The sequence below is a fragment of the Strix aluco genome, chromosome 3, assembly GCF_031877795.1.
Source record: "Strix aluco isolate bStrAlu1 chromosome 3, bStrAlu1.hap1, whole genome shotgun sequence".
In the NCBI taxonomy this organism is placed as follows: domain Eukaryota; kingdom Metazoa; phylum Chordata; class Aves; order Strigiformes; family Strigidae; genus Strix; species Strix aluco.
Window position 1 is genome coordinate 23,184,881 of NC_133933.1, and position 144,179 is coordinate 23,329,059.

At 44.6% G+C, this 144,179-nt stretch overlaps 3 protein-coding genes across 4 annotated transcripts in view; 1 reads left to right on the top strand and 2 right to left on the bottom strand.

Annotated features, from left to right (window-relative positions):
- Positions 1-1,458: 1,458 nt before the first annotated feature.
- Positions 1,459-23,228, bottom strand: CAPN14 (calpain 14). Its single transcript, XM_074820620.1, is given in 20 exon segments — positions 1,459-1,485; positions 1,768-1,823; positions 2,491-2,607; positions 3,773-3,851; positions 3,970-4,038; positions 4,454-4,518; positions 6,276-6,333; positions 7,927-7,989; positions 8,841-8,877; positions 9,337-9,542; positions 12,242-12,417; positions 13,112-13,275; positions 13,900-13,974; positions 15,244-15,329; positions 16,658-16,723; positions 17,425-17,599; positions 18,673-18,809; positions 19,440-19,558; positions 20,517-20,586; positions 22,998-23,228. Coding segments are annotated over 20 exon segments (2,076 nt in total).
- Positions 23,229-32,714: 9,486 nt separating this feature from the next.
- On the top strand, positions 32,715-63,091 carry EHD3 (EH domain containing 3). Its single transcript, XM_074817745.1, has 6 exons — positions 32,715-33,359; positions 40,247-40,423; positions 45,373-45,470; positions 57,936-58,348; positions 59,336-59,500; positions 61,026-63,091. The coding sequence occupies exons 1-6, from the start codon at positions 33,133-33,135 to the stop codon at positions 61,551-61,553; spliced, it is 1,608 nt and encodes a 535-aa protein (XP_074673846.1). The 5' UTR covers positions 32,715-33,132; the 3' UTR covers positions 61,554-63,091.
- A 28,426-nt stretch (positions 63,092-91,517) lies between these two features.
- XDH (xanthine dehydrogenase) overlaps positions 91,518-144,179 on the bottom strand; it is a 54,044-nt gene continuing 1,382 nt past the window's right edge. For both annotated transcript variants that reach the window (XM_074817747.1, XM_074817746.1), the window contains exons 2-37: positions 138,512-138,569; positions 136,001-136,097; positions 134,679-134,787; positions 133,466-133,592; positions 132,559-132,620; positions 130,315-130,383; positions 129,379-129,447; positions 128,854-128,940; positions 127,404-127,545; positions 126,510-126,602; positions 125,609-125,760; positions 124,576-124,669; positions 123,636-123,745; positions 119,722-119,906; positions 119,037-119,211; positions 118,498-118,587; positions 117,679-117,848; positions 115,039-115,162; positions 114,515-114,634; positions 112,887-112,983; positions 110,820-110,944; positions 109,960-110,093; positions 108,398-108,485; positions 107,697-107,783; positions 106,051-106,242; positions 105,421-105,566; positions 104,742-104,823; positions 104,065-104,160; positions 103,219-103,347; positions 102,126-102,200; positions 101,220-101,272; positions 99,954-100,068; positions 99,246-99,311; positions 97,323-97,511; positions 95,895-96,062; positions 91,518-94,897 (exon numbers count right to left, since the gene is read on the bottom strand). In XM_074817747.1, coding sequence (XP_074673848.1) covers positions 94,847-94,897; positions 95,895-96,062; positions 97,323-97,511; positions 99,246-99,311; positions 99,954-100,068; positions 101,220-101,272; positions 102,126-102,200; positions 103,219-103,347; positions 104,065-104,160; positions 104,742-104,823; positions 105,421-105,566; positions 106,051-106,242; positions 107,697-107,783; positions 108,398-108,485; positions 109,960-110,093; positions 110,820-110,944; positions 112,887-112,983; positions 114,515-114,634; positions 115,039-115,162; positions 117,679-117,848; positions 118,498-118,587; positions 119,037-119,211; positions 119,722-119,906; positions 123,636-123,745; positions 124,576-124,669; positions 125,609-125,760; positions 126,510-126,602; positions 127,404-127,545; positions 128,854-128,940; positions 129,379-129,447; positions 130,315-130,383; positions 132,559-132,620; positions 133,466-133,592; positions 134,679-134,787; positions 136,001-136,097; positions 138,512-138,569 — 4,026 coding nt within the window. In that variant the 3' untranslated portion in view covers positions 91,518-94,846. The remainder of the gene's footprint in view (positions 94,898-95,894; positions 96,063-97,322; positions 97,512-99,245; positions 99,312-99,953; positions 100,069-101,219; positions 101,273-102,125; positions 102,201-103,218; positions 103,348-104,064; positions 104,161-104,741; positions 104,824-105,420; positions 105,567-106,050; positions 106,243-107,696; positions 107,784-108,397; positions 108,486-109,959; positions 110,094-110,819; positions 110,945-112,886; positions 112,984-114,514; positions 114,635-115,038; positions 115,163-117,678; positions 117,849-118,497; positions 118,588-119,036; positions 119,212-119,721; positions 119,907-123,635; positions 123,746-124,575; positions 124,670-125,608; positions 125,761-126,509; positions 126,603-127,403; positions 127,546-128,853; positions 128,941-129,378; positions 129,448-130,314; positions 130,384-132,558; positions 132,621-133,465; positions 133,593-134,678; positions 134,788-136,000; positions 136,098-138,511; positions 138,570-144,179) is intronic.

Here is a 144,179-nt window from a genome sequence, read left to right on the forward strand (position 1 = left end):
TGGGAACACTTATACACAATGGAGTTTCTCTCTAAATATGTTTACGCTGTTGCACAGGCTTCAGTGCAGTGGTAAGCACATACCTGAGCTCTGTCTTGTTCGTGTATATCCACAGTCCACCTCGCCATTCCTGACCTAAAAAGTCACAAAAAGCCAGAGGGAAGGCTGTCTATGCAAGCTTAATATAACTCCCTAATACAAAGGCATAGAGTATGGTCTTTCATTATATGTTCACTCCTGTTGGAGCTGTTTCATTCAGCGCCCAGACTAGGCAGTGCACTGGAAGAAAGCCACAATTGAGTTGTCCACATGAATGCAAAAAATAAAAAAAATATAATCAAAGCAGTGACCTGTAACAGGCATTTAGGGTGGAAATTTCCAGCCCAGTTAAATAAATGGTAAGAAAGTGAAAAAGGATCCTACAGATAGATGCATCAACTACCTCGAGCATAGAGTTTGATGTGAATAGTCCCACTTATAACATGTTCTCTAATGCTGTTCACATCTACGCACCCAGTTTCCACTATTTAATTAGCTCCAACCTACATGTGCCTGCATCATTTAAAAGTACACACACACACGCACACACACACTCTCTCTCATCCTGCTTTATAAAAAGTAACTGACAAATATCCAAATGTTTTACCAGACTGCTCCTGTATCATGCTACAGAGAACATCTATTCCCTGCCAATCTCTGGTGACTTAAAGGCAATATGGGATCAGTTTACTTCTCACTGTACTGTACTTTTCAATCTGCAGAGAAAACCCACTGCCTTTCTGAAATAAATATGCAAACATCACAGCCTCCATCCACAACAAAAACCTGGAGGCCCGGCTCGTTGCTTGGTCAAATCAACTTAGGTTCACTTCAGTAGGGCTATGCTGATTTATAAAAGCAAAAGAGATGGTCTGAATGCTTGCAAATCATCTTTCCAAGTCATGGCTAGGGAAGAGTGTTTGTTCAGAGTCCCCACCTCTCCTTCCCCACAAGCACACAGACTCCTGTCCTCTACCATGGGCCTAGCAGCTGCAGAACTGGGATCTCCTCTAATAGATGACAAGCCACTCAGAGCAGGGGCCATTTCCCCGTTGCCAAGCACAGCCTCTGGGCACCACCACAATGCATGCCATCCTATAACAACAATAGTGTAACATCAGCATTAAGGAAGTGACCCCAGCAACTCAGCCACTATGCTCCACGGTGTCACACTGCACTCATAGTGGTTGGCACCCAGCAGCCTCTTCTCAGAAGGATTGTCCGAGTGAAATAGGACTTAAAAGAAATACATTAATTAGCAAAACTTCAATTCACCAAGTCTGCTTGAGAGGAAGACTTTTCATATGAGGTAAATTGCAGGGCTGAGTTCAGAGAGTCCAGTGTGCACAGAAAGTTGATTCAAAGCAGCCTTCCTCACTCTGGCACAGGCCTGGTTGTCCCCTCCTCTACAGCATTGCTTCAGGAATACAGTGTCATCATCATCCACTGTAAAATAATGGAGAAAGTGAATTGAACTCATCCATCCCTGTGAGATCTCTGCGATGTTCACAGATGAACTGCATTATGGAGCATTGGAGATTTTCTGTCGCCAGAAGGAGCAGAAGCCATAATAGAGCAGAAGACTTATAAGCCTGAAGCTCCTTGTTGTTTCTAACCTACTCTGTAAGTGATCAGGTAAAGATACCGTTTTTAATGCTACAGAACAAAACATGCAGTGCCACTTGCAATGAAGGAGCCTGCATTTGACAGTCAGGGAAAGGGCTTTACCTCAGATTCCCGGAGATATATCCCTTTGCCATCTTGTGTTAAGTTGCGAAAGGCCTCTGCGAAAGAAATAAATGAGGAGCATTAACTTGATAGCCAAGAGATCAACACCAGCCAAGACACTCTGTTTCAGGAAAAACCTCAAAGGCAGAGCTTGCAGGCTATTCACAAGCACATGTGGGCTTCTCTGTTCTGCCACTGGAAGATCCCCAGGGGCTGGGACACAGGGAGCAGCTGAATAAAGTCAGGCATGTTACTGTCTGTCCATCCAGCTGTCAAACCTCGAAATGCAGGCAGTCCCAACCTCACCCACTACAGTTTTGAGACATCTGCAAAGTGTCTACAGCACAAACTCACAGACTGAGTATCAGCTGTCCCATCATCACAACTCCAGTCCCACCAAAGGAAGGTATATTCCAAGGCTTTTCCTGGAAAATGAGCAGTCTTCATCTGTAATTTGCCTAGCTCCTCCTACAGAAGACTGGCACAAACCTGCAGGGAGCTAAATCACTCTGATATATACAACCCAAACGGTGGAAAGGTAAAGAGAGGGAGCATGATTTCCTCTATATCTGTTCCTGCTTTAAACTGATTATTCTTGGTCTATTCAGAAACCCAGTCTTTCTAATTTTGACCTTGCCACTGTCACCTGGAGCAGCATCAGAAGGGCCAGGGCCTAGCTGGGCAGCCCAGCTTGCCTGGCCAGCCATGTAATGCCAGTCTCACCTCCCATGATCTCCACTCGAAGCATGAAGCACACAAAACTCTCAAAGCTGATCTTTAAGTCAGGGTCACCATATCTGATTGCCATCAAATTACAGACTTCATTGCTGAGAGAAATGCCTTCATAAAAGAGGAAAAACAAAAAAAAAACAGAAAACAATAAGATGGCAGCTCCCAGCTGTACACAGCTGAATGTGCTATTGGTGTGCACACAGCTGTGAGCATGCACATCTGAGTGGTCTGCAGCCCTTCTCCAATAGCTTAGTTTTTCAAACCTCCCCTAAGATAATCAAATATTAGCCAGCCCAAAACAGACCACTACATGGACATCTCTCCTCCAAATTTATAAGGGTTCAGACATGATCCCCTATACTCACAGTCCTGTCAGAGATGGAATAAAATACACATGGGCATCCTTTGCTCATGGTGTATGAGGGTAATAATAGAAGCTGTGTTTAAGAGCAATACTCCACAAGAGGGTAGGAAAAGAGGTGAAAAAGAAAATCCAGAGGAAGCTCATACAGAAAGCATCAGTCCCAATGTCAAGCAGCATTTGCAAGGAATAATAGTATTTTCTATTCATGGCCTGGGATTTTATTTTGCTTTAGCAGAGGTCCTCCTGGGTTTCTCACTGTGTTTTCACTGACTCAGATGAACTGGGTGAACCACACACCAAACACAGGAGTGATATTTAATCTGTAAACATGCAAAAGAAGCTACAAGACTGAGCACCAGCCCCCACTCAAAGCCCAGGAACAACAACAGAACTTGGACCCATATGTATCATCTTCCATTTCTAGATCAAACTTCAGACATTATATCAGTGCAGTCTGGCACCAGTATTGCCTCTGTGCAAGTCCCACACTTCCAGGTTCAGTCCCTGAGCTGTCGTCTTCAGCAGAGGTACCAATTTAATATGAGCTAGATCTGACCTCCTGCATGTATCCGCACAATCCCACACAGTCTTTTAAAATTAAATTAGCAATGAACAGGAAGGGATTTAAAAACTGGGTCTAAAATAGACAGACACTTCTGTTTCAGAGAACTATCAGTACTGGACCATACTGGAGCAAAGATTAAGTAGCCCATCCCACAGCAAAATAATTTTCAGATGTGTTTGCCCAGCTAAAGAGGGAAACAGAGATAGCTAAAACCATGTAGCCTGTGATGTTTTCCACTCTTCCCGGGCTCTACCTACAATTCTCAAGATGCTTCCCAGCCCTGAGCTTTTTCCAGCCTTTATGAAGAAGCGGATGAGACATGCCAAGACGTGCTGTGGGCTCACCTGTCTCCTGTACAGCTGTATGCAGTTCTACAAGGTCAAGCTTTCCTGATCTGCTAGTGTCTCTTTTCTGAAAAACTTCCTGGGGGGCAAGAATAAAAATTTTTATGCAAAACAAACCCCTCAAAAACCAACAGACAACACCAAAGGGATTGTGAGCAGGAAGCTATTGCAAGGAAGCACAGAAATTACTGTTATACCAAATAGAAAAGCAGCCTTTTCCACAGGAGTCTGAATTCCTGAATACTCAGTGTGCCCGAGGCATTCAGCTTAGTGAGAGAATTAAGGTCAGAACATTTCAGTTACACGACAGAGAGCACCCATTACATAAAAAAAAAAAACCCACCCAAACAAACCAAAACCTCATAGCCACTCTAACATTCACACAAGTATAATATGAGGATAATGATTTCTTAGCCCACAAGCCTGTCTATAGGCTTGATCCTCCTCCCACTAAAGTTAATGGAAACCTGGCTGCTGATTTCAGAGGCAGCAGGAATCAACCCTTTCCCAAACCAATTCCATTCTGTCACAGCTGAACTGTTATTATGGAGGGTGAGAAGTTCAGTAAGCAGGGCCATGTCCTGGTGGTAAAGAAATCACAGTAACACCCCGCCTGCCCTAAGAAATAATGCTTCAGTGAAGTGTTATATGAGTCAGAAGTATCACTCATGCCAAGGATACATCCAAGAGCGCCAAGATACCCTGGCAAGCATCCAGACTGAAACTCAGGTGAAAACTCTGGAAATCTGGAGAGGAAAAAAAAAAAAAAAGAAAAGATTGTTTTGAGGAGTCATTGAACATCTCTCAGAAAAATGGACTCTCACAAAATTCCCCCTCACTTGAGAGGGCTCAGGCCCCAAAGCTTTTGTGAAACTTTACACCCACTTGCGAAGACGTATCATTTATGATGATAAAAATATGAGGCAACAGGATGGATTCTACTAGTCTCAGAAAATCCAATATGAGCTCCCTGCAGGCATGTAATATGGAATGAAATATGGTACACTATCTCCAGCTATTAGAGAAAATGGAAGGAAAAGGACATCCAAAGCTGTAATCCCAAACAGAATTTACTGCTTGACCTTGAGCAAAGTCACTTGACCTGAAGAGCTTTGGGGAGCAGCACTGCAGATTAATTAAAACCCTTGCGCTAAGCATCTCTCTCTTTCACAGAGACACTGCCAGCTCTGTTAATATAATTAAAAGTACAGGCATCACTGAAAACATGATGCTACATCAAAGCTTAGCATACCTGGTTCATACATAAGTTACAAGAAGAGTAACAGAAATAGACTCCAATCTGGCTACAAATCATGATTATAGATTGACTGTAGACTTCCATTGAGCAAGGGACAGAACCATAACTCACCAATCCCTTCTCTGCAGAAATTGAAGATGTTTTAATCTTGTAATAGCCTTGTTTAGTAAATATGAATCAAGTACTGCAAAGTTTCTAAATTAGTATCTTAAAATTGATCACTTATGAAAAATAAAGACTCTGCTCAACATAGCCTTCTCACAGGTAAAACAGTGCCTGCTGGATCACTTTGCAAAGGCAGAGGAGCTATCCTTGTCCACCTTTGTAGAAAAGGGAGCAATGTCAAATTCAGCTTAAACAGAAAACGCATGACACCAGTCTTTTGTGTTCTTTGTTGCCTATAATGACTGGACAGTGTATTTTCTGTGTTGCACATTGGTTATTACCTGTGAAGAAACTGGGAAGGAAAACTGGATTCATCATTGTATCTGTAACTTCATTGCTGTTGTTCAGAGAAAACAGCCACTGCAAATCCTTGCTGCTGTCCAGGTAGCGTTATTTATAACTAGGGACCAAATTATGAGCTTGTGGGGTGCTCTGGACTGCCACTGGCAGAGTGGATGTTACAATCCTCACAAGAGAGACAACCTCTGGGCTCACCTCGTTCTCATGAGCATGAGTCACACATGCCACGTGCACCTCCATCCTGTCTCCCAAACACAAAGAGAGCAAGGAACAGCCCTATGCATGCATAGCAGGGAAGGGTAAATAGGAATAGCAGGCATGAACTAGGCACATCAAGGTAAAGACAAGACCCCCTTCCACTGCATAACTGCCTACAGACCAGGCTAACTTTCTACACCTTCAAGCAGTGGCACTGCCAAGACTGTGGCAGTGGCACTGGGTGATATGAGATACAGTTTCAGAATCAAGGTTGAGGTCAAGCTGGGTTTGGAGGTTAAATTCAGAGTCTGCATTCACACACAATATCTATGCATGCTCTTTCCCCTCATTCTTTCAGTTGTTGAAATTCAAACCAGATTAGCTTCACTTATAAAATTCCTACCATGCTAATTCAAACCCCAGCAAATCCTTTCTCTCTGGAAATCTAACATGGCGTCAGAAGAGTCAATTCAGTCAGATTCAAGCCAGTTTCTCTTCCCAGAATTCAAGAAACAGATACAGGAGCTGAGGCTTTTCTCTAAGAGGGTTTATTTTACAGAAACATTATTTCTCAGCACTTACTTCTCCAAGATATATTATTCAGGATCCTCTGGAGCTGAACAGCATTTATTTCAGGATTCTGTGATATGGAAGAGAATTTTTTTTTTTTTAAAGTATTAAATCACTTTTCTCCCTCTTTTGTTTTCCCAGCATGTCCCATCTTCATTCTCTGCTTTTCTGGCTCCACTCCAGCCATGTGAAAATCAATAAAAAAGACTCCCTTTGAACTCGACAAGATTCTCAGTCTGCAAGAGCTGCAGTCTGCTCTGGGCTAAGTTCTCAGGGCTCCAAACAGATCAATGTGGTAGTGCAGATTTACACTGAGTGAGAATCCAGACCATTAACCTTTCAGCCCTGGTACCATTTGTCCCATCAAGCACACTGTCAAGAGACCTGCTTCAAATATTTCCCTTTTATCATTTATGAACAAAAAAAGATAGAAACTTTGGAATACTTCCTCCTGAAACTCTTCAAAGAAGAGACTTGCCCTCCTCCTTGTTATAATACAGTTTGCAGGTTTTTTAGAAACTGTGACATTTGTTTGTTTGGAGGATTTTTTTCAAATGTCACTCTTCAAAAATAAAAGCCTGTTTCAGATCACTGAGGCATGCCAGGGTAACGTATTAAGAAATGGCAGTACTTCTCACCTCTGTGCGTACTTGGACCTCCCGACAGCAAAAGACCATCATCTCGCAATAAGTGGCAATTTCTAGCACATCTGAAAGCCACACCATTCTCAAAATCTTAAACAAGTTGCAAAAAGTAAAAGCATTCCTTGTTTTTAACAACAGCTTCTGTCAAAATATTGCTATCAAGAGTGCAAATGTGGTTTTGTGAAATCGTGTTTGCCAAGTACAGGGTATGGTACTAAATAAAGGCAGACACCTTTTCTGAAAGGTGGAACGCTTGCATCCCTCACCTTAGTGGGATCCCTGAAGGTCAACTCCATCCCAAATCAGGCGAGAGAGATCATTAGAAAGAATATTTCACAATAAGGATCATATTTCACTAGGAAAATTAGTGAAAAAAGCAGGTGATGGGACACCTGATATCTACTTCACCTCTCAAAGCAACTTAGCTGCCATCAAACTGTGATGAAGGATGTACAAGTGTCAATATTTCAGGGGGTGTTGTCTAGTAGGCAAGTTTCCCCAACATGTGTAAGAACACCTTAAAGGGTAGGGTAGATCCACACAGCCCACCACTTTGACCCCAATACAGGCAATAAGAATTAACATTTAGAGAGAGCACGTGAGCCTGATCTGCTTCTGCAGTCCGTTCTCCTGTTTCCCTGGCACCCCTAGCTGTTGGAAAAGGGATCTTAGAGGATACATCCCTGCCTAGTCCTTTAGTATGTGTTTATGGACCTGCTGGCCATTATTTTGCTAATACCTTTTGTGCCTGTTGATACTGTCACATCCACAGTGTCCTGTGGCGTTACGTTCCAGGCATTCACACCCTGTTGTGTAGACAAGTGTACCTATCTCAATGCCAACATACTGCTAAGCTCAGTGGTCAGATCTGCTGCATGGAATCAGCACTGTACACACAGTCCAACCTCCTGTTCCACACACTTCCACACCCAGACCTCCCTTGAACATCCACATGATTTTACTTTCACAGAGCTACATAATAGCTCTGGAGGAGTTTGGCAGCTCATGGACACACTTACCTGTTCAAAATGCTTTGTGAAGAAATCCTCCCAAATCTTGCCTTCATACCTATCAACAATTTCCTTTAAGATATTTAAAAAAAAAAAAAATAATCATTAACACAAGGAAGAAAAACATCGCCGAGGCAGTTACTAAAGATGTTTTCCCAGAACAGCACACTCATCCCCTGCCCTTCCACCTTCTCCCCACCACTGCAATCAATGCTACATTACTAACACAGCCCACTGCTGAGATAGCTCTCCACCTCATAGAAATGCTATTTCTTGGAAAGAAATGCTCAGATAACACTCTGGGGAGAAACATTTCGCCCCCACCAAGCTGTGCAGCAACAAAGGATGGGGATCACTCCATGCCAAGAAGAGAGAGAAGGGTCTCTGTCCTCCTTTATATAGGAGAATAGAGGAGATGAAAGAAGGAATGCCCTGTTTACACCAGGGGAACAGATTACGCTATAAACTCCCTGGCACAAGTTGGAGATGTGCATGCACTGCCATTGAGCTCAGTTATTTTGAAAATAACCTATAGACTGCTGCATGGGAACAGTACTGCTCAGGTCCCATGATGTCTTCAAAACTCTCAAGGCATGAAAGAAGCAGGGAGAAGTGCAAGAATGGGCCAGGAGTCTCAAAAAAGCCATGAATATGAAAGGCTACAGAGCAAGTAAAATGGCATCACTAAAAGAAGTTTGCGAAAAGGTGACTAACAAAGATGTCTAAAAATTTGCCCGTCCCCCACATTTGACTGCATCTGTCCACACAGTCCAGTGGACTCTGCCTGTAAACCCAAGCTATCCTTTCAAAAGTGCTGCAACACAAGCACTCATGTTCTCACTCAGCCTCTCCATAGGGCAGAGCAACAGGAAAAGCACAACATTCTGAACCACAGACCTTCCACTTCCCTCATATTCACTCACCTTAGAGAGGATGAAACTGGTGTTCCCACCCATTTCCCTGGAGATGCAAAAAAGCAGACACATTAAGGAGTTGTGTGTTTGTCTCAACACAGGTGGCATCCCCCACCCCCAGATGGGGCCCCAACCCACTGTTGCAGCATATGTTTTTTTTCCCTAGTCTTACAGCTGCAGTAAGTGAAACCCTCATGGCCATACGTCTCTCCAGGGGCTACCAGCATTTGAAGTCTCCGAAGCACTATTTCTGCAAAACAACCATCCTAGTATCGCCAGCAGGGTCTCCTGGCAAACTGATGATGCGTTAAAAATTGTTGTCCTTCTCCAGTCTCACATATGAGCAGGCTGCAAGAATCCCTTGTGGGGCCTAGCTCAACACTTCTTGAAAGGATAAAGCCAAAAGCAGTGCTTCAGCCACTGAGAATCCTAAGGTGAGGGAAACCCACAGCCAGCCTCTCCAAAAGAGATTGTGCTGCTTTTTCAGAGCAAAGCAGCATCTCACCGAAGAACATGCTTCCTGGAGAAGACCCGCAGGATGAACTCAGACTCTTGCTGAGGCTCCAGAGTGGATGGGACAATCACATAGACACCAGGCTCCAGGTGGAAGTCATGAGTCACTTCCCGCTCATCAAGGAAGATCTGGTGCTTGTTCACAGGCTGATGTCGGGTGAAGAAAGCTGGGGGCAGCTTTCTGTTGCTTTCTTGGTACTGTTAAGGGAAGAAACAGAAGAGAAATGTGTTCTGCACCAGCTGAACAAACAGACAAAAGACTTGTGGAGAATTCACAGGCATAATATAGACAGCCTGCCTTCACACCTCAGATTTTTTTACAGTACAAGCAGACAACAGGGCCCAAAGGACTCAGTCTCCTCCCAGGACATGGTGATTTTCACTAAGCACTGCCCCTGCCCAATACTAATATGACAAAAACAGGGCTTCCTGCAACCTTATCAACAGTATAACAGCACTTGCAAGGAACAGAAGCAAGGACTGGAGAGAAGAAGTGGCTCCTGTCAAAGCAGCTGCTGCAAAAGTCACTACCATAGTGGCAGAAATATCTTCAGGCAGGACTGCTCTAGAGACTGCTCTTCACTAGTCAGAACACCCCTCCTATCCCACAGGTACCATGCACTTTGTCCCCAGCTTGTTTTTTGCACAAGGGATCTGGTTGCAGATGATTTTTCAGAGCACCTGTGATCTGAGCATACTGCAGGAGCAACATAATTCCTAGCCATGACTCCATGCATGTGTCCTTGATCTGCCTGGCACTCTTGGCTCTTACAGATGTTTTGCTCTGGAGGCACTTCCTGCAATAGGAGGATGGATAAAGTGTTGACCCAGGCAACACTGAACTAATTTTTAATGCCACTGAGTGTCCAGTACACAGGCCAAATAAATAATCCTGCTAGCTAAAATCACTGCCACCTTCTGATCTTGGCTGTTCCTCAAAACATTCAGCTGTTTTACTCTGCAGCCTCATAGGGAAGATGCTATTCTTCTTCCTTTGCCAGTATTTTTCTTACTAATAGAGCAATCTTTCTCCTGAAGGGTTCAGGGTTACTCCTTCTTATGACCCTTCTGTTAAATTCCAAAGTTTTTATATTCCAGTCAATACTTTGTTGACCATAGTTCCAATACCTTAGATGCTCTCAGCCAGCCATCTCTCTGTATTGATCTTGGCAACCACTACAAACCTGAAATTAAAGTCCTGTCTGCCACCATTCTCCCTCGGATGTGGTACAGCAGTGTGCTAGGGCCACACTCAGACCTCCTCTACCAGGAAGTTTAACTCAGTTGTAACCCTGATAATGCCCAAAATCTTTAAGTCAGGAAGGAGTGGCATCTTACCTCATGGTTACCATGCCGGAAATACAGTAACTGGGAACACAGTTGTGCTGCCCTGACCATACACCAAAACTTTTCTTTGCTAGACCAAATTCAAAGGGATTCTCATTTAAGAGGTGTTCTGAGCAGTAACAGAGTGGAAGATATGCCCTTTCAAGATGAAAGGAGGTAAACCTTTCCCCATTTTAAATAGCCCCCTGAGGTCAGGGTCAAAATTGGGACTTATATCAGGGTTACACTTCCAGGGACCTTCCTCAGGTCCCAAAGACTGCTGTCTAAAGAGAATGCTAGAAATACAGATGGCCTGAGGAAGCTGGAAACACCTGTAGAATCAGCTCCAGAGCATCCCCAGCCAGTAAGGAACCTGAGATCCCCGGAGACCCCCGACATGCATGGGACACAGACTCTGTTCCTACCTCACCCCAAGATGGGGAGGCAGCAGAAAGGTAGCTCTGACTCCCCTGAGCACTGCAGTGAGTCCAGCTTAGGCTCAGCCAAGAACTGGGGCACCATCCCACAACTGCAGCAGGGACAAACTGCTGATCAGGTAAACACTGATGCCACTTCTAATACCTCTGAAGACCCAGTCAGAAGCTGAACAACTAATGCTCCTTTTTAAGACCACTGAGCCCTCCTGATATGGCTGCTTTTCAGAAGAGTCAGTGGATAGCTCTACATTAATAGTGACTTACTGGGGTGCCTCACTTAACTCAAATACAGTTACTATCTGTCAGCCAAGGAACAAAGGCAAACACAACACCTTCAGTGTTGTCATAACAGCTGCACCAGCCCAGGTCCCTCAGCAAACAGCCAGCAGCAGTGACAAGGGACTCACCTGTAGGTCCACCTGCAGGAAGACAAGAAACAGAGCATCTGTCAGTCAGGGACCTCTGGGTCTCACACAAGATAGCTATATCATTGATGAGAAGCAGCTACATACATCCAGCTGGGGTCTTTGCCTTCAGAAACCTCAGCCCCTCCACCTGAAAAGCCTTCCCCACAGCCATCTCTCCATAACTGTGCAAACTCACAGCAGCAACAAGAGCTGTGGCTCTGTTCAAGGGAGAAGAGTGGCTCTGGAAGGCACTCAGATAAGCAGAGAATTGAGGGGGGATACTCTCACTCCTTCTAGTGATATCCACTTTCCCCTGGGTACACAGGGAACTAGCAGTATTCACACATGGGCAGCTGCCACATCATACTAGGAATACTTCTCAAGCACAATTTTACCATGGTTGGAAATAACCTGAGGGCAGCACTCTCCCTGCCCCAGGATAAGGGGATTCCCAGCACCCTCTCCCAGCTCTTGCACATATTCTCAGAAAGGGCAAAATAAAACCCAGTGTGCTCTGAAGCAAGAGGCATTTCTCACTGCTCTGCAGGCTGACATACAGCATACCGTGTGCTAGGCTGGAACTTCCTGGCATGTGAGGAAACTGGGCACAGGCAAAGAGAAAAGAGCACAGATCACCCTGCACACAACAAAACTATTGGTCTGCAAAGCTCTACAATTTACAGGGGCTGGAAGTTCTCCTATTTGGTGAAAGCAAGAAAGGCAAAGCAATTCTTCACACCTTGTAGAGTAAAAATCCAATGAAGAGGTGAGGAGCTCGGTTCCGGTGTTTGCTGCTGTGTTTCTGCATCAGGGATATAACCACATTGCATGAAATCAGGCTTTTCTTATTGTCTTCAACTGGTAAAACATTCAGCCAGTACTGAGGGTTCATCCAGAAGGTACCTAAGCAAAACAAGAAAAATATTTTGATGTCATTTTCCATCACAAAGTGGGTTGCCAGCTTCCCACATGATGCCTGGCATCAGACTGAATAGGTCATAGGCTGTCTGGACCTCCAGACCCCACAGGGATTTGATCTTACAGTGCAGTTTACAAGTTTAGCAGTGTAACCACTATGTAAGACAGGACAAAGGCCCAGGAACAAGGGAACTACATTTCCACTCACTTGCAACTAAGAGCTCATTTTGTTTATAAATGTATCACTATCGCTCCATCACCTCTGGTGTACCAGCTAGCTGACTTCAGACCCCAACTGCTCTGCTTCCAGAACGGCCGAGTCTCTGCATTTCCCATTCACTTTACTTAAAATACCACTCTCTGGAGTGCTAAGGATGCAAATTTTAACAGGCAGGTTTAATGCCCCAAGGAAGCTCAGTGTTGGCAACCGATCCTAGGATTCTGCAGCTTATTTCACGACATAACCAGACCATTGTCCTATGTTTGCAAGTGATGCAGCTTCTGTGGTAGCAGAAGCTACTCAAAAGTTCTTCAGCTGCTTATTTCTGATGCTTGTGTGGCAGGTTATGCAGGAAGAGCATGTTTCTGTTGTCAATTTTGTGTTAACAGGTGTAAGGTGCTGGTAACTGAGTCAGCAGAGCAATGTTACCCCAGAGTCATGCAAAAGAGCACCCCTCACCATTACAGAATCCCAGACTTCCTCCTGCTGTACTTCCTTTAACCCATCTCCCACTCTTCAGGGAGTACATCCACTTTTTCCCATCTTCCTGGCTCATCAGGTCTGGAGTTAATTTACAGATCATCAGATCTAGAAAATGAATCTTAAAATCTCGCAGAGACATCCTGGGAAAAGAGTGCCAAGAGACATCTTGTCAGCAGTTTAGTTTAGTCCATATGGCTTATAAAAAGAAAAGGAAAGGGAGCAGGGAACTTCGAAGCTGCAGCATTCTGTGTTACATATGGTAATGCTCATATTTTATTAGGCAGTAAAGAAGAGAGCGTCTGCTCCAACAGCAGCATCTAGCAGTAGCAAATGCACGACTAAAATTTCAGCAAAGGATAGCAGCAGAGATTAAACCGCAGTGAAATAACACGGGCGACAACATTGCCACCTCGTGGCAGAAGCCATGGAGAAACCACGAACAAACAAAGCAAGCAAGAGCTTCCCAAAGCTATCTTAAAAATAAAAGGTGGGACAACAGCTCTTGAGAACTGCCCATGACTCCAGCAGCCCTGGGAGACCTGGCAGCGTCCTGCTTCTCCCTTTGAAGAACAGCGCATCTCTTCCGTGTCAGCAAGGCTACTGCTTCTCACATCACCAAACAGAGGAGCAGAGAGAGCAAGCAAGCATGGGCTGTTACAAAGCAGATCACATATGTCTCAACCTAAGTGACAATGTGCTGCTTCATCTCCAGACTCAGCCCCAGAGATACTGGCAGAGAGGGAGAGGTGAGACTGGGCCATTACCAGAATTCTCCATCCTCCTTCTTTTTCCTCAGCAAAATCTTCTCCTTTGGGCTCAGCAGCTCCCATTTGTAAGAGCTGAGGGCAAAACCATGAGGTGACTAACCAAATGTGGCCTCAAATTCAAGGCAGAGTACATAGCTTTCCTGTATAAAAAGATGCCAAATCCCTGTCCCCACATATCTCCACATTTCCTCCCCACTAAACACAGGCCCCCTATGCCTTCAGCCACGGGAGACTCTCCAGAAGCACTCTGGGTCCTATGAGATGTAGCTAAAAGGCTCCAGTTTTCTCCAGCAGAAGCCAGAAATGCTCCATCAGTCAGTCCGTTCACTTGCACACACAGCTTCCAAGTACTTAAAATATAAAAATCTAGACCTGTTTTGTTGGTTAATTTTCTGTCAAAGGAGACATAATAGGAAGAGTGTTTGGCATAATGAATGAATGACTAGGACAGCACAAGAGGCAGCTGGGAGTCATTTAAAAGGCAGGCCTACAGTATGTTGCTCATTATGCTCTTCAACAGGAGCAGCTGGTATGTTGTCATTATGTGATAGACACGCATCAGAGAAGTTACTGCTCTGCAGACAAGGTGAAAGTCACTCACATTCTCAACACCTCCCTGTGCTCTTTCCTCCTCCCTACCCCCAAGCCTCAGCAAACAGGGTCTGTGCAGGGAATGAAGTGTAGCTTGGAAGGAAGGCACATGCTCCGCTTCAAAGAGGAATAGGACACAAGTCTACGGTTTCCTGTGGTCTAGAATGCAAACCACTGTCTTTCATGGATCTCAATCAAAAAACTCAGGCAGATGCAAATATGGGGCCCATTTGCCTCCCTAGTTGCTTCCTCTGATCTCATACCCGATTGCATTTCCCCAACCAGCCAGGACAGAGGACTCCTTCACAGCCACCCAACTCCAACACTTTGCAGCCTGTGGAGGACTTTGCACGGTCCCTCCTGTAATAAAGGGCTGTGTGCCCTGAAACATGCTGTTTGTTTAGAGCCTCCTGCACAGCTATCTGTCACTTCGCGTGCCATCCAGATCACAGCAACATGGTCAGCATCTGATGTTCATATTATGTTTCCTCTGGCATTCAGTGAATGGAAAAGCAGAACTGAGCTTGCTGAAGCTGCATGTGTGAAGTGAGCCCAACCACATGAGCACTATCTGCTGGAGAAATACAAATCTATTGAGTCATTGCTTTGACGCCAGAGGGGCTGTGCAGGCAACTATCATTATCTTAATGATGCTGTCAGCACTAATTCATGCCTGAAGATGGCAGCATGTTTCCTCTAAGAAACCTTTCCTCACACTCAGCATCAGACCTTTCCTTTTTTTAAACTCACCTGTCACTCCAGTCTCCTTTCCATTCAATTTTTCCCCATGGATTTCTCAGTCTCACTAGGTTTTCTGGTCCATATTGACAGGTCACCTGCAGAAAACAGTAACACTGTGCTTACCAAGGTCTCAGCAGTTCTCATCCAGTTTATATCACTGTACTATGTCAGATACTAACAAAGATTTTGTTTGTTCTCATAGATGCCAGCAAGTATGATGATAAAAATCTATGAACATGCAACTCTGAATGCTAGCACAAAGAGATTAAGATGCTTTATCTTACCTTCTGTAACTGAAACCAGTGGCCTCACAGATTCCTAATTCGGAGGCTTGATGGTAAATTCCTCTTCCTTTCCAACATCTGCTCATTTTGTGCTTATGTAGGGGCAGAACTGTACTACTGTGAAAGCTAAGTCCTGCCCAGTGCAGTGGCACAGCACAAGGCAGCCCATGGGGTGACCTGAATTGGGATGCCATGGTGGGAGAAGAGGGAGCCAGGCTGACTAGGGGCTTTGTTGGCAGCACACAGCAGAACGGCTGACTTCACACCAGCTCCGCATGCTCACTCAGTCCTTTCCTCCTGCCTGGCTCTTCATCCCACCAGAGGAGCCAGACTGACAGACATGTGTCTGATAAAGTCCACACCTAAAACCCTCCTGCTGTGTGTGGGAGACACAGGCATGCGTCATGCCGCTCACAGTATCCCTTCCAGCTTTCCTAGTATCTCTTGCTAGACGTACTGAACATGCTTTCACCCACATCTATATCACATGTCCAAAGCCCCACAAAGCCCTTTGCCACCCTTGTCAACCTCCTTTTGTGGCTGAACAAGATAGTCATCCATCAGTCCAGGAAGAGAAAGGTCAAGCTTTCTCCCACTCTTTGGGACCTATTATTTTACTGTCCCTTACCTCTAGACAAATATCTTTAGGGAACTGCCAGTGATGCTTCTGCAGGTCAGTGGGATCCACTGCAGATCAGTGGGGTTTTCACGTTTCGGCCCTTGTATTCAATTATCTTTACTTCTCTATGGCCTCTCCTCTGACTTCAGAGGAAGGCTTTTCACCCCAAGTAGGTTTCAGCACATCCTCCCAGCATCCCCAAAGGCCAGTCCTTTCATCCTTAACAGCTAAGATGCATTTGTAGGTGATGCTCTCAGCAGAGCGCTGTGAATCATTCCCACCCTTAGAAATATGCTGATCTATATCCATTGTCCTTTATGTCAAGGTCATGATACTAAAATGGACACACTTGAAAGTGAATTTTTACAAAGCACGCAGTCTCTTTTAGTCTTAGACTAAGAGAAAAGCATTGGGGGAGGAGATACCATAGTTGCCCTGATTAAGGGATGAACCTATGACTGCAATAAAAATTGCTGACATCCAAACAAACCTGGACCCAGGACTTTAGGGCTAGTCTTACCTTTCTAATACCAGTAACTGTGTAGGCATGGCCAGCAACAAGCCCATTCTTCAGGACCTTTGTTGACTGTATACAAGGAAGAGAAACAGAAGGAAAATAAACCTTTTATTCTATCCCTACTTACACAGCAGACTTGTATCAGTACCAGAGACCTGTACCCATGTAAGCAATGACTCTCAATGCAAATGGAGAATTTCTAGGAGTCTAGGAGTCTAAGCTCCTAACAGCTATATTTTGCAGTACGTTTGGAATTGGAAGGTTGATTGGGAAGGTCCCTTCCTAAATTGTGGATCTTTGGCTAGAGACCATCTGACTTTTAAAAAGTCCAGGAGGTAAGGTTTTGATTTTCAGAACAGTAGGGTTTCCCAACAGCTGAAGTGTTAGCACCAGGCTTGGAAGCCAAGACTTGAATTCATGTTCTGAACTACACACCTCTCTATCTTAGCTATAAGTTTATTCCATGAGTCTCTGTGCCTCACTGCACCACCTGCAAAAATGGAAAATTTATTTAACAAAAATGAGAAAATGCAGTAGGTCCTTATTTAATAGAGGTTCTCCAGCAGATGAACCAGTTCCTAAACATCACAACAGGGAGCTGAGAGCTGCAGGGAATCAATCCATGTGCAAACTTTAAGAATGAGATTTCTACAGAAGCCACATGCGGCAGCTTTGATATTTTCTGAGTCACAATGACTAGCTGAGCAGAGGGAAACAGGTCTAGAAAGGCTTTTAGCTGTGAAGCCATTTGATGTCACTCCAAGTCTCACCCCTAAATGTGTCTGACAGCCCATGAGAGATCTGCTGTAGGTTGCTCTTGTCAGGATATCCCACAGATCAGGAGGAGCTGCTGCAAGCTTGATCCTTATATTAACACCACCTGTAAAATCCACCAAAGCTTCTGAAACTTGCCCAATCTGCAGATCTTCATAGGAGCCATAGAGTCTAGCAAAAAAGACATCAATATATTCTTGGGGTTATAGTCACAGATGATAGGTTGAGGAAAGCTGTAACTCATGTTTATTTTAGGGGAATCTTTCTCATTTAGGAAGAGAGAAATCTGGCAAACTGCCTCCAATATTGGCCATAGTCTGAAAGGGACTCTTCACTCACTATCATCCCCTGTTGTACAGTAGTGAGAACATGCCCATACTTCTTTGATAACTCTGCCTTAGCAAGTGTTGTCTGAATATAACACCAGACACTGATACAGTGCCTTGAGAGGCATGTTGTGCTTGAGAGTTCAGTCTCCAATATGATTTTCTTCACCACCGCTGAACAACTTTCTGCGCTCTTTCTGTTCTAATGATAACCCCAAATGAAAATAACTGAACTTTCTCTCCTTTGCTGTGATCTTTTTCTCACTGTTAACTAGAATTTTTCCTTGCTCTGCAGAGATTATTTCAGCCCAAAATTAACAAACTCCAACAGTTAGGCCTTGTTGCTTTCTTCTTAGTCCTGATAAACCACTCTAGACAAAACACCCTGGAGACAAGCCAGTATTCTCATCGTGCCATGTGACTTGTTGAATGCCTCAGCTCTGGGGGACCCGAGAGCAGGAACGTCTACCAAAACCAAAGCATGATTCTTCAGCAGACCCCCAAAGTGAAATTCATTGCAAGTTTCTCATAGTGATAATACATCAAAGGAAGCATGAGAAATCATTCACCTTTAAAAATCCCTGTCTGTGGCCTTCTGCTCCTCTGTGGTATTTACAAGGAGGGCATCATTCTAGCCAATACACTCCAAACAATGATAACACTTAGAGGACAACTCCCTATCCGGTCTGTTTTCACACTTACTCCTAAACCCTTGGATCTAAACTCAAGGCCCTGGATTGATAACAGCTACTGCAGTGGCAGCTTCTACTGTGTAATAATAGAAAGATGAGAACCATTTACTACACTCCAAAAGTGGCAAGGCCTAGGAGATGCATTTATAAACAAGAACAAACTGCGTAGGCACCAACCAACATATTTTAGAGAGACTATTTACATAACTTGTAGTGAATCACTTACTTAGCATACGCCTTCTCCAGAAGGGCTCCCCAGAACACGTTCTTATAGACTGAGGAAACAAAGACCAGCTCTCCTGCCTCATTCACCGGCAGACGATCATCAACCACCACGTCAACCCATTCACCGAAGTGCCAGAACTGTCAGGGGAAAGGAATGAGTTATGAGTTGATGTTTCCCTTGAAAGGGACCTCCCCTTGAAACAACAGGAAAGGCAAGATAGCTTAGCTGTGGGCACAAGATTAACTGCCCTGGAGGGAGAGCTGCTTTGGGTCAGTGGGACTACTGACGTACCCACAGAGTCAAATCCTCTCCCCCACCCTGCCAGAGAAGAAAACAGAGCATGCATGAGGTGTAAGAGGATTAAACAGGGAAATCAGGCACAGCTGGGCCTCTGGGGAAGGAGTTCCTAACAGCAGGGAGGCAGAGTTGCATCAAGAGCTGGGCAAAGGGGTAGAAGGTTGGAGCAAATGTGCTACAGTCCTGCTGACTGTTGACACTATGGGGAAAGACTTTTGTCTGGATTAAAATGTGGGTAGGACACAGCTGGAGAGGAGGGCCAAGCAGAGGTATATCCTCAGAGTAGCTTGCAGTTGATCCACTGCCCGCACTGCTTTGTGGGAGGGGTGATGGGCTACTCGCCAGCCGGGATACTCTCTGGCCACTTGCCCCTGGCCAAGAGGAACCACGTACAAATTATCTAAGGGTGTGACACAAAACATGACAGAGGATTTCTGAAGACCTCCTGCACTCTGGGGGAGCAGATGTACCCGGAAGTGGAAAATGCCAGCGTATTTCCTCTCAAAGCTCTGGTTTTGTGGCACAACTGCAGCCAAGATGTCCTGGTGAAACGTCAGGGCTTCCAGGGCTGCCAGGAACCAGCAGTTCTCTGCGCCAAGACAAATGGACACATGCAGTTGGCTGAGAAGCAAGAGTTGTCAGCCAAGTTCAGGAACACCACTAAGATCCTAGCAAAAGAGCTGTTGTGCTGATGTCTTTACAATTATAACAAATCATACACAGAAAATGAGATGATCCAGACATGTGCTTTATTTAACCAAACCATCATTGGTTTATAATTGTTCTTTCATGATCTTTTCATTTGGATACTGTTTGGTTAAATAAGAAATTTAGCAAGAAATAGCTCTAAATGGAAAATTTCCAATTTTTTACTGACATTGCATGGTTTTTTATCTGTTCTCTGTAAAGGCACACTATTAAAAGAAACTTTTCCCTTTTTCTTTGAAAACATTAACTTGTCAGAAGAGAAAAATAATTTCCAATGGATCTCACGTGCAAGACTGTACTTATCAGACTTTGTGTTTAAGGGCTTAAACCACTTCAAAATTAATTTAGTCCTGCCCCTTCCTGCTTTACAGATTACAATATAACCTTTTACTTTAGGTAACACAGACATAAAAATGATTTTTCTAACTGTAAAGCTGAGAATAGGATGCACTCACAACAAGACTTAGGTACAAAGATAGCAAAAGCCTGATTTTCCTTCTTCTGTTGTCTCTGTTCAATTGTCAAGCAGCAACATTACAGACCAGTAAGCGGACAGGATCGCTTCTTATTGCAACACTAGCATGCACAGAAGCAATACAGAATAGTGGTTTCAGCTTGTGGAGACACTTCTCACCCCTCAAATCCCACCTTGAAGCTTGCCAGGTTTTTTACTGAGTCTATCCCACCTTAATGATTGCTTCATCCACACCACGTCAAGTGAAGAGATAAGGATATGCACACCTTCTATTTCTATGCCAAGTTTTATACAGTCAAAATTCCACACAAAAGGTTATCTTGTATAAGAATACTTAGATATTTATACAAAGGAGCTTCCTTACCCACCAATCCTTGGCAGAGATCAAGTTGTTTTCTGTTTGCAGCATAAAATACGGGACTTCTGTGCAAAGCCTGGGAAGCAGACAACCAAAGAGAAAAGAGGGAGAGAGTGAAGTCAATAACATGAGCTGGTTTAGCTTCATGTCAAGGACTTTCTGCCTTCAGAGCTGCAATCTCGTAAGATGGGAAATACAGCGAGTCCTTAGTCTAGGATGTAAAAACCTCATGGATATGTGACACAAAACACTTCTTCTGCCTGTTCAAAGCTTTCAAAATACTTAGGATCCCTTTGACCCAGCAGACGTTGTTCTGGTTCAGGTATAGCTTTAGTGTTACCATGTGCTGTGACTAATCTGACACAAGCCTGGGCACACATTTGTGTTTGGTCTACATTGAATTTGGAATCTGACATAAGCCACCGGTGCTCAGATTCATCACCATGAGTCTCCACGAACATCTCACTGAGAAGACAACCCTTCAGGCCTGCGAGCCCTACTCCTCTGTAATTGCTGACAGGTTTCAGCCAAAAAAGGTTACAATGGCAGAGCATAACTGTTCAAACTTTCAGCTACCCCGGCTGACACCTCCGCAATTGGAATGACATTCAAGCTACAGACTAACTGACGGCTGCTACAGAAGTTCCTGTTGCTGTGATGAGTGGGTCTGTGAATAATTTTTCAGAGAGAAATTATGTTGCTATTTTTCTCCTCTCACAAGTGCCTCTGGGGTCAAATTAATAAGCTAAGTGTCAAACTTATGTTTCACTCTAATGACCCACAAATTGCTCTAGCTAATTTTCACACTGTTGGCTTCCCCTTCAGGCAGTATCAGAGAAACAGCAAACCCTCAGAAGGCAGTTACAGTAATTAGACCCCAACCCCTACCCTTGGTGAATTTGGGTGTTCAGTTTGCAGGCCATCAGTCAGAAATGCAGCAAGCTACAAGCCTGCAGGCTGAATGGCAGAATCTCAGCATTTCCTCTGCAGCACAGGGACTGAAGGATGCACAGCATCCATCCTCAGAAAGCCTGTGCTGGGCTAAGTCTGGCATTCAGAGCAAATGGCAGCCTTCTTCACAAGGCAGTTTTAGAGCAGCAGAACGGTGGACTCTGAGACAGAGGAGGTTTCAAGTCCATTCCAATATCTCTGGGATGGAGGGACACCTGAAGGGCTTTGTAGAGGAGAGGACTCATGTTGACCTTTCCCTCCCAAATACCTCTATGCTGATATAGCTGCCTCAGCCACAGTGTCAGGCACAACCCAGCTCAGGCCCCTGAGGACCGCACTCTTCCTCCACCTGCAGATGCGAGACTTCAAACCATCTGCGAGACTGAATTATGTATGAAACTCTTGAGAACGAGGGCTGCTGTTCCCAAGCTCTCTTGCTGGCTTTGCAAAGGTGCCTCTACTTTCCCAGTGATTTTCATGAGTTCTGCAGAAACTCAGCCCTTCTATGTAATCGGTTAAATCTGACAAAATATGACAGCTAAAAAATAACTTAGATAGGAGATGCTATCTGCTATTACCTGGCAGAATTCCCTTACAGACGTGGTAACATAAGGAGTCAGTGCTACTGAAATTCTCAGATAATTCTATATATTGCTTTCAGGAAGATCTGATTGTCAGTACATTGCTCAGTGGCTTAGTAAGAACAGAACTTGCATTGCTAATAACAGGCCTTACCTAACTGTGTCAGCGCTCTGGCCTGGCCTCCTGGACTTGTTATCTATCCATTTGTTATGAGAAATTGCTCTGTGACCAGCCCTTGAAACCAGGTATCTCTTATTGTGATGTTCAGTTTAAGCATGGGATACCAGCAAAGGCCTTGGAAATATGGGCACAAGTAGAAAACACAGGACCCAGAACTAAAAACATCTCACTGACTGATAGTCAGTTACTGGTTGTGGCAGAAGCTCAATCTTGAGAGAGAGCTGGGAAAAGACTGCTCTAAGTACAGTAAACAGTTAAGCAGGAAAAAAACAGCCCAGTAGGAGGATAAGGCACCTGTCACTGCCGGCAAAAGTAGCAGACTCCAACATCACAACGGTATGTGGTCCATGGGAGAGGGGTCAAAGGCTAAGAACTCTCTAAAAGCTCAGAAATCTGAAAGGTCAAGATCTTGAATTGTGGGGAGAGGGATCATCGCCATGAGAACTGTCATCATGGAATCACAGTGGGATCATCAGAGCTGTGAGCTCCAAGGACACCGGCTCCCCCCACTGCCTTTCCCTGCTCTCGCTGCCTGCTCCGAGTGTTACTGAATATAAACTGAACAAGGCTGGTTATGATTTTGGGCAACAAATGCTTCAACTCCATGTACCCCAGCTTCCAAAATGACAGCTGACACAATAAGTGTGATCTCTAGATGCATTAAGGCACATCTAAATTAAAGTCTAAGAGTAGTCTGCCCAGTGCTAACACTATTTGCTGGCTACCAGCTACAATCATCCTCTTACATGAGATTATTCACTGAAAGTCACTTACATGTGGCCTCTTCCACTGCAAATTTCGGGGTAGTTTCTTTAGCAGTGCTCCCGTTCCAATAGAGCTGATGTGAGCAGGGAAGCTGTCATCTGTGAACAGGCATTTTTTCTTCAAGCACGTCTCCAGCAAGGCCTGGTAGTTCTGCTGGGTAGGTGGGGTGTGTTTTTGAAAGATACTCCTGCCTAAAGGCACAGGTAATTTCTTTTTTTTCAGGCAGGGCAGAAAAGGCATGGTGATGTCCACAGTATGCCTGGATAATTTTTTCCACTGAGGATTCTGCAGGGATCTCACCCTGCACAGTCCTGCTGGAAACCCCTTGTTTCTTAGGATGAGGTGTGTCTTCTCCGGAACAATTCCTGATCATTAAAATAAGTGTACAAAGTCAATTTAATCATAGCTTTTAAAATTTTCTCTTTGGCTAGCGAGGAGAGTGTGTGTGGGTGGCACTCCCAGAAGTGGGGGACCCATCCGATCTAGCACCTATCATTGCGTTTTCAAGGCTTTACATTCGCTGTAGATCTGAGTGAAGTCAAAATGAGTGAGCCCATCGACTTTTACTGAGGCTTTGAAGCCACAGACACAGCTATTCTCAGTCTCCCTCTGGACTATTTAGCCTCTCCAGGATATTTTCATAACATGCTGCAACATGAATGACAGTCTTTATTCAATCACATTCTGGCACGTGGACATTTCCCCTCCCAAAAAAAGAAAAATAGCAAGATAAGCCAAAGGCTAACAGAAAAATGGAATACATTAGGTGTTACAAAGCCATTACTCACAACCCTCCCCAATAGTTATTTTGCCCTTTTTGCCTCATTTTGGAGAATGATACAATCTCCCCCAAGAGTTCACATTCCATCTTGCTGATTACCACAGATTCACACTTGAAATTCCATGCTGACATTTTTTTTTCTTGTAACATTCAAGACAGATGTTTCTCATCCCCTCACTGAAAACAGCAAAGAGTGATTTCATAGCCCTTTTTTAATATTAGCAGCTATGCTAAACATTAGCAGCCATCACCTTTTGCTGCAAGTGGTGGGCTCCTGGGAGAAATCATGATTAAAATCTCAGCAGGCAAATCACACCCATCAGTGGTAACAAAGTGGTCATAATCATAGCCTTCTCATTACAGTGTGGACTGAAAAAATGAATCGGGATACAAAGTTCAATAAATGGTTCACATGCCATAATGATACAGTATTTAGAAGCCTTCCCTGCAGAGGAGGCTCTTTGAGACTCAAATCATTGCCCCAGGCACCTGAGGAAACTAGTCTCTGTTAGGAACCAGTTGATTGTTACTCCCATCGAAGTTGAAGGTCACCAGTGTTCCCTGTGAGAAACCACACAACTGCAGATTGTGCCATCCTCCCACATGGAGCCCTCATTTGTAATAAAACCACTCTACAACTGACCCACAAGGCTTAATCCTCAAGGGCAACCAAGAGAAAATCTTCAAAATAAAATTCAATTTTCTATTGTACAGTAGACATTTCAGACATGAAAAAGGATTTAAGTGCCTAACAACTTGCCTACTTTTTCTCCAGATGAAAAATACTGTCTCTCCCTCCAAACCTTGCCTTTTTACAGCCATTGACCTTCACGGCTACAACAACATGAGCAACAGACAGAGAGATAGATTCAAAAGAAAAACAAGGAAGAAAACAGCCTGGAGACTGGCTGTACTTTCTGTAGACAGACAAAACATGTATGAAGAATAATTTCTCATTTTGCTGCTCCCCAGGAAAAGAAGTGGTGAGCAACTGACAGACTTTGAGCTACACTGAAGAGCAAATACTTGAGACTTGATTTCTGGGTGTGCAGAGCATCCACAATGCCTGATAAATTCATTGTAACCCTTCACCAGTTCTCTCCTCAGTCTGGCATTTATTTGAAAAAGAACTAAACTTTATAGATAGGCCTTGAAACCCAGAGATAGTATGAAAAAAACAATGCTTTCAAAAATGGAGGCTTAAATCACCCAAATATGTAGCCTTATTTTCAAGAAACTCAGCCAGCAGCCCTGACTGTAACAGTGTGTGTTGAGAGTCAATGACGCAGCTACTTTATATGTTTTGAAAACCTCCCGGCTGAACCTGCCTGTAGGTGTATTGTTTTAACCTCTTTCCCAAATTACCTGTAAATCTTTGAACAAAAGACGCAATGAAGCATTTCATGTGTCAGGAACAGTCACTGCTTAGACAGCTACAAAGTGTTCCACCTCGTGTTTTAACCCTCTGCCTGCTGTCTGGCTGCAGGTGTCAGATACAGCTATGTATGACCAGCCAAGGCATACCAGGAAATCACTTGTACTCCACTTGGCAATGTTACCAAACCCGGCTGAATCGGAGTGTCCCACCGTGTCCTCCAGCACAGGCGGAGCAGAGTGTGTGCATGTCTCTTCCAGCAATTAAAATTTCGAAGGGAAAGCAGCCAAGTGTAGCAGACAGAGGTTAAAAGCTGTAGGTGGAAGCCGTGAACCAGTAGATTGAATGGAGGTGATTCTCTATTCTTTGCACATTCCTCAAGTTAGTATGCTTGCATCTAAGTTCTTCCACTACATTAGCATCCTATGATCTCCCCCGATCTTTCTCTACATCTTAGATGCCTCATTCCTAAGTCTTAAAATGAAAATCTGAATAATCCACAGAAAATCCCTCACTTTTAGTAAAAGTAATTGGACCATGAAAAAATTCTCCAAGAGCCTCTTACTCTCTTTACAAGAGGATTTGTCTCAGGCAACACAGGGGCAGTCGGCAAATCTAGGGCTAAACCTGGAGCTGACAGAGCTCAGCCCAGCTCCTCTGATTTAATGAACCAATCTGTATATGGGCCGAGGAGCTGCTCCTGATTGTGTGGAACAGAGCAAATGTTTGCATGCAAAATAATAAATTTTAGGGTGAGCACAACAAATGATGCAAGGCCATCTTTTACAACCATTCTTGTAATACAGCAGAACATTAGCTACAGAAATTAGCAGTCATTAGTCAAAATGAAAATGTGACTCTATTAGGCTTTGTTAATCTTCATTAGTCTCTAAACACAGTATGAAAACAGCACTTGCAGGTACAACCTCAAGTCTTTGATTAAACACAGTTGTGTATTTCAGAAATAAAAACTCAAAGCTGACTCCCACTCTTCCTGTGGGCTTTTTAGCAAATAGGAATATCCTGGAAAGAAGCACTGAACTGTGTTTTCTCACAAAATGAATGAACATACAGACAGGTGGAGGACCTTGCCCTGAATTTCCTGTGCTTAGATTATTGGCCCAAAAATTGATGAACACCTTCTGGTGCTGAGATTTTCAAGGCTGAGCAGTGAACCTGCCCCAGAGCCTCCCACTGATGTTAACAAAAAGACTGTAGTGAAAATGCCTGGATGAGCTTCAGAACTTCAAACAATACCTCTCTGAGCAAAGATTCACTTACAAAGACTCTGGTTGAGAATTTAAAATACATGTTCTTTGCTGTGGAAATTGTCCAAGCTACATCAAAATCAGTGAAAATATGAAAATCCCATTTACTCAAGAACTGTTAGAACATTCTATTCATAATCATCCTAATCATTAGCGAATCTGACTGCTCATAACTCCCGTTAAAGTCAGATGAAACTTTCAATCTCTGCAGAATACTTCCGTGATCAAGGATCAGCCAAACCGCCCCTAAACAGCAAAACTGAGAGAACAAGGGTGCACAAAATCTGGGTTAGCTAAAACACCAGCCTGTGTTCCCAACCACTTGGCAGGCAGAAGCTTTGGAGCTGTGACATGCAGGGCAGCTGACGCGGCTCATCTAGTTGCTTTACATCACACCCATTCTTCTCATGTTTGCTGATATGAACTTTTTGCCTTTCCCTTCAACGCTTCAGAGAAAAGTACAGCAGCAGCTGCTGCATTCAGCACGGCCAGCAGTGTCGTGTAACTAATACACCCATTTGATCCTAGAGGATGGCTTCATCTCAGCACCATGCCGTGGTGACAGAGTTCTGCTCCTTTCAAACCCCTGGAAAATCCTAACTCTGTGCTAGCCACAGACAACTGCTGAATGACAGCAGCAAACCCCTCTACATAGCTCTTGGTGTTTGATGTCCTACCTTGTCCAGGTGTGTCCTCACAGCGAAGGAGGATTGTTCCGCCGGCAGTGATGCCTGCTGCTTATAAATAGTATATATGTTAACTCTACCTATGTGTGTATTTATGTGCACGCATGCGTGTGTGTATATATATATGTCTTGCCTACATGACCCCAAGAGCTAGTCCTAACCTATCAAGCACTGTGGTAGAAGCAGGAGGCGGGGAAAAAAAGCATATTGAGTAATGCCAGAAACTTTCTGAAGAACCCAATGAAAAATATTCCACAGAAGACATGAAAAAACAGGTCTGCCCACCATGTGGACTACCGTTTGACTCACCCATCGCTTCAGTAGAAGGCAGCTTCCTTGTTTAGTTAGCCATTTGATTATTCAATGCACAAAACTCCGCGTCTCTCCATATATCACTGACAAGGTAGAACAGGAAGATGTGTTCAACTGTGTCTTAATACATTTTAACAGGATTTCTGCTTTCAGATAAGAAAACGCTCAGAAAGAAAATACCCTCAAAACCCCCACATTTTCTCAGAACAGGTGGGGCCATGACAGTCTCCCCACTTTGTCAATCACTAAATCATAACGATTTCTAACAAGAACATTTATGTAAGTTTGAGGGAAGTATACATCCTATGACAGAGACAGTCAAAACCATCCAAGAGTTACAGGAGAAACCTCCAAGCTTCTGCACTGCAAGGATGGCGAAGGGCTCAGAGGATTTCTTTCCGGCATTATTACAGCCATCACATGGCTCAGGTCCCCTATGTGCAATACAACATGCTTTCTTTGTCATACAAATTTAAGGAGTGAACTCTCCAGAGGCAAGCATGCTTCCCACTCACTGTATATAGATTATCCAACCCCACGTTCGATGGCCCCAAGGGAATTGGCAGATGAAGTGGCTAAGCCACTGTCCATCATATTTGAGAAGTCGTGGCAGTCCGGTGAAGTTCCCGCTGACTGGAAAAGGGGAAACATAACCCCCATTTTTATAAAGGGAAATAAAGAGGACCCAGAGAACTACAGGCCAGCCAGTGTCACCTCTGTGCCCAGCAAGATCATGGAGCGGATCCTCCTGGAAACTATGCTATAGCACATGGAAAATAAGGAGGTGATTGGTGATGGCCAACATGGATTCACTAAGGGCAAATCGTGCCTGACAAATCTCGTGGTCTTCTATGATGGGGTTACAGCGTTGGTGGATAAAGGAAAAGCAACTGACATCATCTACCTGGACTTGTGCAAAGCATTTGACACTGTCCCTCACAACATCCTTCTCCATATTAGAGAGACATGGATTTGATGGATGGACCACTCGGTGCATAAGGAATTGTCTGGATGGTCACACTCAAAGAGTTGTGGTCAACAGCTCGATGTCCAAGTGGAGAGCAGTGACGAGTGACGTTCCTCAGGGGTCGGTGCTGGGACCAGCGCTGTTTAACATCTTTGTTGGTGACATGGACAGTGGGATTGAGCGCACCCTCAGCAAGTTTGCTGATGACACCAAGCTGTGTGGTGCGGTCGACACGCTGGAGGGAAGGGATGTGCCATCCAGAGGGACCTGGACAGGCTGGAGAGGTGGGCCCATGCAAACCTCATGAAGTTCAACAAGGCCAAGTCCAAGGTCCTGCACATGAGTCAGGGCAATCTCAAGCACAAATACAGGCTGGGTGAGGAGTGGATTGAGGGCAGCCCTGCAGAGAAGGACTTGGGGGTATTAGTGGGTGCAAAACTGACTATGAGCCAGCAACGTGCACTTGCAGCTCAGAAAGCCACTTGCATCCTGGGCTGCATCAAGAGAAGTGTGGCCAGCATGTTGAGGGAGAAGATTCTCCTCCTCTACTCCGCTCTCATGAGACCCCACCTGCAGTGCTGTGTCCGCTCTGGGGCCCCCAACATAAGAAGGACCCTGCTTGAGTGGGTCCAGAGGAGGTCACGAAGGTGATCAGGGGCTGGAGCACCTCCCTTATGGGGACAGGCTGAGAGAGTTGGGGTTGTTCACCCTGGAGAAGAGAAGGCTCCGGGGAGACCTTATAGCGGCCTTCCAGTACTTAAAGGGGGCTACAGGAAAGATGGGGGGGGACTCTTTCTCAGGGGGTGTAGTGATAGGATGAGGGGTAATGTTTTTAAATTGAAAGAGGGTAGATTTAGATTAGATATAAGGAAGAAATTATCTTCCATGAAGGTGGTGAGACACTGGAACAGGTTGTCCAGAGAAGTTGTGGCTTCCCCCTCCCTGGCAGTGTTCAAGGCCAGGTTGGACAGGGCTTTGAGCAACCTGGTCTAGTGGAGGGTGTCCTTGCCCATGGCAGGGGGGTTGGAACTAGATGATCTTTAAGGCCCCTTCCATCCCAAACCATTCTGTGTTTCTATGATTCTCCATTTCTGGTGGCACTTCTGGGTACCAGCACCTTGTTCCACTCCAGGCAATGAAGGGGTAAGAGCAGCATGGAGAGGGTAAGGAAAGGACAGCACGTGCGTACCAAGCCACCTAAGAACAATGGTAGGAGAAACATAATGGAAATATTTAAGAGGAATATGAAGGAGCAGTGGGGGCAGGAGAGGAAGGCAGCAGCTTTTTGAGTTGTAAAAGCAAAGCAATGAGTGAGGAAAAGGATAGACTATGCTGAAGACAATTTTACTCCTAGGCCACATGGCAACAGCAGGAGGTTGAGAATTCTGATCTAGCTTAACAGAGGAAACTCTTCTTCCCTTACTTATCAAGTTAGTGTATTTGGTTTAATTCTGGGGATCCAACTGTGCCTTCCTCTCCCCTCATCCCCTTCCCATAAACCCGGCTATTCCCTGTTGAACCATTGCTACCTGAACTTTTGACACCATCTATTTGGATTTCTTACTTGGTAATGAACAAACAGTGACAGTAACTGCACGGCACGAAGTTAATTTTACTGAACTACACTGCTCCCACAGGCTTCTTCAAACTGTCAAAGTGTTACGGTACCGACTGAGTCACCACCTTTTTTCAAACTCAGTGACTTGCTAATGTCCCCATCCTCAGATGATCTGTTGTAGGAAGTAAATTTGTCCAACCTAGGGCAGGAGATAAGCAAACACACACGTCACCATGACTTGATTTCACACGAAACAAGTTTCAGTTATACAATGTTGTGTTTTGCCCCCCAAAATTAGGTTTCACTTTGAATGCAAATACCACATGACTTAGTCCAGCCCCATTCACTTCCAGCAAAGCGCAAGTGAATATTCTACAGCAAAATCTCTCTCTCCTGGTCAAGGCAAGCATCCAGCTAAGTGACTGTCAGCCATGTTACCAACAGCAGGGACACGACTGAGAAACTACAGAGTTAAAAGTTTAATGCATCATGGCTTGAGAGAAAAAGACAAATTCTGTAGAGGGCAGTAGCAGATCCCCATTGGTATCAGACACAGGTACATCCTGAGCACTGCAGTACAATAGTTTCTGTGCAGGGCATTCAAGAGAGAGCCTTTGCATTTGAACAGCTTAGAAACTTTCAAGGAAAACAGCCTGTCTTCCAGCAGGGACATTTAAAATGAAAAATCATTGTTTGGAAAAAAAAGATTTAATCGGTTTTGTTCTTTTTCTGCTTTCAAAATTTAAAAAATGTAAATTAAAAAAAAAATGCCTAAAGACTGCACCATGTCCAACAGAAGATCATCCACTAAATCATCCCTGTTTAAAAAGTTAAAAGGAATAAACAATGAAAACAGATTAAAATTTTCAGTCCGGATTCTGACAAAAAGAAAAAAACTAATTATACTCTAAACTTCCTTTCCTAATTTTACTTCCCTTTGTTTTTGACAAGCTCTGTACTTCAAGGTAAAGAGAGTCCTTGAGGAAGTCAGCTTTCCAGAGAAAAATGGCTAAGAAAACAGACTGAAAAATAAATAAAATTGTGCAATGTTTGTGAGTCACCTAAAGAAAGTCTATAAAAACTGTCAGGTTTGGGTGTGATCTGCCCTGGTGACAAAGAATTCAAAGGAAAGGGTATGTCTTCAGACAAGGCAAGGAATTATTTTTTTGGCCATTTGGCCATCGGGTATACATACTTATGATTAGCGCAACTTAATGATTAATATGTATCCTCTTCTTGTAAACGTGGGACAAGCGTGCCTCTGTTGTACCTGTAGCAGTTAGCTCTAGCAGCTTGCACAACAGAAACCTCGCTTTCCTCCCCCATTCATTGCATTCAGGAAGGGCATCAAGGTGGCCTGGGGAGATTTACAATCAAAGGCTTCCTGGCCTGACCTTTACTCAGCTCTGAGGATATCACAAGCAAGCACCAAAGAGACTCCATATATAGCTGTAGAAATACCAGAACGGCATCAGAGGAGTGTAGCTCTTGAATGGCACAACTATCTAGAAGATGAAAGTGATTTTTTCCTACAAAATGAGGAATTCTTGCCAAAACATGTTGATTTCTATGGGGCCTTTCATTTTCAGTTTTCACTGGAAAGGAGACATCAGATTACTAAAGCCAAAAGGAGAGACTTTTGTAAAACTAAAGAAACAAGGAAATTAGTCTTAAGGAGGTTTCAAAACATTAATTCCACTTTCAGACTAGCTTTAGGCATTGGCAGGAAAGCAGAGAAGCCTGACCTTCAGAAAATACAGTCAGCTTGCTATTTTCTTCCAGAAAAAGAAAACCGGTCCCTGGAGTCATCACTTGCACCTCATGGGTCAGGCCATGCCTCACAGCATACAAGTACGTGGGATCACACAACGGGAACAGCCAGGAAAATGGCTGCTCCTGCAGCCAGAGGCATAGAAAGGGATCTGGACCATTGTCCAGGCACACGGGGCCACACGCGTCTCTGGGTGTGTGTCCCCCTGCCCCATGAAAAACAACCCCTTTTAATCACTGCTGCCTCCTCAAGGCCCAGGCTCCTGGGAAAGGGCAGGAGCCTGCTACACAGCAGGACCGCTTCCAAAACTGCCTGTTGCCACATTTCTTGGATCCGCTGGATCAACTCAAGCGAAAAAGGCGCTTGGAGGTATTTTAGGAAAAAAATTCCCTGCTCTGTCCCAGCTGTTCAGTGGTGATGAGGAGAGCCCAGCAGTGGGGCATTATGGCCGATGGCTAGCCCTGGGGACATGCTGAGCCACAGGCTGGAAAACCCATGCAGGCTTCAGACCTGTAGCCTTCGCCCAGCAGCTGTCCTGTCTGCCCTGATTTCTGGAGGAATAGAGGAGTGGAGACAGCAGCTAATTTGCCTGTCTCATCTGCTTAAATGGTGAACTCTTCTGGGCTCAGCCAGCCTCGTCTCTGCAAGCCCCCGAGAAGTGAGGGGCAGCAGCAGTGCAGCCAAGTTATTGGCTTGGGGAAGGGCTGGGGACCCAGCTCGGGGCGGCAGCGTTCAGAAACAGCCGACTCCCTGTCAAATTTGCACTTGCAGAGGTTTATTTTAAAGCGAGGTGAGAAAGGGAATAAAATGGCGGCCGGCCTGCAGCGGCCCCCAGGGGGCGCTGCGCCCCGCGGGGCGGGCCCGGCCCTTCCCGCTCTTCCTCCGCGTCGCGCCCCGCTTCAACATGGCGCCGCCCGGCGCAGCTTCACCCGCCGGGGAGAACGGGCGGCGCCTGCCAGGAGCCGCCGACTTCCGCCGCCGGCCCATTTCCTGGAGAGCCGCCCTTAAACACCGCCCGCCGCGCGCGGAGGGCGCTGCCGCCGCCACCGCCCGCCCCTCTCGCCCTGCCTCCGCGGCATGCCCACGCCGGGAGCCGGCGTCGTGAAGGGAGGCGGCGTCAACCGGCGCCGTTCAGCTGAGGCTGCGAGGAAAAACGGCTTTTTTAGCCTCCCGCGGGGACCGTTTTCTGACTGAAGCCGCCGGTGCGGGTCGCGTAACGCAGGGCGGCCCTCGCGGGTGGGCGCTGGAGGGGAGCGAGGCCTGCCCGGCCGTCCCCCGGGCCCCGCTGCCCGCCTGCCTGGCCTGAGGGGGCATGCGGGGGTAGCCCGCTCCGTCAGCCAGCTAGCCAGCGGCGCCTCCCCTGCCCGCCGCCTCCCCCGCCCCAGCCTCGGTGGTCGCCGCGGAGCTGGCTTCAGGCGGTCCCAAGATGTTCAGCTGGCTGGGCACCGACGACCGCCGGAGGAAGGACCCGGAGGTGTTTCAGACGGTTAGTGAGGGCCTGAAGAAGCTCTACAAAACCAAGCTGCTCCCCCTGGAAGAGCATTACAAGTTCCACGAGTTCCACTCGCCGGCCCTGGAGGATGCCGACTTCGACAACAAGCCCATGGTGCTCCTCGTGGGGCAGTACTCCACTGGGAAGACCACCTTCATCAGGTAAAACCCGGCTGTCAGCCGCCCTCCCTCTAGGGCGTGCCTGCACCCTTGATGCCCGTGGGTCGTGGTGGGGTAGAGGGGGTCTGTGTTATGCCTGGATCCCTCTTCTGTTCCCCCTCCCGTGGCCCTGGTGCCCATCAACAGCTTTCAATTGGAAAGCCACCTCCACTCAAATTGAGAGTGCTCCTTTGCAAGAGCAGGGTGAGTGAGATGTCCCCTAAAACACCGACGTGGCAAAAAGTAGCCCAGGGCAGGGCCGAGGAGTGCAGGCAGGGCATTAGGCTGGAGACGTGAGTCACTCGGGGCCCTCTTGTCCGTTCAAAGTGCAAAGGCTGTGGGAAGCCTCCCGCAGGATGTCCCCGTGACTGCTGGAGTCAGGGTAGCCCCTCCAACAGCCATTCTTTTCAACTCGATGTAATTTTTGGGTGGTGGGGCAACCTATGGCCTCGGGAACCTTGAAGTGGGTGCTTGGGTCTGTAATGATCTGTGGCTCACGCTTGGGTCTTTCTCTGCACTGTACCCAGAGGCAATGCTCAGAGCCTAGTTTGAGAAACGTGTGCGCGCGAGAGACCTGCCCATCTTCAGGGCTCCAAAAGTAAGCTCTGTTTTAACTGTCCTACTCTGCTGAGGTGTTGAGAGCAGCAAATCTATTCCTAACAGTAAAGAAACGGCAACTGCCAGCTGCAGGTTTGATTTGAAACTGTCAAAGAGAGGGTTAAACTTTTCCAGCTGGACTTGGTTGCAGGGATCTCTGTTCAGCCACGCTGTTAGTTCAACTTGCAGCAGCCTTTCTCTTGGGATCATAGCTGAAGCTGCGCTGTCTGCGTTTCCTATGTGATTCATAAGCTTAGCGTTAAATTCCAGCCTTTTTCTGGTGTGGCTGTGTTGAAATCTGCGGAATTACCCCAGTGTAAATCTGGATGCAAGCCACAAGCAGCCAGCCCTTTGTTCTACCAGTATTTCTTGGTGGAGGAGGGAGCTGTGGAGAGAGGTGAATCAAACTCCTTAAGGAGTGACCTTGAGAAATGCAGGGGTTTCTTTTGTGTGCTGTAATATTCCTGCTACTTAATGCCTCAGCCAGGAACAGAATGCCTTTCTCCTACCTTGTCATGCAGCTGGTAAACAAAGTTTAAGAGTAAAAAAAAGGCTTTCCTCATGTGAGCAGGCTAGGTAGAATGGTGATGGGGTATGAATGACCCTAAGAAGCATTTAGCACATGGTTGGAAAGGGAGTTGCTCCTCTGAAAATTAGAGAGGCTAGTTTGAATAGCATAGATCTGGTTCCACCCCAGATCTTTGTCCTGTGACTTGGTATGAAACCTATTTGAAAGGCTTTTCCTGCCCTCTGGGTTACCGACACTCAGAGCAGAACTTCCCCTGAATAATCCTTTCCTGAGGTTGCTGGCTGTGTACCTAGAGCATCTCTTCCTAATGCTTCTCTCTGGACTGCCAGCATCAGCATTTCCCTGCAGTCTCACCTGCATGCTGTTGTTAGCAGGGACTTCCTGCCTTTGCCTCTCTGTTCAGTAAAGTACTTTTTCTGTAAACCTGAGCTCCTTTTGCAAGAAGTTCAGGTGTCTAAAGCATGTTCTAGGCAAAAGGAGGAGATTGAGTCTTCACTCATGTGGGATGGCAGCAATGGCTTTGCTCTGCTGTCACCAAGCTGATCTGAACCTGTCTTTGACCAGCGCATTTCATTCATGCTTGTGTACTCTTCTCCCAGCCTCCTCTGTGCACAGGGCTGGGATGAGCTACCCAGAAACTATGGTCAAGCAGAAGTGACCAGGAGCTTCTGCTTCACAGGAGTGCAAAATGGACCCGAGAAGGCCTTCCAGGAAGGCAGAGTCTTCTCTGTGTGGAATAGTGCATAAGAAGGTGAAAGTTGAGAACTCTTGGAGAAACCCAGAGCCTCTAACCGTAGGAGTGTGAGGGTCTGTTACTCCAGTATGTTCCCAACCAAACAAAAGCAGGAGGTGCCAGAAAAGCAAGTGTAGCTCGTGATAGGTTTCCAGTGTAAGCTTGCAGGCACTGGTCATTAGAGAGCTGTGATAAGCACCAGATTAGCATCCAGAGTTATTGTGGGAAGGCAGTGGGAGCTAAAACTGAGACCAGGGAGGAGTTAAAGGGGACTGGGGGAGGAAGTGGGAGGGGAGACAATCATTATGTCTTGGCAATAGAGTGCAGCAAGAAACAGCCTCTGGGCAATTCTTCCATAATTCTTGTCAGGATGGAGGATAATTGGTGTTATCCTTATGTATCCATTCCACTCTTGCACTGCATCCTGCTTGTACTGCCATGCAATTTGGGGAGATGATTTAGTGCCACTAAACACTCATGTGGAATGAACTCAGTCCCAGTTCACCTTGATCCCAGTACACCATTTAAAAAAAAAAAAAGGGACAAAGGACCTTAGTCATTTACCTGAGGTGGAAATACCTCCCAAACATCTTCTCTTGTTCTTGGGGAATCTGAGGTGAAACAAGGAAGAAATGCAAGGCTCAAGCACCTAAGCTGCAGCATCTTGCAGCGAGGCTGCTCTCTTGTTAGGAGCTGATAGCAGAAAGAAGGCAGTCAAGGTCAGCAGTGAGAAACATTCCTACAGGCTGAGGCGGGGAGGAGGGAGGCGAGTCGTGTGGGTCAAAGCCAGTGAAGTGAGACCAGAGCACTGGCTTGTTTTCAGTAGAACCAGGCTGTTCTCTCCCCTGCTTTTAGGGACCCAGAGAACTGAGCCTTATTTTTGCTATGTGAAAGATCTAACATCACTAACTGCAGCTTTTCCATTCCTGCTTTATCTTCTCTTCTTGCTCACTCCCATTTCTCTCAGCATACATTCAGCTGGGCTTTTCTGCAGTGCTGGGGTCTGAAAGGCTGTGATGGTGAGGGCAAGGCAGCACCTCTACCTGGGAATATCTGACAGCCACAGCAGGGTGTCACTGGAGCTTGCCTTTATAACATTATTGGGTTTTATGTTTCCTGTAAGAGGGTGGGGGTGCAGGACAGAACAGTACTCTCCTAATTAACTTAGATTCTGTGGTCTTTTCTAAAAATAATCCTGGCTTCTGTCCAGCCATCCTGCTAATAAAATAAACAAGCCTGCCAGAGCCCTACTAACTGTCAACATGGCTTGCTTTTCTGTTGTAGCCAGCCCTTCCTCCTACAGCTAATCATTTACACGTCCTCGCTTCTCCAGACTGTTTGTCACAGGCTACACACAGAGCTCTGGTGTGACCTCCCAGTGTGGCCCTGAACCTTTCATTTCTGCCTGCACCAGGCAGTTGTCACCGTTTCCTCCCGCTCTGCCCTTCTTCCCTTTCCCGGTCTGCATCACCTCTGCTGCCACACACAGCAGCATCCTGCACGGCTCCTGCATGACTCATCACGGGCAAACAGCCCCTTCCCCCACATCCTGCGGCACTCCTGCCCAGAGAGCCTGGGATCTCCTTGCCTGGCTCTTATGCTGCTCCAAAGCCTGCCTGGGAAAGGGTACCCCAAGCCAGGCTGGCGCTAATGCAGCTTTCCTGCCCTTCTCCCTCACCTTCCCCCTCACCAGGAGCAGGGACAGGCCTGAAATGGGGCAAACAGCATGATGCTCCCAGCCACATACCAACTCCAGACACTTTTTCCAAAAGCAGATTAGTCATAAAAAAGCCCCATTCACCTCTTGTCTGTCACTCCCTGCAGGCTTCTCCAACCTGGCTGGTGTTCAAGGGCCCCCAGGCCCTTGAAGGTGTTCAGCAGCTCAGAGTAAGACATGCTGCACTGGCAGGGGAAATTGCTCACTGTCAGTCTGTGTTTTCCACAACTATTGTTTGCTCTTCTCTCCCAGAAATCCTCACAGATCTGACAATTGCACGTGTTCTCTAGCTTGCTTCTGTTAGCAGAGGCAGCCTGTGTCACTGCCTAGCAGAAGTGCCTTCCCCCCCCCCCCATCAGACAGAGTCAATAAAGCCCCTTGTATTTGTCCTGCATACGAGATTCTTGTGCTGCAGACACCCTGCTGCACAATGTACCTGCATCTCCCAGAGGAGCCTTACTTAAAATAGATGCTACAATAATAGGCAGTGCAAATCTTCATCTCTTTGATTTCATACCACTTGTTGCACATTAAGTCAATTAACATTGGCTTGTAGCTACTTCTGTATGAGAGTGCTTTTGTTGGGATTTTGTTTTGGTTTTAAGTCTTATACAAGAAATACAGAAATGCTTTTAAACATTAGCTGAGTGGAGCTGTGATAAAATTCTTTCAAGAGTCTGGCTGGAGGAGTGTTACTATTGTATGCAGGACTTTTGCTTAGACTTTCTCAGAAGCTTTGCCTATAAATGACAAACAAACCCCCAAGGCTTTTTCCTCTGGTTGCTCAAAAGTTATCATATTACATGTGCATCTCAAACCCATAAAAAACAAGCAGGTTATTGTTATGTCAGGGCTGCGACCTGGCATTGGGAGTAATGGGTGTTTCTCCAAAAGCATTTCACTTGTTGCATTTGGTGATTGTTATGGCTACCTGTTTCTTTTTTTCTCTAGTATTTGCAAGGGGAGAACTCAAAAGATTTATTTCTATGGATTTGGTGAATGCCTGTCTGTGTATCACTCTAATACACTATGTCAGACCAAAAGCAAAGTACAAAGCAGGAGCAGAGGAAAGCCAGTAGCAGTGACTAACATCACAGCAATGTCCATCAGGGGCTAACATTTTGAATTGCCATCCAGGAGGCCTGAGTTTAGTTTCAGAGTCTGGCCAAGTGGCTTCTAACCTAGCAAACGGTTGTTTCAGTGTGAAGAGCTTTCCAGGGAATCGGGCCAAGAACATTCATATGATAGTCTACAGAGCCCTTGGTGGGAGAAGTAGCTCCTCCTTGTTCTCAGCTGCTTCAAGCTAGAGAGAAGTTACTGTAGCTGCCAGGAAGGTGTATTGTGATCACCAGCCAGGGAGGTGGAACACACCAGCATTAGCTGCAGTCTGCTTTTTTTAAGTAATGACCCACTTTTATAGGAAAGTTCAAGGAACCCCTGCCCAGGCTTTAGGTAGATAGGATGTATCCATGCTAGCATAGGAGGTTAGAGGGCTCTTCCCTTCCTGGATTATTTCAGTTTTTTGAGAACTGTTAAACAGCTGCTATTTTATCTCATATTTGCCCCCATTAAGAGAAGTCACTTCTGGTGGCATTCTGGTGAGCACAGGACTTGGATATCACTTTAGTTGAAAAATATAAGAAAATACATGATAAAATACCAATAAAGGAGATGGTCAGCTCCTAAAGGATGCTAGAGTTATTCTTGCTGCAGCCATTCTCTTCATTAATCTGTACCAAGCCAGATAAGTAGCAGCAATTTGCAGTATGTCCTGGGTGTACATTTGCTTGTTTTACCTCTTGATCCAGTTGATTTGGCCTTGCCCCTTGGGAGCTGAAGATGCATTTGCTGATGGGGTGTCAATAAACAGCCCTGCTGAACAAGCACAATTTTTTGTTGTTCCTCAAACACCGAATGGTGATTACCTCTGTTAAAATGATGGTGAAATCAGAAATCCCAAAAAAGTTATCACAAGCCTTCATGTGTGTGGTCCCTCACATAGGAACTTATCCTCTCTGAGAAGTCTCACCTGAGTGAACCAATGCTGGTTGTTAAACACACTGGACTCAATCATGAAAAGTCCTCAGCCCATCTCCGATTTCCTTTTTCCCCATCTGTTAAATCTACTCTTAACATCGCAGCAATTCTATATTTATCTTTCTACTTCTACTTTCTACCTACTAAAGATTAGGTCAAAGCAACAGAAGAGGAAGTGTCAGCAATCTGCTGGCAACAAGTGACACAGGATTATACCAGCTTCCATAACCTGGCAGTCATGTTCCTTGTGTAACAATCCAGAGCTTATCACCAGGTCAGGTGGTCCGACACCATCCTGTACCCAGGGCTAGACCAGTTCCAGCTACTTTTTGGAAACCACAGGGATACAATGGTCTTAGCTTTCAGCACAGGACCAGCAAGTGGGATGTTTTCTGCACTCTCACACACACACAGACCTGACCTCAGTGATGGCATTTGGCTGCTTTATGAGCCAAAGGGAACTGTCCCATGCACACCATTGACCCACCCTAAATTTGGCAGGGTGAGTGAGAATATGCTGCCAGGGTCCTGTTCAGAGTCATACGGCCCCATGAGTGACTATCTTTCCCTGAAATTTGCTGAACTGTACCTTCAGAGAGGCTGCCAGAGGCTTAGGAAATAGTAAGGGATGCTGTGCTTGCTGTGCTTACTGTGCTATTTAGCTTCACAACAAATATTGGGATATACTCTGCCACCCACATGCTTAATGTTCAATATGCTTGAGCAGTTTGTGATGCAGACCTGTAGCTGCATTGCAGAAGCACACAAGAAGGGAGACTTGAGACTTCAACAGTCAAGTACAAGAAAAATTGGCATTTGAGTGACTGATTTGGACTGGGGGCTAAGCACATTAGTTGGATGAGTCTGCTGAAATGAGCAGCAGTGAAGTAATTGATATTGGCACCAAAGGCCACTAAGGTTTTGGGATTAACTTTGTGATTGCAGTGAACTGCTGTTTTTACTTTGCTATGCTAAGTGTTCCAAATGTCTTGAAGATTAAAATACACAAAATGATCAAACATGATGAGAATCTTTTCCCAGCAGCTATAATCATCTCAATTTCTTAATCCACCTGAAATAAGAAAGCTTTAAATGTGGAGATCCTGAGTAGAAAAGCTACCATGACATTTATCAAATGATTCAGTGACAGTGCTAAAAATAGTGTCAGAAGGATCCATACTCTTGAGCTTCATAATTACACTGCAATCTTCAGTACAACTCATTTAGGACTTAGGCAGCTCATGTCTCATGCCCACACCCTGTTTTCTTGCCTACAGGTACCTGCTGGAGCAGGATTTCCCAGGGATGAGGATTGGACCAGAGCCTACAACTGACTCCTTTATAGCAGTTATGCAAGGAGATGTGGAAGGAATCGTTCCTGGAAACGCGTTGGTGGTGGATCCCAAAAAACCATTCAGGAAACTCAACGCCTTTGGCAATGCCTTTTTGAACAGGTCAGTACTCAAGAACTTGGTTGCTCCGGAGAATAGAGCTAGAACCTAATGAGCACCATAGCTAGCAATTTAAAGGGACAAGGCATCACGCTATTCTTCCTTTTTTTTCCCCATCCACATGACTGATGCAAAGCTCTTCCAGTCCTACTGGGTGCACACCAGTCACTCACTGAAGGGCAGATAAAACAAATCCAAGTGGGACAAACCTTCATTTTACTTGAACAAATGAAAAACACAGCACAGCCTGTCAGGCTCATCCTGTAGGATTCTAGAGGTAAATCTTGTTACTACACTTTGCTCTCCCTTGCTTTTATACTCCTAGTTTCTTTTGTTCTGCCATCAGTCCAGTTTCCTGAAATTAAATAGTTCAACCAGATGTAGCCACTGAAGTCAGTAGAGAAGTGGAACTGGCGCAATATGCACATCTTTGCTTTCTCCCTTTTTAAAACATTGCTTTAATGTCCCCCTTGCAACAAAACCAGGCACTCTCCATTCTGATGCCTTATACATACAACCTCAGGTGCAAACTCACAACAACTCTTAATGCCTTTCCCATAAAAATACTGTAGCGGGGGTTTGGACAGTGGCTTTGTGATGTGAGGAATGTAACCTTTCCATCCCCTAGACCTAGCCCAACCATACTGAGTTTTGGATCTAGGCCTTGCAGGAAGCCAGCAGCACACACCCATATCCTAGATGAGCACAAAGTGTGCTACAGCAGGCAGATAGGAACAAACTGTCTGACTACACCCATCACCGGTGCCTTCCCTGCTGACACAGTGTGGGAGACGTTGCAAACATGGCAGCTGCTCAGCCAACCAACCAGAAAAGCTGGGCTGTGGGTCCCCTTTCTAACTGCTGAGCTTAGAGGGTGTCTGTCCAGTGAATGCAGCGTCTACCGGCACTGATCACAGGGGTGCTGATGTAGGCTGCAGTGAGACAGGGAAGGGACCTGCAGAGAAGCATGAGGAGAGATTTGATGAGAGAAGAGGCTCCTAGCTGGAGTTGCTACTATGCCGAGAACCTCACAGTGCCTCTGGAAGCAATATCTGATCACTGCACAGGCTTATTGTTCAAATACATCGTCATGGTTCAGCACCAGAGAGACTTTTAGATGTTTTCAATATTTTATAGGGCCCAGAACATCTGCATCTGGCCAACAGTTAGGTCAGGTGACTGCCTATTCTCTACACCAGGGGAGGAAGGTGGTTTGCCCTAAGAAAATAACAAGCCTCCTGCCTGGAGTGCAGAGGTAGTAGGTGAAGAGAACATCATTCAGAGCAGCTCTGCTGATAGCCAAGAACAGCCACTGCTGGCAGACAGTTCACTGCAGAGGAGAAGCAACATCAGCAGTAAAGATGGCAAAAAAGCAAACACTCCTGAACTGGATGGGTTGATGTGTCCTGAATGCAATTTTCTCCTAATACAGGAAGGGATCTCTGCATCCATGAGCCTAGTCCACTGTATCAAGCTGTGCGCTTGTTACTCTCCTGCTACTCTTCCTTCTCCTGTGAGTTGAGTCAAGCACGTGCCTGTGAGGACAGCAGGACAGAGGGGCATAGCAGTGATTCAGCAGCAGCAGAGGTGCAGTCCTGCTAGCAATGCAGGGAGTAGCCACAACAGTTAATTAACACCTTTTCTGCTGACAGATAATAAAAAGGGAGTAATTTTTTCTAAACTGGCAGAGGAAGACATGCTAAGGGGGACTAGCTCAGCAGTGTGAGCATCACAGTGCTGAAAATGCAGATGGTAATACCCAGCTAATTAGGAAATTAAGTGCATTCAAGAGTTGACTCAGAGGGCCAGAAATTTAGCAGCTGTAAATCAGGGTGCACCCAGTGGACTGGATCAAGCCACCCACGCTTAGCCCTGTTGTGAGCCTGGCTTCTTGGCGAGAGACAATGCAGAGCTGTCTCTGCCTTGCACATATCTCGTCGCTGCTATGTGTATGCTAAGGCACTGACCTCAGCTAGGAGGCTGTGAGCTGGAAATTTGGAGAAGGGAGGTAATCTCCAGGAGCCACCCCTCTAAGCTGAGATAAGAGAGTGACTATGGGCAAGTCCGCTTTACCCGTGGGTGGTCAAATGGGAACCAGTGGAAAGGAACAGAGCAGCGCAAGGCTGTAGCATTCACACAGACCATAATAGTCTTGGCTGAGAGGTGGCAGCCCACGGCACTGTGTCCTGTGGGGTGCAGAGCTTGCTGCTCCAGGGGACCTAAGTGGAGCAGCAGGAGGAGTAAGCATCCAGCGTCAGCTGGTACTCCCTTCCCAGCAGAGACTGGGATCTGCTGCCTTCCAGGAAGCCGGGGAAGAGTGGTACAGTCAGGATTTGGCTGGGAGACAGCAGGTAATTGTGCTGCTTGGAGCCTGTCTCCTCCCTCCCTCCATTCCCAGGAGATGGAGTGCCTACCCATACCTTCCTGGCTAAGGGCAGAGATAGGACTGACAAGCTGCCCCAGGCTGAAAGGAGGATAGCAGCTCTGCAGTACCCTGTCTCTTGTCTGCCTCTCCTTGCCCAGGTGGTTCCTGGGTATTGAGAAGGGCTTGTTTTCTTCGCTCCAACTCTGCTGGCAATACCCCAGCTCTGGAGGGATCCCAGCAGAGAGATTACAGGTTGCACCTCGTTATCAGGAGGACTTGTTTGGTGCCAAGGGCCTGGAGCAGAATCAGGAATCTCAGCCATTACTTTCATATCACGTTGGTCTTGTTGCAAGATTCTTCCTACCCCCAAAGTCTGTTTTGGGAAGCTAAGGTGGAATCAGTCCCACTTTTGTGTTGTCAACAGCAGGAGACATCTTCCTTCTTCACCCCCATGCTCTGCCTGTAGAGGTAGTGAAAGTCGTTTGGCACCACCTTCTTCCCTTCATATGGCCCCAGACAGAATTAGGTCATGCTCCCTGAGGCCCTGCAATTCTGCTGGGACAGCAGGGAGGCAGCAGCCTCAACAACCTTGCCAACAGAATGCACTCACTCATGCTGGCCTCTGACCTTATATCTGAAATCTCCTGGGGAGTACTTTCCCTAGAGAAACTGGTGGAAAATCCCCTTGACTGAGCTATTTAATATTAGACCACAAGGAATGCTCAAGATTATAACGACAGAGAGCAAACTTGGGCTGGCAGGACAGGGGAATGACATGACCTCCCAAGCATTTTGTTCTCTGCTGCTGTGCCTGGCAATCAACAGAAGAATCAAGCCAACCCCCTGCTTCAACATGAGGTGTTATACATTCAGAAATGCTCCATGTTACCACCTGCCAAGCTGTGGCTGTGGGAGAGAGGCTGTAATGTGTGGTCTGAAATAGCAGGCAGCAGAGAAGACACTTAACTAACCCATGAGGAGTCACCCTTGTCAGAATTTTCTTGGAGTCATAGAAGCAGAAAAATTGGGGTGAGGTTGTAGCATGGCCTGGAGGAGTTCACAGTTGTAGGGACTTCAGCAGAACCAGCCACTCAGAGCGCTGCAGGGCTCTGTCTGCCTTGACTGCATCTTGTGGCCCTTGTGCCAACCCTCATCCTTGATGTGGTTCTCTTCCTCCCACAGTAACATGTGTTTTATGCCTGGATGTCACACCATCCTATTAATATGCATACATACATACACACACATATTTATAGCTGCCTGGAATGCCATCACAAAAAGGCTATCCATGAAGTGCTACTGAGAGCCACGTAAGTAGATAGGCTTTTGCTGTCCTTCGCTGTTATCAGCAACTGAAATAGATGAGCTGCAACCCACTAAGAACAAGCACAAGTTACTTGTCTTAGGCAGAGATTTGCATTGATACAAGATGGGAAACAACTAGCTAAAGAGCAGTTACACAGAAATGGAGCTGCAGAGGAGGGAGGAGTGAATTACAAACTGAATGTAAGTCAACAGTGTCATACTGCTGTTAAAAAAGCAAACATCTTACTGAGATACATAAACAGGACTGTCATGTGTAAGAGATAAGGAGCAATCCATCCTCTCTGTTCACCACTGGCAAGGTCACAGCACGTCAGCTTGGGGCATCATGCCTGAAGAAATATGTGGAGCAGTTTGAGAGGACCCAAGGGAAAGTTGCAAAGGTCTTCAGAGGTGTAGAAACAAGCTGGAAAGGCAGCTAGAGAGAACTGAAAGAGATATGGGGCAGGGGGGGAAAGAAATCCCAAACAGTTTTCTTTAGAGGAAAGACTGAGGGGAGACAGGATGACAGAAGTATACATGTGACAAGAGGGGACAAATAAATAATTTTCCACATCTACTGTGTTTGAGACTGAAGGGCTTTGTAGCATGGGAGATTTAGATCAGACACTTAAGAAAAAGGTTTTGCTGTAAGGATATTTCAGTAATGGAAGAGACTTCCAGCAACTGTTGGTGAGTCTGCATTGTTATGGACTTGAAGAACACTTTAGGCAAACATCTGATTGATCTTGCCTTGAGGCAGGAGGATAGACTAAGCACCCTCTTGAGATCTCATGCTGCCTATGCTTTAGGATTTCCACTGTGCAAGAATAGCACACTTTGTCTAAGACCAGATTTGAAAGAGAACAAAAATCTTACAACATCCCTGATTTTCTTTTTTTTAAAAGAAGTTACTTCAGTTCACTTGAGTTCAGAACTCTGCAGGGGAACGCGTAAGCGAAGAAAAACAAATACCAATTCTTGCTAAAATCAAAACAGCAAATGAAAACATGTGGATTTCCACATTTTCACTAATAATTCACAATTTAGGGGCCACATAAAAAAAACTGTCATAGGTCATGACTGAGACCCATGTTCCAGAAGCAGTAAAATAGTCAGAGAAAGTGCTCAGTTCTGGCTTCTTTCTCATTTCTTTAAATCAACGGTAGCTCCAAGCTCCAACTGAAGACTGAGATTAGAGCCTGGTTTGTCCCATACTGCCTGTGATGTTCAGCACATCATAAATACTTTTGCTTTTATTTTAAACACATTTATTTTCATGCAGGTTCGTTTGTGCCCAGCTACCTAATCCCGTGTTAGAGAGCATCAGTGTCATCGATACACCAGGAATCCTTTCTGGAGAAAAACAGAGAATTAGCAGAGGTAAGTCTCAAGTTCAGTTCTCTTAGAAACGACAGTAGTGAAGACCAAAGGGACTCTGAGTTTTGCCTCAACTGTACAAGCTGTAGACAGAAGCACTAGTAGGAGCCTCTCAGAGATACAGCATGACTTTACCAGTGTTGCTTTGGACTTGATTTGCAATCTGCTGTAGAGAGTTTAAATGCTTTCAGGGAAGGTTGCTTACAAGGTCAGCAGTACTCATGTCACAGTCCAGTATTTCTCAGTGGAATGGATTTCCATCAGAAGGAGTCAGTCAGCTATCTGCTTTGCAGAAACACTTGGTTTCAGTGACTTATTGATGAGCTGTAGGCAAGGCTCCCATGGCAATCAACCTGGTTTCTTTCCAGTTAACCTAGCAGGTTTCTTGCACTGTCCAGGCTTACTAAATCTAGTGCAGGACTGGATTGGGCTTAAGAACCCTTGGAACCCAGTTTCCTCATTGCAGTGAGGAATGTGGAAATCCTGAGGACACTAAATGGATCTGATGAATAGCACAGAGTCTCTTAGTGAACTTCTGAGTGTTTCAGGCTGACCCTTCTGAAGTGGGTGACATCTTGATACTTTAAACCTAACATCTGTGGTCAGTTTCTTACTCTATAACGTAAGGGTGGCATAGCTCACATTTCTTGCAGGTTCCTTAGACAAAGCTGACAGCTATGCATCATTTCATTGGAAGAAAGCCAAGAGCAGTAATTGCAGCATTTGGGTTTGAGAAGATCAGTTCTCATTCACACCACCTGTTAACAATGCACAATTAAGTTTCAGCAGCACAGGCTCTACCCAGAGTGCTGAGGCCTTTCCCATATTTAAGTGTTCTGTCCCAGAAGATTTCTGATGACTCATGCCTTTCCCACTTTTATAATGCTCCTTTACATTGAAATTATTCTTAGAAACTTCATTTAATCTTTTAACTGAGCAACCACCTTGCACAGAGCCAGGTCTTGTTTGTTTTACTGGGATCTTCTACCACAGGGACGTTAACTAAAGAAGCATCAGTAAAGCTATAAAGGACAACCAGAGTTATTTGAAAACTCACATTAAGCTTTTTCAACATGGGTCTCTGCACTGCTAGAGGATCATAAATTCCTTCCAGGCAGTCTACAAAAGGTAGCAAGATACGCAAGCCCTCATCAGAAGGTTGAAAAACATGCTGTGCAAGCATTCCTCCCTTCAGCAGAAAGTGTTTAAAAGTGGAGATAAACAAAAATTTGTATTACATGGTGTAAACATTTTTCAGTCAAAAAATGCCACCAAAAGCAGCCAGTTCTCTTGTGGAACTATCACTGCGAAGAAAACTTGCTTAGGAAGAAATATTCTTGTTCTTAAAAGTAAAATGTATGTGAGTCAAAATGGACCCATTTCAAGTCCCAAAAAAAGTTTCCATAGCCTCTTTCCCAAATCTCCTCACCAATTCAAATCCTGACATATACTGCAAGATTTTTCCTATTTTCCAGCTATTTCCAGTACTAAAAATATCCTCCTGCAAAATGTACTGGCACTTCTTGCTCCTCCTTTTGCAAAATTTCTCCGTCAGCCTCCCAGCGGGCCTTGGTGTCTCATTCGTACAGCTACTCTAGTAAATGCCAGCAATGCCAGAACGCGCTGATGCACAGCTCTGCGCTCTTAGGAAAGTCACTGGTGCACTTTGACCCAAGCCAGTAACACCTCTCCAAACATCTGGGAACAGCTGAGGGAATGTTCTTCATAAGCAGAGAAGGCTGAAGGGGAGTCCCAATTCTCTAAGCTTTTGCACGTGATACCTATTTGTAGGGCTGGAGGCCTGTCTCAGCGTGTGGGGCCAGTTCTTCCTGAACAACCTTTCTGCCCTTAGTGCAATTAAGTGCTTGTGCGTTGGCTCTGTGACTACAGTGTGTGGTCACTCCACCCTTTTGCCAGGAGCTGAGAACTCTGGATGGAGCACAGCCATCTCCTGCTCATCCTACCGTCCCAGGAATTTGCTTTGCTACACCTCCAATGAAACAAGGGGGCTGTCACAACCTGGCTGTCAACTGACCTAATCAGAACAGTTAAAAGTACAGAGTAGGTGGGATCTCACTATGTTGCCATTTATATCCAGGACAGCCTGAAAATGGCCACGTGGGCCACATCAGATGGCCTTTCAATAGCTACAGGACAAGATCCTCATCTGGTTTAGATTAACATAACTTTGTTGAAGCTGGCAGAACTCCAGCAATTTCTGTCTGCAGGGGATTCAGCCCAGGGAGCAGAAAGAGTCAAAAGAGTGCTGAGGTGCTTATGTTTAGGAAGGGCTGCTGCCAGGCTTTGGCTTGAACTTATCTCAAGGAAACTGGTGTTAGAAAGGGGGTGCTCGCCTCCCAGCTCCCATGGAAGAGGAGTAGGAAAAAGTGGTGAGGCTGGCACCTTTGCCACCAAGCTTAGGAGCCAGATGCCCTGAGTGGCAAGCTGGTTTTGGAGGCAGATAGAGCAATAATGTGGTTTCTAGGCAGAAAACAAGACAGTGCTAAAAACTGCTGACACAAGAAAATGCTCCTGCCCTTCTATACCTTCCCAGCCTGCTCAGATTTCACTTGGGAATGAAGCAAGACCTGAGGGAGTCTTACAGAGGTTTCCCAAGAGACACTTTGAAGTTTCTTAACTGCTGGGAACAGGGGAGCTCTTCTTACCCCTGTTGTTTGCTAGTAGTAAGTTTTTAAGACCCTCAGACTGGAGTACCTGTGATACAAGGTCAGGGAAGGGAGTGAATAGTAAAGCAGCTCTCTGTCATAAATTTGAGGGGAGAAGAAAAGATGCAAAAGATGTGGCAGACTTTCCCAGCCTGCCCATCCCATGAGAACCAGCAGCACTTCTAAAAATAGGAAATTCCTCTCACTGGGAACATCACAAGTCTGTCTCCTTTCCCATTAGACATCAAGAGCATTAGCTAATCTATATAGTGCCATCTTAGCAGAATACCATGGTATGAAAGCTTAGCAATCCGGGAGGGCCACCTTATACGCCTGAATTTCAAGGCAGTAGCTGTTCCTGGTGTTTCATCCATGTTTCAAGGAGCAAGGAAACTGGGTTTAAAGGAATGATTCAGGGGCCAAGATCATGTTCTGAAGCTCTTCATTTGTCTGAGCTCAACTCTGAATTAAATTCACTGCCTCATTGCTGTTGGAAGGACTAACATGGCAGATAAGGCAATCCCTTCCCTGATGGACAGACAGCATGCAGAAGCACCAGCACGCTAGTGTTGGTCCTGGCAGCAGTCATCCTCATGTAACCAGCAGCAGGGTTTTGCAGATGGGTAGCAAGCCTTCCTTCAAGGAACGCTGTATAATCCTGAGAAACAGATCTCTGCGCTGGCTCTCTTCCAGGACACCACAACATGATCATAAGAGCCACCTTCCCCTCCTCCCCACCCCCAGAGCAGCCCATGAAGTTTCCTGCAGGTTTAGGCCTGTCAAGCAGTTGAGGGTGATGCAGTCAGTCATAGCTGAAGTCCACATCCCCTTGGAATGCAATGAGATCACCAGCATTGACACAGCTGCTGCTGCTCTCAGGCTGTGGTAAAAAGTGTAGCCAGGGAGCTGCCTGCAGTGATTTGTCCTGCTGAGCTCCTGTGACTTGTGTGCTTCTTTGTGGTGGGCATCCATGGTGTCACAGGTTGGGTAGCTACACCCCCTAGGATATACAGGTTTCATTTACAGGCCTGGTGGGAAGTAATCCCGGGATGTCATGGCCCAAAGCATCCTGCCCTTCGCTGTTGCTGTATTATCCTTGCCTGGAGAACAGCTATTTCTCATCTTTTTCACATACTGGGGCATGGATCTATGTCCACGTGTAAAGAACTAATCATTGCATTGCCTTGTCCCTTGCTCTGTGTCCTTTCTTTTACGCTTTCTGGCTGACCATGAGGCAACAGCAAGCTGCAGAGATGCCCATAGGGGAGGTATTTGTACCAAAGCAGCACAGTTTTGGCTACTTTGACAATTTGATAACATGGATGCAATCCATTTGTAAAACACTGTTCTGGTGTCACATAATGAGCCCAGGCCATCCTGCTGGGAAGGAAGATGAGAAAGGGATGACTGTACTGAAATAAATGAGGACAAAAGGGAGGATCACAGGTCAGGTCATGCAGTACAGCAGAACCAGAGCAGGAGTTAGGACTTCCTCATTTCATCATCTCGAGCAGTCTGCCATGTTAACTGAGCTACCTGGTAACAGCAACTCATGCGTTTCAGTAGTGGTGCCATCCCCGGGGGGCTGTGCTTTACACACTCTGCTCACTGTCAGTCTCGACCTACACATGCCCTGAGCTAAGCAGATCCAAGCCTGCCAAGTTCAGCGATGCTCTGGCCAACTTGTATTTGATCCCTGTTTCCAGGTAGTACTTCCTGAATATATCCTGGATACTTACTTCATCTTCACCCTATGTATGTCGCCTCCTCCCTTTCCTGCGTTAGCAGTGAGCACAAGATCCTAGCCAGGAGGTAAGGACTGGCAGCGTCATTCCCCATTGACTTTCTTTCCAGTACACGTTATTCCAGCCTTTTTCCAGCCCTCCACCCAGTTCCATTCTGTTGGCTGCAGTGCAGCCCAGGCTTCCCATAGCCAAGGAAACCACACACTAGCCTTGCTGCCTCTCCTGGGAAGGAAAAATTCCCAATGACCAGCAGTTCCAGCACCAGGGATATTTAGTCACTCACCAGCCTGACAGTGAGAAGAAAAATGCTAATGGCAACAGTCTTACACAGTGCAGAGCTCTCACACTGACTGTGTCTCAAATAGCCACACTTGGAAGGGAAAGGCAAACACCAAGGGAACTGATGTTCTCCCACTTCAGGCAATGTTGTTTAGGGTACAATGGCAACAAAAAAATATTTTTTCCAAAGAGTTTTGTCACATGTGCTAGCAACAGCATGATACACAACTGAAAGCATCCACCCTCAAGGCCTCTAAAAGGCAGGCATTTCAAATATTTGCTATAATACTCCCCACTGGTGATGTTTGCTTATATTTTGTATTTCACTCCGCCTGGGAGGGTGAAAGTTCGCTGGTTGGTTTTGACTTCCCAGTTCACCTCCATTACTGCAGTGCAGCGGCTGCTCTGCCAACTTGCTTGATTTTATCACAGTCTCACAAACGCGTACTGTTCCACTGAAAGGCTCAGCTCTTACAGTCACACGCTTCTGTGCTTCCTCTAAGAGCAATGCAAAAATGAGCAGAAAATCTGCATTTTTATTCGTCCTTTTTATTCATAGAAATATATGAAGCCACAAACCTAACTATTCTGACCTGAAAGCAGGATGCAAACAAAAACTCAAGATTATATTTGGGTTTTGGGAAGACCAAACCATGATTTTGTTCAGGGAGAGTGGGGAGGGGTTGTTTTAATGATTTGAGTTGGAAATACTGCTAGATTTTGCAGTTCCAGAACTGGAAGAGAAAAAAATAATGCAAAAGAACTGAGATTAAATAGTTGCACACATGGAAAGGGCTGTGCTTGCTTTTTTTTGTTGTTTTACGCCTGATAACGTGTAGCATGCACTTAATTTGTGTTACCAAACAAGTCTGATTTTTAGCACAGCTGTTCAATTTGTCCATTTTATTGCCCCCTATGCACTCCAGAAATATCCTAAGTATCTATTTCATCAAGGAAAGATAGTCATGCCCATCAGTTTGCATTATTTATGCCCACCATGTATTCTTTCAGCATCCTGAGTAACAACAGAGGAGGACTGTGTTTCCTGGTCACTGGTAGCAGCTATCAGTTACTGATGGCCATTTCAGGCCAGGTTTTCAAACATGATTTCTTCCCAGATTTAAACCGTGTGTACTGGGAGAATTCAGTTTGTCTTTGGACACTGTAGTAAAAACTTCATTGGAATTCCAGCTATGCATCAGCACTGCTGTGCACTGACCTCTTTGGAAAATTTGTCCTATATTCAGATGCCTTTGGAGGTCTCAAAATCTGGCTAGGAACTGTTTTCAGGATTGCCCAAGTACCAGGAAACGCTCAGTCCATCTGTCACAAATGACAAATAGAAACGTGTAAAGGGTAAGGGGACAGGTTCAGCTGTGTGTACATAGAAGCTAAACAGCCTGCCATAAGGGAAACTTTGCTTTGGACGGCGGTCTCATCAGTTTTACTCCACCTGATTTGAATATGCATAGTAAGGTTTCACTCAGTTTCTACTGACATAAAGCAAGAGCCCTGTCAGCCTTCCGGGCTCTTCCCAACCCTGAAACCCTTGCAGTAAACAACATGAAAACAAAAGTCCATGCAGTCTACTGCTCCAGGTACTGGGTAATGTAAATGTTAGCATTAGAAATCTGACACCCACCCATCTTTCCTAGCTGAGAACATAGGCAGATTTGCTGTGCTTTGAGTCCTTTTGCCTTTGCTTTGGAAACCTTTAAGGTCTCCCAAATGTATGTAATGTTTCCATTAGTTCTTGTTACTGAGGGGGAGGAAATGCAGAGCACTGGCTGGAGGATGGAGCTCCTAGTGCTGAGAATCAGCAGCTCCAGGACAGATTATTTCTTTAAGTACAGGCAAAGGCAGAAGTGACCAACAGGCTGAGGCCTGCTCTATAAATTATGACATGTAACATTCATAAAAATCTTTCCATCGTGAAGGACTTCTGTCTACTTCCCAGCACACCCACAGATATATATTACAGGAATCTCTTTATATCCCCTTGGAAGGCAGCCACTTCCAGAGAGGAGTATGGCAGCTTTTTACAAGGATGGTTTAGGATGAGCTGCAGTGAGGTACATCCAATACCCATCCCTCGCTTTTCATCTTCCCTTCTGTCCTCTCCTTGCTGGCACCGCCAGCTCCTCACCTTGAAAGAAACTTGCCCAAATCACTGTTCTTCCATCCAGTCCCAGCTGTTTCATCTCTCAGACTCTTCCCCAGCACCCTCCTCTCTCTGCTGCGCCATCCCTCCCTTGGTCTCACAACAGCCACCTACCCTGCTTCCCACTCACTTTGTGTGTCCTCAAAGGGATGTGTCATTTCCCCCTTCCTTTTTCCCCTAGTTCTTTTCTTCTGACCATTGTGTTGCCTTCCTTCTTTGCTTACAGCCATCTGTGACGCTCAGGTAACGCCTGCCCCCCCTGGCACATTCTTCCCCTTCAGCGTGGGCTGTCTGTGTGTTTTGCCATGACATAGTCTTTTTCCCTGGACTTTGAAGGGCTTGCAGGCAGGATATCACTGTGACCAGTTAGACTAAGCCTCCAGACCTTCTTACTCAATTTAAAACTTCAGATCAAGTCATTAGCTCCCTGAAATAGGCATTCATTTCATCTCCAAGAGCTGCTCCCTCTCTGGGTAGTCAGTGTTTGCTGTGCCAACTATCCAATCTTCTGATGCTGTCCTCAGACACACAGAGCCAATCTATCAGTTGACAAATAGGGACACAGCTATTAAAAAATCTGCCCTATAGAGTGCCGCAGTCTGGTGAATTTTAAACCTCTGGATAACACCACCTTTAGAAGGATGAGAAGGGAGCTCCCCGTGACTAAAATTCAGCAGGAAAGAGGTGAATTGCTAAAAGCAGCAGTGCAATTTAAGGCAATAGTGACAGCAAGCTGCAAGATATCTGATGCAAAGCAACAGCTTTGGGGTTTTTGGCATTTTTTGATCTTACTATTCCCATTCCATCCCATCTGAATTCCACTGCAACAAGGGCTGTGGCCATGGTACCACAAGACAGGAAATCCAGTAGTGTGCTTACTATCAGACAAAAAAAACCCCAAACAAACAAACAGAAAAACACAAGTAGTGTAGCTACATGGTGAGAAATGCTGAACCAATACATGCACACTCATTGCTGGTTTAAATTGGCTTAAAAATGTTACAACCAGGCAGATTTTATGCTGGGTCAGATATCATCCATCTTCCCACAGTCAGCATAAAGACCGTATCATGCCTGGTCTGACTTGACAGAAATATAATTGCATAATCCTGCCAGATCTTAGTGAAATGCGTGCTGCCAGGTATTCCAATAGTGCACAGAGAAGTATTCATTAAGCCAGTCTGCCTTATGGAGTCTAGGTGGCAGGGTGTCTGCAAGAAGATCATTTTCTCTGTAGGCTGAATCCACTGACAGTCCTGCTGACTTGTCAGCTTTGTGTTAAATCTGTCAAGTCCTTTTCATGCTGTCAGAAGGAAATCTGTCCCATGAGAAAACATCTGATAGAAGAAAATTATTATCATGTTCATCTTGTCCTCCTAGTACTTTACAGTTGGGATTCATTTTCTATTCATGTTTACCTTATCTGGAGGTTGTGAAAGAAGCTGCATCAGTGATATTAGAGAATGTTTAAATACGCATCATATTTTTCAACAGAAATGCAAGTGCAACCACAAACAGGAATTACTGAACAGAAAATTCTCCCCTTTACATTTCTGTCTGAACATCCCTGTAATAATGGTTTTGCATTTATGCAGCTTTGGCAAGCAGATGGCTTCCCAAATGCCCTATAACTTCACAATAAAACTGTGCTATGTTACATGGATAGCTTCACCCATCACTGAAACGCTGCCAAGTCACAGATAGTAACTGGCTTCTTTGTGAGAGGCCTTAGCAACACTCTGCAACACTAAGAGAGGGAGTGAAGAGACATAACACATTTGCAGTGGAATGAGCAAGGGCACACTTTGAAAACTCCTAATTTGACTGTAGATCAAGATCAGTTCCTGGTCTAAGCTCACACACTGCCAGAAGAGAGAGTCAGGCCCTATACATCTGTGAAGAAAAAAAGGGGCGGGGGAGAAGAAATCAAAGTGAGGCTAATGCTTGGATTTAGTTACAGAATGAGCTTTGTGTGTTCTCAGATGTTGAGCTCTGGCTGGAGTCAGGCACAGTGTCGTGAGTTCTCTATGCTGTTGAAGAGTCCGCTGAAAATGAAAGCTCTGAGCTAAACATTAAAATATTAATTTAAGACCTTATTTTTCAACATCTTTATTAATAACTTGCCCTTAGAGTTTTACACTGTCACCCTGCTATCCAAGTGCTTTAGTAACAATCTACTCTTTCATATACTAAAAGCAAAACTAAAAAGTCAATCCTATGAATCACCTGTGTAGCAATTCTCTAGGCTCTTCTCTGTGTGAGAAAACACCACCACAGTCAGTGACTCCACGTAGATAGTTGTAAACAGAGGTCTGTCCCACCTGCCCTTTCCACATGTCATGCTACCTGTTAAGGAACTATATAACATTCGTGATAATTTTCCTCTAAAGTGTTCTGTCACTTCAGAAAATACATACACTTTGGTTTTCCCACCAAGTACCTCCATACAGGAGAGTGCAGGTGTGATTAGCACTTGTCAGAACTGCACACAGAGAGACACGTTTCTTGCTTAGTTGGGCACTAACAGGAGAGGTCTCACATATCCCTAAGCACTAAGCAAGCAGGACATACAAGAGGAGTCTGTGGGTTGGGCTTTTGTCCCAGCAAGGGACGCAGACCAGTTCATGCTGTTGTGACTGCTGTGAAACATCACCAAGTGTTACTCCCTAGGGCTTTGTTCTCTCTTTAATGGAGATATGCAGGACAGCTGTCAGGAGAGTATCTCCAAACAAGCAAAGAAGCTGGAAAAGAAAGTCTGCTAATCAATCTAGACATTTAATGAAGTCCACAGGGATATTCAAGACTCACTGTATGTTACTGTAGCAGCTGGGAACATACAAAATGTCTGAGCCCATATTAATTCCTTTTTCTGGTTGGTTAGAGCAACATTTTTGTTTGTGAATAGGAAAGAGAGGCTCACAGAACAGATACCCTCTAAGTACTACTGTGGATCCAGATAAAATCAACAGAGCTAAGCACCTAAAGATACTTTCAGACAAACCCCAAGACTTGGGCAGATCAAAGGGCTAAGGTCAGTCTCCCAAGTCCTCAGCTAATACCAAAACTACAATATCACATTTTTTTTTCTCTTTTTTTTTTTTCCTAAATAATCAGTCCCCACTTTTACTGAATCACTAGAAGGTGGGCTGGGTGTCAGGTGCAGACACTTTCCCCACCTCATCTCAGCCCTTGTTAACACAACACAGAGCCTAACTGTGGCTGTTTCTCTACAGTCAGAGGGAAACCATCCACGTGATCTGTGACAGGACATCACTGTAGGATTACGAAGTGCCCTAAAGAACATGACTGTTTCCCCCTTGATTCCCCCCAAGAAAAAGACTGGAAGAAGTAGTCATGGTGCAGTTCAAACACATGCCAGGTTGACAAGAAAGCATCCCAGTCAATGAGATTTGACAAGATTAAATGCACGAACATCTCCAAACAAAGTTGCCCTGACTCATTGCTTCCATGGTGAAAAAGCAAGCTGTGTAGCTCTGCCTATGAAGAATAAACTATCCTGCCATGCTAGATGACTTCCAGTGCAGCTCAGGCAGAACTGAACATTAGGTGTGGGTGTGCATGCTGTGTTTAGCAAAGTTTGGGGGGGCGGGGGAGTGGGGGTGTCCCCATTTGCAAATTCATTGATCTGCTTGCAGAGGGAGCTTACAGCCTGAACCCAGTCCAAGTAAAATGAGGTATCAGCATTGACTTTGTCCTGCCTCCTAGCACAATTTGGGAAGGAGTCAGCATACATAACTTTACAGCAGATATGCAGTTAGACCTGTGGAGGTGAGCTCTCTACAGTGAGACCATCTAAGGTTAAAAGGCTGTTAATATCTGAAAGCAAGCAGGATCAAGTTTATTTCAATCTTAAGAGGGTCTGACTCATGATTGTTACTGAGGTCAGACACATGGATGGGCAAGATCTACAGATACCAATATAATATATTGAATGCTCAGCAGGTCTCTGTCAAAGGTAATACTAATTCTGAATTCTCTGAAGTTCTCAGCATCAAACATAGCTGAGTGAAGAGCCAGGGCCCAGCATTGCTTGCTGCTGCTAGAGGTGACACCAGTGTCCTAAAGGAGCAGAAGGCCACTGGTGGGACAAAATCTCTCTGTTTCATCTATGATTTCTGTAGATCCCATGGAACAGAGCAGGGCAAGCTGTTCACATCCAAGAGCACTTCCTCTCCCCTCCTTTTCTTTTAAGGAGCAAACTATAATTGTCCAGGACAGAACACTGCCCAGTAATAATACTTAGCAGTTGTATAAAAGTTTTCAGTGGCAAACAATTAATACTGATTTATCCAGTTGAAGAGAAGGTTCATACAGGCTTTACTCCTGACTTGAGAGCCAGGGTTTCACCCTAATTTGCTTAGTCACAAGGGAGAAAAGGCTAGTGGCAAAAATCAAGATCAGAGCTCAGGAGTTCTCCCTTCTGTAGTTCTGACTAGGATGCACTGGTTGCCGTCTAGGTTTTGAAGAGGACAGAAAGAAAAAAGAGAGAAGAAAAAAGAAGAAAAGAAGAAAAAAGCATGGAACTAATCATCATACATTTATTCATGAAAGGCAAGATTAAAATAGTATGTTAAAGGATTTGAATGCAAATAGCATATGCTCTGTCTTGATCTCTCCTAACAGAGTGCAGCGCTCTGGCAACACAGATAACCCCAAATGTTGCACAGCATAGGAGAGGCTGACAGAGCAGAGGGAAAGCACCAGTCTCTCAGTGAGGCTTTAAAGAAGGTGAAAAAGCACACAGAGCTAGGAAAGAAGGTCATTTTGTTGCTGTCTGATGTTGTTTTTAAAACATCTCCACACACACTATTTATCATGCCCTGTATTGCCTAGAGATGGACCCAAGTCTAACACTGTGCATCCATTATTCTTAGTTCTGAGACATGTGAAATTTGAACCCACTGTTGGTAGCCTGAGTCCACCTCTGGTGTTCACAGCAATGCTGTCTTCTAAGCATCAAGTACCTAGCAAAGTAAACACAGGTCATTTTGCTTTGTGCACGTGCAGCAGGTATGACAGGATGGTTACTCAGGTAAGGCAGGTTATTTGCATCCTGGGTTTTGAATTGGATGGGACAAAGTTAGTCTTGCACAACTAGACAAGACCTGAGAATTATTAAGCAGTAGAGATATGCATCTCAAACCAGTCTGGGTGCAAGTATTGCAATTATCCAGCTTTCTACAGCCTTTGTAGGCTATGCTGATGGCCAGTAATTCAGAAACTAGACCTCTCTAGTTGCCACATGCAAGACTTCTGCAGTAGCCATTTGAATATAGCAGTTTCCCCATGATAAACATTTGAATGAAGCATCTGTAGCACAAATTCAAGACTTCTTTGGGTGATCTCTTGATGTGGAAAAGATGAGAGCTGTCCTTAACTGCACATTTTGGGCATTGCAGTGTGAAGGACAGTGCCTCATGTCCACCTTCTTTGGGACAAGGAGTGATGTTTAATGTTTCCTTTATCAAGGCTACCTGATCTACTGGTGAAGCTTCCTCTTCACAAGCTTACCCTCAGACGGCACAGTTCAGGTACAGTGAGTAGGCTTCTCTACTCCCATGCATGTGCATCTCTGCTTTTTCTCCACCCCTTGCAGGTTATGATTTCGCTGCTGTACTGGAGTGGTTTGCAGAGCGGGTTGACCGCATCATTCTCCTTTTTGATGCACACAAGCTGGACATCTCTGATGAATTCTCTGAGGTCATCAAGGCCCTGAAGAACCATGAGGACAAGATGAGAGTTGTTCTCAACAAGGCTGACCAGATAGAGACTCAACAGCTGATGCGGGTGTACGGTGCCCTCATGTGGTCCCTGGGAAAGATCGTCAACACTCCTGAGGTCATCAGGGTCTACATTGGCTCCTTCTGGTCCCATCCATTGCTCATCCCCGACAACCGCAAGTTGTTTGAGGCAGAGGAGCAGGACCTGTTCAGGGATATCCAGAGCCTGCCCCGCAATGCAGCCCTGAGGAAGCTGAATGATCTCATCAAGCGAGCACGGCTGGCCAAGGTGGGTGTTGGCATAGAACACCCCAGGCATTTAGGTTAGGGTGTCTGCAGTATGCAGGCTATGGGGAAGTGGGTTTGGCCAGTTCAGCTTGCAGAGCTGGTGGATCCTACTCTTTTTCCGTCCCATTTTGCTTAGGCCCAGCATATTAGTCCTGTGCACTTGAAGGAAGAAAGCACCTCCTTTACTTGGTGTGTCAATCATGACAGGCCACAGTGAGGAAGACAGCCACAGATCAAAGCAGGGAGCACTTGAAGCACTTGCTCTGTGGTAGCAGCTTGAGAATTAGGACCAATTCAGTATGTCAGAATCACACACATCAAGGGAATTGGTAAGCTCTAGGTCTTTTGCCTTAAACTGTTTTAGCCAAGAGAGATACCTGGCTTAGATGGATGCAGAGGAGGTACGGACTCACAAGAATGCTGAATATTTGAAATGAGCTGAATGAAGCCCCTCAGAATACAGGGAAGAATGCCATATCAGTTGACAGAGGAGATCAGAAGATCCCTAAAAAGCTTTCTGTGTGAGGGTCTTCCATTTCTAAGAGAAAATGCTTGGTCCACCATTCAAAAAACCCCAAAACCAACAGAATGTCACATAAGGACTGGTATTCATACTAAAACATTAAACAGTCTAGAGAGTTCCAAAACCTGTATGTTTGGGTTTGGACTGAATTGTTCCTTGGAAGGCCTTGCCCAGGGGAAGAAAAAACCCCAAAGCACCACTCCCTCCAGGAAGTGCATGCAGATGTTACTCTCTGTATGCCCAGGACTCATACACTGTCTTCACCTTGTCTCAGCACAGCTGAGCCGCACTTGGCCCAGGAGCAATAACCAGTAGATTGAAGCAAGCTGAGGAGCTGAGCTTGCTCTTCAGGGTGGGACAAGGTGGGGTTGAGTCCTAGGCACAGACACTCTGTGCTGGGAGGAATTTTCTGATACGCTCTTTAACACTTGTCTTCTTCATTCCATATCATTTAATGCCCCTCAGGTCCATGCCTACATCATCAGTTCCCTAAAGAAGGAAATGCCCTCAATGTTTGGGAAAGACAATAAAAAGAAAGAGCTTGTTAACAACTTGGGAGAGATTTATGCCCGGATTGAACGGGAGCATCAGATCTCACCAGGAGACTTCCCTAATCTGAGAAAGATGCAGGTAAGCAGTGACATCTCGGCCAGAGCACCAAACATCCGAGGAAAGAGCATTAGAATAACCACAGGGAATACGACAGAAGCCACGCAGACATTGATTGTTGTTGCTTGGGGGAAAGGCCTGTTGTAATGTTGAAATGGGCCTTGAAATACGTGCAGGCAATATTTGGGCATGAACGCTTTTTGCACATAGAGCTCATCTGAAGATACAGCTGCCTTAATTTCTCAAATCTTTGCCTGAATAGCACTTTACAGCAAATTATTTCTTCTATTTTTCTTTATTTTTAATTCCAGGTTCCATTTGCAGATTTTTCAGGCCTAAGAATACTGCTAATTTATATTAAAAGGAAAGCTATATCCTGAAAAGCTTACATATGCCCACTCCCTCAAGAGCTGTATTTTTTTTGTCTTCTACTTCACTCTTTGTTTTTAGAAAGAGAGAAAGGAGGCTGTGAAAACTGAAAGCCTCTTCTCTATTTTAAGCAGAGAAGCAGGTTTTCTGTTCTTCAGAGCTGAGACCTGACCCAGTGTTCACGCAAGCCAGAGACTTCAAAGGACCTTGGATCAGAGCCTTATATTGTATATTCAAACAATGCTGGATGCTGTTATATTGCTGCGTGGCTTCAGTCCAAGCAGAAACCTGTTCAGAGTTGCTAGCTGTTGGAGTCATTACTAGCTCCCTATGGAAAACACACCATCTGCTCTTTTTCTTTTTTTGAAGTATATTTTCCATAAGTTCTTGGGAATGAGATCTATGGAATGTATCCAACAGAAGATCCCATTCACTCCTTGTTAAAATATGTGTTTGTTTAAAAATAACTATACCAATCCAGTAGGAGTGAATAGAGAGGATTTAATGAGTAGAGGGTGAAGGATAAAGCTGTAGGTCATTTTGCAGTTTTTAGAAGAGAGTTATCGGCAGGCCCTGCTCAAAGCACTTCTGCTCAGCTGTGAAACTTACAGAAACCAAGCCATGCTGTAAACACACTCACCTCTTCACAGACATGCTACTGTCTTTATGGCAACTGAAAGGTGCACTTTATGATGATGATGAGTGAAATAGTCTTCTGCCAGAGTGGCATCTCCTTCCCAGAGTGCAGAGAGGTAGGGAATGCAGAGCACTGGCTGCAGGATTTAGCAAGGGCCGCACAACCAGTTTACCTTGAACAATTTGGTCTTCAGGGAGAGCACTTCTATGTGGCTTGGAAAGAAGCAGTCTTACTTGCGTATAGCTATCATCTGGGCCTTTGAGTAAACCGCTTCCCCTCTCTGTACCATGTCAGCCCCCCTTTGTATGCTGGGAAGATCATTTTCTGTAGGGCTTAAAGATTTGAGTAAGAGCAAGGCCAGCCAGGGAGACCCCATCACATGCTGAGGTGCAGGGCAATCGGAGGAGGGAATGCTGAGCTCCCCACTCCTCTGCAGTGGCAGTTCTTTGAGCCAAACAGCAGACAGGCATCCCACTCTACACTGTTACTGCACTGTGCACGGCCGTGTCACTCACCTGTCGTATGTTGTCCCACTTTAAGGATCAGTTGCAAGCCCAGGATTTTAGCAAGTTCCAGCCTCTGAAGAGCAAGCTGCTGGAGACCGTGGAAGACATGCTGGCCAATGACATCGCCCAGCTCATGGTGCTCGTACGCCAGGAAGAGTCGCAGCGGCCAACCCAGATGGTGAAGGGTGGAGCCTTTGAGGGCACCTTGCATGGTCCATTCGGCCATGGCTATGGCGAAGGCGCTGGTGAAGGAATCGATGATGCCGAGTGGGTGGTGGCCAGGGACAAGCCCATGTACGATGAGATCTTCTACACACTCTCACCGGTCGATGGTAAAATAACTGGTGCCAATGCAAAGAAGGAGATGGTAAGGTCTAAGCTGCCCAACACGGTGCTGGGCAAGATATGGAAACTGGCTGACATCGACAAAGATGGCATGCTGGATGATGAGGAGTTTGCCTTGGCGAATCATCTCATTAAAGTCAAGTTGGAGGGTCACGAGCTGCCAAATGAGCTCCCTTCCCATCTTCTCCCTCCATCCAAAAGGAAAATAACAGAATGAAAGGAAGGTTACAGGGGAGAGGGAAAGGGAGGGGGAAAAAAGATCTAGAAAAACATGTTTACTTAAATTATACCTTTAGATGTGAGATCACCTTTGGATTTATACCTATTTTGCTGTATGAAGAAAAAAAACTAAAGCAGAACAAAAAAGTCCAATCCTTCATCATGATAATATGCAATTAACTCTTCCAGTGTAATGCCCCTGCTTTCTAACGTGTAGTCTAAACATGAAGGTAAAGAAAGGATGTTGAGACTAGGAGAATCTGATAAGTGGGAGTAGAATAAAAACTGAAGTGGACTACATTTTTTGAGAGTGGAATAGGCACTAATAGAAATCTGCTAACTGCCAGTATCACTCCTGAGCTTTGGCTGCACCTTCTGCTATTTAATGGGTCTTGCAAACTTCAGGAGACTGAGATCTCGATAGCGAAGAGGAAACCACAAGGTCTCCAAGCTATCGACCAAACTAAAGAGCACCTCCTAATTAACATAAGCCCACACTAAAATACCAGATACTAAGCCCCAGAGTTAAGAATTTTAGGAACCTTAATTAACTGTTAGATGCAAATTTTACAAGCATTTCCCTGTCCTTAAAGAAAATAAATAAATAAATAAATTCTGAAATGGCTCTGAACTGGGCAGGTGGAGTTCCTCATTGTTCGCTGTGGGACAGGCACTGAGAATTCCCAATCACCTCTACCTCCCATTCAGTCCCCGGGGGAGATTTGTTCTGCCGGCGCAGCCAAGAGAGCCACCCCGCCAAGGGAAACAGGAGGAGGGGGCAGTAGAGGCAGACGTCGGGTGGGTTGGGAGGGAGGAATGCCACTCCCAGGCTCACTGAACATTTCACAACCAGCGGATAGTGTTTTCTCTTTGAACAATGGTGGTGTTTATCATTCCTGTGAAGTGATATGTTTACTCTCATCGTGCACACTGAAAGCTGCTTAGGTCCCATTCTTACTGTAAAGATAAGAACCCCACACTGTCAGGTAGATGGTCCATCACAAGAGCAGAGAACAGAGTGGGGCAGTGGGCTGAGCTTGCTCTACTGCCTGTGCCCCCACAAATATAGCCGAGATGTTGACAGCCTTCACCCACCCTCCTCCTCACCACACAGTAACACTTGATCCTCTCCAGAACCTCTACCCTCAGCCAAGAGACCTTCTCCTCCTTTCATGCTCTATGAAATTTTTACTTTCAAGACCCAGTTTTGGCAGAAATCCCTCAATTTCCTTTTTTGTTTCCCAAACACACACACACACACACGCGTGCAGGCACTCTTCTGGTTTTTGTTGTTGCTTTGGAGCAGCGTGTTGTTCCAATTCCTGTTGTCACTTTATATAAGCTGAGCTCCTACTGTGATGAAAAACCAAGACAACTATAACTTATTTTATATCTCTGTGTTCATATTATATAGAGAAATATATTCTGTGTATGTAGGTTGTGCTTACTGCAGTACCTTTATCACTTGTCTTAAAAATTAATGCATTAACCTTTTTTGTACCCTGGTCCTAAAACATTATTAAAAAAGAAAGGCCAGATCTGTCTATTTCTTTACATAGCAAAACGAAACGCAGCTGAAAAGAAAAAAAGCTTATTGCTACATGCAACAGAATGAGGAGATTGTCCTTAGCACATTCCCAAACATGCATGTACAGATCAGCCTCGCCAGACTCAGGTGTGCACTGCTGAATGACTGGTTCACATCTGTGACATCTCCTTTCTCTTTTGGCAGTCTAATCACAACCTTGACACTTGCTGAAGCAAGTGAAATTGTACCCACGATTCACCTTGTTCAACATAGGGGAGAGGTAACAACCAGATAAATACTTAATTAGGAAAAGGAATATATTGAAAGAGTTTCTTCCTGCCAGTCACAGATGAGAATGCTATACATTTATTAAGATCTGGAAAGGACACAAAAAACGTTAGTCTTAAATCTTGCTTGCTCTAATTTTTCTTCTGTCTTCATTGCCCTTTCTTTACATGTTCATTACAGTGATGGTTATCGCCAGAATGGGACAGTGAGATGCACTGAATAAGGCAGCGAGAGGTGCTGGGTAAGCACTCAGAGAGGGTGTGAGCAGTGGTGGTTGACCAAGTTTCCATTTAGCATTTATACAGGGTGAGAGAGGGGAGAGGAAATCATAAGGTGGAGAGCAAGCAGCAATAAATGCACATTTAGAGAGCAGTCAGCAGACTATGTCACTCCAGTTCAACTACCCAGTAACCCCCAGTTTAACCGCCATTACAGTGTGCATGTCTGCTAATGCTGCCCAAGTCTTTCTGTGGAATTTGCAGCCGACTCCAGCCTGAGGGACAAGGCTGAGGCTGAACAGAGCACCCTGAGTCAGCCCTACCTCTATACGGGCTGCTCATACAGCGCCTTGCTTGTGCCAGTCATGTCATGCTGAAATTTAACACTTGCTTGAAAAGCAGGTTATTACTGTTTCTCTCAAAGGGGATGGGAGAAGGCGAGGTCTGTTAGTCTTTTTCCGGTATATCCATCAAGGTGCTCAGGTAGGTAGGCCAAAAATCCATTATAAGAGGTATCAAACAGCTTTCAGAGCACAAAGCCTTTTGTGCTTGATTGTTTGGGCATACAAGTTCACAAACCAAACCACTAGCCTGTTGTTTAAACACGCGTCGTAGATGAGTTTTCATTGCGTTGACCGCGGTTGTGCTTTAGCCATCTCAGAGAAAGGCTCACTGTTAAACAGGAAACGGCAAGAGATTTTCTGTGTCGCTGGTAGCAGCAGTCACCCCCCCCCACGCCGCAGCTGAGGCACGCCAGCGCTGCAGCACCTGCCACAGCTCCTGCCCCTGCTCTGCGCGTCGTGCAGAGGCTCCTGCTCTTTACGTCCCCACACCAGCCTCTCCGGGACGTTTTGGCAGGATTCCCTCAGAAGAGCCAGCGGGACAGCAGCACCAAGAGCTCTGCCAGCACAGGTCAAGTGCGCAAAACACCACCGCAGCGTGGGGGTTTTCTTTCAACACTTGCTCAGAAACCACTTGTGCTATCAGAGTGCAACTTCCCCATCATGGGCGGGGGGGGGGGGGGCACACCAACACAAGCATTTTAGTGACAAACATGCAGTTACTTAATATGGTTGCACTATGGTTCAACAACAAGGCAGGAGACGGAGCAACCCTGTTAGAGGAGGAACAGGCTTGAGAGGTTGAGCAGGGTGTGTCTCCAGAGAGGCAGTTTACAAATAGTCCTCCATATTCAGGTAGGTTTATCCAGCACATTTCACTTTTGCTAAGCTCTTTGAGAAATTAAAAAAAACAACACACCACCAAAAAAACCGCACCAAACCTCAGGCACCCTGAGGTTCTCTATACAAAATACATGCTATCCTTTCCAGTATGGCCATGAAAAGATGCATGTATTTCTCCATCCCCTTCCCACAGACAGCAGCTGCACACACACCCCCCATGTTTTTTCTTTCCCCTTCAGAGTGACAGCTATTTGGACAATCCTAGCCACCCGTGTTTTTTCTCACATCAGTGACAAGGATGTGATTTTCCCAGCCCACCAGGACTTCAGGCTGTGCATGCTCTTGCTGGTTCACAGAGCCATATTACAGAATCACAGAATCACAGAATTGTCTAGGTTGGAAAAGACCTTGAAGATCATCCAGTCCAACCATTGACCTAACACTGACAGTTCCCAACTACACCATATCCCTCAGCGCTAAGTCAACTTTACTGTTAAACACCTCCAGGGATGGGGACTCCACCACTGCCCCAGACAGCCCATTCCAACGCCTAACAACCCGTTCTGTAAAGAAATGCTTCCTAATATCCAGTCTAAACCTTCCCTGGCGCAACTTGAGGCCATTCCCTCTTGTTCTATCGCTTATTACTTGGTTAAAGAGACTCATCCCCAGCTCTCTGCAACCTCCTTTCAGGTAGTTGTAGAGGTGATGAGGTCTCCCCTCAGCCTCCTCTTCTCCAGACTAAACAACCCCAGTTCCCTCAGCCGCTCCTCGTACGACATGTGCTCCAGACCCTTCACCAGCTTCGTTGCCCTTCTCTGGACATGCTCGAGTAATTCAGTGTCCTTTTTGTACTGAGGGGCCCAAAACTGAACACAGTCATCGAGGTGCGGCCTCACCAGTGCCGAGTACAGGCGCAGGAAAGGCGATTATCTGTGTCCAACAGTGCTTCCTTTTTCTAAGAGCAGTTCCCAATTACCAAACAAGGTTTCTCCAGGAAGTTATACAGAGGAACCTATTCATTTGCTCATATCTGTGGGTGGGGGATTCTATCTCGTGAACATACCAGTGCCACTCATTTCTCTGATCCTCTCATGCCCCTCTCTACCCATTTTCAGACAGAAGAGCTTTCACAAGGTCAGAAGAACAAAAAGGTTCTTTCTCTGAGTAGGAACTGCATTTGGTCTTCTCTGTTCCCTTCTGGGAAGGATTTAGAGAAGAAAAATCTGTACATGCTATATGGGTTTCTTAAAAATTAAGTTCTTTCTACTGTGGAACATGACAGACAGATTGGATCAACAGCACTATACAACCATTTATTTGAAGGAAGGGATAGTAATTACACTAAGTTCCCTGAATAAGATTTCACAGGAGGTGTGTAGTTTAGCAAAAGGCAATTACTTCTGTGAGCTGGAATTTAGCCAGCATGCTGGAGTTCAGAGGGATTTTTAATCAAACAGAAAAAGTTAGAATCAGTTTTTCCATCATCTTAAGTTCCAACATAAGCATCATACAACAATGAAATTCAGATTTAGGTCTGGAAACTGTTCTTTTAACTTGCTCTCCTTATTATGCCTTAATGCTTTGTCCATATGACAGCAACCTTTGGTTGGGGAACATGGAGTTACAGGCCATTTGACCTGACACAGAGTGACTGTGTTCCTACAAGCCCAGCAGGAACCTGGGACAAGCTTCTCTAGAATTTGGAACACACTATACCCCTTGCATCATTGATAGCTTCCTCCTCTGCTATTGTTTGTCTCAATGTTTCTCTTATTATAGGGACAAGCTGTGGGAAGGGGGATTAGGTGACTCCATGTTTAGGCTTTGGCAAATCAAGGGACATGATAGACTATTTAACCCTTTCCTAGGCTCAGAAGTCCTCAAATCCTCCACAGCTTGACAGATGGGTGTTTGGAAACATTCATGGAGAAGAGCATCGAGTTATTCCAGAGGAGCAGCTTGGCTATGATATCCAAGTTATTTTTGTGGAATTTTCATAACAGAGCATCTCTCATTTTCTGGTCTTTCCCTTTCCTTCCTTGTGCTTATAAGCCTTTCCCTCCTCTTCCCACTCTGTACAAGGGTGGGGGAAAACAAGGCTTAGTTTGGAAACTTGAGGTGCTAAGAAATTCAAGGCTAGTGCAGGCAAGTCAATCACTGTGTAGCTTTCCAACTGCTTCGGGCACTGCAAACAGAGTAACAAAGCCAGTATTTAAAGTAGGATGAACACACTTTGAAACAATTCCTCTCTGCCTGAAGGGAGAGAAATCCCTGGCGAGTACGGCACGCGTTCTCCACGGCATGCCCATTCCACTGATCCCTTCGCTGGTCAGGAGCACGTCAAACACTGTAGAAGTTGCTAGGTTTAAAATGGGCTCTTCTCCAGCTACTTACGTGTCATGTAAACAAGCGTCAGCAAGGGCTCCATTAACATCTTCTGAAGACATGGATGTGGGAGATATTTATAGGCCTTGGATTATATTGTCCTCCTTGCCTGTGCCATTGCTCAAATGAAGGGCGTATGCATGGAATTCCTCTCCTTAGACTTCACGAGATCATCGCAAGCAAATGCCAATTAAAAACTCTCTTTAAATAGCTTTTACCCACCACTCAGTCTACCACCCTGTGCATTTATCAGCTAGATGAGAATCACAGAAGCTCCTTATAAGGTGATGGCAGCACAGAGGCCAGAAGGAAGCACAGCTCCCAGGGAAGGCTCTCTGGCCACTTTTACCTCTTTCAACCGTTAGTTTTCAAGGCAAAGTTTCATCAGCTTTGTTCCTGAAGACAGTGGAAAAGTATCAAAGTAAGAACTTGCTGCCTGTCTGCGTACAGTGTTTAAGCCGTTCACAAAATAGACAAGGGGCAATTATCTGCATCCAACCATCTTTAAAGTTTACACGTCACAGGCATCTCCAGTTTGTACCAAAACTGGATAGCTGGAGTCCCAGCTGGCAGCTAACAGGTATGTTAAATTCTCAAAAGCAGAACTGCTCCCCCATTAGGATGGAAGGACCCAATCCCTCAGTAAAGAGTTCCTTTATATGCCAATCAGGAGTTTTAATTCCTCTGTATACACAGAAAGGTCAGAAGCAGTTTAATCATCCCTAATAGCTAACTAGCACCCATCAATCCAGTTCTAGCGTGGAGCAAGCCCTTGGCAAACTAGGAAACTCACACTATTTTCCACAAAGGAATATTAGTTCTCTAATTAATATCATCATCTTTGATGACTCATCCCGCCAGGAATAAAAAGCAGACCAATGACCATCCTCTCTGTCAAGAAACCACAGCTTGCAAACTAAATTATAAAAATTAATGGTTGTATGCTTCCCAGGGTCCCACCAGCAGTCACCAACATACATTAGCAATGCACACCTAAATCCCTTCTTCCTCCTGAGCCATGCAAGACCTGACTCTTCTGAAATTGAGCAGCCTTGAAAGTGGAAAGGAGGAAAGGAGATGATCTAGTGATTGCTATTTAATGCTAGTCTGGAGCTTTGTAGACTGCTCAAGGGCAATAGATAATCCAGTGACTGGAAGAGCAATTGAGAAAGAAATTTTACTGCCCAGAGATGTCTCGCATGCACAGGAGTGGACAGAGATCTTTACAGAACAAGAGTTATGCAAGCAGTGAGTGTCAACCCCAGGTCTCACAGGGAATCTTAATCAAAAATCCCACTATGGGTCAAGTACTGATGATACATTGGGACATAGTTTTTAAGTTCTGGTTCAAACCTGCTTCAGCCTGAGACAGGCAGTACGTGCTATAACCAGCAATAAGCTCTCGACAGAGCTACACATGTACTTTGCCTTACCAGCTGTAGCCATCAAGTATAGCAATGCCATGCAACAAAAGTGGTTGAATGCCTTGTAAACATCCAGGCCCATAGTAACCAAACCATAGTCCATGGGCTACTGACAGTCTCAAAGCTGTCTGTGCAACCATGCAACCTTTACAGTGGTGGGGTTTTTTGGTGGTTTTGGTTTTTTCCCCCCATATACACTTTGCAGGAATGGTGACCGACAATGTAGTGAGGTTTGACAGCAGTACTTTCCTTTAACCTCTGCTGATTCAATTGCTCCAGCCCTTTGCCTGCAGTACTTTCCCAGCCCTGCAAGCCATGTTCCCCATATCTATGAGGAGAGGGGATGCTGGAGAGGAGACACTGCCAAGCCTCAGGCACAGCACTTCAGCAGAACAGCGCAGAGAAGAGGCCATGTGCTGCTTGTGAAGGGGCAAAGTTTAGGCTCGAACAGCTTTTCCCTCCCCCTCCATCCTCTACACAGCTCAGTCAAACCCCAGAAGTACCACATCATCTGAGCCTTGGCAGCATTTCAGTACAGACCCAAGGTCAGAGTTTCATATCTCTCATGAGAACCTGGAAGGAGCAGTTACAGGCTGTTTGTGGTTTTTCACAGCAATTCCTCTCAAGGCCATTCTCTGTGCTTCTTCCCCTTCCACTAGGGCTTTGGGGAAGTACATATTTCCATCCTACCTGCACAGTGAGGGGGGGAGAGGAAAGAAAAGTGTTTATCTTGACACCCCAAAGATGTTTTGAGATGGGTGAGAGTGATGGCCCTTGTCCTGTAGCCCCCTGAAGAAAGCCAGTCCATGTCAGGTCCCAAAGCAACACAGCAAGTGTATCTTCCCAGCCAGCCCTCAGGAGAAGATGCCAAAGGCACAAAGGGAGCCCCAGGGGTTGAGAGGTGGGACCAGGGGTCAGCTGCTGGAAGTTGGCCGAGGTGCCCTGTCCATGCAGCTGGGCCAGGCTGGTGAAAATAGAGCATGTTGAAAGCAGGTCATGCCTCCATGAAGGGTCTGTCCAGCCATCCCGGAGCAGCTACTCTCCACTCAGCAGGAAACATGGATGTCTCCTTCACAGGAGAGAGAAACAAGCCCTACAGAGTGGGAGATGATAAACTGCTAACATGACAAACGAGGACACGTTGCCCTTTCCAGCTGCCTCTATCCCAGCCCTGTAGGGATCATGTAAGGTCACAAATATTTCTAATGATCTGCTTCCGATAGGTCGCCTCACTCATTTCACTTCGTTTCCCAGAAATAAAGGCGGATTGGCGGCCTTTCACCGCTTCCTTTCAGGAGGACAGTTATGAACAAAAGCTGGCGCAGTCCTGCCGAGAGCCACGGGCCACTGTCACAGCCCAAGAGGCATGTGCCGGCTGCAGCCCTTCCCCTTTCCCAGAAGGGTATTTACTTGTCCAGTTTCTCACTACAGACTTGAATGTCAGAGCTGTCATTTATATGGAAAGGCTGCCAAAGTCAGGATGACACAGGGCTGGCAGGCTCACCTTAGCCACTCGGAAACCCCTGTGGAAAGGGAATGCTTGGCTTCCCACCATCTCCAGGGCTGGTCAAGCCTGTTCACAGCCCATTTTCCCCCCCCAACCAAGAAAATGCCTTTCAATGACTCCACCACCCTCGGTGGAGGTTTGCAATTAAGCTGCCGGACCTGCCAAGGAGCTTACAGCATTAATTAGTCTTGAGGCACCTCAGAGCATCAGATGCAACCTCATTGCCTGCCCCAAAGTCCTCCACTGGAGGGACGAGGGAGACTAGCACCTTCCAGCCCCGCAAGTAACTGCTGACTCCAGCAAGAGAGAGCAGGCCAAGAGGCTGTTTCCAAGAGAGGCAGGCTGCTGTTATCAGCTCCCCAGAGATGAGTGTGCAAAATACCTGGCATATTATACCCGGATCATTTGTATTCAATTGTATAGCCAAGAGGGAAAGGGAGGGGCGAAAGAAAGAAGCTCTTGACTTCTGCCCAGGAAGATAAGATAAGGTACAAGGAGAGGAAGAGCAATTTTTACAGCCCCAGCAAATAGCTACTTACTTCCTAACGAAGTGCAAGTGCAAACACTGAATGTAGTCCAAGGAGAGAAAAAGGCCATTGTTTACTGGGTTTTAGACAAATGTCTTCAAATGCCCTATTAGAAAGATAAGTGCATATTAAAAGAGAAAAATGGGTTCACATACAAGTGCAATTATTACACTGTACCTCTGTGTATCAGCTATGCTTGGCCAGACTTCAAGCAGTCACGGAACAACCCTGTTTCCCAGAAGTGCGTGTGCTGAACCTCTTTGCACAGAGTGCTCTGGGTTTAAGACCATCATTTAAAAATGGAGGGGAGGGGTATGTGAGAAAAAAGGTTGATCTTTGTATTTAAAGATCTGTTTCCAAGAGGGATACCAGACCAGAAATCAGTAAGTACAGCCAGGTTCCAAAGTGCACTCATTATCTGTTATGAGATGGAAGGATGGAGATCTTTAACCTCTTCTGATACTGGTTTCACAGGGACTCCTCCAGCCAAGAGGGACCCCAAGGTCCCAAGAAAAGCATCACTCCCCTCCCCACAGTCCCAAAGCCTGGTCATACCATGGCATATTTCTAAATGCCAAGCCAGAGCCCAGGAGCCCATGGAAACATGCTCTGCATTGCTGGTGGCACTCAGTGAGTTTAAATGGGACATCATCCCGGCTCCTCTGCACGGACCCGCTGCCGAGCTGCCTTTAAGAAGTCACGGGTTACACACTCAGAAATTCTCTTTTTCCTTCATGGTCCAGAAACTCAGCTTCCCAGGCAAAAACTTAATTCTTATTTTGAAGCAAAAGAAGTTTGTCAGCACAAATTAAAAGATAAACAAGCACTTTAGTCAGCAGTCAACACAACAAACATGATAACCTGGCAGCAGCATTATGCCTCCTTCTTCACATCATGCCTGCCCAGTACAGCTCGCAGGACACAAATATCTTTGTTGGAAAGATTGCCGTAATGTCAGGTGACTACAAGGGTGATAGCAGTCCACAAAGTACTCAGATACACCAGGGGACAAAAAAGCAAAATAAAAGGAAATACTGGGAAAGGAGCCATCACTGTTCAACACAGCTACCTGGCAGATTTGAATTGCAATCTCCTGATCTCTATACATAAAGCGCACACACACACAGTTTTCAGATACATTTTACTATTTTACTACATTACATACCACTTTTTTTTTTTTTTTTAATCCAAAGACACTTTGGAGGAATGCTACTTACAAAGAAATTATTTCTGGACATGAACAAGTCCTGTATGTTGGAGATGGGCACACCAAAATGGGGGATGAAGAAGAAACAGCCAATCCCCTCGGACAAGTTTTAATAGCTTTTTTTCATATATATATATATATATATATATATATATATATAGTTTAACACAGAGACACCTGCACGCATTTGGAATACAAGCACACAGAATTTCATAAGGCAATAATTTAGAAATTCCCCTGCCAAGAAGTTACATGTCATGCCGAGTCCCTTGATTACTTCTGCGTGTAACAGTCACTGAAGACTAAGTCTGCGCATTTTTTGAAGTCATAGCTTTGTTGTTTCCTGATCCGAATACAGAACAAAAACAGGATCATAATTTACCATAGAACACAATGAAAATCTTATCGTTGTAAATATACGTAGTAAGATAATACAAATCCTGTTCCTTGGTATTTCCCCTCCACCCTCCACTCCTACCACTACCCTTTCCAGCTCTTTTCCCTGCTTGCATGGAAGATTGACGCCCATCGTAAAGCCATAAATTACTCACAAACAGCTACTGAAAGTAGCAATGACCGTAGGGTAACACTTCCACAAAGCAATAGAGCTTCCTGGCAAGCTGATAAGAGTTTCCTGTTTTGAGTTTTGAGGTGGTTTTTTTTTTTTCTGATAAAAATTGACTCTCAAACATCTTGTAAAGGAAGGACAGAGATAATTTTTTTTTTCCCCTCCCCTAAACATGTTGTGTTGCAAAATACGTTCTGTATTGCTGAATGTGAAATGGGGACCAGCTCCAAGAAAAGCTGAGCGCATCAGCAGGCAAGTGGAACATGTTGGGTCCATCACCACCTAGGGCCAATGGATGAGCTTTGGCACACACCTTTGGTCCTACCCTGCGCTCTCTCTTCTTAAGTGCTGCATTTTGCACTGCCTCTGGCAACCACACTCGCAGTTTCTAGCGCAAGCAAAAAAGTTGAAATCTCCAGCTCTAGATTTACTCAGCTTATAGGGTGTGGCATGACCTCCATTACACCCGGGAGCGTACGTATGCCTGAGGAGAACCATTGGCTGGGTGGCTGTTTCTGCTTCCTGCCGACCTGCCCTATATTCATGTGGGGGATGTCAGACACAGGTTTTCATCTGAAATCCCAAAGCCACCAGTGAGCACTCCTGCACAGATTGTCCTGTGCTCACAGCAGCCTGGGGATCCCGATGACCTCTGTGGGAAGCCCTCTCCTTTCTGTCACTTCAGCGCACCTCCACCCTCCTGTTGTTCCCGATTACTGGGGTCAGACCATAGGTCCCTACACTGGGCCAAACAGGCTGTATCAGAGAAAGGACTACCTCTCAGCTGCCCCTTCCCTGTAAGTGCTACCCTACCCAAGGGGCTTTTGGTGGAGGATTTGCCCTGCCCCACCCCAGTCGCAGCCCAAAAACATTCACATGCACCTCTGTTTCTCTGTTTTCACTGGCCCTGCAAGCCCCTCTCCTTCTGAGATAAGAGAAAAATCATTGCACGTGCTTGATTCAACATCAGATATGAATACATGATAGCCCCCAGGAGCACCAGATTCTCACTCAGGATTTAAAGTTTAATCCCCCAAATAACCTCATTAAAAGAGGGACAGCCAGCTAGAAATTCAGTCCACTCCAGAAAGTGAAGTAAAAATAACTTTAAATGCTCTGTCTGTCCTCTGGTACATAGTCCCTGCCCCTGCGAAGGGCAGAGGCAGGGCCAGAGCCCCCCAGCTTCTCCGGCACAGGAGCAGTCTAGACAGTAGTGATGGTGATTTCAAGGGCAGAGAAAACAGCAAGATGATGTTCTGCAAAGCAAAACATTTTATGCATGAGCAAGATAATTTTACAGGGTGAAGTTCAAAATAGATTGCACCCCACAGAGGAAGAGCAGCCCTCTGATCAGTGTTTTTTCCAAATCAGTCTAGGCACTGTTCACATCACTTCTCCTTTAAGACAAATTTCACCACTTCATCTTACAGTAAACAACAGAAGTGAGAAGTACTTACACAACATAGCGGAGATCACAGACTTGCATTTTTGTGGGCTTTCAGACATTCATTTTTCACTGCATGTGGACCACATACAGCCATTCACACACAGGGTTACCCAATACAATTTAATTTCTTACCCATATTGGCTGGCAAGGCTGACAGTGGCTCTTCCCACATACCTACTTCAGTACACGAAAAGACAGGCAAAGCAAATGATGCTACAACATTAAAGCTCAATACATGCAGCTGACCAGGCCAGCCACAAACAGGAGCAGTGATGGATGCTGCAACCCTACCCTCTCCCAAAATCAAAAAGCCATCTTCTAAAAATGACACTATGGCTGAAACAACAACCCAGGCATTCAAGAATATCCAAGACCAGCACCAAATGCTTTCTCATCATTCATCCTTCCTCCCCCCTCCATGTTCCCTTCACACAAGCTAACTCTCAGCAGTAACCCACCACTGCCATACTCTCCCCAGCCTTTCAAACCTGCCTACAATTGCATTAAGTAGGAGGAGACCAGGTCAGGTGAAAGAAATTCTGCTCTCAAACTTCCGTTCACCTGTCACGCCAAACCTCTGCTAAACATTTGTAGGGGTCTGGCTAACTTGAGCTGTCCCACTCAATTTTTCTGGTCTTCCCTCTCCTGATAAAGGCTGCAAATGTTCTCAAATGCTTTTTCTAAGCAAACAACTTCTCAGGAAATATTTTACAGCCACAGGTTCAGAGCAAAGCTTTGCTGCAGAAAAAGATCACACATTTTTGCTTTATCCCCTCTTAGAATAGGCAAATCAGAGAAGTTATTGGGTAAAGTCTGTGTAGGGTCAGCCTGGGCAGAGCTGGTGGTGGGGCCCCCAGGGCAAGTGAGGGCTGAGACCCCCTGGCTCAGCACATTTGCTCCATTGCTCCTGTTGAGCTTCAAAATATTCAACTTTCACATGCGATTTATCATCTCTGACTGCCATTTACATTCCTCCTGCTGCCTTTTGGAGACTGGCTGCTTTTCTGGGCTGCATCAACATTAACAGGCTGTGCTCCCATGCTGCTCGTACTCTGAGCCCTAAAACATCCATCCCTGGTGGGTGCAAAGCAAGCTGTGGGTGTCCTGCTGCCTCTGCAATGCCCAGAGAGCCGGTTACAGCCCTCTGCGGAGTTTGGACATCTCTCACCCAGCAGGAAACCCTGTTGTGATGCAAAGAGCCCCCACCTGAGCTCAAAAACCCTTCTGCTTTCCATGGACATTCAAAGGGGACTTTTCCCAGGCAGGAGGTAAGTGATACCTATATACACATACATATATATATATACACACACACACACACCACCCCCCATCCCAAAATGTCAGTGTGGTTGGTCAGCAGATGTGCACTTCATACATTTGTTTTACTGGGTGACTTTTCAGGATACACTTTAATTGTGTTTTGCAAGCCAAGCAAAAAGCCTTTTGGTCCAAGGTCCAATAGAGATAAGCCTAAAAAAAGAGCTGCCTGACAGAACTGCTGACAAGGTGCCATCAGGGCCACCTTCGTGACCGATGGTTCCTGTGGGACTTGCCCCAGTGCCACCCTGCCCGCAGAGCTGATCGAGCTGGTGGAGCTCAGAGGAAATCCCCGAGCATGGCTTCAGCTGGCAGAGCCCTGAGATGCCAAAGAACAAATGCATGGCTGCAAATGGGTTGCATTTGTTGTACAAATCACAGTGGCAATGAAAATACACAGCCACGGCGCTGTTTTGGCAGTCGCTTTTCAGTGTTGGACTGCAGGAAAGGAAGAGATTTGGGGTTTTTGGCTCAGGGCTTGTTTCATTACTGCAGATCCCAAAGATCTTTGTAAGGCGATGCTCAAAATCCATACCAGATGTGCCAGTCCATCCCTTGCAGGGAAGCAGACACAAAGCTGGCAATGATGGAGTCACTTGGGTAAGACAAACCCTCATGATGCATCACTACATCATGTCGGACCACCTGGATGCAGAAATTTTGGTCAGAGAAAGGTTTGGACTAGACATAGGTCAGGGCAGCTCACAGGGCAGTCAGAAACTGAAGCTTTTGGCTCAGAAATATGTCAAGGAGCCACATGAAGAAGATGCAGAAGAACCTCTTCCCGCTTGCCCAGGACACAGGCCTTGGCCACAGCAGTGGTCCAAGGTGGTTTATTTAAGCCACACTCACAAACCTCCCTGGGAGGAGAAAAGCACCACAGCAGAGCAAATCCCACTGAGAGCAGTCAGTGACAGCAGGCTCCTTCTTGGCATTCATCACTGATTTCTCAATCAGGCAAGCAGTAGGAGCCAGCCATCAGGGAGAAGCTCAAGGTTTAATTTTAGCCCGCACCCGCAGTGCATATCTTTCCCTTTTATTTTTATTCTGAACTTCATGTAAAAATAGAATTTCCTGCCTCCCGATAAGGGATTCCTGTTTTTGCGGCAGGTCTGCCTTCTTGGGAAGCTGGTGCCTACGGGGTTACTGTTGGGCGCTTCAAAGCACGGCAGCCCAGCCGAAGGGATAGGACAAATGGCGTTTGGGATTTACATTGTTCCTGCTCGCCTTAGGGGAAAAAAAATAAAGCAGTTGTGTTCTCCTCCCTCGATGAATCGTCACCAAATTTAGCATTTCCGGAACTTTGGAAAATCTCTGTTTGCCTGAATATTTTTAGTAGCGGGGTGCGGGTTCTCATCCTTCTCAGGTAGATGTTTGTGGGTTTGTCAGGCTCCAGGGAGGTGTATCCTGCCTTTTGAGCTTGATCATCAACTGGGAGATAAATACGAAGCATGGAAGAACAGTCATTCCTCCCACCCTTCCCACTCCCCCAAGACACAGCACCTGCACTCCCCAATACAGCTCCCAGAGCTACAGGGAGGAGCAGTACACATGGGCCTGCCTCGAGGGATTGCTCCCCACCTCTGCCCACACCCTGCAGCACACAGGAGTACCACAATTTCAGGACAGGCTATTTTGAGCCTGAATGCCAATGATTTTCAGTCTCCTGTAATGCAAAATCATTGCTTTTCTCAGCTATGTCTGCCCTGGGAAGGTACTCACACAGCAGAACCTTATTCCAAAGCCACCAAGGTCACTAGCTTCATTTATGAAAGGAAAACACTGGCTCCCACTCACTTCTTGCCTGCTTTTCTCTGCAACCAGGGAAGAAAGCCGCAAGCGCTAAAAGGAGATATGCCAAGAGGTGCAGAGGAATTCATGCGTTTCCTTGGTCTCAAGCAGAAGCTTCCCTCAACCCCCCACAAGCCATTCCTCCTGGCAGGCGAGCAAAAGGGAGTCAGAGTTTCCCCGAGAAGAGGAAAAGTACATACATTTCTCCTTTTAAGAATAAATCTCGATTCTCTCACTGGGACTGTGGATGTAGAAAATGGGGCACTCATGACTGAAAGCAGCTCTGGCTGCAGCCCATCGCTGAGATTTCCTTTAATACTGCAGGGGGCTGTCAGAGACACCCCAAGAGGCGAGGTTTTCCTCCTTCTCACACGGGTTTGAATCTGACGGGACCGTTCCCGAGGACTTGGCTCCACCACATGAAAAGGCTCATAAAATCAATCTGGACAAGGACAGCATGAAGAAATGTCCCTTTAGGTCAACCTGAGAAATACTGCTGCTGCTGCTCCCCAGGCTGGGGAGAGCAAGGAGGGCCAGGGCGGCAAGAGCTGACTTCAGCCCGCTGCTGCTGGGGAAGCTTGAGCCTTCAAAATGGTAGGACATATCCTGCAACTGCGGGAAGCTTCATGCTGGCTCCTCCATGAAATGGCAAAAGACACAGAGGTCTGATGCCAACACACTGACATCTAACCCCAGCTCCCAGGCTCATTGCCACAGAGCCTGCAGTGCTTTTGCATGTCTTAGTTTGCTTTCTAAAAACAATTTATCCCGGTACAAAAATTTAAATATTTGACTTAACTATGACCAAGGGAATGGAAATGCTGCAGTACCAGAGAGCCACCATTGCATCGCTTTTATTAATCAAAATGTAAGCCTTCTAACAAGACATTAATAGCTGTTTCTCTTGTGGCAGTGCTCACAGCCTGTGAGTTTCCAGCCCGGCACCCTACAACGTGGTGATCAGAGGCAGGGCTGTGCCTGCCAGGGACCGAGCTCTCTGAATTTATAGCAGGAGTATTTATAGAGGCAGCTGGCACTGGCAGCTCTCCTGGGACACCAGCATAGTCTTCTGCACAGAGGCTGCTGGGGAAGGAGTAAGGGAGTGGGAATGTGTTGGACCAACACCAAACCACCAGCCAAGGGTCTAAAAGGAGGACCTGAGAGCCAGGTCTCAGGGGCATTTCAGTGCTCCACTCCCGTTAAACCCCCAAGGGCTGGGGCAGCACTCCCACATCGATCCCAGCAGCGATGCCAGTTCCCACCACTCAGGAGCTATTGAAAGCATTGTTTTGGCATGGGGACTACAGCATCTTCCCACCCCTTCCCTGCTGGCTTGCCCGCCCTCGGGGGCTGAAGTGAGTGACAGATGCTTGCTTGGAGGTGTCTTTCCCAAGGGAGCCACCTCTCCATCACCCATCATCTTTGCCTCCTTCTTCATCTTCACCAGGAGAATTGGCTGAGGCCGCTCAAACAGGGTGCAGCGACCAGCTGGATTCACAAGCTCCCAGAGGCGAAACCTACCACAAGGTCTTAGGTAAGAGTTAACAATGGTGCATCTGAAATCTTGGCTTCCAAAGAGCTCCCCAAATGTGATTTGTTCCCATGTACCACGTTCAGTGGAAATAGGTGTAGGGGAAGATGAAGACTTGTAGAGTCAGGTGGCTGCTGGGGTGAAACAGCTGTTCGCCCCTCCTGGACCTTTCATTCAGGCACAGAGTTCTCTGGTCCTCCATTTTGTGTCTTTCTTGCCCTGTTAGTTATGAGTTTCATTGCCTGCTTTTGAATTCAGCACAGGGGGCAGGTGAAGCACCAGAGCATGACTTTTAACAGCTGCTGCATTTTATGCCCTGCACTAGGAAGCAGAGCTGAAATCCTTTGGGCTTTTTCAGACTGAAACTGCCTCAACTCCAGGATCTGCTGCTGTTTTAATCATGGCTGCACGTGAAATGATAGCAATTTGCTCGTTTGCATCATTTTTCTTCTCAAGTGATTTTTCAGTGTTTCCAGGCCCTTTCATTTGTAACGTTGCATTTTTGTTCTATGGAAATGTGGTGCTGCAAGTGAGAAGAAGCCACTTCCCTTGTCTCCAGCCTGTTTAGAAACATTTAAATCAAATGCACCTCAGCACCTGCAGGGAGACAAATGTGATTCTGCTGAATAATATTGTCACAACTGTTTGAGAACAACCATTTGAGGGGGAAAAAAAAATATTTAAATCAGCGTAATTTAGCACATTACACTGCCATGCTGCAATCGCTGCACCCCAAAATGGAGGGGGCAGCACAAAGGAGGAGGTCATGTGTCATTGTCAGTAGCAGGGCTGGTCAACAAAACCAATGCCCTTCACGGAGGGGTGGAGGTGACTAGGAGGGTGGTAGGTAGCAGGGCAGTGGAGGATTTTGCAATGAGGCAACTCTTCTTGTCAACCAAGATGTACAGATGAAGACATAGATAAACAGGAGTGACAGAATTGCAGAGCTCTTACATTCTCATCTCCCCAAGTACCCCCAGATGGGTCCATCAAAGCCCTTTGATGAGCTTGTGGACAGCAGTTCCCTCAACCTGTATTCGTCATGTAGGCTCCTCAGAGAGGAGAGGGAGGAAAGCAGGTTCTTTCACAGAAGGAAAATACCCACAGAAATGCCCAATTTACAGTTATGCTAGGTTTACTAATAAAAGTAAAATAATAGAAGGAGGAGGCAATTTTTGCTGTGTTTGCCAGCTTTGAATGAGGGAGGGAAGTCATTTCCCCTCTTCCTCCTTCCAAAAACTCTAGAAAAAAACAATAGGAAGAGAAGTTTCTCTTTTCTTCACTTTTAGATAAAAATAACCCCGAGGAAATTTTAAAAAAATATAAATTCTGACCAATTTTGAGATCAAGAAGGAGGATGTTGGACCCAGCTGGAGCTACAGACTGTGGTGGAGCTGTGAGGTCCTGGTCCTTTCTCAAAGTGCCTGCCCAAGGGTGAAGCTGGGAGAGCCACCACAGAAGCTGCTGGGGTTCTGCGGGGCTAAAACAGGCACTGGATCTCCTGGCCAAGAAGATTCCTCTCCCCTGATGTGTCTCAGTGCCAGTGGTGCTGCAGGGCCTTGGGGTTGCACATTTTTCCCTCTGCCTGACCTTTCCCTGTTGGGCAAGCAGCTAGTCCTCTCCACAAGTGAGTAATTTAAAAAATAAATCAAAAAAAGAAAAACATTTTGGGATTGTTTTTATAACCTTCCTGTTTGTGCCTAGCCATGAAGGGCTGCCCAGCTCCTGTGAAAACATCTCAGGTATGCGCTTGGTTTGCAGGAGTGTGTCAGCAGAGAGTGGAGGGCTGAGCATCCCTCGGCTCTGCACAGCTGGATCAGGGCAAGAGGCTCACACACCCACGAGACCCGGCCCCGGGAAGGTATCACTGAGGGGGATGCTGTATGTGGTGTACCCCCAAATGAATCCTGCAGTTGCTGACACTTGGGCAAGGCTTGTGTCAAGGCGAGGGGCTCTGCCAGCCAGCTGGATGGGGCCCAGCATCGACCCTTGCTGGCTCAGTCCCGGCTTTGCTGTTGGTCCTGTTTACAGCAGCTAAATCCTGTTAAATCCAGGAAGGTGTGAGGCTTAGGGCCAGCGAGGGATGGGGGCACACAGGCACAACAAGCTGAGTGTCCCCAGGTGGGGTCAGGTGACAGTGCCCAGGCAGGGAGGGGGTGGTGGGAGCCAAGCAGAGCCATCCCAAAGCCCTGCAGCCAAACCCCCTGTCATGCCTCCTGTCCTTTCCCCACCCAGCACCATGCCAGAAGGGCCTGCACTTTTGGGAAAAATGCAGGAAAGCAGAATTTCAGTTTGTGGTTCACATCCCACAGACTCCAAAAACAACTTGTTGGATGGGAAGACTGATGAGGCCACCTCCTGGTATCCATAGCCCTGCATCCCGCAGGAGCTGGTGGGAGAGAAAGAGGAGGCAGCAGCATGGGGCTGGTGCTGGGGACCAAGCTCTGCCCTTTCTGTGCATCTGCCCCCAACCTTAATGCCACCAACGGGGAAAGAAGAGGCATTTGCATCTCTGCTGTACCCTCCCCATCTGGATCAAAGCGCCCAGACCACTCCGTGTATCACAGAAATGGCATCAAGAGGCTTCTGGAAGCCATGCCTGCCTGCCGCTGGGCCCATTTGTCCCACACCGTCTCCCCCCAGGAGAAGTAGATGTGTCATTTTCCTTTCACAGGACGTGAAGCAGCCTTATCCAAATATAAACAACCTGGGAGTATTTGCTGGCTTATTGTCTGGACAAAAAAGTAAAACAAACAGACCTTAAACCCTTTTCCCCCCTGCCACTTCTGGTACAGTAAAACCGTTGGGACCAGAGACTCCAGAGTTCCCGAAAACCTCGCTCATCATAAACAACATCCCGCAAAGCCAGGTGTGGAGGTAGCCCAAGTGAGCCGTGCTGCTGCCTCCTCTAAAAGTCGCTCAAAAAAAGTCAAAGATCTCTAAATATTTAAAGAGTTTCTATATGAATAATGGAAACAACCAGCAACCAAGAAAATGTGATAGTCAGCAGTGCAACGTGGCAGCGCTCCCCTGGGAGAGGCCAGGAGCGATGGGCAGGTGTCTGGGTGTACCCTCAAACAAGCTCAGCTTTTGGGAAGCATCAGCAAAAGTCAGTCCCTGAGCCAAAAGCTACCTGAGAAACCATCCCCCCATGTCTGGCAACAGATGCATGTGAGAGCCTTTCTCGCCCAGCCAGGCAGCAGCACAAAAAAATGAGGCAAAAAGGGGAAAACACTGCCATAAACATAAAGCAAAAGTACTTCCCCCTGAAAAATGAGGCAGGCACAGGGTGTGAAGCCTGGGAAAGGGGTCCTCGTTTTGCAGTGAGGGAGCCGAGGCTTAGGAAAAGAGGACCCATGGGAGACATGAGCCCAAATCCCGTGACATCTCGTCTTGCTTTGCCCATTTCCCCCCAGCCCACACTTCCCCTCCCCTTCAGGGACCACAGGAGGGGGATCAAAATCTCGGTCTGCTAAGTGATGTTTTACATCTAAGGTTTTCGTCCCACAATCCCAATGTTTTTCACCGCCTCTTTTCCAAAAGGTCCTAAGACATTTCAGACTCAAAACTCCTCTGCGCAGACCCCAGCAGTGCCACTGTGGCCACTCAAAGAGAAAAAAAGGGTAGTCTCCATGAAGCTGAGGGTCCAGCACAGGCTTTACCCCCACATTGGTGGGGTGGAGAAGTTGATCTCAAGGGTGCTTTGTGGATCCCTCTCTTACTCTGGTCCCAAAGGGAACAGTGGTCCAAAGAGGATAAGTGTCTGGATGGAATAAATAAGCATCTGCTTACACTCATTGCTTGCAGTCAGGGCCCTAAAATGTAAAGGGCAGCAGAGAGTCACACCCTAAAGCACGTGTTGTTAAGGAACATAACAGCCAGGACAAGACTTTCTTCATATTAAAAATAAATGAGAAAGAAATCGTGAAGGACTAGATTTGCCAAATTACTATGCATGTATAGGCACTGCCTGGTTTGTGAGTGCTCCAGGTTTCTCCCTGTGGTGTTTTTAACAGTCAGAGGGAAAGAGAGGAAGGTCAGGAGAAGCTGGGAGGTGCTTGGGACACAAAGCAAGAATGGGATCTAGTTAGAGAAATGCTCAGTGGTAAAAGGTCCTGCACTATTTAGGTGGTGCCGTGAAGCTCCACGAGGAGCTGCTGGGATAGAGGTGATGGCCACTAGTCCCATGAGCATCCTTCCCCTGCACGTGTGGATCCAAACACACACTGTTTTGTTTTTCCATGGGGTTCCCATCTGCTACTACAGACAAATGATGGCTGTAATCCCCTTAATTTTTAAGAGATTCAGGCTCATTGAGTCTCCTGGTCTGCCTCTCCCAGGAAAATGCCCTTGTCCCTAACAAAGCAGGGAGAGAGGGGTCCTCTGGGTGGGCGCATGGTGAAGGTTGCACGGCTGCCTCAGCCTCTGTCCACCACGGTTAGGTGTTCATATTGATGTGGGCCCAGCTGAGTCAATGTGAAGTTTAACAGCTTACACAGTAATTAAGCAAAGCCTCTCAATATAGCATCACTAATTACACGAATCCTCCCTAAATTACCAATAGTTCATGGCACCTTGTAAAATCCTCGTGTAATAGCCTTAGAAAAAAATGACACTCGGTGCTGGCAGTAAGCCACACAGCCCGCATGGCAGTTGCAAAGCACTGTGGATGTTTATGAGCCTTTTTTTAAAAAAATAAAAATAAAAATCTAAAATGTACATTTCCCCCAATGACTCTGCTCTGGGGAGTATTAAAAGCAGCACCTTGACTCAGCCTACCACATAAACATCCTGCTGCCCCCGGACAGCCCGATACTGTCTTCCTCCCAGGATGAGGAGCTGAATAAGAAGTGACAATCACAGCTCCTGCCCGCGGGAAAACAGGAAGCTCTGGGGTTGTACAACTACTCCAAACATTGTCCTACCTGCTCTGCTCCTTGGGTGCAATGTGAACTTGCTTTCCTTTCCTTTCCGCCTTGCCTAACTATTTCTGATCCAGCCCTGGCCAGTGCTGGGATGCTGCTGCATGGGGCTGTCCCTGTGGCCTCCGGCGTCTCTCCATCTGCCTAAAGCCAGCCTGGTACGCTCTGTCCAATGCAGGAGGACAAACGTCCACCTTTCTAACCCTCTGCTAACACTGGCAGCTCAGTGGCAGCACTGAGTGCAAGCACTGGAGGAGATGGAGACGGCACCAGGTTGCTGAGCAGATTAGCTCACCCCACAGCTGCCCACATCTGGCAGGAGCTAGACAGAAGAAAATCCCAAATCCTCCCCATCAAGAAGCAGTCAAGAACAGACACTTTTGGCCAAATCTCTTAAATGACCACGAGTCTAAAAGAGACAATGTTTACAGATGCGCTCCAGTTCATGAGTTAAAGCACTAAACCTCATCCTGAGCAGCCCCTGCAACTAAAGCAGTTCCACAGGCAGCTGATGGGGTAAGCCTGTGCCCCGGTGTTGGAGCAAGCCGGGCAACCAAGCTTCTCCATGAGCACACAGAGAGAAGCTTGGGGAATCAGGAGATGTGATGAGGAGGTCACCCACCCAGCCTGCAGCACCCCTAGTTTATCCACAAATGCCCACTCCCCCTCCTTGAATTTTTGGCTCGATTTCGAGGAATCCCCCTCCACTCGGTGCAACATGTCCCCAGCCAACAGCCGTGCTCTCAGAACCGTCCTTCCCGAAGGCAAGAGACTCTTTCCATGTTAAATGGTGTTCTGGGAGCAGGGCAGCTTGTTCCTCCTCTGGCTGTTCCCACATTTCTGCCGAGCAACGGACCCAACTTCGCATGCAAAGCGTCGTATCCGAGTTTCCAAACAAGAAGAGGGAGAAGAAGGTTTCCTATCCACTCTTCCTTTACTCGCAATGTAAAAACATCCCTCGCCAAATGAGGCTGCGTTTGCCATCACTTTGCAAAGTTCACATTCCCACAAGCGCAGGCGGGTGCGAGGAGGAACAAGGAACAAGGGGGGGGACCGACACACCAGTGCCTGCGGGTCACGGTCACACAAGACAATACTTTGCAAAATTTGGAAGTGTGGGAGGAATACGGGAAGGCTGAAGACGAGGATGTTTATTAACATATAAGAATATCTCCAAAGGGTTTACGTCCTATGAGAAAAAAAAGGGAGCCCGAGGCAATCCAGTTTGAGCCATTGGTGGGGGCTAAATCTGGAAATCCTCATTCAGGCAATCCTATTGCTGGTGTAAAGAAAAAGAGAATAGCTTTTTCACATGTTCATGGCAGTAAGAGTTTTCCTAAATAAAGTGAAGCTTCAGAAGAATTCTGTAATTAATTCCCTTGTGTAATTGCATTAAACAGTAGGAGGCAAGTGCATTTCCATGCCTGGCTCAGCATCTGTGCCCAAAAAGGGTGCTGCTTCCCTACAGCATAGAGCAGGAAGCCTTTCAGTTCAAGAATTGCAGTCTCAGCCTTGTTGACCGCTTCTAAGAGGTCAATGGAAGATGAGCAGGGAAAGCCTAGCAGTAAGTTTAAATGTAAAATGTCTACAGACAATTGAGAAAACTTTTCAGCACCAAAAAAAAAAACAACCCCACCCTGGGGAAAAGAAGTCACTGTTAACAATTTAAACGGCAGATATAAGTTAGAGAGAGAGAGGAGAGGTTCCCTGCTTCTCTCTTCCCTGTACCCACCTCCAGAGCAGTCTCAGGCATATCTGGGAGGTGGCTCTGCAGCCACAGGGTACTGCCAGCTGTGCGAGGTCCTTGCAACCCCCAGCCCATTAGCACTGCTCTTGATTAGGAGGAAGACAGAGATCATCACATGGGTTTCACACAGAGATCTGAGGAGCATCTGGATGCTTTTGGATACCAGCACTCACAAGGTTGCATGGGCCATCACTGATTGGCAAGGCTTAGCACAGCCCTGGCACTGCCTGCCACCAAGAGGGAGTTCGGCCTCCAGTTAATGAATGTAATGAGTTATGCTCTGTTAACGAAGGGAAATCTGCATTCAGGGCACAAGCCCCCAGGCAGCCCCTCAGCTGAAGCAGCCACGGCAAAGCAGCTGCTCCCCAGAACCAGCCCCAAGCAGCTCAGGAGCAGTTTCCCCCTGTTTGCAGGTGACAAAGGCACAGCAGACACCGTATCTCAACCCCTCTGAAGAGACACATGCTGATAAAACTTTGTAAGTGCTGTTTCCTTGCCATGCAAAACAAGGGCGGTTTTTCACTGTTTTTTTCTGCCCCTCAGAGAACATGTCTTTGCTTTTGCCTTATGACTGTAAAGTAAAAATAAACTGCATTTCTCCCTACCAGTTTCAGCTGTCACCGGGCTGCGGTTGGGACAGCCCCTGCTGAAACGTTGTATTTTAATGCAGGAAGCCACATGCTGCTGCCACCTGCTTAAGTAAGAGAACTTGCAGAGTTCCTTCTGGCCTTTTATTTATTAACCTTACTGCAGACAGTTAATAAAAAGGACCTCCTTGCGCTCAAGCCAGGTCCACCAGCGGCTGGACAGGCTCCTGTGGCAGCCCCTGCAGGGCTCTGCTGCTCAGGTCTGTGGCCAGGCCACAGCTGCTGCCTGAGAGCAGCTCTGGGAGCTGCAGAGAAGCACTGCCGAGCACACTTTGGTCACCCAGAGCAGGGAAGGAGCATGGCACAGCTCTCCATACCGGCTAACCCGTGCTGGGGGAAACGCAGGGTGTGCTGCCCTGCAGAGCCCTGTGCTGCGGTTGTGTCCCGATGATGATGCAGCCCTCATGGGGTAGTTGGCACCACAGTAACAGAAGAAACATTTATTTTCAGTTAATATTTATCCTTCATTCAGGCACCTTCCTGCCCTAAGACCCATTGGGCTGGGAGGAGCAAGCATGGCACTGGAGCTCAAAGCGAAAAGCATGTCTTCTGCTAGCAGTGGAAGCAAAGGGTGACCATTCACTCCTGTCCCCCTGCACCCTGACCTCCAGTTGTACCATGCTTCTCTTGGATTTGGGGTGACAGCTTGCAGGGACACGTGCAGCTGGGCCTGACCTCCCAACATGGGGATCCCATCATCCCAACATATCCTCACTGGGAGATGAAAAGCATTTCACAGTCTTTCCCAGAGTCCCAGCAGCTTTCCCAAGGCTCAAAGGAGACCCAGCAGACTTTAAAAGTCACAAATGCAGTTACGATGTCTGTGAAGATAGTTCTTTAAACCGCAGTGGGGAAGCGTTGCATATAGCCCAACTCCATCACCGGCCGTAGATGGGCAGGGGTTCCTCGGACGTGGAGCACCCTCTGGTGGGAAAATCACCAAACGAGAGCAGATCCACCCGTGGCACAAGACTATGCTCCATCAAGACCTCCTGGGAGGTGGGTTTCCACCACACAGGGTTGCTTCACTGGCAGGCCCCCACGCAGCACAGCCCTTTCACCCACACCAGACGGACACTGCCTGGCTCAGTACCCTGCCCCAGTCTGTGTGCCCGGCGTGCCCACTTGCTCTCCCCAAGCTTCAAGGCAGCGATCCCTTCTCCTTTGGCCACTACAGCCCCTCGTGGTGCAGGGTGTTTCAGCCAGACTGCGTCCCCACCACATGCCAGCCCATGGCCTGGCTGCCGGAGGGACATTGCTGGTGACAGGTGGCAACTCTTGCCATGGGAGGGCAATTTTGAAGTCTTTGTAGCCATGATAGCCATGGGGCTGGATAGGAGCAGGCCATGCTCCCCAGGTTGCTGCAGTCCCCTTTGACTTGGTCTTCATGGTTGTCACACTCCTCGGTCAGACTGCAGGTCCTCGGGGAAGGGGAGGAGAGCATTTGCACCCCCTTTTTGGTATAATGGAGCCTCTGCTCTGCCTGGGGTATCTGGCTGCTCTCACAAAACAAGCAGTAGTCACAAATTTTAAGCAGTCCCCAGCAAAAAAAGGCACAGGCAGCAGTTCAACACTTCCAGTCTCTGGTTAGTCATGGAACTACCTCAGGACACTGGATGTGCCCCATCACATCACCTCCCCTGCCCCAGCTTCTACCTTAAAAGACCCACCAGCACCACGGAGGCAGGACCCATGACCCAGCACTCGCTTGTTCAGCTCCAGTCCCGGGGCACGCTGCTCCCCGCAGCAGCATTTCCTTAAGCAGTGCTTTACCGAGTGGCAAAGCCAGCGAAGAACAAGGTTTATGAGGGGACTAGGGACATCTCACCCCACCTGGCTCTGCAGGACCCTGCACAGGGCTGGGGCTGCAGGGCTTGTTTCTCACAGGGACCACAGTCATCTGGAGTGGCTGAGTGCTGAATGAAAAAAGGCAGATTCTGCCTCAAAAGCTCAGGTTGCAAACACAAGGCAGGAGGCACCTTTTGTGCCTCAGGCCATTTCCCTGCCCCTAGCCTAGCTGCTGCCCAAACAGTACTTTAACCCAGCTCTGGGTGTGTTTCCTCTTAAACAAACACAGGAGGTTCCCCAACACCCTTCCTCTGGTTCCCCACCTGCTCACCATTCACCTCCCAGCGCTGCAGCAGCACCCGAAAAATGCGTTTCCTTCTTCGTCTCATCATCACAACTGCCCTGAGCATTGCCACCTTCCTGAGCTGGAGGCTGCTTCTCCAGAGCCTGTCTGCTGGACAAGAAGGTAACACCTGAGCATGGTGGTGGTTCTGCATGGCTGGCAGCATTTCTGTACCATGGGGGAAATTACCTGGAGCTTTTTTTTGGAGGTTCTTGATAGGCAAATGCCTATAGCAGGGAAAATACTATTTGCACAACCTCAGGAACAGAATAACCTACTTGAGAAAGCCCTTGCTGTGGAGCACTGCAGCTTTATGTCCTTAGTGGGGCCATTGATCTCAGGTGTGGTGGGAAAACAGGTGTTAGACTGCTGGAGGTAACTCCCAAAACCTTTGCTGGGAAGCGTGAAGTGTGTTGGGGAGGCAGCAGAGACATCAGTGATTAATGACTGTCTTGCCTAAAAAAATGCATTCCTCCCCTCCAGTCCTGGTCAATCCAGGGCAAAGACATCACTAGGTTTTGCAGATACTGTCAGATTGGGGCTGGGTGAGTTGAAGAGCAGCCCAAGATATCTTCAGGCATTGCTGTGTTTCTACCTGCATTCCTGGTCCTTTTTGTAATTTTAACTGTGCTTCCCTTCCCTGTGCGACAGCCTCCCTGAATCAGTGGGAAATATTTAACTTCTCAAGGACCCAGGAGAAATCATCAAACTAACTGACTCCCCAGGGCTGCCAAATGCCTACACTGAGCAGATGAGGCAGACGTGCTGCTGCTAAAAAAAAAAAAAAAAAAAAAAAAAAAGTAGCAAGGCAGGCATTCATCCTCTGCATTCAAACCCACTATGGCCTCTTCACATCAAAAATAAGAAGATAAAAAGTAAAAAGCAAAGCTGAAATTTGAGAAATTAAACCAACTGTCATAGAGTCCTTTTTATTTGCTTTTGCCTTTTATATTTGCTTTGTTGTCTTCCTGCTTCTATTTGCTTTTTGCTTTTTATTTGCTTTTGCCTTTTTATCTACAGGAGAAAAAATTTACATATAGAAGTGATGCAAGAAGTTATGTCATTTGGATCCCTAAATGGCCCCAAGCCATTAAGAATAATCTATTGCTTTCACATATATTTGATAGCTGATGTTAACCAATTAACAGACGCAAAAGGGTTTGCAGGGGGTCGTGTATTTGTAGCTACAAACCAATTTACTACTCCTCACTCAGAATATTTCTGATTCTCTTTGATTATCTCACCTCAGTTAGGCTCAGTCAAAAACGAGGAGCTAAAAGCAAAAATTATGATTTAGTGAAGAATGGGGTCCATGGCACAAAGCTACGGTCAGGATCAGTGCTCAGACATGGCGGTTTGGGGAAAGCAGGGTCTGAGTGTTCATGATCTCACACGTTCAGGGGGACAGGAACCCATTTCCTGGCAAAACCGAGCTCTTTGTCAGATAGGGCTGTCTCCCCTCTCCTACCCACCTTCTTCGTTCACAGTATATCCTTTCCACACTGGAATAGCTGTAAGAACCTGCCACAGCATCGGTCCTGTGCTGGGGTGCTGTGTCAGGGCAGAGGTCCACTATGGGCTTTTCTCACCCCCAACTTCAAATGGTGTTTCCCAGGTGACCTGTCCCCCAAGGGGGAGGAGGGCTTCACTTTGACACTGGACACCTTCCTGCACGTTCAGCAGCTCAGGAAGAAGAGACTGAGAGCTTTCTGCAGTCAATCAGGCAAAGTCGCCACGCTGCTGAGGAGCCAGGAGTTGAGATCCCGCCTGCTCTCAAGTTTGAGGGTAAGCACCAAGTTGGACCTCCTCTACTGCCAAGTGCCGTCGACAGGGGCGGAGGAATGGCAGCAGCTTTTGGAGACACTAGAAGAGAAGGAAAACGTGACACCCGCGGTGCCACTTCCCTACTCTTGGCGGCACACTCCGAAGACACAGCTTGGTGAGTTCAACCTGACAGAGATAGAGACTATGTTAGGATCTTACACCAAAGTGCTGTTTGTCAGGGACCCTTTCCAGAGGCTCATCTCCGCATTCATGCAAGGTATGGGCAGCAGCCCTTCCTTCAGCAGCTTTGTTCAAGACTTTCTAGACAACAGCCAGCAGGCCAGTGTGGCTTGGAAACCTCTTGTCAGCCTCTGCCGGCCCTGTCTCGTCCAGTATGACTACGTGGTGATGTTTGGCTTCCTCAGGCAGGAGCTGGGTCATCTGCTGCAGCGGGCCGGGCTGCCCACAGACAGCCTCCCCCCTGAGTTCACCGACACCCAAGTGCAGTGGACCTACAGCTGGTTATCTGAGCAGATGTTCAGCGAGCTGTCCCTCCAACAGAAACAGCAACTGTCTCACTTGTACCGCTGGGACCTTGCTGCTTTCCCATTTTCTAGCAGCTTTCTGTCAGACTTCCTCAGCACCCCAGAGACCTGGTAGAAATACTGTGGCTGGAGGGACTGTTTTGGAGAGCGTTAATCCAAATGCAAGCACTTCAAGATGCTTGCTGGGCCATAGGCAGACCCTTGCTCCACAGCTGCATGCAGCACACTTGTCCATGTCACAGCTCCAAAAGGCACGTCAGAGAGCTGAGACAGAGCACTGCCAGGATCAAGGCTCTTCACATGGCTGAATTGCATTTAAATACAGTAAGAGCAGGCACTACGGAAACATGTGGCATGGAAAACTGCATGTGGCGTGGTAAACAGCTCCCAGCAAACCTAGGATTTTGGGGTGGGGTGGGTTGGACCTGCTGCAAACCACAGCAGCATCCTCATGTGCTCTGCCATTTCATATTCTGGGCTCCCTTCTGGGCCAAGAGGTTTGGCCATGGCTTCTTCGTGACAAATATTCCCATGCAGGTACAAGAAGCACTCCCAAAGAAGCACATCACCTGGAGTCTGTCTACTCTGCACAAGAAGGTGAGATACGACACAGGGTGGCACACCCTCCTGGGGAACCACTGGTGATGTTCCCAATTCTTCCATGCTCAAGGAAGGCCAGGCCTGGCCTGACCTGGCCTATCATTTGGTCTTATCTGTGTGAACTGATCCTGTTTTACAACCTCACATCTCCTGCGGGTTTAGGCTCAGGAGAGCCCCAGCAATGCGACATGATGCTCTATTTGCAAGTTTTGAGTGAGGTTCCCCCCTTACCAGGGCTGACTCATATAGGCCCAACCTAGCTTTCAGCTCTACTCACTAGCAGTGAGACAAGGATAGGACAGTCTGGACCAGGTACCAGCCACGCCACATGGACAGCCAGCCTTCCACCCTGTCTCAGCAGCTGGTGGGTCCAGTGGAGGTGGCTGGAAGCATCAGGATGCATCACTGTGCTGCTGTGGAAAACATGATGCGGCTACTGCAAGCCCCTCCTGGCAGAAGCATGAGGATTGACTACTTACTTTCAGTCTTGGCTGCCAGCAGGGCCAGGTGGAGGCCCGGGCTCTCCAGCTGGGTAGCCTGGAGCAGCCACCCACCCTCTCCCAGCCTTGGCCGCTGAGCTGATCTGCCTTGCAGCCTCTGGGAAGGGTCCATCCTTGCCAAACACCAAGGATGAGTTGTCCAGCTTTCAAATCATGACAGACTTTTACCATAGCATACTAGTTTCCAGAATATTTTTTAGCTTTATTTTGCAGTGTTGTGACATTCACAGAGAATTCCGCATACATTCATGTGACAAAGACACTGATTTGACAATGCTCATTAAAGAATGATAGTGAAAACTCTTGATTAGAACTGACTTAAAACAATTACTGAAAACTTGGCCTCCCTCTCTCATTGAGGGACATGCGATTAATAGCGATAAGACATCGGATCAGATGGCCTCCTTTCACCCTCCCACAAACTATCCAGCTACAGCAATTATTACTTGACATTATTGTGCGTAATACTTCACAGTCTAGCAAGATGGCGTAGTTCCTCTTCTGAGGATACAGTTCTGGAAGAAGAGAAGCAGCAAATTTCCAATTATACGTAACATTAGAGTCATGTATCCATGCTATATTTCACAGAAAAATACTAGGAAAGGAACACTTTTCTCTTCTTAAGTATCTTTCCCTCAGTGACTGCAAGCTGAAATTCCATGCAGCGAGACGTGCATGAAGAGTTCTGATGCAGCACCTAGCAGAGGGCTGTGCTCTGCGCTCACAACAGGAGAGCTGTTCTTGGGCAGCTTTGTAGTGCAGACCACATTTTAAGTCGGGTTATCCTCTAGCAGCATCATCTCTCCCTGCCAGCCCTCCACAGCAGGTCCCAGTCCTTCCCTAAGGCACCTGGCACTTAGTTCTATGGGAAAGTAATGTATGAAATGTTAAGACACTGAGAGGTGAAATGAAAATCTCAGCTTCATGTTCCTTAGGGTACCTGTCTCACCCACAAGCCCAGCCAGGTATTATGATGGTGTCTCTGTAAATTCCTATTAGTCTCCAAACTTCCCTTTTTCCTACACCCTCAAAACCAGTTTCTGCAATTACCTTGCAACTCTGATTTTATACCATTGCCTCAGGTGTTTGATATCATTTACACTCATCCAGTGCACCCCAAAAGGAAGGTGTTTCCCTCCTTCCGTCAGCTAGTGGCTGTGGAAGGGTAGTAAGAGGGGCCTGAGCTGTGGTGGGTGTGAGGGCAAGGACTGGTGCCTGGTGGCTCCCTGATGCTGCAGCAAAAATGGCTCCACAGGTTAAGGTCTGCACTGAACCAGCCTGCTCTGACCGCTGCACATACACGTAACTTGGCAAATACACTTCAAATTCATGCCCAAAGTGAATAACAAGAGGGACTTGATACATCTAATTTAAAAAATTTCACCTGACCAGGTAGTCACGGTGGCTCCATGAGACACAGCAAACCCATTCTGAAATGATGAAAAAGGTGCTCCCAGACCCACAGGGGATAAAGGGCACTTACTCATCGTGCTAGTGACATCCCATCAGGTCCCAGGGCCCTCACAAGGAGCAGGCCTCTTGTGAACGCTGGCAGCTTTCCCCTGAGACAACGCTGGAACCTCCTCAATATCACATTCTTTGCCTGTAGCTCCCCGTGTTCTGCATTATCACACATTACGTTCCCTTTGCACTTCTTCTCAGCCTGGTCTGGACGAGCATGTCCAGCAATCTCATGAGGTGGATGCCACAGAAAGAGTGCTGATACCAATCTGTCTTACAGATTTGGTATTTTGCATCCTTTCCTGGACATCCCGTAACATGAATACACAGGCTCCAATAGCTGTTCTTGCACACAAGTGATCACATTTTCTTCTCTAAGAGGTTTTTTACATATTGCCAACTTTCAGGAGAAAACAAAAATGTGTTCTTGCCCAGTACCTCAGAGCTTAAGAAACATCAATATCATATTTCAATTAATAAAACAAGGAAGAAAATTACACAGCAAGCCCAACAGGCACAAAATACTTTCTGCAATTCATATATACAAATGCTCTTCTTCTAGATGGTAGAACCATAATATTTTAAGCTGAGAAATAAATCTACACATTTCCAAGCTATATACCCTGGAGTGCTTCAAAAAATATTTCAAACTGTGCATACATTGTTCAGTCCTAAGGTGGAGGCCAATTTTAAGCAGTTAGTATGTGAACAAAATTTTATATAAGGCAATGGAGTTACATCCTCTTGCACCATATTTTTTTGATGGCCCTAGGAGTGCAAAAATAGAAAAAGGACATTTTCATAAAGCTGTGGGCCAGAGAAACAGATAAAAGTTTGCACATGATAAGCAGGTACAGTACATGGCTGACATCATCTAGAGAGAACACGATGCTACAGTGTTAAACCTGACAGTAATAAAACCTGTGAAGAGGGATGCCCAGCGTTAAATCCAACATGAAAAATGCATTCAACCCAGAGCGCATGAGGACATCACAGTCAGCACATTTTTCAGACAAGCAGTCCCTGTAGCAAAACGTACCCATTCTCTTACATTCAGCAGAACTAAGGGTTGTCTTGAAAAGGCGGCAAGATCATAGTGTGACAGCAAGGGGTTGACCCTAGAGGGCACCCAGAGCCAACTAATCTCCAGCTGTGTCCACCCTCTTCCCCTCCCTTGCCTGGGCTGGTATAAATTGCCTTGGGAACAACGATGAGTAACTTTCTTTGTTACTCCAAGATCTTTGATGTCCCTTTCTATTTAAAAGATGGGGAAAGACATGGAGGTGTGAGGCAGGAAAAGGCTGTGTCAAACAAAGCAGCATCTTGCTGGAAGTCCTCTTGGTAGCTCTAGTTTTTAACTTTAATCAGAGAAGACAAGGTAGCATGTGAACTAAGAGTTCATTAAAGCCCCAGTGCAGACAAAGCAGCCATCATTTAACTTAAGATAAATCAGCTATTGGTCCCATTTTAGGGTTTTCCTCTGAACCACTTTTGTTACATAGGCAAGACCATCTTTGTTAGCTAACATCAAAACTCCTCATCTTCCTCTAGTGTATATCTGGCTTTGTGTGCAGAGGGGACACAACAGGGTCCAGCCCTTAGTGCCTCTCATGCTTTCCCCCATCTCAGCTAGAGGACTGTTCATCTAGGTTTGATGCATTTAAGTCCTCCCTGGCATAGCATCACAAGGTGATTCATCTTTTCCCCATAGTAGAAAGAAAAGAAACAACCACCCTGCCATTTCACATTGGCTGGTAATAAGCATGCCTCCCATCCTTGCAGCAATTTTAAATGAAACATGGAAGATTTTTCAATTACACCTGGATAACATCATCTTCCACTTTACACTTCATCTGAATTTACATCACAGCTATAATCTGTCAGCAATTCCCTCTGTGAGAGAAAACAATGATTGGACAACTAAATGTGAAAGCTCCGTGAATCAGTGGATGAGCCGCAGGAACGTAGATTTATTTTTTTTTTCCATTATAGTCCTACTGCCTTGTGGTCCCTCTGGCGTAAGGAGAGTTCGCTCCTCAAACTTCCCTTTTACACACGCACAGACCAGGGCTTAAAGGTCCCTGGCTCAGCAGAAGGGCACTGTAAAGAGGAAAAAGAAATTAAGTTAGCAACAAATGGGGGTCCTGGCCTGGGTTTGGCATGCCTCACCATGCTCCCTTTGAGGTGGGTGACTTCATACCGTTGAAGATCTGAGCTCATATCTCAGTCTTTTGAAACAGAGATGTCTCTCTCATAGCACTTCTGTCAGAGGCTGTGCCTGGCTCTAGCTGAAGGCCTGATGGTCAACAGTTTGTGTAAATTCTCAAAACCATTTCCGAGTCCTTCTCCCCACACAGCAATGCAGGTGTTAGGTGAGAAGGACTAAGATATCCAGGTTTTGTTGTTAACCACAGAGGGGTTCAAGCTGAGGAAAGCTTGGAGGATGCCCACATGGACAGACAGCTGTTTTCCGAGTCACACAGGAATCAGCAGGACTCTGTGCAGGGACCCTCTCCTACACAGCCCTGTCACAACACTGTAACAGAGGAGGAGCCCATGAAGAGACAGTGACATGGTTAAATCCTGCACTCCCTCAGACGAACCCCACACCCTCTAAGGGGACTCCTGTGGTCATAACATTCAGGACAAGTGAGAATTTTCACATTTTCAGTAACTCTTTCTTCTCCCTCCTTCCCTGAGGGACACCACTAAATCACAGAGTGGACCTGTCAGATACATTAGTGGTAGTGATCCCCTAAGAAATGATAGTCAGGAGCATCAGGACAGCAAGTCAGTGCCTTTGTTCTACAGACAGCACTTGGAGGATGGAGGGATGAACTGCAACTTCATTGATACTGTATGGTAGCCCTTCCTGCAACAGGAGCCCTAGCAATGCTGGTCTGTGGACTTGTCTCTCATTTGGTGGCATATTAAATGAAGGATAACGCCCATGAAATAAAAAACATCTGCTTAAGTAGGGCCACAGCCTCCCTTCCCATCCTGCCCTAATCCCAGACCTGGACCACTGTGACCAGCACACACACTCCATGTGGGGTAGGCTGGCCAGGGAGCAGACTGTGAAACCAGAAGGTGTTACCATTTTGGTGAAGATGTCCACACAAGCATTGCGGATCCTCTCTGGGGTAGCAGGGCTGTCCAGCCTGAATGGTTCAGTCAGGCCAGAGTCCTTCCTCGCAGAGTAGATGGCATCTTTAATAGCATAAAACACTGACGCAGACAGGAACAGAGGTGGCTCTCCCACAGCCTAGACAGAACACAAGCAAGAGTGAGGCTGCAGCCCAAAACAGTCCTGGCCCTGGAAAGACTAATGAGGCTAAACAGAAAGATGAGCAAGCCCTATGTGACAATCAGGAATTGTTCACATTCCTCATTCCTTCTTTGTAGTCTCCCAGACGAGATCAGGAAGGAAAGGCCAAGCCAATATAGCCCCTTGCCTTTCAGATGTGAACCTCAGTCTACCAGATGTGACCAGTGAAGAAACATTAAGTTAAAACAGCCTTCAGTCTGCCAGGTATGATCAGTGAGGAAAGACTGAGCTAAAACAACCCCCAGTCCATTTAAAGAGATGACAGTAGGAAAACACAAGCTTTCTGATACAGCAAAGGAAAAAGGGACTAACCCACTCCCACAGCCTTTTGGATGGTGCTTAAACTGCAACAAACGGAACTCAGATAAGGCAGTGGTGAGTTGTCTGGGCAGAGAACATGATGTCCCATCACTGGAGGTCCTTGCAAACAAGCAGGAATGCCTCCCTCAGGGATTAGACAAGTATTCTCTAGTACTGAGGTTCCCTGCCCGCCCCTTTTTTTCTCTTTAATTCTGTCATCATCACTAATCACCCAAAAAGTTCTCCTCATTGAAGAAGATGTTCCTGTGGATGGAGGGAAGGAGGCAGGCCAGGCATATACAGATAAGGGCGCTGGGTGACCTCTCCAAATGCTCTGTTGAACCATCAGTAAAGCAAATTCACTGATGCTGTATATCCAGCCTTCACTAACTGCAGAGAACAGCACTGACTGCAGTGGACACAGCTGAAGGAAATGTGGATTAATAATGGACCTTTAAGGGTCACATGAACACCATGAAACAGTAAAGAACGCAAAACATGAAAACTCATACACAAGATCTTGGTATATCAGATCTGGGGAAATTAAACTGCTGGAAATGTCATCTGCAGTGGTGGTTCTGGTGCCAGGGAAGGGAAACCAGGGAGCTGACATGCAGGGGGAGGCTGGCAGCCTCTGTTACAGCCAAACTGGCACAGCAAAGCCACTTCAGTGCTCTCTGATGGACATTCAGAGCAGCAATGTGCAGGTTATTTCAGTTCTTCCTAACTATAAAGGATAGTATACATATTTCTGGTAAGGAATGGGAAAACACCCTGACCCCAGAATAAAGGCAGCATAACAAGATTAACTATTTAGACACATGCATCATTACTTTATCTCACTCGGCTTCACAGAATTAGAGAGCGGTAAGAGGCCTGCAGACCTGACAGGTATACCTTGGATGAATAAACGGCCTTGCTGTTCGGACAGTCACGGAGAAGTGACACGTAGAACTCTGTTGGGATGTCTCCGAAAGCTGGGATTTTGTACATCCCAGGTCCTCGAGTGTACAAGTTCCCCTCAGGAGAATAGCGCAGCTCCTCCATGGTGAAGAGCCCAAGGCCTTGGACAAATGCTCCTTCTATCTACAAACACAACCAAACAAGGTTACAGTCTTTGTTGTTGTCCTTCCCTGCACAAGAACAAACAGCAGTGATTTCCACCAGTTTTCAGCCCTCCCCTCCTGACTAATTTCCCACTTTTCATCTCTAAACATTTATCCCTTCTGCTGAGTACAGCTTGGCACCTTTGCACAATTCCTGTGTTCCCATATAGATGGGCCTGCATTTCCCTGACAGGTGAAGCAGTTTACAAATACACACAGATATGCTGTAAATGCAGGACAGGAACTTTCTGCTGAAGCAAGAAAAAAAAAAAAAAATCAATGCCAAAATATTGATTCCTTCACAAGCAGATTAACACTGAATGAGTTGTACTTGCTGGTAATTCAAAGGACAAAAAGACTAAAAGGACCGAAGACGATGTATCTGAAGACAAATTATTTTACACTTCCTATTTCATATAAATGCTTTCCTAAGTACTGCATATTTTCAGGTCACCAGCACAGACAGCTGCAAATTTACTCCCATGTCCATTCAAGTACTAAATACTTCTTTGCATAATTTTTCTACTGTAAATTTTAGGAGGAAAAAGGGGGGGGGAGGGGGAGCAGCTATGAGAGGAGGATGTGCTTAAACAACACTACATGAAGCAGCTCTGCTCTCTGTGCCCACAGAGAGATCTGACAGACAGAGCAGTCTAAAGATTTGACACAAATGTTCATTAACCCAGCTCTGTGTACTTGTGTTCCTGCAGTCATACAACATTCTTTCTCTCCTGTGTCCCCAGATCCTCTGCAGCAATTCTTGGAAGGACACAAGAAATTGAGATCTCTTTAACAGGCTCTATATAGCCCATCTCTTTACTCCCAGATTCAAACTGACAGGCTGCAAAGACAGAAAGGCTCCTCCTCCCCTTGGCCACTTTCAAAAAAAAGTCTCTTTCAGAAAAAATGTCGTTTTCGGAGAAGTTTCATTGTAACTATAGCAGAGCTATGCAACTTACGCTATCCTGTAAACCCCAAATCCTGCAGCAGTTTCACTGGAGTTACACTATATCAACATTTAGAGTTAGCAAGGCAGCTAAGATGGCGAGATGAGCACATGCAAATGTTTAACGATTCATCTCTTGGTATATCAAACACTGTGTTTATTACCTTTATTTGCCGAGAGGTATCACTGTGATTATTACTGCACAGAATATGGAAGTAAGCTTGTCCCTGCCCAAGGAATTTGCAAGCTAAGTGACTGGTCCAACTTTGTGTTGAGATCCCTACACAGCAGTAGCTGGAGGACAGAATCTACCACCCTACTTCTTTATTCACAGAGAATTTCACAGCTGAATTAAATGGGACTAGATATTGACAGATAGGAATGTAAAAATCAGGTGTGGGATTTAGTCTCACATGCCACATTGTAGAAACTTCCATCGTGTTAGTATTATCAGGATTCTTTCCTTAGGCAAGACAGATGCTGAAAAGCATCAGTGTGGTGGTAACTGGAGAATACCCTGTAGTGTCCATATCCAAGGCAAAGAACACCCAACAGGCTATTTCCCTGCATAATTCTGTGCCTATTGCATAGTTATGTGTCAGTCAAACTGGTTTTCATAGCTAGCCTAAAATGCCTCACTGGATGCCTAAGTTTAAAATGCTCTGTTTGCAAAGGCACAACCTGGAGAGGATAACGGCTCATCTAGAAAAGCCTGAAAGTAGTGTGATCGCTTAAACATAGTGGAAATAGCAACACTATTTCACTTACCTGTCCTATATCTATGGCTGGGTTCAGACTGGTACCAACATCCATAACAATGTCTGTGCGAATGTTCTAAAAGGCAGAAATAAAGAATACATCAGCACAGAGCACTGAAACTGGTACACTTCTGAGGAGGAGTAATGTATCCAACCACTACCCACACTTGGCTAGTGTTCAACAATCTATCTCAGCTCAACTCTTCATACTGACTTTTAATCAGAGTTCATCCCTAAAGTAACTCACTGCCGTTTTCCCCAGAGATCCAATGGTACCAATTTATATTAGTTCCAAGCTGCTAGCATCAGTGCTCTGTACCTGAGTATAACCAACTAGGTCAGATTCTGATGAATTCTTTTTTTCATTTTTCTTTCTTTCTAAAAGTCTTCAGTGCTTTTTTTAATGATTAACTCAATTCCGGTATGTTTCTGGTTTTTTGTGCTAACACAGTGCTGCTATCTCTTACTTAAGCAAATCCAATAACTTTTGCAATCATTCATTAAGCCTCCTAATATCCCCGCAGGGTAGATAATTATCATTTTATTATACTTTACGGATTGTTGCACTATGGAACAGAGGAGTTAAGAAATTTACTGAAGGTCACACCAGACCAATGACAGAGCTAGGAACAGGCTGACACCCAGTATTTGTTCTAACTCCCTGTGAATGTTTCCTTCACCTAAACACAGAGGGCTATTTCACTGCTGACCCCCTCACCTTGTGGTCACCTGTCAAGCAATCTATCTCAACCTCGGAGCAAGCAACACCATAACTGAAGTAGCAGAACGGTTTCCCTTCATTCTTTTCAAAGTCGTAGCCAAGGTCAGGAATTCTTGATACAAAGAAAAACAAAACCACATTTCATTCCATGAACAGTCAAAATGAATACAAACACACTGCAACTTACTTAAATCCTTATTCGCTTTTGTTTCATCCCTTCCATCAAGCCCATGCAGAAATGAAAAGTGTAGACAACTAAATAGAAATCTGCTAAAGCTGCTCTGTATTCCAAAACCCAACTGAAACTGTAACTATTTTAGCCATCTTTATTTTCTCATGAATCTCAGGGCTTGTGATGACTATTATGAACTCATTCCCACCAATCCAGTAGCAAATCTTTTGTTTTTAGAGTGCAATTGAACATTTCTGGGAGGTCATTAGATTTCAGAGCATAATCAAGTTGAACCAGAAACCGGATTAAGCTAAGAACTGATCTTAAGCACAGTTCATGGCAAACTTTCTATCTGGCTACTTATATTTGATCTGAAAACTGGTTTTATTTTCATTAAAATACCGACAGCCACTTGGTTAAGCAAAAAACACATTACAGAGATGCAACAGAAATGAGGTCATATTGTACTTTAGTCCTAAATAAGCTCTTCTCAACACTGTGTTTAGTTTTTTATGTCAACCTTTGACTCAAAGATGATGGATGTCTGTTTTCCTCAGCAGTAGAAGTAAGTGCCTCATTTCAGAACTGCACAAGAACCAGCAAGAGTTTAAAGTGGAAGAATGAAGTTGAAAACACTGGTATCTGCTCATGCCACAACAGACAGGATACCGCTCCAGCCAACTGCCGTAAGTAGCTTTGTCCTCAAGGACAACCCCTGCCCCCTGTTTGCCTGCATGACAGTTCTAGGGCAACACTAAGTCACGAGGTTGACACAGAGCAAAGCCTCAGGCAAAGCTCTGATTTCATTTATGCATCCTCAGACCTAGGTCAGCTAGAGTGAAGTTAGATCTACTTCAGATTTACATGAGATCTGAACTTGGCCCCAAGAGCTGTGCTCCATCAGGAACTGATTCTCCCCAACCAGGAGAGTGTTAACCTCAGCCTAACATTTCTAGGTAGGAAAGGGAATGTAGCCCTAAGTTAGAGCAGTGACAGGGGGATAGGGGCTGTAAATCCTCCCAGAATTTCCCTGGATGCAATCCATGCAATCGAGTAAGAGCTGTGTCTCTGCAGTGTGAATATTCACTCACCTATAAAACCCCGTGGCTGAAAGGCTAACACAGTTCTCATAGGCGGCTTTAATCTGGCAAAGTGAACAAGAGTTTGAAAACAGTAATTGTCCAACAAGTCCCTGCAAAATAACTACCCCAAACACATTTCCAGGAGAGCATGAATAGGTGTCCAGTGACAGACAGCTGTCACGCTACCCAGCAGCAGCAGTGCCAAGGGAAACCTCATGATGCAGCTGTTTCCCCAAATAGCCCCGTCAGCAGCTACCAAGGGCAGAACTTGCCCGTTGGCAGAGGGATAAGACTTGCTCTTGTTTGTTCGGCTCTCAGCTACAGGTTAGACTTTCAACCTCAGAGACAAAGGTTAAACTGACAGTCATCTTGACTTCATTGAGGCCAAGGGAAATCCTATCCTGACTTCCAAATCACAAAGTCAAAGCTCCTCCCGTGAAGAGAAGAGCTTGGATCTGAAAACAGCCCGAGAGCCTTGCAGCACACAAATCTTTTATTATTGAGGGTACAGAGATATTGCAGCCAAGGAGCACTACAGGAGGTGGATGGCAACTCAACAGAGTCATCTTTGTCACAGAATCCCTTCACTACAAATCAGGTTTCTTTCAGTCCAAGACTGTAGTCTGACTAGAAAGATATATGTAACCACTCAAGACATTTATTTGATCATGTTTGTCATAGGCAGGCCCCAGGATCTGGAAAAATCTCAGTATTAAAGTCATAACTGATGTTTTGGGGATGATCTCTTGCAAGCTTTTGTTACTTCCCTTACCAGGTTTCTGTTTCACTGTCTTTGCTCAAAGTTTTGCTAGCAAGATGCAGAAAGCCTGAGGGTATACCTGCATATAGGGTTTGCCAATTAAAACAATTTCTGACAATGCCCACTTGTCTCATGATAGATAACAAACAGCTTACCCAGTCTTCCCAGGATCCTTTGGGATTAGACTGTTTGATCGGCTCAAGTCTTTTTAAGATAGTCTGACATGCATTCTAGAAACAAAGAAAGAGAGAAGCAATATTTTAAGATTTGAAAAGTCAGCTTATAGTATTAAGAGCCCTATAAGAGTTTCAAAGAACCTTCTGTTTAAATCAATATTGCCTTTAGGACTTTGGCATATCATAAAAAGGAACAAAGTTCACTAACAGATGTCTTGCTATATAAGAAGAAATGTTGACTGAAAAGGATTTTAAAGAAGATTGGCTGTGCTGATAGCAGAAGGGAATTCCAAATACAGCACAGAACTTTCCAGACCATGACACAAAATATCAGAAGTCCACCCATTTATACAGTAACTTTATCTGTACCAAGTCATAGCAGGACATATTGGCATGTTTAGCAAGATGATCCTCTAACACTGAAAAAAAAATATTCTTGCCAAAATTCAATGTATTCAGACAATCTGTGCAGAGAATAAAAACAGCCCGATGATTTAGCTTTACAGGTTACACTTGCCCTTTTCTTTAAACCTGCGAATGACCAGTACTAGATTCACCTTTTCAATGGAAAAGTCACGTACCCTGCAAATATATGCATTGGTAACTCCACCATGTCAGAGACAGTCATGACCATGCCATTGCTACAGAAGGATTGTTGCTCTCAGTGTATCAACACTTAGAGATCTTTGGTTCTGGAGCACAGCCCACAGACTATCTGCTATTGATATTTGCAGCACAATATATTTGTTATAGATAAGGCCACATTAATTACTAAGAAGCTAGCTATTTAAATGGATGTTTTGTTCTGTTCATTCTGAGCAATCATAAATACTCCACCTTAGAACTACAAGAAGACTAAAGGAGGGTTTTGGACAGCTTGAAAAAAAAATAGTCATTCATCATCTAACACAGCCAGTAGTTATAGCAAGTAAAGAAGTTATGAGGAATCCTTAGTCTGGAATTGCCTTTTGATGGTTATGTTTTCCTTAAGCAACAGATAAATACACATCAACTTCTCATGTTCTGGTGTCTAGCTTATAACCCATTACTTTAAATAACTCAGTTTCCATACATGGACAGCCATTCCATTGATGTCTGCACTGACAGATGCAGCTGTCGGGGAGGTGTTTGGGACGGTGTTTGTGCTGGTCTCACTGATGTAAATATTGGAGGTGGGGATACCCAGTGACCTGCTAGCAACCTGCAGAGCAAAGGTAAACAATTGGTAAGCAGTTCCCCTTATACATGAGCATTATCATTCATTGCTTACACTCGTAGGATCCACACTGCAACCTCTACCCTCTCCCATCCTAAATTTCATTTTTCTTGAAGGCTCAGTTGATTCGGTGACTGAGAGCTAGCCAGAACATTAAGTTTGCCCTTCACAGACTGAATGTGTGTGAGCACATACACATACACTTTTGCCAGCGACAGACATTCACACTTCACTATTGTGAGACTAAATTCTTCTCTCAACAATTCTATGAATCAGAGGGTGAAGAGCCCTATTAGATTTCCCTTTCATTTCCCTGCCAAAGCAATGTTGCTCCCTTAGGCCTTTTTAACTACAAAGGCGTTAGCATATGCAGATAAATATGTTTGCAATACGACAAATTTTTGTATAGAATATATGTAAACTGTAGTTTTATGGGATGAAATGAAATTGCCAGAGAAGCTAGATTGTAAGCATAACCTGTATTATCTACCTAGTAAGAGTTAAGATGATGAAGAACCTGGTTCTCATACTCAGATATGATAGTACTCTGGAAATCTAGCACTGCTGCTGCAACAAGAGGAATTAGTCATGCTTTGTTACCCTACACGTGCACATAGAGGGAGTGTCTGAGGCAATGCTATAGAGCAAGTGTAATTTTCCTGAAAAGACGTCTCATTTGGTTAAGTCCAAACTCATTATTACCTGAATCATTTTGGTGTGAAGTCCTTGACCCATCTCAGTCCCACCATGTGTAAGCAACACAGAGCCATCTGTATACACATGGACCAGAGCTCCAGCCTATAAAAGTCATCGTAAACGAACTAGTGAAGTAGTTAGCAAATTTCAGGTATAAATTACAGAGACAATTAATTTGGAACTAGACTAATGTTGTTCTTCAGTGTAATTAAATCCATTAGTTTACACTTCAGGTGAGTTTGGTTTAGTCTCACCAACTCACTAGAAGTTCCGACGGCATAACAAACCTCAGTTAGTATTTTCAGCTCAGAAAGCAGGTGAAGTAACCCAAACCAGCCCCTGTGAAACAGAGATGCACCCTTCACCTTAACTTGCTAACACCACTGACAGTTCATCAAGTCAGGTCAAACACAGGAGCAGGTTTTCAACTACCGTGGAAGAGGGAATAGGCAGGGAAATTAACATAACACAATACCATGGAAACATAGCTGCATTGTGGTGACTTTTGGACAGTATAAACTGGTAACTGTTGTGTTGTCATTTTGGTTTGAAAAATGTGTGCTCTTTCTTAACTAATTTACTACTTCTCTGAGAAGCTCCAGTTTGGTCCAAATGGAGGAGGGCCTGGGGGAGGCAGCATAAATCTAGCTTCTCTACTGAAAAGATGAATGACACTTACAGACCTGGTTCAGAAATGGGATAGTGAAACTGATGCCAAATTTGGTAGGAATGATGCACATCCCTCTCTTCTTCCAGCGATTCTGCCTGCAAGGAAAGAAGATTATTCATATACTCATGAGGCTTTCATCACAACTCAATACTATGCTTCCCTCCAACAGCTTGGGTATCAAAGCAGAAATGAAATACCTGAATGCAATATAGACTGAGTTAATGAGTAATTTTTATGAAAGATTGGCTTTGTTTATGGGTCCTAACAAGAAGAAATCCAAACTGAAAGTACTCCCCCAGGCTTTGCAGGATGCAATTGTCTGGACTATTAACTATTCAGTTGTATATACAAGACAACTGAAAAAGACTATAAGGCAGTGGAAAGCCTAAACAAATTGCCTTGACAGCCCTTTGAAAAGCCTAGCTGGACTTAACAGACCCCCTCTTCTTTGCTACACTTCCTTTACAAAATCATGTCATGCTAGGTCCGATTCCCATCTTATTTAAGCTACCAGCTCACTGATAAGAGGTTTCTTTCCACAGTGAGCATGAAGGAATTTCAAAAAGAGAAATCTTTTAGCAGTCACTCTGCAAATATAAGGTCTGACTTCACAGCACTCAAGTTGCTAGGAGAACTTCAGAAGTAACAGGCAACAGGTACACCCAGTAACAAGACAGCTCCAGAACACCTACTTGTTGAATTCTTCAATTAGTTTCTTCCTGGCATGATAGCTAGAGCTTGACAAACATTCATCCCAGCATCTTCGTAGAGTAAATCCCTCCAGCTTTTGGTTAAAATGAGTCAGGTCTCCTTCATGATAAAGATTGAGCTTCCGCACCTTCCCAAAGAGATATGTAAAGGACATGATAAGTTTAATGTTTCAGACTAGGTCTTTCTAATGGATGACATCAAAAGCATGTTGGTTCCTAGTTTTACTTCTCTGCTCACTTTACAGAACTATAGAATTAACAGACATATATCTGTTTATGGGAAAATGGGGACTAAGATATTAGGGCTGGGAATTTTCAAGAGAAATTGGGACTTAAGCACATTGTTAGTGAGACTAAGGTACCTAGTGCCTTTGGACTTTTAAAAAAATATCTATCCTTAAAGCAGGTGTTACACAATTGAGGCTACTGAGGGAATTCAATGAAGCACAAGATAATCCATGTGGCTGTCATACATAAAGTTTGAGATCCTCTTAATGGCTTAGCAAAAATGAAGCAAAAGTTCTTATGCTCAGTAATCTTCTGTGGTTGTGACCAGTTCTCAGAGCTTGTTCAAATGCAGCACCACCCTGAAATGTGTCAGTGGATCTGTACCTCCTCAGGTGGCAGGCCACACTTCCGAGCAAGGTCACTCATCCAGCACTCAGCAATCATCATTCCTTGGGGCCCTCCAAAGCCACGGAAGGCTGTGTTGGAAGGCAAGTTGGTCTTGCAGACAATGCCCACGCTGCTGACATTGGGGATGTTGTAGGAGTTATCCAAATGTAACAGGGCTCTGTCCATAACCTGGTGAAGAGAAAGAATGGGCATGGACACATTTTACGGGAATCGCATGTCAGACTCCTCACTAGCTGCCAAAGTCAGGCTATAAAGCTCTGAAGCTAATTTACAAGAACCAGCACTTTCTCTTGCACCCTGAAGTTCTGCAGTCACAGCTGGATGAGCACTCAGGTGCAGCCAGTACTCCCTCCCATTTGCAGTGGAGTGTCAAACAGTATCCTCCTCCTGAAGAACAGGACAATAAGCACACTTTTCTGATGACACTTATGACCCTGGGACAGATGGAGCTTCAAAGTCCTTTGTTGGCCCTGGGCTCATGTTGAGCCAAACTGCTACTAAATGCTATTACACACCTGGAAGAACCAGAATCTTCTTTTAAGTACACTGAGTAATCTGTTACTGGAAAAGAAGTCTTGCTGATATCAAGTGACTCAGCAGCTGAGCTATGGGAGTAAGGACTACTATATGAAATAAAGATTTTCAACAGCTGCACCTGAACTGCAAGATTTGAGATCTTTGTCCATTAATTGATCAAACTGTGAAAGGGACAGAGTTTCATTCTGGCTTGTGTTCCCAGATTTCCCTTCCAGTAGCAGCACAGAGAGGAGATTATGCACATCTCAACCTTAGTTAAACATGGAGTGCTTTCCAGTCCCCCGATTCGGACACATTCGAAAAGACAATTCACATAGATGTACTCTGAACCAGGCCCTTAGTTTTTGCAAATACACTTGCCTGCCATTCTGCTCTGCACAGCACCAATCACATTGCTAGCTTGTGGCTCTGGTAGAGAGCTCTCTGGTAGAGAGCTCTTGCAGTTCTCTGCTACTAAAATGGATTCATTTTTGCAGAAAATTATCAGACTCAGAGGACTAGAGAAAGGGAGCTAAAATAAACATGACTGACACTAGGCTATTGGGTTGGTCACTCACACAATAGAAAAGGTTAGTTTTTTACTCATCAGCACAAAATTTCTTGGAGACAGACTCAGAACTCAGGCCCATTCTTGTCCTTAGTACTTGTGAACCCAATGTTAGCTTTATCCAGTCCTTAACAAGCTTGTTGATTTAAGAACTCTGCCCTAATCAGCTTATTGACTTGGATGTTTCTTATTCCAAGAAACTAGCTTTCCCCAAAGCTGGGGAACTATCAGTCATCTTGCGTTGTGCAACAAGTTTCCCATCACATCCCTCTGTAATGCAAAGCAAACTTTCTTGACCCTTTTGCCTAATTGAAGTTATTACAGCATCAACAAGAATTATGTGGCACATGCCAAGGCAGGTCAGTTGGCTCAGAGAGCAGTTGTAGAAGCTCAAAAAACTCATCAAGGTCTGTTTTCAGACATGTCAGAGAGCTGGATGTGCAAGCAATGCTGTACACAACAACTCTCTGAAGTCAGAACAAAAAGTTGCACAGGGAAATGTCTCTCACCTACTCAGCCATCAGAAAATTTTACTTACACCATAAGAGAGGTCTACAGAGTTGCCCCCATTGCCGTAGTATGACACTTCCAGACTCTTGACTTTCCCATTCTTCATGAAACCAACCTGTCAAGAGAGTCTCCTCAGTAACAGGTTTTCTACAAAATATTCTGTTTCATGCTTCCCTCTAAAAACTGAGTGGACCTCATACAGGCAAAAGGCTGATTGTCCTCTGCTGCAACACAAGACAAGCGCAGGCAGCAACTGAGGAAGCTTCCCAGTAAAGGGTTCATGTATGCCTCTTAACCTTCATCCAGAGAACTCTTCTATAATAAGGGCTGGCCACTTGTCACAGCCACACCTTCCTTAACAGGTTTTTGCTTTGGTAAGCAGAAGCAGTTGGGTGGGGATTGAATAACAAAACAAACGGTAGTACGATACTGTAAACAAGTGGGGGAGCATCTAAGAGCACTGTGATTGTCAACAGGCGCAAAGTCTTGGTTGCAAGGAAGAGGGAAGCATTTATGCTGAGGTCACAAGAAGGGAACCATCTGAGCCAAACGATGGTTGCAGGACATTAACAGGAAAAATGCTATAACCCAGCTGACCTGATCCATTTGCAGCATGGGAGGTCAGCAGTGAGACAACCAGAACAACAGTTTTCTCACAGTATCTTACTACTCTCTGATGTTTGATGACAGCACCGAGACAACATGCATTCATTTCATCTGTAGGCATACCTTGTACCTCCCCAGGAAGGGGTGTCTCCCACCACTTATCAACATGTCCTCATCTCGATCCAGCATGCACCTTACTGGGCGGCCAGTTCTGTTAAAGGATACATTTATCAGGCAAAGCACAAAACGCACAATACAGTTCCTACAGAGCAAGACTCTCCTCTTTTTGGTGAGCATTGTCTTTCCAGAGTGGCAATGGGGAGTTAGTGATAAACTGCTTGGTTTATAGATATCTTTCTCTTAAGAAAATGGCAAGATCGAATTTAAAAAAATAAAGATCTGAGAAGCTGGGACCTGTTTATGAAAACTCTTGAGGAGACTCTTATATTAAAAAGGACAGTTTCTTACAGAAACAGATGATAGTAACTGAGCAATCACTGTTTTTCAGACTATTTCTCAAGGCACTCTTGGCTTTGCAAGAGAGAATGCCACATGAATTATATAATAATACTAAGTACTAACTAACCTTCAATTTGACCTTTTTTATTTGCTTCTTTATTATCCAAGGAGGAAAACAAGGAAGAGGGGAGGAGTTGCTTTCAATTTTCTAACAATTCTGCCTTCCCAGTGCCTCTTTTCAGGTTGTAAAAATATCTAGGGAATGCTATAGATGTTATTTCATAACCTCAGGGATATAAAACAGTGGTTTGGCTGGCAGAGATAAAGGAAAGAAAAAAATGCACATGTATTACTGATTAATTAGAAAAAGCAGGTGGTTTGCTCAGAACAGGAAAATTAAAGCTGATTTAAGCACAGGAGCTTCATTTTGGCTGTTGTCTTCCAAAGGTATTTTATCAAAATGCTGCTGTATTGCAAGATCCATCTAACATTGCCAGCAGGGTGCATCCTCACCTATAAGGGCAGTGTTGGGAAGGGCAGTGTTACACACAGTGCACAAATATCATGTCAGAGGCCATGTTCACTCACAACTACAGAAACCTGCACAGTTAAAGATGAGCCCATATCAAAACTCCAGAAACCAGAAGCACATTTCCAATCTACACGTCACAAATTCTTAGTCTAGGTTCATTCCCTGAGCTTTTAGGGGTTTGGAAACTGTGGGTTTCTGTTCAGTGGCCTGCCACCCTTCCTAGGGAAAAATCCAAAGGAAGAGTTTGCAAAAGAACAGAGAAACAGCGGTGCAAGGCTGGCGTAGTAGAGTTTTGAGCAAGGAGACTCTCATACTTGTATTATACAAAACAACAAGCATGGCTAGTGCTGGATTTTGAAAGGGTTTAGGGTGAAGTGAAGGGGAGAGGCTGATAATTTGAGATATAAGAGTTTTAGAAAGCACCAAAGGAATGGCAGAGTAAGGGTTTTTTCCCCCTTTCCTATTAAAAGCTGGCATTCCCACATAAGCTTAGCCCCTCTGAGCAGGTTCAGTTCCTCCTACCAGCTAAGAGCCCACTAGACACCTCCTTTGGGAAATCCCAAGCTTGCTATAAGCTGTACAGTAGCAAAACATGAAGAGTCTTGAAAGTCCTTCTGTGGAAGAAGTGCTCCAGAAAGAGGCAGACTGGGACAGTCTGAAAGGAAAAAGCCCTGTTCCCCACCCCCAAACTTACTTGAAGGCTGCAACAGCCACTGCAGTAGTCAAAATAGTATTCCTAGTCTCTTTTCCTCCAAATCCTCCTCCCATTCTTTTCACTCGAACCACAATCCGATTTGAAGGGACTCCCAATGCATTAGCAGCAAACTCCTAAAGAAAAACAGAAAGCAGAACATGTACAGAGCTGAGGTGGTGTTAAGAACTAGATAGCAACACACTGCCTTTCTGCAACCATTGCAACATTTCAAATACTCTGTTACGTTGCAGGTCCTATTGGCCCTGCAATTGGATTTGATGCAATTGGAACCAATAAGCCCAGTATTTCATCTGAGGTGGGAAGGCACACAGTGCTTCAGCAGACAGCACCAGATTCAGGAAGAGACTGACATGAGAGGAGGTCTCATTTAGCACGGGGTTTGACGTCGGTACCACTCTGTCCATTCTCCTCACTCTATTATGAGACCTTCGGACAGTCTTGGTGAGTCAGTAAACAGGCCAAAGACACCCCATAGTGCCAGTAGCCTATCTCACAAGATGGCAGAGTCAGTATATATAGCAAGTGTTTACACGAACCTCTCTTTCTGACATCTTATTCAACTACCATGCCTACTGGCCAGCTGGCACCCTCTCCAGAAAGGGTTAAGCATGTAATCCCTGGTGACAAAGATGTGTTGCCAACACAAACATCTCTGTCACCTGAAAGCGAATTCAGGACACCAGTAGGATGGATATGGACTTTAGATCCCATAACCAACTCTAAGTCTATGTGGGTTTTTTTTTTTTTATTCAATACAACAGCAACTGTAAAGCAACCATTTATCTAGTGTGAAACTGAGAAAAAAACGCCTTTTAGGTAGCAGGTCAATGAGACAGTACCTGTGTCTTCATTAGGTTTTGGGTCGACACGAAGAGTTCCATCTCACCATCTTCCCCCTTTGGCACAGCCAGCGTACAGTGAGTTTCCAGATAGAAATGCTCCTGCCCACCAAGGTACATCTCTCCTAGAAAATGGAAAGAAATGCCCCAAAGACAGAGTGTCCCTGGTGTTAGAAGGTGTCTCCCATCATGTGCTGCCTGCAAGCTACTGCCCTTTTGACATGTTTTAAATGACAGCCCTTTGCACTGCCCACCACTGGATATCCCTAGTTCTATAACTGACATTTCTGGTTCCACATTTAAAAACAAAGCAAGAAAACCCAGACACGCCCCCCTTCCACTTTCTAGAACTCTTCAGTCCAAAACATAAGTGGCTGGTATTTCAAAAATAAGCCTGTATGCTACGCCATTGACACAGCCTCCCCTAAGATGCAATGTTAGGTGCCTTTCAGACTGCCCTGATAACACCACTGAGATAAAGGATAAAAATAAATCAAATATAGTCTAGCTGAGCAGATCAAATACAAGGTTACAGACTTTGAAACAGGGAAACAAAAATAGAAACTCCAAATGCCTTAGGAAGATCTAACTGGGAATCAATTCTCTGTCACTGCATGTGGCTCTTTCTCTGGACATATTACCTGGCAGTGCCAAGGGTATAATTTCCAGTCATGTTACACACTACTAAACGTCAGAATCAGCTTCCTTTCCCAGTCATGGTCCTGGTCTATTCATCTACCATGAAAATCAATATTCAGAGCAGTTCTCAAAATCCTGTTCTTCTCTTCCTTTTATTCAATTCAACAACAACAAAAGAGCTGCCTTCATTAGGTACATCAGTGAGAAATGCACATTTGCATGAGACAACGCCTACTCTGGTACATAGCAGGGTCTTGTGTCCTTGAGGGGGTTGGCCTGGCATTCACACAGCCTTTTAAATAATCTATTCTTCTAGCTCAGAACAATTTCTGCCTTGCCTGGCACAGTGTTTTCATTTTGTATATTATAGTACACTATAAGAAACATTTAACAACAGCTGATGACATCTTTGAAGCGCCAGTGCCAATCGTTGACTGCAGAGGAAAGTCTCAGCAATGCATACCAAAATACAACAAATGACAGACCTGGAAATAGATGTTTCAGTTAAATAACTCCTGCTTCCCCCACAGGGAGGAAAGGGGGCATGCTTCTTTGTGATCTTCAAGAACAATCCCTTCACACCAGGCTTTGTGTCTGTAACTGATTTAACTTCCCTCTCAGATCTGTAAGAGGGATACAACATCCTCTTATCAATAAATACGTAATTCTCCAAAGGTCTGATGTTTGAGACTTTTCCTCTCAGGAACTATTGATTGGCAATATGTACACACCAAACAATGACGTGGGTCTGACAGAGCACTCCAGTTCACAGCTCTGGTACTCTCCCCTCCGAACACTTAGAGGTTTTAATCAGTTGTTTATGATTGCTATGTCTACCCATGTGTCTACAACCTGCTTGGCAGACTCCAGCTGAATGAAATCAAGAAGCACACCAAAAAAAACCCCACCCTCAAAGACAGACCAACAGTCAGTGTTAAGTGTTACAGGGCAGTGCAGTGTTCTTCATGATACCTACAGCCACCACTGTTGGTGGATCAGGTTTTCAGACACATGAATGTCCCATTTTCATAAGGTGCAGTTGTATACCAGGTTAAAGGAAATTGACTGTCTGTAAGATTCAGATCAGACTGTCTGGACAGGGAAAAGTCCTATGTGGATATGATTCAGGGAGAAAAAAAAAAAAATCACTGTAGAATATTTGCTTTAGAAAAATGTGTCCTTATGTTGGAAGAGAGTGTTTACAAGGGCACAGCTGGGAGCATCCAAGTCTGTTTGAAACTGAAATTAAATCTTTCACCAGCTATTTGTATATAAACAGTTAGTTGAAATATAATATGAAATCAATTTATCTCCATAAGCCTTATTTTCATGAGTTCAGTATCATATGCATAAAAAGGAGGCTGATAGCTTGACTTCTTTTGTCACAAATTATCCTATTTTAAAAGAAGTATTAATGCTTATTCTCACCTTCCAAAATGTGATCGGATTCTTCAAAGCCTTTCTTCACATCTCCCTTATTAATCCTCTTTATAGACTTAAGAAAGGATTGTTTCTCAATAGCTTCCTAGGAAACATAACGACACAATGAATTTTTTGTGGAAGTGGAATGAAAACAAAGCTTCATCTGAAAAAAGAGATATCCTAAAATAAAAAGCACAAGAACTTCTCAGACACTAACTATGGTAATAGCCAAGTGACTTGACTTAAAGCAGTATAAAATAATTTTTTGCAACACAGCAATTTCACAATACACACAATAATTGGACAATCTTAGGTTGCTCCTTGTGACCCATTTTACACTACGGACCCAGAACCTCAAGGTCTGTAGCCACCAGAGCTATGACTGACAACTTTTGTTAACTATCGTCTGTGGCCCCGAAGCAGGGAAAAAGGAAAAGAAAAAAGATAAAAAGAGAAGAGCGGAAGGAGAAAACTAAACTTCTCAGGATGAGAACGTCTGCAGAAATAGTTCACTTCTGAGCTAACATGCAATAATCTTTCCAGGGGAAGTTTTACAAATGCTTTTCAATTTTGCCAAAGCTGAAGATTTCCATAATGAAAAAACCCACAGAATGATCAAACAACAACAACAACAACTCAGCACATTTTTGGCTCCACTCTCATCTTCTCTGTTTGAATAAACAACTAGAAGCCTCAGAAAAGAAAAGTTCTCACACATTGTGAACCCACAGATCACACAAACCAAAACTTCTGTCCACAGGTGACAGTACCAATGTCTGTACTAGACAATGCACAAACTCTTTGTATTCACATGAATACAATTCACAGTACAAAACACATGGTACTGACCATTAAATAAAATTAATTAGAATCCCATGGTTCTAATTTCTCCCCAATAAGAATGGCTTCATACATTTTTTCTCATTTCTAGATGTGAATGCTGTCTTACATATTATCATTTGCTTTTACCGTCACATCAGGAAATCTTGTCAACAAGTTAAAAAAAAAAGGCATGAAATGATCACAAATTGTTGACATTCATTTCTTCAGCTTTGTGAAAAGCTACTTAAGGTCTGTGTCTATACAGTCAGTGAAAATGTTCACAATTTTCAGGAGAGTGAACTCCTGAAAATTAATTTCATCAGCTTAGAGACTAGGCAAGTGGTCTGCAGAAATCTCAGAGAAGCAGTGCAGTGACAGAGCTAGAAGAAGAGACGTTTCCACACCCTATTACTGAGTGTTATAAATCAGAGAATGAAGAATGAACGAATACCGATGAAGCCAGCAGGGTCATACCAGAGAATATTGAAAGCAAGGACCTGTGGGTAAGAATGTACTGACAGTAACCTTGTTAATTTAAACAAATTTGTGCTGAGCACAATATATCTATCAGAGTTAGGTTTGGTTTAGCTGTAAATAGCACAGAACAAGTTATTGTACTCCCAATCAGTATCACATCAAAGGTGTGTCCCCTTTATATTTAAGTATACACATTATTCCTTTTATCCATATCCTGCTGCACCCAGAAAGACTAACAAATCATGTGGCTAAATAACTACATGTGTCGGAACAGAAGTTAACTAGACATCAGGGAGTCCCAGGCTAACTGCAGAAGCAGATCTGAGCCATCTTACCTGAATTGTGACAATAGGTTTGAGTTCTTCATACTTAATCTTCACCACTTTAGCTGCTCTTCTGGAATGTTCTTGGGTATCTGCAAGAACTGCACCGATGATATGACCAACACAAGTGACCTACGGGCAAGATCAGGACCCATCATCATTTGGTGTGCATATATGCAGCAACTGAGAAGCTCATAATTATTCCCTTCATCTATTCTTTTTGTGCAGTTTTTCACCCGTTCAGACTGGTCTATTTAGGACTAGACAAGGGAAAAAGATCACAAACAACTCTGGACAGTAACTGAGTGCCTAGGCTTGTCCCAGTGGCCTGCAGCTTAGAGGAGAATAGTGTAGATAACAGAGGAGAGGGGCACGGGGAAAGGGACTCAGACCTTATTGAATTTGGCACCAGGATTTCTACTACTCCAGTGCAGTTAGGATTTATCTCAGTGTAAGGTAGAGGACTTCACTGGAAAATATGAGAAACCTTATCTCCCGAGCAGTGTGATTGAAAAAGGCTATTTTTAACCACATACCACATCCTCAGCAAAGACAGTCTCATCATTAGCGATGCCCGTGATGTTACTGCCAGGAACATCCTTGGCAGAGACAAAACACACAAACCCAGGAACACTTTGGGCTTCAGATGCATCTACAGAACTGAAGAAAGAAAGGAGAGAGGCAGCATTATTATTTCTCATTTTCCTTTTTGCCAGCACTTATGAGATACCAATATATTTTCAGACCTGATTCCCTTAAGTCTGGGTATGCAAAAGAGAAGGATTTTGTCACATGATGATCATGTGACACCAAAGCAGAAAGTGCAACATATTAGACTAAAATCATTTGGGATCTAGGTGATAATCTGAATCCTGACTGAGAGTCTGATCATCATTCTGCCTCTTTGGACTATACCACATCACATCTTTTCCCTAAGACATCCGAACTTGATCCAATTGCCACGTGTACTAAAGATTCCTTGACACCCTTTACCAAAACCAGATTGGTGTTAGCAATGGCATGGCTCCACTGTCACCTTAGCTGCCATGATTCTGGGAAGGCAAAATTGCTCCCTGTCTGTTGATAAACATGAAATTTACTGCAGATACATATCATCTACTGTGGGTTCACTTCTCAGGAGAAATGTGTCTGTGAGTCAGGGAGAAGTTGTTGAGTATCAATCACAAGGAAGCTGCAGGGTATTTAAAAGGATGCAAAAGCAGTGATGCTCCAAAAGACAAAAAGATTCGTGAGAGGCTTTCTTTGGTAATCAGCAAAAGGGGTATCTAACCAAAATGCTTGTCTGCTAGAATCATACACAGATTTAGAACTAAGTGGCAAACAGGACAGAAAATAACTAAAGAAGTGCAATATAATTTAATTTTTGTGTGGAGCACTTAATAAAAAGATGTATTACAAAAGACTTTCAAGCTCCATTTGCAGTATTTTGGCTATGTAATTGGCTTGCTTTAGAAGGGAACTGTTGCAAACAGAAAAGATGTGGCTTTGTTTCTGCTGAATGATTTATTGTCTTCTGTAAATTGCCGCAATTTTTTTCAGCATGCTTGCTTAGATTCCTGAAACTCTGACAAAAACTGTGCCTGAAAGTAGCTGTTTATGCATCCCAGTGAAGTACAGACTTCTTTAAAAAGACATTAAATGTATGAATGAACTTTCCCACATGAACTCTTAGACAGCAGGAACTGAAGACAATGCTATTTTTCTTTGGAAAGTTCACTTTCCTGTGTTTCTGCAGTAATGCTTCAGAAACAATCCCCTGACAGTTTCCCTTAGTTGGAGATACAGAGGCAGATTATTTCTAATTTGCAATTGGTGGTAAAAATCTGACTCGGATGAAGTGGATGTTTTCAAAGGCAATACTTTGATCAACAAAATCATAGGCTGAGATCCTTCTGTCGCCTGATGAAATATTCTACTCTTCCTCTACAGAACAGAAATGTGAGTGTGCAACACAAATGCAAGAGAATGTGTACAGCAGCCTCTAGAAAATACTGCATATTGTGGTCACAGGCATAGATCTGACGCTTTCGCTATTACCCCATCTGCACTGGTAGTAGTAACAACACTTACGTGTTTGCAGCACTCATCAATGGCCACATCACAACACCTAAGATTTAACTGTGATGACAGAGCAATTTTTCATAACTTGGGAGTCAACTGCTACATCTGTGCATCCATGACCACCATGGTGCCTGTCCCATGTTAGACCACTGTGGGAAACCTCTGGACAGGAAGCCTGAACAGACAGGAAGTATTGCCTAAGGAATGAACAGCACATCCCAAGGCTACTGAGGGTGGCATGAGGCAATGTAACACAGTGTCCCACATCAAAGCGGTTGAGGGCAGACAAGAGCCTGCAGAGCCACCACAATGTAAGCACAATTAGGAATTGTGGGGGGCAGTCAGTCCTGCAATTAAAACTCATATGAGAATGTAGATGGCATTACCTGCCAGGATAGGTGTTTTAAATCTGGTTAGTCACTACTGTTATAAATTACGCATGTCATGTCCTGCATGGACAAGATGTTTTCAGAGACAGCTGCACGTCCAAATACTAACCTATCCACCTCGCTACAGCCAAGCACAAACAAGTCTACATCTAATAGCTGAAGCTAACTCACATAGGACCGTTATGGAGAGGGCTTGACCACAGCCAGTGCAAGCAAACACCATGCAAGGCAAAAACCAGAAGACAGTACACACAGCTGACTCACCAGCAGAAGTGCTGTGGCAGAACTCCATGTTACAACCTAAATTTTTAGGCAGATAGGAAATAGCATGTTCAACCTGCATGCTCTGGTTAGTAATTAAAATCACATCTCCTCAGACATTATGGTGCTCTTCTACCCTGCTCCTTTTTAATCCTGCATGCTTGAGTATAAGAGATAGGACATGCAAGAAGGTTATCTAGGGCTGAGGGCTTTGTGCTTCAGCAAAGCTCCAAGTTTGGTGTCAATTCCCTCATATTCCCACTGACACAGACCTGCAAGGCAGCTGTAACACATACAACTCGCCTCCGTGTAACAATGTGCAATAAACTGGCATTCCCATTAATGCAAAAATCTTTCCCACACCTACAACTTGATATGTCAATGTTTTCTAAGCCACCAGGCACCAGATACTCCCAACGTCTGAAGCACAGAAGCAACACTTACAGAATCTTAGCGTGGGCTTTGGTGCTGGTCACCAGCGTTAGATACAGCTCATTCTCATAGTGAGGGATGTCATCGCAGTAAACAGCTTCTCCACATGCTTGTTTGGCTGCTGAAACGTGCATCAAGGGCCGGCCCACCATATCTTCAACTGCCTGCCCCCTGGGCACTTCCTGGAGTAAAACACATGACTGACTGCTACTGCTTAGATTGAGGGGGACAGAAGCATTGATGGGAGAGCAAAAGGCACCATGAGACATTCTAGTGAGATGGGGAATGAGATGGGGGCTCAGGCCTGTAGGAAAGGAAAGTAAACAAGATGGAGTGGCTACACAGAAGGGGCTGTAGAGAACAAAGTGAAAAGGATTTGGTTTTTGAAACTGCTGCAGAAGAGAAAGGTTTGATGTGACAGCTTGCATAAAAGTTCTGAAGCTAGCTTCTACTCTCAAAGCTGAAGAGAACAGGTCATTAATGGAGAAATAAGGAAGAAGATATACCCTGAATCTGAAGCCTGAGAGATGCAAAGAAAGTCAGGCTGTAACTGGGGAAAGCAGAAGGGCAATTTCAGTTTGGATATGGAGCTGGCTGCAGGAGAACAGTGCTACCCACAGCAATTTTTATGAAGCTGTACACATCAGGAACAGTCTTGGGCAATGACAGGAGAGAACATTGTATCCTAAAGCAAAGTAGGGGACTGAGACCCAAATACAAGGCTCAGGAATGGCATTATATAAGTTCATGTATTGCTCATACTCAGGGAGACAAGAAGATAAGTTTGAGCAACAGAAAAGCCCGGGTCTACATCATGCAGGTACTACTTACTTGGAAGAGCTGGGCATTTGCAATGGGATCTTTGTGAAACAGCTCTGTAGCACTGACGTAGTTCGAGGGGACAGGCTCACACAGATTGTTCTGCCAGAGACATATTAAAGAACAATCATCTTCCCTGCCAGTCCCTTTCTCAAGTTCCCCAGTAGCCCAGGATATTCTCCATTCTGCATCCTCCAGTAAAAATAATTCATCTTGTACTGGGTGAAAGGCAAACAGGGCTCAGGCTCTGTGCAAAGAATAGCCACAGACCCAAGAGAGCAGGTGTAATGCAACAAAGGGGAGAAATCCAGGAATCATCCTGTGAACCCACAGATCAACATTCTTCCACAGCAAGGTGGGGATGTCACAAGGAAGCAGGTGGGAGGATACACGAGTCACTGCCATGCAGGTGAGGCGTAGAGTAGCTCTAACAGCTATTGCAACATGGATTTCGTTATCAGGTATGACTCTGCTTGAATCTGAACCCTCCCCACCAAGACAGCACATACAGGTCCTCCTTCCCCAAATCTGCCTTCCCTAGCAGCACTCACAGTGCCATTGTGGTTCTTGCTCAGTTTCTGAAGGACTGTCAGGTAGAACTTGAAGAAGAAGCTGAGCGTCAGTGTGCGTCGGAAATCCACCATCCCACCAGGCGCAGAAGGAGACAGATCCATCTCACCCGCCAGTAAGCGGCAGGCATCCTGCAGCAGCTTCTCATTCCAGTCTCTGCAAGGAAACAAAGGTGATACAGAGTCCTTGTTCAGCCCTAAATATTACCAGGGCAGACTAACTCTTTGGACATGGCAGCCTCACAAGCTCTCAAGCAACAGCCACCTCTTCTGTCTCTGTTTATAATATATGTGCCAGCTTTGATCTCATCTTGGGCTCATGTCATCTTCTCTAAAGATGTGGTGAAGCTATTGAATAAGAGCACAGGTTTCCCAGTCCAGTTTTAAAGAAAATCTGCCCACATCCAGCTTCTGCCCACTTCAACAGATGAGTGAATTTAGCACGGAAATGGCTCTCTGAAAGAGACTGACATGAATCTTTGAGGGTAAGGGGTACTGGAGGAAGCAAGGCATCACACAAAACACAGACTGCTATGGAAGTGTAGCTACACTTCTTCCCATTTCTCTTTCTGTGTACTATGAGAGAGGATTTAGGGTACTTGAACTGCTCCTGTAAAAACCAGCACAGTTCCATTAGACTGCCTTTCTATCACAGAAAATTTTCTACCTGCCAGTGAGCTCCTTGCAAGTTTTTAGTGCCAGGACAGTGGTAGGAGCCATTCCTCCATAGCTTAGTTTTATCTCCTCCACTCGGTTAGTGCCGTCTTGGAACAGGACTCTCATCCCACAGGTCACAATAGCAATGTCATCCTCCCGACGGGAAGCCTGCTTGAAAGCTGAGAAGTATTCACCCTAGAAGACAGGAAAATATTTCTTTATCTTGTACCTTGGCGTGCTTTGCAGTATAAATATGGACAATCTGTTAACCTATCTGTACATGGATAAGCTATTCCAGGGAACTGTATCTGGTTGGTTCATCTTGCAGGGCCAAGCAGGACATGCTTGTTCAGGCAGTGCTGTATATTTTCATATCATTCAATGATTAATTCTAATGTATTAGATCAGTGGTTATTAGCCAACCTAGGACTGTGTGGGAAATGAGTTTTGACAGAGATCTGCTTCTACCTGTCACATTTTTTCTGTATGTTGAGAGGAAGAACCAGGACAAATTTTTTTGCACATAAACAATCTTACAGTTCCTCAGCAACTTCTTCTGTCTCCCAGGCTGCTAAGAGGGAAGCCTAATCAGTAAAACTCATATCCTAAACCCCTTCCCTTCAGAAGTCTTTGAACTCTGCAAGAACTGAAATCAATAATCACAAATGTCTCTGTTCTAGAATAGACCAGACTAATTAATGTAAAACAAATTCAATCTGTTACTGCAAATACAATTCTCAGTAACTATCCTGAATACTCTGCTGCTCTCCACAGAGCAAGGAAATTCTTTTAAATGCACCATTAACTAGAACTCACAAAACTCAGCAGCCCTCCTATGAAGAGTGGCAGTAAATGTGAGATTAACACTCTACCAGTATACACCAAGTGATGGTGTCACCTTGGAGTCACAGTACAGTCAGTTTATCCCCTTGTCTGTCCTGCAGATCATGATAAATTGCTGTTCAGGCATCCTGCAGCCTAGGAGAGGAATCAGATCCGATGTCTTTGTATGGCCCTTCTGGAGAGTTTTCTGCCAAGTTTCTTCTCTAATAGCTTAGCCAAGTGACACTGTGCAACACAGCAGTCTGTATCATTAATTATTTCTAATCAGAAGTGGACAGCAATCTTTCATTATTGTAAAGAACAATTCCTCTATTGTTGGCAATGAGAACAGTTTCACAAGAGGCCTCTTTTGTGCATGGAGAACTTGTTACCAGAGATATAACTGAAGGGTGTGTTTCATTTCCTGAATTCAAGTAATTAGTAGGCAGCAAGCAGATAATAGCAGAGGAATGTCAGATGAGGACATCTGCCACTCTGCTTGTTAAACAAATTAGCTTTCAAAGAGGAGAAAAAGCAGCCTCTTCTCTTACTGCACACTTCAGAGAAGCTTTCCTATAACATGATTGCAACAAGAGGGCAATATTTGCCTTCACTCCTCAAAAGACACCTTAGTTTTCTTGGTACAGACACCTGTGGGACAAAAGGCACTCACTATTTTTCCTCACTAGGAGTGTAGGTAAGGTAACCATCACATCAGCTGCCTATATCTGCCCTACCTCTTGGTAAAATAACAGAGCATGTCCCCTCTAAACTATCACAGTGGATGTCTCTAGGTGTTTGCTATTCTCACAGGAAAACCAAGAAACCCTTACTGTTAAGGGCTGCATATTCAGGACTGAGATTAGTCTTCCCTCTCCCCTTCTGGACAAGATGCAACACCAGGTAGGAGCACATGAAGAAATCCACAGGCTCTAAAAGTCTCGTAGGCAGTATTCACAATTGCAAGAACTTTGTTTCCATGTCAGTTTTTTCAGTCTGCCACCATGGAATATAGAGATCAGTAATGGATGAAAGATATGAATTTAAAGGATGAAGTAAGACTTCATGACCACTTTCTGTCTCTTCAGCAGGGCAAAAATGGTGATACTATGAGCTTATAGTGGCAATACTGAGCAAACAGCAGGTTAAGATTGTTTTCCAAAGGTAGAAATATATAGGCATTGCGTAGTCAGGCTTTTTCTGTTTGAAAGCCAGTGAATGTCTATGTGATATAGAATACTGTTATCATAAATATTAAGTAACAGGGACAAATGTGATAGAGAAAGATGTATGCAAGGGAAAGGACATGAAAAACTGATGGTCACTAAGTAATAACACAAGTGGTGCGTAACATTTGTGAACATTACCTGGAACACAAGGAATGTTTTTATAGTCCAGAAGAGAAATAGGGTTGTTAAATACAGGATCTGTCCTGTTCTAGGAATGCCTTGGTATATACAAAAAGCTAAGCAGTTTTCTTTTCTGGAATCTGTTTATATTTTATCTTTAATCCAGTGAGTTGTTTCTTTTTCTAAATACTGTTTCTGCTCAGCTACAATCCCCTTACAAGTAAAGACACAAAAGTCTTTATTCTCTGAATATCTTAAGTATCTGACACCAAACTAGCAGGAGAAAAAGGTGTTACCTCCTCTCCCTCAACAGCCTCTGTGATAAAGCCTACTCTGAGTTCAATCCCCCTACAGTAATAATGAATTGTGTAAACTGTTAAATTTCTTTAGTCTAATTCTTTCTGTTGTTTGACCAGTCTTGCCCTTGGTGTAACAAGTCACATCAATTCAAGAGGTAACATTAGTTTTAAACAAACATACACTGAAAAATTTGATCTAGCTGTGTGCTGACACAGCCCTGCTTCCAGTTGTGAAGAATTCACAGTTCCATAAGACTTTGCCTGCCACATGCCAGCACCTTCAGGCATCCCCAGAAGAACTTTAGTCTCCCTGACTTGATGTTTGTGAGCAAAGATCAGCCAAGAAACCATGAAGTAGAGTTCAAAAGTTGTTTTAGTTTTTCAGATCAATGAACTGCATATAACCTAGGGATAAAGCCACTGCCCTGCTGGTAAACATTTGTTTGTTTTGTCAAATTGCCATATGACTGTCATATGGATGAAGGAATATGGTGTTTTCCACTGACTACCTCGAGCATGTTTCTCATTTTGGCAAAAAACAATGCTTCCTCCAATTATCACAAGATCAAAGAAGAATCACTCAGAAATAGATGGAAAGGCACCATAAATAAAATAGCTGTGTTCCCTTAATAGTTAGATACAAATATTAGAGAGCATAGACAAAGGCTTTATTTGTTCTATCGCATAATATGATGGCATTTCAAGTAAATCGGTGTTTCCATTTATAAAGAAAATGTGTCACTACACTGTGAATCCTTGCATCTTATAACTTGTAGCCTCAGGCCCTAAAAAGCCATAAAATTACAGTCTGATGTTCTCAGCCCTAAAGGAAGACAAAGAGAGTTTTACCTCTTAGACCCATCAGTTATGGTTCATGCTGCTACAGAAAAGAAGTGTTCATTTTTCTATTTGAAGGAAGTTTTGCAGGCTCATTTGAAGTTGCAAGTCCACGTTGTCAAAATGCCCCAATAATCAGTCCTTGTGGTTTCAGTCTTGCAAGGCAAGGATGCAGAAACTGAACTTCCCTCTTATTTGCACACACTTTTTCCCATTTCAGTTCACAGAAATGAAGCAGGAACCTTGGGAACCTTAACTTCACTTTACTTCAGGAACTGCTAGCATTTTTGCTGTACTATTTTCCAAACAGAATTTAGACCTCTGGGAACATCACTCTGTCACTTTTCATCATACCAAATGCACTCAAAAAGCTCCAGACAATAAAGTGAAATTTATATTTCTTGCACTAGAAAACTTCTTGGGCTTACTGTATTTTATCATAAAGCCCAGCTCCCCTTGCTTGTCAAAAAAAGTATGTTGCTAGATTTTCACCTGCTTCACTTGGGACTACATAAGCATTTGGAGGTCAGTCTCCAAGGAAAAAAGTGCCTAACACTGAAAATAACACTCAAATAACAGCATTTTAGCTCCACAGAATTCTTTTCCTACAAGCTTACCTTCTTGCTGTAGGGTATTTCAACAGAGAGAAGTATTTCTTCAGGCTTAACTATTGTCTTTCTGTATCCAGTGAAAAATTTCTCATCCATTGTGATAGTTCTTTTGCCCTCTGTAGAGCAAGGAGAGATCAATGGCAGATGAATAACTCAGATAAGAATGGCAATAATATGTGTGAAAGAGCCTTCAACCTACACAAATCACACCTGATACGGAATCAGTTTTCATTTTTCCACCCTCTTTCACCAAATCAGGATTTTCTCAGATTTACTTTGGTCCTTATGGAATCTGTGAGAGCTTCTGCCTACATACAAAGTTTTATTTGCACAGGAACTGATCAAAGACACCTCCCTCCTTCTTTATCTAAAGTTGAGCCTCCAGGTGATCCAGTTTCCAACATCCCAATGTAATTCCCTCTTTCCCCTTTCCTTAACCTGCACACAAACCAGTACAAGAGAAAGTCACTAATCAGACAGTCCACTTACTTCAAGGATCCTATTTCAAAAAAATTCTTCCTAAGAACAAATAGAAATTGAGACATCTGGCTTTCTTCATAGAAAAAAAATAAAACAAGTTTCAATCTTTATCTGGAAAATCCATGAAGGATCAAAGTATGATAGCGACAGAAACAATTTCATGACGATGTTTTTCATGAATAGACATCTTCAACCAGCTCTTCACAAACACCTGTCTGTAACTACATACACGGTACCAGAGATTCATTCTGGCACAGAAGTTCAAAATTATTTAGGAAGCCAGTCTTAGGCTTAGTCTTAGGACTTCAGCCTCAAAAAGGGCAAAACCTGTGAAGGTTCAGACTAAGCCTATCTCACGTAATGTTAACTTCCACTTTCAAGTTCTGACCTGACCTAACAATCCATGGCAGAGGACTGTTGACTATCCCACTCCCTTCAGTGCCACAAGGAAATGCAAGTAACTTACGATTTGATACCAGAGTCAGTTTGCTTCCACTTGCCATTAACACAGGATTTAAGTCAGAAATTGGGCTTGCTGTCATTATGTTCCCACCAAGAGCCTAGAGTGATAATATATGCATCAGATAAATATTAAAAAAACCTGAAGATACAGCATAGCATCTTGTAATCATACACACTGCACTAGAGGTTAGCTCTGCTTGAGTTTGCTTTGATAAAACCTTTTTGCTCATTCAGCAATTTTAGGCCTTTAATGAAGTGGGGAAATGTAAAACCCATGAAATCAAGTGCTCTCCCAATCAACACTAACATTTGCCCAAAATGGTTTTAGGAACAGTCTTTGAGTAATGCATCAAAACTACCTTATGCTCAAACCACATATACCCAACAACACCAGAATTCACTCACTATAGCTGCAATTAAGGGAAGATCCATAAAAGTATAGAGCATCTTTTCAGTAACATTCAGGAACCCAAGTTTTTTGGCCGCAATACAAATGTATGGCACAGTATCTTGTGGAACAGAATTTTTTGTTTGGTAAGTTGGTTCATCTGCTTGCTTGATATTTTTTTTCTTTTAGTATATGGAGTTTGAACACACTGAACCCACCCTTTCCCTTTAAAACTACAGGAAAATTTGCCAGACCTGATGCATTAACACTATGACTACCATAGTTGCCCTAGCAAAAATATACACACCTGCTTCTTTGAAGTTTGTCCAGCACTCTAAATACGTATTTGTTGAATTAGTCAAATCTCACTACAGTTTCCCCCACTTATCCTGATAACAGCAATGGAAGACCTGAACAACTGCCATGTTTCCCTTGCTTGCTAAATCTGTGATATCAGTGTAGCACAGGCACCAGCTGAGACCCATGTTGCTGTCAGTTCCTGGGGCTGGTTTATGTCTACGAGCTTCTTTGCCTAGGTTTGCAAATGTTCTTACGTGAGAAGCACAAGGCACACACACATTGGATGAGGCAGGCCAGCTCCTCAGACTGAGCTTTCAGTTCCAGGCCCTTATGCTCCTGAGTCACTTACAGCAACATTCCTGATCTGTGGCCCTGCAAACCACCGCAGCTGTTCAAGGACAGCCTGGAAGACCTCTGCTTTGTAAGGAGGAAGCTCTGCCACCACTTTCCTCAGCACCTCCTCTACTGAGCTCAGGGTACAGGCAGCGCCAAAGGTGACCCCTGTAAACAGACAAATTAAAAGAATTGTTGTTCTCCCAACAGAAGGATGGTTATAACTGTGTCTACAAAGCTTAGATTTAGACTGCAGGGTTTAGAGAAGACATTCAGTCACACTATTTTGTATGCTTGGTATGTAAACATCACATCCTCAGAACAATACTCACCTTTAAATCACAGCTCATGGTGGCACTGCCTCTCACATGACAGTAACCCACTGACCTTTTGCCTCAGTGTATTATGAATGATACTGCTCTCCCATAAGTATTAGTTTGTCCTTTGAGAAGTGAACTCCAACTCCTCTCCAATTCCCACACCTTAAACATGCTACCAGGCATTAGGCCACATGCACTACACTGTCCTAATTACGTCTAACTGTTTGTAAGGTCAACCTGTTTCCACCATGAAGATAAATGCAATACTTCGCTTAGACTGTCAAATCCAGCATCCTTCCCCCGGTTACTAATTTTAAAATCTTTCCAGATAAAAAGATTGCCCATTGAAGCTCATTATTAACCCAGTTAATACACATAAAGCACCATACATCAAACAGATAAAATGTCTAATATGCCTTCTAGTGAAAGCCCTCTGATTCTCAAATTATTTTCACACATCACTCGATTCCATTAATGGGAGAGACATTAATGAATACAGAAAAGAGTTTTTAATCTGGGTTTTTTCCTTCATATCCTCTATATTATTCCATGGAGTCCCTACTCACTTCACAGGCATTCTCCCTCTTTTCTGCTCACCTGTTTCAGTGTGCTGAACAGCGTTCATTTCAGAGATCCATGCTGGTGCTATTATCACTGGATACAACAAGTTCTTTAACCTCATCTCGATACCTTAAGGAAAAGTAAGACTCCTTCAGTTACACACAGATGACAGAAAACCTAAGTTAACTGTTTCCTGATGAAATGGCAGCAGGCCTGTTAAACAATCAGTTCATTGACTATCTGTTACACAGATTATATAAGGTCACAGAGATACCAAACTAAAAGCTGTTTTCCACTAATACCAAAATTCTCATAAGAGAGTTTTAGACACTCTTTTCTATGCCTACAATAACCTTAAATACACTGTTTAGTACTTGTGTAACCTGGCTATTGTTGTACATAATCCTTCAGGAAAGAACAACAAATACAATGAACCATACAAAGTTTGAGGATTGTCTCCTGAACCAATTGCTCAGGATAAAAGAATTACTAAAGTCTGAACTCTCCTCCTCAGCACTTATATTTGCAGACATATATAATTTGGGGGAAAAACCATAAGATTTTAAGTCTTGAGAGTTCACTCACTGAAAAATCTTTCAAAATGCAGGTTTCACAACTGAGTTCATTTGATTATGAGGACATTTTACGCTGTGCCACTCCCTTCTTCTCGACATTCCACAAAACTAGCACAAAAGCTCAGAGGTCTAGATAAGGTTTTTTTTTTCCCCCCCAACACAGCAAAGAACAGGAAAAAACATTCACTGTGTGATTAATTTACCTTTGAAGAAAATTTGTTCTACGTACAACCTGAAGATTAAACAGCTATTTAACAGCAATAGCATGAAGGAGGTTTACATTTGCACTGTTCTCAGAAATACTTCATGGTAAATTTTCCACAGGCTCATAATGAGCATCAGCTCTTCTTCTTACCCACTTCCGTGTTTCCCACAACGAGCTTGGCATTGGGGTACTGGGATTTGAGAGCCACCAATTCCTTAAGAGTTGTAGGCTGGATCCACATCACACGCTCACCTTTGAAACACAGCTGTTTCTGCTGTTTGTTACTCTGAGTCTGCAAAAATGAATTCAGATACTCAGACCCTGCATCAAGCCAAGAATCCCTGTTCACATGTTGCCCATGCCTGTGCCAGGCCAGGCTCCATCTCAGTCAAGTTACTGACAGGTGGCTGTGATATCCACACTGTTGTTGGCAGTTAGCCATTCCCCATCCTTCTGCTAGCAGTGACAGGAGTCTTTTTCATGCTGACAAGTGTTTTCTCTTCCTGATATTGCCAGGTGCATCCTGCTGCCACACCTCCTCAGCAAGACCTCTGCCAGAAAGCTCCATCTGATCAAAGTTCTGGCAGATGCCTGTGGCTTCAGCCATCTTACAAGTAATGGGTTTTCCTTTCTCATCTCACTGAAAAAATGTCAGTCTTAAGCACTGCTGAATTTGAGTTACCAGCTGTATGGCCAGATTCTGGTTCCCTTTTTAATTCCTTCATTCAGTGACCAAAGAAAACAGACTAACATGGCTGCCTCTCACCAGCATCAGATCAACCCTTACACAGGAGAACACCTCAGAGAAGAAACAGAGGGGACCTATCTCAAGCTAAATACATATATTATGCTATGGTCTGTGAGAACTTACTCACACTGTAGCTCATGACACATTTAGGCTGGGTGCAGCAGCAGAACTAACGATTGAATTTCAGTTGTTTGTTAAATGTGAAGGAAGCTGTAAACATGCCATGTGCTGGGCTAGATTCCTGGCTGGGACACATTTGCTTAGGGGAAAACTACCCCAAAAAAAGACAGGAATGAAACACGGAGAGAAACTAATCTCACCTAACTTTTGATGTCAGTGTGAGTCAGCCAACCTCTACTCCTGCTACACTGAATGGAGAGAAGTTGGTGCTTTTAGGAAGTCCTCTATTTGAAACATATCCCATAGGTCCTACTTCTCTTCCTACACTATAAAGGGAGCACAGGGCGATTAGCTCAGATACAGCTGTATTTGGTGTAGAAGTTCACATCTGACCTAGTAAATTGAAATCTAGATGTCAGCAACTGTTCCACCCCTGGATAGGCAGTGACCAGAAAGGAAGTGCAACCCAAGAGCAGGCATGTATGGTGAGAAACAGAGAGGAAAGCCAGCCAGCTGGGGCAGGCACTTGGCTTGCATATCTTTTACACCACCCTGGCTTAAATGCCTTCCCTTTTATAAAACAGGGAAGCGATCATGCCCATGCATTTCTTTCATCAACAGCCATCTTTTGCATTGCCATTTCCTCGGGGCAGAGACACTGCAGACACTCAAACCCTGTGCAGAACAACAAAACCAACGAACCACATACTATTTCTTTTTGAATGAACTTACCATTAATTCTGGTGGGAAGATTGGCTCCTGTGTAGGGTCCAGTGGCTGGAACTCGGAAGAATTGAACAGGCTGGAGGACATCATTGCCTATGACAGAGAAAATGCAAATGGCTTGGTGGCAGAGGAGAAAGCTATCCACATACAACTCTAACTCATTCCTCTTGCCAGTCGAATCCCTATCACTATTTCATGGAGCAAAGAACAGCAAACACAATGAAAAGATGCCACTCAATCCAGGTTCTTCAGTTGTATTTTTCTGATCACAATGCATGTCTGGTCAGAAACCTGAACCCTGAACACTCTAACAGATTTTTGCCAATCAAAAGTGACATCACTTTCACATTGGCATGTTAAATTACATCAAAGGTACCTCTTTCGATATAAGACCAGCGTAAAATATAAACTAAACTGCTTTGCATAAATACAGCTAAATTAAAGCATCAGGCTTTGGCATAGAATAAGCCAGACCTAAGACTTCAAAACATCAGAAACAGAAAAGAAACTAACTGTTGAGAGGCACCTTACCACATTGTCTTCTTTTCCATTCATGCAGCAGCCTGGACCATTGGCTTTTCCTCCACAGCAGCCCCCATTCTGAAGAAGAAACAAGCATGCTTCAGCTATTCTACACAAACTCAGAACATTCCAACTTTTACAGGATATATTCCTCCCCTTTTATCAATCTCTGGATTGCAGAAATTTGCAGTAAAGTTTTTCCTTAATATACTAGTTTGACAAAAGTACTCCAAGCAGTCTTTACAGAATCATCTAGGTTGGAAAGGACCTTGAAGGTCATCTAGTCTTAATCGCTGAAGTATACCACTCAACACTGGATGCTTCTTAACAAAGAATCCACAGGAATTCACTGGAATTTCCTGGCACAGAATTTCATTATATTATTTTTCCTAAATTCATTTGATCCTCACACTACCTTATGCCCTAATTCCTTGTTTTCATCCCTCCATTGTTTGCACCTCAACTGATGCATAAAATGTGATTAACTTTCTCCCTTCAGATATTCCAAAAGGTTCCAATTGTACAATTTATTGGAATAGTGATTAAATTACTTCATTCACCATTGCACTGCTAAGTTTAGGAAAGATCATGCTGGAGAATTAACTGGTTTTTAGATCTGTTTTCAGAGAAAGATGGATCACTTCAATACACCAGAAGTTGGTAACACACTGCTTACAGTCGCCACCGTGCTATTACACAGAAGTGTTACATGTCACAGATTCAGAAGGAACATATCTAGCTCACTGTTGTAAAACCTGCGTCACGATGGCTAGTCATGCTAACCAGTTCATACGCAGTCACAGTGTCTTCCAAGAGACAGACATTCAAACCAGCTCAGATGGCTCTGAATAGCTGCACCACAGCAGAGCCAGAGAGGTGACTAATACATCAAAACTCTAATACTATATTGCAAATTGATGTTATGGCTTTTAAAATTCAGCTTACCATGCTATTTTCCCTCTCACTACGACAGCATCCAGTGCCATTGGCTACTCTGCCACAGCAATTCAAGTCCTGTGGGGACAAAAACTGTTCTGAGAAAAATGTGCAGATTGCAAGGAAAGGAAGTAACCCTGGTTTCCTTTTGAGATAAATTAATCCCACATTTATTATATCCAAAGCAGAAATGGGAAATGGAAGGTGCTAAGCAAGTAGATGTTTGCCTTGCCAGTGGAAGGCAGTATCCTGCGAGTGGTGGCTAGCTCATGTCTAATCTACTGACAGACCTCTTGTTCTGGTTTAGAACTACTCTGACCATTCAGCCAGTATCTCTGGTCCAGCTGGAGCTGTGAAGAAATACTCAAAAAGGGACAAGCACATACAATACAATATCTAGTAACCCTCAGTAGCTCTCCATCCAGGTACCTGCTCAGTCTCCCCTGGAGCCTGTGTAAGTTTTTTGTTCTCACAACACCCTTTGGTGAGTCCTGCAGGTCAGCTACCCGGTATGTGGCAGACCATCCGCCTTTGTTTGTTTTCAACCTGACTCCTACTAGTTTAGTTTTTTGACACCTTGCTCTTGTATTGGAAGAGGCAGCAAACAGCAGATACCTGTTCATATTCCACTGGCTAGTCATGATTTTGTAGATCTCTATCAGAGGTCAACACAAACCACTATATGGGCTACGCAGTGCCCGTTCCCCTCCCTGGTATCTTTTTTCCAGGCTGAAGTGTCCCAGCCTACTTAGTGCTTCCTTGTATGGAAGCCAAATTACCACAGACATGATCCTTATTCCACTTCTCTGAATCATTCCCTATTCTGATATACCCTGTTGGAGACAAGAGGAACAGAACTGCACAGAGTACTCAAGTGTAGGAAGAGCCATGATGCATGGCAGTGTTTTCTGGTTTGTTCTCTACCTTTTGAAGTGTTGTTTTGACTGCTAGTGAGCATTGAGCTGATGCTTCCATGGAACTGTCTACCACGCCTCCAAGATCACCTTCCTGTATGGTAACAGGAAGGTGATCTTGTGTCTGCTCACAGCCTATCATGTTGTATGTGAAATGAGGACTGCCTTTCATTCTGTAAATTGTTTTGCATTTTTTTTCCCTGAATTTTGTATGCCATTCTGTTCTCCAGTCTCTCAGGTTCACAAAATCCTTCTGAAATTCCTCAAAGTCTGTGGCTATCCTCACTACCCAGACTAACTTGGTATCAGTTCAATTACTTTCTCACATCACTGCTCACTCTCCTTTCTACCTCATTTACAGATATCTTGGACAGCCTTGCTCCCACCACAGGTCCCAGCAGAACTCCACCAGTGACCTCCCTCCTTTGCAAAAATACATCATTTTCTCCTACCTGTCATTTCCTGCCTTTTAACCAATTTTTCATCCATACAGAAATCTTCCCTCTTACCCCATGGTTGCTTATTGTCTTTAAAAGCCTTTGGTGAGACACTGTTGAAAGCCTGTTGGAAATCCAAGTAGACTATATCGACTGGGTTTAGCAACCATTTGTAATGGATCTCACTCCTGCTTGTATTCTCTTTTGTTGATCATAATTCTGGATAATAAAATGAAATTAATGGGCAGCATTCTAAATTCTTTACTTTTGATATTTAATACCAGTGTAGCATTGTAAGTGGCTAGTCATCACTGAAGTACCTAATGATCTACTTTTCTTCACAGCCTTCAGCAGCCTTTCAAGAACAAAGGGACTAGAGAAAACTTATGGCAAAGCTTCATACCTCACCCAAACCAGCACATGAGTTCTGGGAAAGAGCTATACAGCAGTGACTTCAACTTCTTTCCAGAGCTATTTCAGGTCTGCAGCTGATCTTTCAAGAAAGCAACTTTCTCATCAGATTCCACCACAGTATGTCCCTATTCATACACCATACCTTTACATTTTTTCCACATCGGGGATCATCTTTAAGCTGTATTATGCAGAGATGCTGAGTTTTTCAGAGACTTACAGAAAAGAATTAGTCTGATTACCTGTGATCCAAAGAGGTACCATCAGGCAGATCTTTATTAAAGTGCTCCACTTCCAGAACTGGAGTGAGTAAAGGAGTTGGTCTTCCTGCATTACTAATGCATGAAGCGCATACAAGGGGTCAACAGTTGGAACTAGGTTGTTGTGGCATGTATATTTCCTTCCTCCCTATTTCAGCTCATGGTGTGTTTTAGTAACAGAGAGAAAAACAGCCTTCCAGATTTTTTTTAACATTATCTGAAGCCACTTACTTTAGCAAATGTCCTGTATCCTTCCAGAATGGGTCTGTACCCTGTACACCGACACAGGTTCCCTGCATTATCAGAGCAAAAGAATAAAGTTTTAGTGTCATTTGGCTGAGAGCTTCTCTTCTTTTAGAACATTTTATTGTTTCTCACAAAAGCATGTCCAATCTAGATAAAGCTAATGAAAAACTGGGAGGAGGAAAATTTCAGTAGTAATCTTGCAACAATCCTACCATCCCTTTTTATTGAAATTTTAACTTGAAATTCATTTAGAAAAAAAAAATCAATATGGCTTATTCAGTATTCATTTACCTCAATTGTGTGTGTCTGATCAGTATACCAACTATCCAGTGTCCTGAATTACAAAGAGGTTGCTTTCTTCTGCATCTGATTTCCTCTCGGGTCGCTGCCAGAAACATGGTAACATCTCTAACCTCAGCAATAACAGCAGCCTCTCAGATGATTTACACGGCTGGATTCTGCCCAACTCCACCATGTATATTGCTGCCTTGGTCCTTTATTTGAGGTTGGCTGGCCCAGATTCTCCATCACCTCTGCAGGCTCTTGTGACAGCAATGAATAAACAAAGAGATGTGGAGGCTCTTACAAGCTCCCCAGGGACAGGCTACCTTTTGTTTTGTGTTAAGCTTAGTGTGGTCCTAATCCAAGACGGAGGTCACTTGCCCCTGCTTCAGGGCCAGAAATGAACTTCTGTGAGATTTTCCACAGGCCATTTTTTGTTTAATTCATAGCATCAGGCCAGTCTCCTACTGAAAAAGCTAGTTTTTAACTTTCTAACAATTGGCTATCTTTAATGAAATACATTAAACAAAGGTGCACCTCCATCACATTTGGTGAAGCAGATGTAATGAAAGCAGAACAGGTTGCATCTCTGCAGAGCTAGGAGTATTACCTTGGAAAGCATCTTCTATGTCCTCCATTTTGGGCTCAGGTTTGTTCCGAAGCAACGTATACATGGACATGACAATGCCTGGAGTGCAAAAGCCACATTGGGACCCATGACTTTTTGCTATTCTCTCCTGAGAAAAAATAACAACCATCAGCTCACAATATCAAGGTGAGTTCATTGTTGTGCTTGTTTCTGTAACATCTCTATGAAAAAAAATTCTCACCAGAGCTAAGACTATCATCAGATGTTCTCTGATGAGATGGTCAATTAATCTGTGAAGCAGACTTCAAAAAAGAGAACACTCTAGTTTGCATCTAGCCTTTGAACTCCCAATGTAACTGAAAGTGACTGGAAGCCTCCAATGAGATCAGGAGTTCTTCAGATTTACTGTACTAACAAGGTTGGGGCTACCTGTATAGACCTGAGTTTAAACTTCAAAGCTTAGCTGTTAGAATCTTCAGGGAAGGTAAGGAAAAGACGACAAGCAAACAAAGGTCAGATTAGCTGCCATCCATTCATGCGTGTCTAACTTATTTTTCACTTTGTTGTTTACTGTCTAGATAGATATTGGCACAAGTCTTACCCACTGTACAGAGATGATTCATAGTTTCCCTTAAAGAAGCAGTATCTCTGACAAAGCTGAGGCAAGTCTGCTTCCATAAAAAGTGCATTATAACACCTTGCTAAGAAGAGCAAGTCTTCACATTCTTGTCACTCCTCCCCACCAAGAATATTTAGGGACTCCAGAAACATTGCTGACCCAAACCTACTGTACTGCTGCAGGGAAGGTTCCTAACTATGTGGGATGAGAAACCAAGGTCATTCATGGAAGGCTACGGGAGAGGCAAAACCTAACTCAGATTTCCTGGCTCCAAATCGTTATATGGGCTTTCACCACAACACCAGTCTTCCCAGTTCCTGGGATTTGGTCCAGGATGTGGACCAAATACAACCATGTAGCCCTAGAACAAAAGCATTAGCAATTCAGCCGGGATAGCACCAGTTAACTTGTTAGGGCATAAGAGAGCTGCAGCATAGACCAGGGAATTTGACTCCATCACTTAGTCACTCCTGCAAGTAAAGACTACTCATGTGGAAAGTCAAACTCCTGCCTTCAACATTATGATGGAGGTCCCAACACCCTGGAACATAATTAATTAACATAAGAAGAAAACATGAATAGTGGGTTTTAAAGGTACCAGTATGAATAGCTTACCTGGGCTGGGTGCAGCCTGGATTTTGTGTTTCCTATGCCTTCAACAGTAGTTACAGCTACATGATGGAGGGCACAGACAGGGAAGAGACAAGCATTGGCAGTATGGTGGCTAAAAGAATAAATTAAGGTCATTTCATTTGCCAGTGCTGCTCAACAAAGGAAAAAGGGAGCAGAAGGACTGAAGAGCACTCAGAAACTGTAACAGTGGACACAATAGGAGAACTTAAATAGATGTGATACAGGTATTAGTTACAAGTCAAATCCTACAGCACCTACTCAGCCAAAGTTCTCAACAACTTCACTTGAAGTTTAAACTGAGTATGCACCGTAGGATTTGACCTAGAAATAACAACTTTAAACATCCTCATTGCATCTTAAGCTACAGAACCCACATAAGTAATTTACAGGGTCAGACTACAAATACCAAGACGTTATACAGCTGGCCTGGCCCACTTGCAAAGTTACATTAAGAGCATGGAGCTCTTGGTCTTTTACCAAGGAAACAGTTTCTAGGTAGTGTACATGAGGAAAAATCCAGGCTGAAGGTACAATAGAATAATACTGCCAAAATTCTTATAGGAACTAGCTACTTTATTTTATTTCTATCAAGACAGAATAATGACCCTAAAGATACCCTATTCAAGGCCACGTTACCAAGCAGAACCACTAAGTTAGATGATCCCAAGTTAAAGTATCTCTAAGCATTATTCCAAATATATCCAAGATTTCAGTGCTTTCCATTCCCCATAGTAAAACTAAACTGGGGCCTGTCCCTCTGCCTCATCCTCTCTCTATTCCCCTTTTTGTTTGATTCTACTGCTTCATTTGTCAATTAATTAAAAGAACAGGAGGAAAGCTTATGTCTCAGAAAATAAGAGTCATTCTGAAGTTTACGATAGAAGCAGAGAAAAAGTGAATATCTGCTGGCATACAGAAACCAGATTATTGTAGTAATACAATAGCAATAAAGATTTTGTCACAGTAATCATCATTTGGGTCATCACAGCAAAAAGTTGTATTATATTGCAAGAAAGGAACATAAAAGTTTTCTGAATTGGGAAAAAGCAGATAGCCTGTGTGCTAGAGTTAGTGCAGATATTTTAGGGCACAGTGAAATAGTTCCCCATCAGCGCTGTGCAATGCTGTAGGAAAAAATACCTTTTTGACTTAGCCTTCTGAGCTTATGTTCTGAAAGTGAAAAATTATGCTTTGGCAGAAACATACATTATATAACTTTTTTTTAAAAATAGTACCACGTCTGGAATGTCAAGAACCTGACCCACTTAATTTCTCTGTTGAAGAGTTCAGATTGCAAAGGATACAGGATTTTCTTCCGAAAGGGATCATACTTGGATATCATAACAGTGCAAGCACCACATCCACCTTCTCCACAGCCTAGTTTCGTTCCACATAGGCCCACTGAGAGAACAGGAATCAAGGAAAACACAAAGAGCATTGGCAGAAGCCAGCTCAAACAGTCAATCAAGGCTTAGCAACAAGTTCTTGCTAGAAACCAAGCACTCATTTTTTCTGTTTAATAACTTAATTTAACATAAGCAAAGTTTCAGATGCTGGCATGTGAGCTTTGAGATCAACACCCAAAGCCCTAATAAGGAGGCAGTCCATGTTCCAATTGACTCTTAGAATAAACAAAAACTTTCTGAACTTCAACAGTTCCCACTTTCCATTAGACTCAGAAAACGAAATTACGTAAGGGAGACAAAGCACTCGGTAATCACTGTTCAGGCATGCAGCCACATGCCTGATATGCATGGTGACATCTCCTTCAGCACCCCTCACCAGGAGTGGTTGACTTCTTCCTACACCTGCTGATTCCTACCACCTAGAAGGCACCCAGACAGGGCAGTCACACAGTGCTACAACTCACAGTTTAGCACTGACATGAGAGCTGCACTTGAACTGCTCACAATGTACCTGCATCTCAAGAGTCATGGTCTGGCCAACGTAGCCTCTCTCTTGGCCCCATTTATGATGGCTTCCCCATTGCTAGGGACAAAACCAGCCAGGCACACTCCCTAGTATCCTGGTTCCCATAAAACCACAGAAGGGAGACACTGAGAGCCAGAACTAGCAGAGATGCACAGAACCTCTGCACAGACATTTGGGAACTCACAAAGCATATGGACTGGCCTAAGCACATTCCTCCACAGACTGCAGAGAACATGTCTGTACTTTACAATCAGGCATTAAATCAGATGTTCTGCAAAGCGATTTCAGGAGAGAATTCCTAGAGTCACTTCTGCTTTGGGTTCCTTCACTCATTAGAAGGTAATTAGACACTGTTTTTTGTTGTGAAGAAGGTTGACCAATGCTAAGAGACTTTTGTTAGGAAAAGAAGAGCTGCTTTCATTGGCAATGGAAACATGCCTGTGCTGAGATAATCAGCTTGGGCCTGTGGAAAAGCAACAGGCATCATGATATAGGGAACTGAAATAATCTTTTCCTTCACTGCAAAGATTCTGGAACTGACTGTTTTCATAGAAACATAGAAATGATAGAATCATTTAGGTTGGAAAAGACCTTTAAGATCATAGAGTCCAACCATATACCTAACACTGCAAAGTTCACCACTAAACCATGTCCCTAAGCACCATGTCTACTTTTCATACAGTCGTATGCCTGCTTCACAGAAATACAGCTTTCCCATGCCATCCAATGTGTCTCTTGATAGAAGTGCTAATCTGGCTCAATAAAACATGTTTCTCAAAGTATTTGTCCGACCCTAACCAGACATCTACATAATAAGTTCACCAGAATGTTCATGTAGAATATCAGAAGGTTTAAGAGCTCTGATTATCTCTTTACAAACCTATTTGCATTAGATATTAACTAGCTCAGATATAAAAGGTCTATCGGTAAGAAGCACACACAGGCACAAGAGTCATGCCACTTGTTTTTCCTCTTGAACTTTATCCACCCAAGGTTCAGTCAGACAAAATATGGCTGTTGATAGTTTTGCTGGAAACCCCAAAGAGGAGTGTGATTTATATCCTGATACATCTTTCAGATCCCAGAGAAATAGAACATGGCAGCATGGTGAAATAAGTACGCATGATTCTTTTTAAGTAATACACCAGCACAGATGTGAACAGTTTTGCATATGTACACACCCAGCTGGTCAGACAAAAACTTAGAAAACATGGAATGACACTACCTACTGAACCAGACCCAGTATAGCCAGCCTGGTCATCACAGTAATAGCTACCCAGCTCCTGAAGCTAGTCTGACTCATGTGTTGACCAGTTTCAAACAGGAGTGAAATGTGACTGCTTGCATCCACTCATGTAAACATGGCCACAGTATGTGGTGGGAACCCCTGCCTCTGAGTTTGCATCCTTGCGTCATCTGATAAATAGGCCACAGGATAAGCAAGTTATTGAATATTAATTACCCAGTAATATCCAAATTATTGGATGATAGAACAAGCAGCTCAAGTGGCTGAAATGTTTTGGCCAGAAAAGTCTTTACAACTTGTGTGGAACAAACCTAAATTTCCTTCAATTTTATTATCTCAATATTGTTTTCTTTCCATCATATTCTAATTCCCAGCAATTCTGAGAGTTTTCCCTTTAAAGTATTAATAAATTAGTTAAAATTTATTTAAAGTATATTATTTAAAATTTGCTATTGTTTAAGCTTGGAATACCAGCTGTAATCTTTGCCAGCAAGAAATACCAGACCATGCAGAGCACTCCCTCTTACACTCTGTGCACAAGCTCTGCCTAGTGCTCAAGTGACAGGCAGAACAGTAAACAATTATGAAATGCTGTAGGCATTTAAAGCCTTCTGCAGTTTTTTCTGACACTGGATACATTTTCTTCGTAGATAAGTTAGCAGAGTTGTCTCTGGGTCCACATCTTTTTCCACCACCTGCAATAAGGGAAAGGTACTGTTACACACAGAATGCTTTACAATACAGATATGTTGGTTGAACGGAGAAAGTTTGGTCTTTCCACAGCTTCTTTTCCAAAGCAGGGAGCAGAACCACTGATTAGCTCCCTTTACTAGGTTCAGCAATGTTGGTCATGTATCCAAACACAACATTTACTAGAATTTATTGTGAGAGAGAAAAGTATATTCATTACATACATCAGAGTTTTTCAGCCGTAGCACACTGAGAGAAATCTTTAAAAACCCTTTATCAAAAATTGCAAACAGAATTAGTAGCGAGCAGAGAGAACTGTGTTTTGTACTTGAGTTTTGAATTCCTGACATCTCCCCAAATTGCGTCTCATCTTTATTGGCCATGCATAACTGACCTCTGTCCCTTCTCCTTCTTACTACTAGAAAAGAGAGAGAAAATGAGCAGATAAACAGAATGACAGAAACGGCATCAGTAACAGACTTTGTAGAGAAAAAACCCACAACATTGGAAACCCTAACACGACCAATACAGGTGCTGCAGAGCAGACAGGAAGTACCAATCATCTTGAAGTTCCTCCTCCTTCTGTGCTAAGGTTAAATTAATGAGTGTTACATTAGTAGCCATCCTAAATGTGGGAATGCGAAATTCCAACCAAGGAGAAACTTGCTCTGCACATTTTGAGTCAGCTCCATCCTGTGAGTGAACAACATTATTAACAGTTATCTATTAGACATAACATTAAATTTTACTTCAACCTCTGCCCAATGGTCAGAAAACAAAGTTCTGCCCTTGCCTCAAAATGGCCGTAGAGCTTGTCTTCCCCTTTCTCTGTTATTAATAGTGTCAAGAAACTTTTCCAAATTCACTGTGTGCCAGAATGTAATCATGTGTTCTTGGCTCTTACACTGTGCAAGTCCTAAGTACAATAGTTACAGTTTATTTAAATTAATCACTCACGGTTTGAAGGACAAATTGAAACAGAGGTCATCTGTGTAAGCCTTTTTTCTTACTGATAAGAAACCTTCACAACCTCTGTACTGCTTCAATTTTATGCCTTTAACACGTGACAGGGTTATTCTAAAGAGACAAGGTTCATACTTCCTATTTGAGTCCACGTTTTTAAAACTGTCCAGTAAAGTTGCTTGCTACAAAACACAACTGGTCATTTTTTGCACATCTCATTCCTGCATTAGAGATAATCTAGAGATTCTTCTATCTTGGGGATGTCTTACTGTAAATCATGCAGAACTCATATAGCTGTTATTCAGAGCAGAGTGCTCCTGTTCCCTCACCTTCTGGATGCATAGAAGCAAGAGTGAGCATACAGTGGCTCTCTCATGAGGAGTTGGTTCAGATCAAGCACATATATCCCTCTGCAGTAGTTTGGTAAACATACAGGCACGAGCAGATAATTTCAAAAATGCCTGTCACTACAAGCCTGTCCCATGGACAAAAGGCCTTTCACAGCCATTTCACAGGCAAAGAGCCTTCCCCAGCAATGCATACCCTTACTGTCAAGCTGAGTTTCTTCCACAGGCCTGTGCCAATGGCCATTGCAAATCCTTCTAAAGCAGCTTCCAAGACAGCCAAGCACAGAGAAAAAGCTTCAGAATAGTTTTCCAAATGGTTAAAGGTCATTGAGATTACTCTATGCCTAGATCAAAGAAAATGTCTCAACAAGTTTTCTTGAAAGAACCCAATCAGCAGGCCATGTACTCAAACCAAGCAATTAGAAGTTTGGCCCAATGGCTCCTTTTCAGGAAGTAAGAAATAAAACACAGGCCTAAGCCTTCATTCAGCAAAGCATTTAGCCACTTGGCTCCACACATTTTTAGTGAAGTACTTAAGCATGTGTTAAGTCCCAAAGTCAAACCTTTGCTCAATTTCATCAGAAAGTGGCTCCCACTATGGAGTAGAACATGTCCTGAACAAGTCACACTCTTACCCTGTTCAAACCAATAGCCCTGATTCCTACTTCAGTCACTTCAAGCTACTCCACTGTAGCTGTATATCTGTAGTGCTGGCAGAGGCTTGGGGTCAGACGGAGATCACTAGAGGACATTCTGGATTAAACCAAATCACACATGTCAGAGAGCACAGAGTCATTTATTTGCACTCAGATTCCTGGTGGGGGGATACTTGTTTATGAGTCTCTCTTACTGGCCACAGAGTAAGAACTTTTTACTCTTCCTGCCTTTTCTTCATTGTCATTGATGCTGGTTTTATCCTCCATTCTTCCAGTGGTTTGTTACAATCACCTGCTGTGATTTGTTCTTAAAATATTTTAAAACCCTGTGGGTGGGGATAATATCTTCTCTTGTCTGATGCCCAGAACAATATGATTCACAGCTCAGTATCTTACCCATCAAAACAATTCTTGCTCACCTCCCCCAGTGTCCTTGTACAGAAGGAAACTGAATTATATCCATTGCTTTCAGTGGGAGTAGGATCAGCCTACTTAGATACTGCAATTAAAGAAATATTTCCTTTTTGCTCAGTTATTGTTTTTTAGAGTTTTTGTGGGTTTTTTTTTAAAAAAATGTCATGTTCTAGATGCATTTTGAGAAATTCAAAACTGTGAATTTTACTGCATGTGGTAGCTTAAATATTAATCAAATGCAGAAAGAAACTTTGTTGGAAATGTTAGGATGGCACCGACAGTCAAATGACTCCCAACAAATTTGCTTTGTACTGCTGTGTTTGCATTACACATCTATTTGTCTACTGATTCTAGGAATCTTAAATACTCAGATCACCTCAGCAGGGAGCCCAGTCTGGCCCTACAGTTCTTCAAGCTTTCAGTACTACATTGAGCAAGTTCCTAAGCAGTAGCCTACACTCTTACAGCCCATGAGCTGGTCCAGAGAGGTGTTGAGCTCACTTCCTCATGATTTCGTGTACAAAACTTGGATCTCAACAAATATTTTGTTTGCTGTCTTCTCTACCTGCCTTTGACTAAGTCAGGTAACTTTGCCTTTACAACATAAAGCATCATATTTAAATTAGCATTCCCAGAAAGTTAAAGAAAGGATTTTTCAATTTAAAAAAACAGTAGTTGAGCAAGGTAAATACAGGAACAAAAAGGAAAAGAAACCAGAAACTTTCCTAATTTACCAAACAACGTGCTAAGCTTTCCATCAGCTAGGGTCTTTAAATGAGAAACAGATACTTTTCTGAACAACAAGCTCCCATGCAATCACTAGTCCCTAGTCACTCAATTAGCTGCAAGAAGAGAAGGTGAAAGGTTTTAACCAGACCACCATGCAGCAAGTCAGACTAGTCAATGGTAAAGGTCCCCTAGGGCCTTAAAATCTGTGAATGTGTATTCCTGAAGTCAATGAGAGATTTCAAATTCATTTACTAGGGAAAAGGATTAGAACACAGATGAACACACTGAATATAACCACGCAATGTAAATCCACTATTGGTCATGAGAACATTTTGTTCTGCTTTAAACTAGCACACTGAAAACTTGTCATTCACTGTTTATGTAGGACCCAGAGGGCCTCAGAGCTCAAAAAAATCCTGTCTTTTGACTGGTCCTATCTACAATCAAATATCCACAGGCTTTGGAAGAGGTCTAACGTGGCTTCCAGCATAGACCCCCTCCTAATATTCAGGGGAGAAATAGAAATATTGACTCCACATGTTTGAACTAAAATTACATGCTACATATGCATGAGACAGACTTGTCAGCTGAGGAAAACAAAATTGCCACTATTAGCTTTAAATTGTATGTGTTGTTTTTCATTCCAGTCCAGGCAGACTATCAAGATAGCTTTGTGTTAGTTTTGTGCCAAGTTTTATACCCAGTGAAGTAAACAGGTGCTTAAAATAAACAATCCTGAATGTGAAGTATGCTCAGCTGTTCTCAGGAGACTTTTTCTTGACAGCATTGCAGACTGGGCTAGGGCAATAGAGAAGGATTTGGTGCCATGTAAGTCCCTATCTTATCAACCACCTCTTATCATGCAGTTTTGTACTATGACAGAATATCAGCAGCCCATTAGCAATGTCAAGCTGTCACAAATTCACACAGCAGTAACCTTTCCCACTGGCCATGCTATCACATTCTTTGCAGCAAACAGACTGGAATATTTAGTCCGGACTCCAGATGGATGGAGCCATATCCTAACTTGCTACCTGCTGTTTCAGCAGCATTGCCCAGGCACTTCCCACCACACCTTCCATCACATAACCTCTCGTGCAGAAATGTCCCAACGACCTCCACATTTGTTGCCACAGATCAGATTGCCCCATGAGTCCAATTCTCTCTTAAACCTGCATTTGGTGGGAGTGTAACTCAAGCCACTTTGGCAGCACACCCAAAAAGGGAATAGAAAAAAAATGTCACTGGAGGCTCTGGGTAGCACATAACCCAGGAAGCCATCTCCTCTCTGATCAAATGGAACGCGCTCCTTTGCTAGCACTGCCAGTTCCATGAGCCAGCAGAGAAGGATGCTCCAAGACAGCCTTGACATATGCCATGAGATGATACCATTGGTAGTATTAATCGTTCCCTGGTGGGGTTTTTTTTCAGCCAACAACTGCCAAGATCACACTGCAATAAACTCCTTTACACATGCACAAGGTCAGCTCCAAGATGTGGCTTTTGTAAACAGGAACTGCAGTTCCATAAAAATTGCAGAAATGCACAGAGGCAATGCCATTCACAGCATGTTTGCTAGCTCCAGAACATAGCAAGAACAAACAGCAGACACAAAAGGAATGGGTTGTCTTCTGCTGCTAGCCTTCAGGGTCTAGGCTGCTCTTTCTCCCCTTCTCTACCTCACCCCACATGCATAAGAGTCCCACAGAACCAGTTCTGTGCAGCTCACTCTCTTCTCTTTTGCTTTGACAAATACATATTTTCATATGTTAGTCAAGAGTCTCCTCCAGGAAGATGAGATTTTTCTACCAATTTACACAGAGCAATGCTCCTGTAATACCTGGGCACCAACCAATACTGAAGCACCAGCTGTAAATGTATAGAGGAATTTGTTTATAAACCCTTCATACCTACCGTGAGTAGCATATTGGTTTTGAACCTCAGCTGACCTGGCACCAGAACTACAATTCTCTTTCATTAAAGCATACCAGAAAAAGAAAACAAGACAGTACACTTGGCCTGTATCAGGGTCTGGATTGCCCAACATGTTCATGGCAACCTCCTACTGCAAGACTCAAAAAGCTCCCAGTTCACTCTCTAAAAATTGGGGATCACAGAGGAGGGATCTGAAGTCACTAAAACTTTCACAGAGCGAGCAGAAGACAAGCTAATGGTATATACCACCTGCGCCCATCATAGCAGAAAATTCATCAGATTAAATTCACAGATCATCCTGTGCCACTGCGTCACAATCTTGATTACCAGACTCAATTAGCTAGTCATGATTAACTTGGAGCTTCAAGTTTTCACCTTCCTCTAGAAACACTGAATGGCTGATATATCAATTAACATTGACATATAAACCATTACCGATTTGTGTGAGCAAAGCTTCAGTCATCATCCTTTATAAAACCTCAGAACTAGGGCTGGGTTCTACATCAGTGTTACATTCAAGAGCTCTTTGACTAATTTATAATCCATACTAGATAAACTTCATTCTTCACCT

Coding starts and splice junctions, on each gene's coding strand:
- EHD3 (XM_074817745.1), top strand. CDS start 33,133: ATGTTCAGCTGGCTGGGCACCGACGACCGCCGGAGGAAGGACCCGGAG. Junction 33,360..40,246: donor GGGAAGACCACCTTCATCAG/GTAAAACCCGGC, acceptor TCTTGCCTACAG/GTACCTGCTGGAGCAGGATT. Junction 58,349..59,335: donor AGCGAGCACGGCTGGCCAAG/GTGGGTGTTGGC, acceptor AATGCCCCTCAG/GTCCATGCCTACATCATCAG.